The sequence below is a fragment of the Haliotis asinina genome, chromosome 12 (assembly GCF_037392515.1).
Source record: "Haliotis asinina isolate JCU_RB_2024 chromosome 12, JCU_Hal_asi_v2, whole genome shotgun sequence".
In the NCBI taxonomy this organism is placed as follows: Eukaryota; Metazoa; Mollusca; class Gastropoda; order Lepetellida; family Haliotidae; genus Haliotis; species Haliotis asinina.
Window position 1 is genome coordinate 49,317,950 of NC_090291.1, and position 131,323 is coordinate 49,449,272.

A 131,323-nucleotide genomic window follows, 5' to 3' on the forward strand; every position below is an offset into this window, starting at 1 on the left:
ATATGCACATATACTGCGTTCGGGTCCTTACGCAACGCGCATGCTCAAAACGCCAGCGTTATTACCACTGGAACGCCTACTACCTTGCCATTCTCAACTTCCCGGGGAAGATAAAATCTGAGTTTTCTTGCCAGCAGATAGTGGGTTAAAATTTTCATAAGAAAATGTCTCATTCAGAAAATTTTGGTAAAAGGAAATTCGTCGGTGAAAGTGAGAATTTTTAAAATATCGTCGAAAGCAAATTAAAATTGGAATATATACGATTTTTATTCTAAGAAATAAACCTATTCAAACTGAAAAGGATCCCCAAGGAGACCAGAGAATCAGATCAGAACAAGTGGATATCTTGATTTGCTTCATATAGGGATTAAGCAAGGGAAAATGGCGTGGTTCAGGAACTGTGAGACAGACTACATTGCAGGGAGAGCTAGGCAGTAGGGAAACTAATGTGGTTCAGGGACTGTGAGACAGACTACATTGCAGGGAGGGCTAGGCAGTAGGGAAACTAATGTGGTTCAGGGACTGTGAGACAGACTACATTGCAGGGAAGGCTAGGCAGTAGGGAAACTAATGTGGTTCAGGGACTGTGAGACAGACTACATTGCAGGGAAGGCTAGGCAGTAGGGAAACTAATGTGGTTCAGGGACTGTGAGACAGACTACATTGCAGGGAAGGCTAGGCAGTAGGGAAACTAATGTGGTTCAGGGACTGTGAGACAGACTACATTACAGGGAAGGCTTGGCATAAGGGAAACTTATGTGGTTGAGACAGACTAATGCACCTTGTGACAATCAGCACATTTTTTCATGCGCATGTCGACTTATTGTAAGTGGGGAGACGTCCAGACTAAATAGTACCAATCACAACATCGCCATTGGACGTCTTGAAGCTAGTAGGGAATTCCAGTCTGTGGCTGCAGTTATGTCTGACTACCAGTCTTGTGGGACGTCTTGAAGGTAGGGAGCTCCAGTCTGCTCCTATAGTTATGTCAGACTACCATGTCTTGTGGGACGTCTTGAAGCTAGGGAGCTCCAGTCTGTGTCTGCAGTTACGTCAGACTACCATGTCTTGTGGAATTGTAATGCCAGACCAACCAAGATCGTGAGGGGAGTAATAAACGAAGAGCCAGCCCCTGCACCAGATCGTTACACCTGAGTCTTCCACTTTCGTCATTGTCATGCTTCTGTCTGAGTGTCTTCAGGACAAATGACTGGTTCGAGGAGGGTATCGGAAACAATCATGAATCGTCTGCGAGAGATGGGCATTAGACACGGCAGTGATAATGTATGCTTTGATTCTACTACATATTTCATAGTACTAAGACTCCTGTAGTGGTGTACAATATGTTTTGATGTCTGTACCATTTATATAGTATTAATATAGGGTACCGAGATTCACATGTATAGACAATATATTCTTTGATGTTGGCACCGTTTATATTGTGTTAATTTTAAGTCTTTGTGTTACAAGCTTATGTACTAACAACATATTTCGATGGAGCACCTTGACAGACACATCCATTTGTTCTGCACCGAGGCACCTTCTGAAGCCGTCCATGGTATCTGTAACGACTAGCCCCAGGTCAAGAACTCTGATCACAAGACTTGAACAAGTGCCCCCATCGTGTGTCTTTGAAGCACGGACAGGTCCATGAAACACTCCAGGCTGTCAAAATATGGCGCTCCTTCCTTGACGTTGAAGTACCCTTTTGGCATGGTGATATCAACGTCTTGATGAATGCTGATATCTTTCACCAAAGCAAGAGTTTTATTACCTAGGAGCGCGCGTATGTGTCTTTGTACTTCTCAAACCCGGGAATGTATATTTTATGAGCGATGAAGCTTTTGAACCCCTCCCTCAGTATGTGCACATGACACTCCTCGAGCCGGTGTGATGAGTGTAAGGTCACACTACCAGTGTGAAGAGTGTATGGTCACACTACCAGTGTGAAGAGTGTAAGGTCACACTACCAGTGTGATACATACGTTATTGGTTTATCAGCTATCACGATTTTATTACTTGTGATATTCAAAGAAAAAAACTATCAATGGTTACATCCGGGCAATGGGTGAATTCATCAAAGAGCATTTACCGAGTCAGCCATGTTGTAAGTGTGTGCGAGTTAAACATTGCCTTCGGTCTTATTGCGTCAACATCAGTGACGGATATCAGTAAATGATTCCAAAATAGTACCATGTTGAAAATGAAGAGGTGAGAGGAATGGTTAACCTCCACACTGTAACCCACTGTCTTTACAGAGATAAGTTATACGTAGAAAACATTCATTAGGTTGTCAAATGCCGATTTGTTTGTTTCTTTGTTTCTTTGTTTGTGTGTTGTTTAACACCCCACTCAGCAATGTTTTAGCTGCATCTATATATGCATAAATAATCGAGTCTGTGTCAGACAACCCAGTGATCAACATCATGAACGCCGATCTGCGCAAATGGGATATGATTACATTTGTTAACTAAATCAGTGAACCTGACCACCAGATCCTGCTAGTCGCCTCAAGCAAGCATGGGTTACTGCAGACCAAATGAATGCAGGACACGTTTTAATTGGTAAAAGACAAGACAAGGTAATGGTACTTGTTTTACATAATCTGCCATTCTGGGCTTGGTGTAGACAGGTGTTACAGTAAATATTGCCTCGCCTGTTTCAGCCATCAAAATACAGACTGTTTCTATATAACTGACGCTTAATGAGCAGCTAAGATGGTAGTGGCGAGGAATCCTCAACTGGTTGGAAAGCGTTCTATAATAGGATTTCAAACCTGCTCTGTCTTTGCTGTACATGGCCACGTCCTCCAAGGTGCCGCCTTTCCCTTTGGCACCCTAGAGACCCAAGATTCTGGGTTCGAATCTTGGTGAATTGATGATTACTTAAAGTATCAAATAGTTATCATCGAAGCACAATAGCATTCTTTTATGCAATAAGCGTCAAAGTAGCGTTGGCCATTTATAATTTGGTCCACATACGCCCGGCTTAAAGAGACACGTGAGTACTCATTCGGAAACAGTCGATATATTTTCGATCAGATACAGGTCGGAGGCGCCTATGTGTATCAACTAAAGGTTATCTTCGTTACAGCGTGGTAATTCCATTCATCAGCTGACCAAATACCATAGCAACAGTTCCAGGAGAATATCAATTCAAACTGCCACACCACAATATTAACTATACCCTCAATAATTCATCCGTTTCTTAACACTAGCTAAGATTGTTTTCTTACCAACAGACATCAACATCCCGTTTCCCAATCTCATCATATTCAAAGCAGGTCAGTAGACCAACGACATATACGTAAGTTGCCTTACTACAGGCGAGTTAATTGAGTACAGCGCAATGTAGGTTTGTTATCACTTTTACTCGAAAATACTCGGTGCCCCAAACCCACTTTGCCTAACGAAGACTCCACGCTACAGTGACTGCAGCAGTAGTAAAACAGACAGCTACTGATATATGTGTTACACCTTTGACTAGAGAGATGCTGTATTCTGTCTCACTAACTCTGAATTACACTGGATCCTCTTCCCCCCAAACCTTCCCACAATGCTAAAGCTCTCAAAGAAGCAACTCTTAAGGCTCTAAAATTCCCATCGTACTTTGGTCCCTTTCAGAATAACAGTAATTATTTATTTCCATCACCATTATATATGTTTAGAGACTAGGCGTTAGTCTAGAACTACACCTACTGCCGCAGAGACGTCACCACTACCAGTGCCGCGTCTACAACTTAACAGTCAAAACTACTACTACCGCTGCCACGACTGGTGATGAAGACAGTCTCATTTGTTGTCCCTAGTATCTCACTGACCTCACCTACTTATGTCCCAGTTCTTAATGTTGATCTGAGCCTAGAATTTCGAAGCTCTCGTAAGAAAGTCGTAAATGAAAGTTAATGGCACTTACGACTATCTTAGTGCTAAGACTAGAGAGCTTCGAAAATCTAGGCCCTGTTGTTTGTCAAAACATACTATGTAATAAATATACTTCTCATCTGGTTGTATTCACTATGAGTTTGATAACGATGTAAAAACCTACAGCGAAACGACGCGCGCTGCAACAAATAAGTTGTCATCCATTAAGTTGTATGCTTCATACTACTAATGTTTATGCTACAACTACTGCTGCCGCCACAGTTACGTTACTATAACTCTTATTACAAGTGACGCCATTTATATTGGAAGAACGTCAACGTGAAATCAAGACCACATTGCTACGTTATAACCCGACCATATCAACATCACTATAATCTATTCCAACAGAATCAACAACGTTATTCGCGAATACCCTTACCCGCTCGAACCACGACCACTCGCAACACAGTGTAGCTTTTCACGTCCAAGCAGAGGGGAAAACTGTCGAGTCAGCAGTTTACAATAAACATCTCCAACAAACTTCACATATACATGTAGTATACATACTGTATATTTACTTTGGTGTACTTCAGTCATGTCCAGACTCCTGAAAGTTATTTTCAGACACGCAAAAAGATACGCTCGAACAAGATTCAGTTTAAACTTTAATCTTGAGTTTGTTACGCCTTTTTTTGTCGAAAGAGAATTTTGTTCTAGATGAAACCTTTAGAGTTTGCAGTGCCATAACAAATTCTGTGTTTCTAATACCACTCTCAGGTTGATACACTCGAAAGATTTTCATAAAAGATATTACGTTGAAAAGAAGAGGTATTATCCTAAAAGTGAACACATGACGATTTCAGGTACTGATTTGCATTGTGAGTGACATACTAGTACTTGAAAGTGTGCTTTCAGTGACTGAGTGCGTGTGAGAGAAGATTCCGTCAGTGTTCCAACTACAATTCAGCGAGACATTTTGTCAAGTCCGATTGATGGGCTTAAAGTCTGAAATACAACATGCATTACACATGCGTCATTTTAGTGGGCGGAGTAACTGTGACAAACCTTCGATCATAAACAAAGCGAATTGGAGATTCAAACCCGCATGCACACGAGGTAAGTGAGCCAATTGTTCCAGCGTCTCCTCGCCTGATAACTTCCATAAAAGTTTAATTGGACTGAGAATTGCCGTATGTGACGCGACGCTGGATCGGCTCGCCACGCTACAAGACGGCAGAACCCCATTCTTCAACACCGACCTACGACAGTTGCAGTCTTAAGGTTGGCGAGTGTTTTTGCGAAGGTCATAGCGTCTCCTCTCGTCTCGTTCATTACTCCGGTCTGGTTAATATTCCACTCTATAAATGTCACCAGTAAGTGTGGGCTTTTTGTTATATACGAATATTTTCCCCCATAATAGCTAATGGTTATCAAATCACATCCCTCCTCACATATGGGGGCAACGTTGTATAGTGCTTGGGCCACATTTGGACCTGAGCAATGGAGAGCAAGCCTTAAGACACGTGAAAGATATTACAGAAAGTTTTGAAGGTCGAAACCCTGATCAGATCCACGTGTACCGCCATGTTCACGGTATAGGGGAGCTGTTTGAACTCCGTCTGCCATGTGATTTTCACGCACGCTGAAATTGACATGGAGGCAGAACTTCCCCTCATTCAAAAGGACGACATCTAGAGTACCCCTGTGGGTATTCTCTGCCCAAACAAGCCGAGAATGTTGTCATTTTAGAGGAATGTTCCAAATTGAAAGCAGCGTCGAAAGTACTAATGTACTTGTTTCACAAAAGGTTTTACTGAAGGACAAGCTGAAGTGCATGAATTCTCGATACAGTTGAAATAGTCAAACTGTTTGGGGTTTTTCTGTTGTTGTTGGTGGTGGGGTTTTTTTCTTTCTTTTTTTTTTGCTTGTTTATAGGTTTTGTTTGTTTGGGTTTTTTTGTTTTGTTTGGGTTTTTTTCTGGGTTCGGAATTCAACTGCATAGCGTTTCATTCATGTTTTATTCTAGTACACTCTGTGGCACTTTCTCTCTAACAAACAAGAACCATCAAGGGGCAACCGAACTATGGTACTATGTACTCACTTTAAATATAGTAATAGCCACACAAATTACAAACTGCGGGAGAATTCACATGGTTCATTCAAAGACTGAATACGCAATTTCATGTCAATAAACCACGGGATTAACACGTCACATTCTCCATGGAAACCTTAATAAACCGTAAGATTAAAGCATATTCTCCATGAAAACCCCCCGTTTTCTCCACAATCCGCACTTCTGAGTCCTGGCAAAATTGTTCTTAATTTATTCATTCATTAAAGCTTGATTTATAATCCGGACTCTCTCAATTGTGGATTACGGACTAACATTACAGTCCCAACAATCAATTTGCTATGAGGACAATGTTTTCCGGCTTCAGCTGACTAAAATAACAGCCCCTTGAACAAACATCTCTGTTACTTCTGTTTGGGTTCTAATCGCGGCCAGCTCTGACCACAAGGCTACTGGAAGCTGGGTGAAAAACAGAAATATCGTCTAACAAACATTTTACTGACCTTTAATGTGTGAACCTGGTTTAGTATTCTTTTTTTTTATTATAACTATATGATACATCATCATCATCATCATCATCATCATCATCATCATGTATTGCCAAACACAAGACTCTCGACACGATCCAACCATATCTTTGACCTATATTCTCTATGTAGTAGCGTGACACACAACGACTTAATTTCCCCGACTAGCTATTAAATATCAAAGCTGTAGAAATATGCACAGTTATCGAATCAATCCAAGGCCTGTCAAAACTCCCTTTTCTTTCCTAACGCAAACTAGAAGATGAGAACGTTACACCTTTTGAATGGCCCATGGGCCTCTCGACCTATCACAGCCAAGTGGGTGATAATATGAGCGCAACTATCGACATGTGTTGAAACACGATCACATGCTTCACACTTTTCCATCAGTCGGCATTCAGGTTATTTGTGGATGTTACAGGTCTGCGCTGGAAACAGGCCGACACCTTTCTCAATAAAAAGTTCCCGTTTATAACAGGAAAATCTACAACGATTGTTCATAGTTTATTTCCAATGAAACGCAGTCATAGATTGTTACACGAGCAAGTGTGTTATACGACTTACACGAAAGGAGTGTACAATTTGCACGAGTTTCGTATAAGTCGTATGGCACACTTGCGAGAGTAATAATGTCTTTATTATTTATTTTATTAATGCACATTTGTGCAATAAAACACGACAAGAAAGTGTGACGGCCTTGTCCACTGACGTCACGTTCAATTGTTTAATGACGTCACAGACGATGAAACGATAAAGGAACACAGATTGCAAGGCAAAGTGATATGTGCACATTTGCACATATAATATATATGATACTGGTTAGGTTTCACCATATGGATAATAAAACGGTAAAAAAGGGAAATAATCGAGCAACGGTCTCGTGAACCAGTGATTAATAACATGAGCACGGGCCCACGCGCCATGTTCACTCACTATCAGCCAGTTCTACTCGGGAATATTCCTGCACCGGATCCCAGTGGGAAGGTGAGATTTAAAAAACGATTCACATAAACGAGGCTGTTTCACTTCCACACAAAACCATATCCCTTTTCTTTCAAAACAGCTACATTATAAACCGATTAATTTGGAATGCATACAATTTGGAAACGGGTTTGAGTTGCTCTGCGTCCACGGAGTCAAGTCTAACAGACAGCTTACAGCAAGTTCGTGGCGTTTGAAATGTGATTCCACAAATGTTTTACTATGATATTTGATCAGCTCTCTGAGAGAGTTTAAAATAACCATGAGAACATATCTAATTTAAAGAAGTGCCCATCAAAGGAGCGTAATGTATAAATGAGAGTTATAGGCCCTATTCTCTGGCGCTATCAGACACTGGTGTAATGGAGAATCCTCTCAACTGTATAAGTGCTACTCAAAAATATATCAACTTTGCTTGTCTAGATTGTCTTTAGATAAATAATTTCAATCTTCAAGAACATATAATTTGGCCGCTGCGAAACAGGTGTGTGGTTCGTTTTTGCAAGTAACCTATATTTGTATTTGCTGAATAACGAAGGTAATTAAAAGTGTGGATTGATCCGAAACGTAATTTGTATATCACTTCATGCCTGGGGGCCGGGGACCGTCTCCAAATTTATATCATCTTTTCATTTTCTAACATGTGTAATAAGTGAAAAAGGAGAACAACATTTTAAATATGTATCTTCAAAAATAAGTACTTTAAACAATCCTTGCAGCTTCTGGTTGACGGAATAGCCAGTATTAAGCTCAGGAGTATATTTTCTTAACGCACGTCTGTTTATACACTCAGCCGTCTACATAGCTCATTACCATATCTTTATGCGATTCCATCAGACTTAAAAATATTAATGTTATCTCTCATATGATTCTAAAAAATGAACGTGATTTTCCACTTCCCCGTGCAAGGAAATGAAGCCATTAGACAGAGTAAATTGCCCCAATCAGCCGCATCTACAACATTTGCTGTTGATGTTACTGTAGTAGTGCGAGTTATCAGTGTGTTATAACCCATCCCAGGAATACACGCCGCGTGGGGTGTACAGCACAGTGGAATGAGATCTGGATTAGTTTGGTACTTGTCAGGATCTGAGATGAGGTAGCTTGAGAATTCAACATGTGGTAATGGATGCTACAGATGGTGAGACATACTCATTCGGAGATTGTAAACCGGTGGTTGATGACACATACAGTGCCGGTGTGTGACAACACACAGTGTTGCACTGGCTTATTCAGTGTGACACTGAATTAGCCGATTGCCGCGATCATCTATCGTGGTCATACAGCTGGGATCGAGTACTGAAATATATTCACGCACACGCACACGCACACGCACACGCACGCGCTCACAGTCACACAGCCACTTGTGTGGCTGGAGCAGCGCTAAAGGCGACGTAAAGGCCCCATTCACATGCATTATTCATTCACCATGTAGAATGTGCAATATGAACATTTATCATTAATGTAACATTGCCTTCAAATAATCTCTTTCCCAAAACAGAAGAAATCTGAAAATATCCAATCCAAAGCTCAGATTGTGAACTTAAGTGAACCTAGGTTCTTGTTATTTAATTTCTGCTCGCCTCATGACGTTTTTTACAGTCCTTAATGTGTGAAACGTGTTGGACGTCTTTCCGCGGCAGCCTGAATTGAAATGGCCTCTGTGACGGGCAACCTATGACCTTTATCAGATACATCGACACGATAATACTAGACTTCTGAAGACCTCCACAAGAAACTCTTCCTGGGAAGCTGTTCAAAGAACATGGTACGTCGCTTTTGGTGGCATTGCGATTTGGAGGCGAGGGAAAGTTCGCGAGATGTCGAGAGACATAGCCGCGCTTGTATGCGGCCCGAGGTTTTTGTGATACAACCAGTTGGTTGTGACATGTGCATTTCCCGCTCTCGGTGGAACAGCTGATGCACCACAGGAGCTGTTGCCGCTGTCAGACTAGACTAATGTTTAGTCTTTTAACATAAATATAGTAACAAACTAACCCATATAAATTGAAAAGGAGCTCCAGGAAGACCAGAGATTCCTGAACCCGAGGAAATCTAGACTTGCTTTATTTAGAGCCTTAGCACTGCAGGGAGGGCTAGGCTGTAGGGAACATAATGTGGTTCAGGGACTGTGAGATAGGCTACTATCTGACCTTCACAAACAGGGTTGGTGTTGAGGAATACACACTTGCAAATATAATGCTTAAAACATGTGGTACGGTAACCCGAAGCATGTACAACCAGACAGAACTCAGAGGCAATGTTTTATATTCCATTTATTCCATTGACGCGGGCTGTAGCGATAGACACGTGGTTATTGCGGTGAGGATGAGTGACTGAATGAGTGAGTGAGTGAGTGAGGGGGGCTGTGAATGGTTTTGATGAGTGAATGAGTGGCTGGGTGGTTTGGGTGGTTTGGGTGATCGAGTAAGTTCAGTTTACTCCGCTATTTAGCCCTATTCCAGCAATATCACGGAGGCGGACACCCTAAATGGACTCCACACATTGTACCCAAGTGGGAGTTGAACCCGGGTCTTCGGCGTGACGAGCGAACGCTTTAACCGCTAGACTACCCCACCGCCCCGCGGCTTGGGTGAGTATTTGAATGAGTGGGAGGGGTGAGTAACAATTCATTGTATCTGTTAGATCGTTATATACATACTGTGCCGTCAACTGTTCGTGCACACAAGGTCGAATTCTTGTGCTGCGTCGCTGATGTAAAAACACAACGATGTAAACAGTTTTATCGGATGTATACCAGGTCGAGTGTGACTGGATATACACTCTTCCAAAAAACGAAGAAACGCGTTACCAATTTTTAGAAGAATGGATTCTATTAGTTTAAAGGCACTATATCACACAACACGTCTCTAAATACCAACACAGTATATCTCTTACTAATACTCTCAGTCCCCATGGAAACTACCATTTAATGTATTTCAAACAAAATTACGAATTTTGATTATAATATGAAATGAAAGGGTCCTCTACTGGCCAAAGATCGTTCCACGCGAACCCCATACAATTTTCTTCAAACCCTTCCGAAACAAGGGAACACGTTTTGGAGCAGAAGCTGTTTATGATCAAACAAAGATGACGCTTTGGAAAGAAATAGTATATTTGTAATGTTTTTGCAGCAGTTACGTCAATATTCACACAATCACCTATGTGTTTCCTTTTTAAAGAGTGTTCATGTAGCTAGTACATATAAGATGGATACGCATGTCTTTGGAAAAATAGATATGCATGTAGCTTGTAGAGCGAATATGCATGGCGAAATGTATGTGAGTGAGTCAGTTTGGTTTTACGCCACTTTTAGCAATATTCCAGATATATCACGGCGGGGGACACCAGAAAATGGGCCTCACACATTGTACCCATGTGGGGAATCGAACCCGGGTCTTCGGCGTGACGAGCGAACGCTTTAATCATTAGGCTACCCCACCGCCCCGCGCAATATATGTAAATGAAAGTGGATATATATGCAGGTAGTAACATTGTTGCATTTACTCGCAGCTGGTAAAATGTATGCATATGTAGCTGGTAAATATGAATGCAGCAGCTGATAATATGGATGGATGGGCATGGTAAAATGGATAGGCAAAATGTATAAAAACGTCACGTCCAACCTCCCTGCTGCATTTTCCAGGCCTGTCTCCAGACCACTCGGTTGTGCAAGACGTTATTAACCAGGCAGTTCTGTTACGCCCCAGACCCGAACCCTGATCATATCCACATTTCCAATATTAATGAATATTAATACGCGATGGCCATACCATTTTTCGTGGCATCAAAACGTGCACTTTTTTCTATTATCCTCCTAAAATTGAGAACGGAGGCACCTCTGGAAGAGGTTACCTCGAGTGTGGCAGTTTGAATTAATGTTTTCAAGACGGTGGTGGTTTTAATGCGGTGTAAATGGAGGCGCACCATCGCCATGTGGGTATGTACTTACAGTGCTAAACCACGCGGCTGGTTCTCGACCATTGCTCCATTGTGGTGTATCTTGCTGGTGGTGGAATGTCAGAAAATCCTCCTTAAAGAACAGATATTCCAGATAAATATCATGTCACGTTGTTTTCTTGCTGAAATATCATGTAATCTTCTGCTATTGTTGAAATATCTTTAGATGTTCGTTCTTGAAATATCATGCAATTTTATTTCCTGTTGAAATATCATGCAATGTTGTGTTATTGTTGAAATATCATTTGAATGTTGTGTTATTGTTGAAATATGCAATCACGTGTTCTTGTTGAAACATCAGATCCTTGAAAGATTCGAAGTAGAAAAGGCCTTCAGCAACCCATGCCTGCCATAAAAGGCGACTATGCTTGTCGTAAGAGACGACTAACGAGATCGGGTGGTCAGGCTCGGTTGACTTGGTTAACACATGTCATCGGTTCCCAATTGCGCAGATCGATGCTCATGTTGTTGGTCACTGGATTGTCTGGTCCAGCCTCGATTATTTCCAGACTGCCGCCATATAGCTGGAATATTGCAGAGGGCGTCGTAAAACTAAACTCACTCACTCATTCACCTAAACTTGCCTCTCTGAAGGATAGACTTACTATACATCCATGGACTCAGTATTCAGTACAACCTTGGAGCAAAGACAGATCATCTTCAGCGCTGTTCTTTGCACAGTGTCTTGTCCTACGGTCTGACTGGTGCAGTAGGATGTGTTCTTGTGGCGACTGGCACTCCAGTGGTTAAAGCTTCCGCTCATAACGTCGAACACCCGGGTTCGATTCCACTCATGGAACAAACCATGTTTGGACAATACGTGTTTTGGTATTCTTAACCTACATGTCCTGCTGTATGTTCTGCGTAGCTGTCCAGTTCCCTGATCCCTTGCTGCACTATGTAAACAGTGCCAACGCTATGATGTGTATGTGTATGGTGTTGTTCTACAGCTAAATAGAAAGAGAGATATATTTCTCGGGCATCGGCGCGTCACTTTTACTTGTGCGCTTAACAAGTTTTTATTGCCATTTTAAGAAAATAATTTTAACTTTGCAGCGCCCCGATCATCCATTTGTCCACTATATGAATGAGTGTCTGTAAGAACGAATGTGACTGAATCTACGACTCATAAACACCTGCTTAACATTCCAAACTGTATTTCTGAGAAAATAAAATAAAAACATGTTCCTCCCTCGACACTTTTTTTCCATCATCAATTTCAAAAGGTTCTACCACCCTCGTCTCTTTTGAACAAAATGTCCCCGAGAAACATTTAATTATTTTTATGCAGCCTAACAGGGACACGTGCTTGTTATAGTGAGTCCTTAATTCTTGGTGAATTGTTGTGCTTTAAACGATGTAAATATTCGTGATATATAGGGTCACCATTGAGGTCAGTTCGTTGTCAGCACTATGGAGTATATTATCGGGTAAATACTATGTTCCTGTGAACTGTATCGTGTCTACACCGTATCATGGTTTTGGTGTGAACCCTCAAGAGTAGATACCCCCATGTTATAGTTCATGTATCTTAATCAGCAGCCTGTTCAAAAATCCATAGGGCGATGGAGTAGGCAAGTGGTTAAAGTGTTGGCTCGTCACACCCAAGACCCAGGTCCGAATCCCCACATCGGTGCAAAGTGTGAAACCCATTTTTTGGTGTTTCTGCCATGGATGTTGCTGGAATATTGCTAAACCAAACTCAGACAGTCAGTTGACACATCATGCAGTTCATATGTCAACTATGCCTGGACCAAACCTGTTTAAGAAAAATATATATACCACAAACAAGGGTCTGGTTTAGATCCTGGATAGTTCTGTGGTTGTGTCCTGTAGTTGTGTCCTGTGGTCTGTGTAAATAAAGCATAACTATTACGTTTAACCGAACCAGGCCGGCTGGAGAGTTAAACTAACGCCTTGTCTCTGAATATATATAATTTTCAGAGCAACAGATAATCCATTTTAATTTATAAGGAGTTTCCAGTGATAAGGGGGATAAATCGCTTCATCTAGGGCTTTAGGTTTGCAGGCTTGGCATTATGGGAAAATAATGCTGTTTGGTGATTGTGAGGCAGACTGGAGATAAGCGTTCAGTTGGCCCTGCTGAAACCATGCCAGGGTTGGTAAAAGCTCCCCGAAACTATCCGTACTTAAGGAACATGATAGACATTGTTCACGACCACAGCGTGTCATTGGGTTGAACATAAATATACTGTTGGCTCTTGTATTATCAATGGTATTTCGTTTTCAACAGTGTTGGTAAATAAAGAGTAAGCGTGTTTTTTTTTCATTAAAATTCCGTAAAAGATAAAAACACTCGGATAGCTTAACCTACCAACATGCTTGTTTCCACTTAGACACGGTCTGAGAACCGCTAGAATCACACTCATTATAAAGTGTTGTTTTCCTGCATGGTAATCAGTTCTGTGTTGGTCGTAAAGAAGCGATGACCCCATAAAGTTCACGGTCCACTGCTGCATTGACATAACCTCCTTGGCCCGTGTTGACCTTCCCTAAAAAGTGTCTAGGTCGTGACCTTGGCGTCTGTCTCCAGGATGCCATTGTACAATACAACATTCGCGCTTCTAGTTGTATGTTATTGTAAAGGCATGGGAGCTGCGATCACCTTAGTCATGTGGTAGCTTTGTACAACGGCATACAGGCCACGTCAGAGCCATTTACCAGGTTGCACAACGAATTATTTGCAATATGTTCCCCGCAAAAGACCTTTAGGGCACTCGAATCTTTAAAATTACTTCAGTTGGCGTGTTATGTCATAACAATGAACTGAAGTAATATACAGCAAATCGTGAAGATACAGGTTAGTGCTGTTGTCCAGCACCTAAAAGCGTGAGGGTCCCGGGGTAGAATAGGCATTCAGAAACCCATGCTTGCCATAGAAGACGACTATGCTTGTCTAATGGGATCGGATGGTCAGGTTCGCTGACAGTCATCGGTTCCCGATACGCGTGCTGTTGATCACTGGATTGTTTGGTCTAGGCAACAAAAAGAATCCGGTATTCCCACTGCATCACATGTATATAATGATCTGCCTAAAATTACATTCAAAGGCATTGCATTCATGTAGTAATCAACGGACAGTATCACGTGAACATGTTACTTAAATAGTTGGTAAGTGACTAATATTTACCAATGAACTCAGCAAAATTCCATTTTTATTTTACCTCACACATAAATGTCGTTTTCTGTTTGGCTGAGTCAGTCAATGTATCCAGCTTACAAACGAGTAACATTTGAAAATGCCGAACTGTGATAATTCATTTGGTACATCGTGTTAGCAGTGTTTTGGTTGTTGTCGGTATAATGGCTAATTGCCTAACTCTGGTTCTTATTGTGATCCCTTGGGCTCTGAGAACATATACGAACGTACAGGATGCATCGACCAATGTTCCCCTCGTGAACGGTGAATAAAGTACACTGTAATGGCAGTGTGTAACAGCATCAAACATACATTGGCCATCCAGTGAGCGATATCATGAGCATCGACCTACACAAAGACAACATGCATCAGCCAGTTCAGCGGCCCAGCTCTACTCTGAAACAAATATACCCATATTTACCCATACAATGTAATATTGTATTTTATTATATTTTATGAACATACTTTTACTGTCTTTAAAATATGTTTATTTCAAAACGTAGATTTTAGTTCACAGCCCCAGTCTTCTACTCAATCACAGCTCATCACAAGCAAGAGTCACTATTAATTTAAAGCATAACAATCGTGATGCTTAACGTCAAGTGAGTGAAAAATCTAAGCAGTCAGGAAAATTTGACCATCTGTACGAATGCCGAGAATAGTACTCTTTCGTTCACCATATATGGAATTTTGATTAGATTGTAGGTGAGCTCACCCTTTCACTAAAGTTTTACGCTCTTCCCAGTAAATGTACCGTTCTTCATTTTGTCAGATACCGTTATAAGAACCTGGGAAAAAACGTTCACAGTCCCACGACCCCGTCAAGTGAGTTCTGATCTTTCTGCAGTTAGGCTGTTACTGACGACATTCTATGACATTCACCTGCAGTCGGTTATTTCCGGAAATTGCGAGTTGCATAAAGGGCGGCACGAGTGTGTCAATGCTGGCGTGCGTGATGAGTTAAGCTGGCCCAGGCATTCGTACATTCTGCCTTTAATTCGGGAATGTATAGAATATTAACCATATCACTCTGCTGGATATTGTTTCAGGGTCATCTAAAGACAGCGGTGGTCTTCGCTGAATTTTTTACATAATTTGTGAGCCAGTTAGATGAGAACATAAATAACTAATCATCAGTCATGGGTTTTACGTCGCCTTCAGCAATATTCCAGCAATATTCCAGCAATATCACAACGGTGGAAAATAACTGAGATATTGCGTTGCAAAACAATCAGAAAACAGAACATCATTAATTCGCTGAAAACAAGATTTCACTTTAAATCAGTGTGAAGGCGGGACATTTCCTGAACCGGAAGTCCGGGGCGTTTGCTTTAGGGTATGGGCTGGGCGAAGAGGAGTTGGTTTGATGTTTAATGATGTTTAGTGATAAGACAATCCAGTGGTCGATGGCATGAGCATCGATCTAGCCAACTGAGACACGATGGCATATTTGCTGCAGATCAATGTGCCCTGGATCTTCGCGGATGGTTGAAAAGAGTATGCTTCTGGACGGCGAGACAGACTAATCACAGTACATGACATCCCAGTAGACTGTCCTCACGACGCATACAGTGATGGAGAAGTTTACAGAATATGGACCTGGTCGTCTTTTATGAATGTCTTTTGCGAATGTGTCAATTAAAAAAAACATCGGAAATGGTGTGTGTGTAAATCTTTGCATGAGATTGTTCAGTTGTTTGTTGCATAAATCAGAGTTTAGATACAACGACAAGGGCTTCTGTCCGGATGTGTCTGTTCGGCAAGAAATGAAAGACAAAGAGGAAAAAGCCATAGCCAAGAGGAGAGATTAATTGTTTTCTCGTTATACTTTTTTGGGATTTCTTTTTCTCTCTTAAATCCTGACTGGTTTGATAAGAGTTAACATATTTCGGGCTTAGCGCTTGGTATTGACTCCGTTCGCTGTACCAAATATCTACCACGAGTGTCTCCACATGGGTGTAATGTGAGGAGTTAATTTCTGGTGTCCCCATCTATTACTGGATATTGTTAAATTCCACGAGGGGGACACCAGAAACGGGCTTCATGCTTTGTACTCAAGTGGGGAATCGAAACCGGGACTTCGGCGTGACCAGCGAACGCTTTAACCACTATACTACCCCACCTCCACTGTTTCCTACGAGTATACACTGAATTGTGAGGAATTGGGGGATTTGTCTCCGTCGTGTCAGTTGGATGGGTAAACCTGGCTGGCTGTCTGATGACGTTCATTCTCTGTCTCCTTCATATTGTTTTACGTAGAGGTTTTATCGCATCCTGCATTTGTCACTCAGAGTGAGGACATATACATTGACCAGAAGTTCAACCAAATGTCTACGAGTTGTTCAGACTCATGTACTTACATGAGTGAGTCAATTTCAGCAAAATCGTCACATGATCGTTGTTTCAGTGATATCTAGCCTCTAAAGATACATTTTTTCAGCCAATCAGACGTCTGTGTTCTGAAATATCTTCGTTTCATAAACGTACCACCTCGATTCGGAACTTTCATTGCAGCCATAGATCCAGCAGCAGAACATTAAATATGTCGCTGCCACTGCTCTCAGACATCTCCTGAGGATGCTGCCATTTCAATATATAATTGTGCCTGATCATAATCGTCTGATGTACCGTGAATTTACAAACCTAGAAGCTGATTGGCTGATTAGAGTTCACCTGATCTTTACGAGGAGAGATATCATTTGGGACAGAGGCCATATATGGTCGCTCATTTCAGAGCAAATGATCTGTTTTTGTGGGAATGCCGCCATTTTGTATTGGTCAAAATATTTGTGTCCACGGTCTGGCTTCCTTTCGTTTAGCATCTCTCTGTGCTATTGTTGCTGTTGTGCGCAGCGGGAATCACAATGGAACAAGCATACCAAAACATACCAATTTCAGAAACGTCACAACCAATTTTTCATTCGTGACCAACTCGTGTTATCCCGGGACGGAAAGGGGCGGGTGGTGACGAATTAAAACATGAGCAAATTCAAGCTTCCTCGTGTTCTTCCGGAAAGTTGGGGTACAGTAGCTGCAATAGTGATGTTCTCACTGAGCACTGACCCAGCTAACGAGTTACAATGTCGGCATCCTTGACAACACGCTGATGTGTCTTTCAGATTAGGGTCAAAATCAATGTTCCATTCAGCCGGAACTAGTCGACTACAACGCTAAGCATTACTGACACATCCACAAAGCTGCAGGTGATTCATTACACAGACGCACACACTGAGAAAGGTGGCAAAGGTACACAGCGCTAGTGTACAGAACCATATTGAGTGTTGTGATAGCGTTAGAAACGGTTTGCCAGGTTGAATATGTTACAACTCTCTTTAAGTGCGATATGATACGGTCATTGTCTTGTTTATGTTCCTTTTATTGCTGTAGGTAAGTTAATAACAGGATGATGATCGGGTTTTGGTGTTGTTTTGTTACTCTCTAGTTTCGTTGATAGGTTTACTCTGTACTCACCTGATGAGGGCCATGGGGTCGACCTGGCACGTCTTACAGCGAATATAAAAGTAGTTGTCCATAAAACTTCACGTGTTAATGTTTGGCTCTTCGTTTAAGTTATTTCTTCTTTGATCTTGCCTAATGTAGTAGTCGACTCTACGTCCCTTATCGCTAGCCGATACAGGTCAAACTCTGCTTAACATCAGACCAGTGACTAGCAGTATATAGGATTGGATATCAGTTGAGGAATTATCTTAAAAAGGACACATACAATGAGTGTTCAACATAAGTGCTGCCGAAAGTGGCTTGTCACAAAATTAGAACGGAATCAAATTAAATTACAATGACCCTAGTGCCTGACGCGACCGAAGCTGAAAGGATCCGATATACATGTATTCAGCAGCGATTCATTTGGGCGTATGGTTTGTTCTGGATACGCCTGGTCCCAGAAAATATGTGTTCATGGAAAAAAATATCTTGAAAAGAAGCACAAGAGTTCCGAGATTGGAATGTCGGACTCTGAGGAAGTCTAGACTTGCTTCACTCAGGACGTTAACTCGTCAACGTATGCAAATTGTGTAGATCGACGTTCATGTTGTTGATCACTGGATTATCTGGTCCAGAACCGGTTATTTACAGACCGCCGCCATATGGTTGGACTATTGCTGAGTGCAGCGTAAAATTAAACTCTCACATTTACTGCATGTAATATTATGTTTTACAGATTAAAAATAGTATGCAGCCGAGAGGGTTTTGGTGATCCTGGCACAGTCAGGCCGGTAAGGCTCATCATCAGCTCTGGGCCCTTGCCCTCTCTCCACGCAGCCCAGACAGCGAATGGGACGAGCCGCTGATTTTTTTAACCCACCAAGAACTTTCCGGAGAATATGAAGGCTACCCAACACTATAGCCGCCTGCATTATCCATAGTGTCGGAATCCCGGGGGAGAACTCGTGCACTCTCCCGACCTGCGCCAAGAGATCAGGAGGTACCAAAACCAAGGGCGTCGAAAACAATGGGGAGCCTTGCGACAGTGCACGTGGAATGCAAGCAAGACATTTAATATGTAGCATACTTTGAATCTTGCCAATCTAATTGCTGTCAAAAGGGACACAAAATTCAATAGCATAAATAAAGTCAATAGGTTTATTTAAAAAATGACAAGATTCTGTTGGTTGACAGGAATTCTGTGGCTTTATATTGGCCTATTCCAGAGAAATTTAAAAGCATCATTTTCCATGACGCCCTGGACATGTGCATGGTCTTCGGAGTCCAAGCTACAGACTTCGCGGAGACGCAGAGAAACAGGTTATGGCCTGTGGTAGAAGTAGCAAGCCATACCATCATGTCTTTTAAGATATGCTGTTTGCAAGAGGAAGGGCATCCACTGACAAGGTGTCCGAGAGTCTCTTAAAGTCTCTTATTGATATTTTGATTACATACCATGCACTGGTTTCTCAGAATGTTTCTCCACAAATGACCGACTCTAATTATGATTATATATGGGTAATTGTCCATCCCATCTATATGAACGCTCAAAGCGCTTTGTTTGACCGAAATATATCTCCGGTCAGAATATTTCAGAAATCTGTATTTGTGAAAGTGACTTTTGAGAAAGTTAACAAAAGTGTCACTGGTTTCAAGCACCACCGAACGGAAACAGCAATATTCCCATCAATGTTAGGGGATGGGGTTCCTTCCTTTGTCTGTGTCAGAGGCGGACATCAGATTTCAAGGAAAGGAGAGAGTCTCGGACATGATCCAAGTCCAAGAAGACTTTCAGCTGCAGCTACTACAGAAAAATGTTGATAAAATATACGACGACATAACTGGCAGTGGGCGACTCAAGCCGCCAAGACGGCACAGCATTCCTCTCTTTGAGCACTGTTAGCTGGACATGACAAAGGTTTCAGCACTTTAGCCTTCAGCACCAGCGCGATCGGAACACGCCAGCCAGAAGAAGTGGCAGGAGTGAGGTGAAACAAGAGTAGCTTGATGTATCTGTGTAGTCGCAGAACGGTCCCTGGTCTTCCTGTGGGCGTTTAACACGCCACGGCTTGTCACGTCCTGGGTTCGAATCCCCATCTGTTTGAATCCCATTTCTGGTATCCCCGGTCGTGACATTGCTCCAATATTGCTAAAAGCGGCGTAAAACTAACCTCACTCACTCATTACAAAGTGTTGGTACATATTTTGTTTTATACCAATAGACAAATCGGCTTTAGTACACAGGAAAGGAATGTATAAACTTAAAAAATAAGACCAAAACATTGGAAACGTTTTCAAAATGTTACTATGTCTAAAACATTCGCAAAATTAAACAAAATGCGATCTTAATTTCCAAAACACACCAGTGATTCTCATATCAAAAACATCATTATCGAGTAGGACCATGATCATCCGGGTTACAATCTTCAGTAACTCATGCTTGTCGTAAGACGCGACTAATTTGCGTAGATCGTTGCTTATGCTGTTGATCGCTGGAGTGTCTGGTTCAGACTCGATGTTTTACAGATTGCCGCCATATAGCTGGAATATTGCTGAGTGCGGCGTAAAGCTAAACTCACTCACTCACTGTCATTCATTTACCATATGTTGGTACATAGTTGGTTTTATACCAGTCGCGCTTAGTGTACAGGAAAGGAATGTATACGTTCAAAAATAAGACCAAAACACTGGACTGTCGGGAGGTCAGGCTCGATGACTTGGCTGACATGTCATCGTCTTCCAGTTGCGTAGATCGATGCTCATGCTGTTGATCACTTGTCTGGTCCAGACTCGCTATGTACAGACCGCTGTCATATAGCTGGAATGTTATACAGTCACATGAATGAGCGAGCGAGAGCTCTTTGTGTCCCTTTAAGCAACATCTTATGCAACTTGAAATGGGTTTCACACAATGTACCAATATCAGATAATGAACCCGGTCTTGGGAACAAATTAATCACTTCGCTACCCTACGGTTACTCCCTATAGGAACTACGCTATTATAACGGTTATTATGCACTGTCATTTAAAGACACCTTTACAGTCGGACTTCGTTTATTCGGACCCCGTATATCCGGAAACGCCGCCTCCAGGAAGATTTGAGGTAAAACGAAACGCTTGTCATTTCAGTTGTTAATTAGGGTGTGAGAACATCTCATCAGTAACGAAAATACATGTTAAGTAGGATAAGGATTATCAAGCGTTGACATCGAGTTAACTATTAAGATATACAATGTTTCAAGTGCAACATGAATCAACGTGCTGAAAGAAAGTTTATTGGCACATTTATGTTATGATTTACTGTTTTTACTATTGACCATTGCTTTATTGTTATATATACATGCATGAATAAATTTTCAATATACATCGTAAATACAGTTTGCTTGCTTGATCAACTTAACCGGACGCCTCGCTAACCAGACGATAAGGGATTAGGATTATCAAGCGAGTGTCACCAAAATGTCAGGATAAACGGGATTCGGTTGTATTTCATTATTTATGTTTACAAATGTCTGTGGATAACTAAGCTTAGGTATGTGTTGAATAGAAAATATTTTTGTAATGTGAATTTGATTTATGTTATATAAGTATTGTGACTACGAATTTAGTTTCACGGGTCTTTAAAGTACAGTCAGTATAACTACGACATAATTTAAAAACAATTACTAGATTTCATAAGAGATAATGTTGTTTCCTTTAGTCAGAACAATAACTCCAACACAAACAAACAGACAGGAGAACTGTTGTGAAGTGATGTGTTGTAACACGGACAGGTAAAACAACAGAGAAAGCGATAAATAACAATTGCTGTGTCGTTCCAGTTTACTCCTGTGTAGATTGTATGTTAAGTTCATTTAATAAACATAAACGTTACTGTCAGCTGTAAACAAACATTGTCTGTCTGTTTCGGAGATCGACAGATAAAGAGAGGGGAGGGTGTACCTTTCATAATTGACGTGCCAGCGTTAGGAGTTAGGAAAGTGCTTACATTGTAGGCATCGTCTCGTTACCTTAGCTTTGCATCCTGGGAAATCACGAATACGTGAACGACGCACTCTCTTTGCTTTAAAAATGATGTCATTATCATCAGATCGTAATGGTTGCTAACGACGGTTTGTTAATCGTTAGCAAGAACTGAAACCGGATGTTACTGAGATTTGTCTGAAGGCATGCTTATATTAATAACACCGCAATAGTCTGTGCCAAAAGTCCGTATGAACATGTCGATCATAGAAATATGTGGTTCAAAACAGAAAGCGTAAAATTTTGGGGTTTTTTTTGTCTGAAAGCAAAAACATAGCGGATATTGTGCTTGGCGGGTAGGGTGGTAGTCTGACGTAGGGACCCTGAAGCAAATGTATCCAAGAAAGCCAATGCAAGTCTAGAAAATGTGGGTAGTAAGTAGGGTGTGTGTGTGTGTTTTTGTTTTGATTTGTTTTTTTTTTGGGTTTTTTTTGTTGTTGTTGTTTTTTGGGTTTTTTTTCTTTTTTTGGGGGGGGATGTTCAGGGGGAGCGTACTAGGGCCGTATGTGTTGCATGTATGTGGAAGTAGGGTTAGGATCATAAGACACTATATCGTAGGTTTATCGTAGGAAGTTCACTCTTGCCACATTGAGGTATTGGAGTTGCCATCCCGTGGATACAGTCTGACGACAGCCCTGGGTAAACATGACGGTCAGTAGTACGTACACCGAGAACTACCTTCGAAGTTTGAACGCATAAACTTGGCTCCGGAAAGTGCTGCATGTGCGTATATTTTACGGGCGCATCAGCTACTGGCGATTCCGCTGCAGCACTATAGTCCGTTTGGCTCAAAAGCGGACCGATGAATTGACATCTAACTTTAAAACTAAAAACCATAAAATACTCAATGAAAGGCTGTTCATAATTGAACATCATACCAACTCTCTGAGGTTTTTGCAGGTTTTTTATCCTAAAAATGAAAAGGTTGTTTAACAAACTATCATAATAATATTGACACAGTTCCCTGTTTGTTACGAGGAAGGAAAGCAGAGAAATGGACAGCCAGGCGCGCGAGAATGGTGGAGACAGCACAGTACAGGTTAATGAATCAAAAACTTTGTCGATACTTGTGCACGTGCTCCTCGAACACAACGTTTTTGTTATTTTAGAATAATATATCTGCAAAGACCTCACAGGGTTGGTATGATCTTTTAATTATGATCAGCGTTTCACTAAGTGTTTTATGTTTAATATTACTTATTAGATTGCAATTCATAGTTTTGTGTCAAACTATGCGTGAAATGTATTCAGTACGCCTTCTCAAAGTAAAGTTATCAGATCTCTTACTGTTCAGTAAATGATGGATATCGTCGAGATATCCTGATTGCTGATTATGTTATAGACACATGCAGAAGTGCAACAGTAATTGGATTCAGACAAGGAAAACAACGAACGTTCTTCCTCCCCGTACAATGAAAATTATTGTTTTGAAGTTGTTCAGTCTCAAATAAGGTGTTCCTGGTGATATTTGCAAATTAATCTCTGCATTTTACACTCTGATCATTAGACTAAATGGACTAAGATTAAATTTCAACATGGCGGCCATGGTGGTCAGACTCGCTGGCTTGGTGGATATATACCACATGCCTACAATATTGCTGAGTCCGGAGTTAAACAACCAGCAAACAATATCCAACGACCTGTCTGGACCTTAGCCCGACAACGCTGCAGCTGATGACCAATGACTGAATGATGTATGGTCTCTGGCCCAGATGACATTTCAAATGGACAGCGTTGGTATGGTTCTCGGCTGCGTAGCAAGGGTTCTTTTCAATAAAACAGATTATACTTTTAACTTACAAAAATACATGAAAAGGGATATCTCCGAGATTAGACAATATAACTTCTGCTTACGGCCTGAGCTGTGTTCATCCAGTTGCCTTGAATGTAAAGGTCAAGGACTGAAAACCAGAAGTTAGCGTCGTCAAGAAAGTGTCAAGAATCGCCTCAGGGTGCAATTGTACCTACACCTTGGAGTTACCATAATACGTCTATGTACGTATATAAAGCGCCAACTAAACAGAAAAAATATCTTTATTTGAAAAGAATTCGGGCCAAAGCGAAAGCATCCGTTCAGGGAATACATACATTGTGATTACTTTAGCATGTCTTTCACACAAATTATCACCTGTATTGATATAGTAGTGTGGTGTAGATTTGACAAAGGAGTTAAATGAGAACACCGAGCAGACAAGATCAGTCTGCGAATGGCGGCAACAACCTGCATCTACTGACACTTTCTGTGAAGGTAGGTGTAGCCGTTTTGGGTGTGGAAGGCCTCCGGAACGTCGATGCGGTTGACGTGAGACAAGTAGCACGTGGAGGAGAAGCTGTAATCTGCAGACTTGCACTGGAACGTCGTAGCGTCAACGCAACGTTGTTGACACTCCTCCTGCGTCACGCTGTTGACGGTCTCCATGGTGAAGCCGGCCACGTAGGCCCCGGGGTAGACGTCAAAGTCGGATGTCCATTCACATTCTGGAATATTCGGCACAGTTTAAGTACCACAAACCTGCGGGTGAGTGGGTTTAGCTTTTATGCCGTTTTTAGCAATATGCCTGGTGAACTTTGTAATTTTGAAATATCCACCTTCGAGGATTCCAAATCTTCGTCATAGGATTAAACGAAACTTTGTGACAAACAATCGGAGTTTTGTATTTCGAACACGTACATAAAAGGGGTTTTTGAAAGTCAAAAGAATATAGCCACGATGCTGTTATTGCTGTTACTGCTGGTTTTTTCGTTGCTGCTACTGATGATGATGATGATGATGATGATGATGATGATGATGGTTGTGGTGGTGGTGTTGATGGTGATGTGTCGATGGTGATGTAGTGATGATGATGATGATGATGATGATGATGATGATGATAATGATGATGATGATGATGATGACTGACACTGTCATACAAATAAACCTGCACAATACGGAGCGAGTGGCAATCGACAAATGGACTTTTTGGTTCACTCACCACATTTCGGAGAACACTTTCCCTCAGTCTTGCAAGACGTTTTCGAGTCATGGATACCAATATTCTGAAATCAATAGTTTACGTTAAGTTTGATGATAAATAAATCCATGGTGACGGACTGGTGAAGATCAGAGTTAGATTTGATCTTCAGTAGCCCATGTTTGCCGTAAGAGGCGACTAACGGGATCAGGTAGTCAGACTCGCTGGCTTGGTTGACACATGTCATCGGTTCCCGGTGCGTAGATCCATGATGGTCATCATTGGATTGTCTGGTCCGCCGTCACGTAGGGGGAATATTACTGAGTGCGGCGAAAAACTAAACTCGCTCACTCACTTACACATGGCTAGGGCTAATTCTATGCATTCTGTCTGCAAAGAGTGATAGCAATGGCGAAAGTAATATGGCCCTAGCTGATGAAACGTTACCACGGCAACCATCATGCTTGGCACTCACATTTTTTTTCATTATGAATAGATAAATCAAAACATTAATTTAACGCATGGTATGTTTTTTTTTCCAAAACTGGAAGAATGTACACAGAGAAGGTAACCCTCTCAGTTCTCCGATTCCCCCGGGACAGCTTCCGCTCAACTTATCAATCGTTTTGACTGTCAGCATTTGGGGAGAACATTTTGTATTCAAAACCGACATCGGTTGGGTGCACATATGCGACATTCAAATTATTACGGAGGAATATTCAACGTGCGTAATAACAACATGCTGATATTTACCCGCTTGGGTCAAGACAGGGCGATGTATCATGGCAGACGCTAATGTATCAAAATACCATATGGGTCAGCTGTGCACATGTGATTTATTCACGTAGTAGATTATTGGTTAGTCAATAAGTTGAGTCACTTTAGCAGTTAGTGATGAAGTGGATACTGTTATTTGACCCTGATTAGCAGCGCTTTTACAGACAGCTCCTACGTTAACGTGTCGATAATAACAGTGCGACTGTTTCTCTTGCGCAAGGCTCTACACACAAGAGGTCAAGCTGGAGGAGATTTATAACCCAGTCAGTGAATAAGTCATCATTTCGGAGTTAGCGAGTATGGCATGACGCCGCTTTTAGCAGATTCCAGCAATAACAGGGGGCAGCAGAAATGGGTTCACACACTGAACCCGTGTGAAGAATCGAACCCGGGTCTTCAGCGTGACGAGCGGACGTTTAAACCACTCGGCTACCCAACCACCCGATTCAGTTAGCATAAGGAAATGGAAGGATGATGATGGAATCACATTACTGATCAGAAAGGCTGCGTCTCATCTGCAAAACCATTTTAGCCACAGTTTGTAGCTACACTGATATACAATCATGCTTCATCATGAAAGGATTAAAATTTATAGTAATTATTGTACAACAGAATGAATTTTCATCATGCCTCTGCCTCACGCATCTTGAGCCTTATGTTTTTCATTAAATAGATACAATTTCCTTGTTCATATAAATACATAACAGGATTTGAGAGTGAGTCAGATTAAAAAGTCTGTCACAAATACCGACATGGCCACGTCTGTATATTTACATTGTACACAAGTCTGTTTTAGATACAAAGTAAAAGAGAATTTCTTTATATATATCACTAGAGCAATATTTACATATAGAAAACGATAACTCCATATTTCAAAACAAGCTATTTAACAAGCTTTGTCATAGGCAAAGAGTCTAAACATTCATGACATTATATTCTGCTCCAAGTAAAACAGTATTCCAGTTAAATCAGTACTTGTTCAACTACTTGTTCTCGGTGTTTCATTTAATGTGCATACCACCCTGTAATACAAACAAATAAAGCGATTTGAAACTATGACCATTTGTTAAACAACTTTTAGAATAAATGTTATCAGATTTAATTTTTCAATTTGCAAGGTAAACTTACTAGGATTCGCAAAGTCAATTTCACTTTTTTGGTTTACAGGTTTGTTTAAAGTGAAATTCATCGCTATGTTTTCGCTGCAAATAGACTATATTACAGTATTTCGTTACCATCAATATTCGTCAAACATTTGCACGACATAGTATTTCAGTGCTATAGTCCTGCAGGTCCAAAGTAACCAACAGCTGATCCTAACTGAAAACGAAGTGAAGACTTTAACTACACTTTTGGTGCTGTAGTCGACCTGTTTATCTGAGAAAGTAACGCAAGCTCTCCTAATGTGGACAAGCGTGACACCTTAAACACCAAGCATAACTTACTGACAGCGTGTCCTCAAATTCCACGTCGTAGTAGGTGAAGTCGGTGGAAGGGATGAGGCTGGCCGTCTTCGCACAGAGGTAGGTTCCAAGCAGTTCACACTTGTCCATCTTTCCAAAGTTTAGAGCCTCACACCCCGCTGTTTTAATACATTCCTTGAGACATTCAATCCTCGATTGTGTAATAACTGTCTTTAGTGGTGCCGAATTCAGCTTTCTGTCTTTAAGAGGAATTGCGCGTGCAACCATTTGTCTAGTCATGGCTTCGGCAGATTCTCCATTCATCATCAACAGTACACAAATTGAGATGATCGTCAGAAAATTCGACCCCATTTTAGTTAGAATATCATAGATAAAGCTAGCATTAGTCTCAATATGGTTTCAATGCATGCTCTTGTCGCGACAGACTTAAATGAAGGTAAAACTATGTAACGCGTATGAATGAATCATATTAAAACGTTTGGTATTTTGTCTCAGTACATCAATCCATTGTATCGGAAGGTAAAAAGACCTCCCATTTCAAGAAGGGAAATCAATCGGGGACAACTTGTCGTTCCTGGCACTGCCACAGGACGGTCTTCTCGGATCATGCCCCGTGATGGTGCCAAAGAAATCTAACCCGGCATTTGATGGTAACGTCATTGCCAGACCGCGATCGATCGTTAATCAGGATTGTAATCAATACCGCTTTGTGTTCACGCTAATATATTCTCAGACTCAAGTGGTACATCCAAATAACTCTTTATTACCGAATATCTAAAAGCAATATGACTAGAGTGATAATGAAATTGTTCCGCTATCTACTTATGAGGGGCAAAGGGCAAAACAAACGTACACACGTCAACATTTGATTCTGACATTCATGAAGCGTCACTAGAGTGGAAACAGCCGCCGAACCACTACATCTTAAGACTGAGAAAAAACCCAACTGGCCTCTACTAACCCATGCATGCCTGTCGTAAGAAGCTAACAGACTAACAGGTGGTCACGCTTTCTGACTTGGTTGGCACATGTCATTGACGTTGATCTGGGACCCGTTTCACAAAACTCTCGTAAGCCCAAGAACTCGTAGGTTTTCTCGTAGCCATTGTACCTCCTATAGCGTAACACAGGAGTTACGGATGCTACGAGAAAAGTTATGGGATGATAGGCTTAGGAGAGTTTTGTGAAACGGGGCCCTGGCCCCGAGCTGATGAGACATGCGCCATATAGCTGGAATATGTCTGAGTGCGGCATTAAACACCAAACAGATTCACCTTACACAGGACCTGACATACAGTTGAGACCTTCCCAATACCAAGTCATGTGGCTTCGAAACAAAGGTAGAGAAGACAAAATGCCGGTACAGATACAACTAGGACTACGCGATAACGCAGCGTCTTTGTAGTGGTTTTAACGTAAGTGGTTTTAACGTAAATGGTTTCAATGTACTGGAAAGGTATATCGTTGTCAGCAAAGTCTAATCTCCTATCAGCAAGTGGACTTTATCATAATGTCCCATTGTAATTCCTGTTTACGTCATTGCCGCTAGGAAAACACCTTTGTACAGACATCATTTATATCCACGTTAGTTCGACATGTCGGACAATGTTAATCATTACGCTGCTTGCTTAAACGTGCGTGTGGATTAACAGGTCTGTTGATTGATATGCCTGCTAAACAACAGTCACAGAAATTAATTGGGGTTGAGTGTAGAACCGTCACTTGATCTGTCTGCAATCATTTGGTTATATTTAATGCAGCACACGCCCATGAATCACTCGCCAATACTGTTTGTTTTCTGTGTTCTACAATGTTAGGCTTATTGATCACTGATGATGAGGTTATTGGGAAAACATGTCAGGTATCAGGGTTTTGTGGATGAATATGTTATTTCAGATTTTTTTACGAGTTCAACAATTTTCATCACTCTGAACGGCGGTGTTATTATTGGGGCTTTTGTTCTTGCAGTGCATTTCCCGTGGTTAATCCGCGGCGGGGTTTTAAGTAGCTTGTCTCACACACCCTGAACCACATTAATTTCCCGTCTGTCCAGTCCTTTCTGCAATGCTTTAATTCTAAATGAAGCAAATATAGATTTCCTCAAGTTCGGAATCTCCCATCTCAGTTGGGCTTCTTTTCAGTTCAAATGGAATTATTTGTTTCTGTCTGTACTATACGTATACAGAGCCTGAGCCTCAGTCTAGATGTTTGGTGTAGTGCTTTGTGTTTGTAGTCATTCAGATCCTGAGACAAATGGTTCAGAAAGCCCCGGCAGATCTATGCTGTTGGCCAGTCCAGTTCCTGCGGTTTCTGAAAACGACGATAATCGTTAGGATACTTACATAATATTATTCTAATTTCATCGTTGTTTTATTTCAGAGACAAGATGTTGGCAGTGAAAAAATAAAGGCTGTTAAGGGGAGGATGTAATTTCGTAGATCTGATGGGTCGATTGTTGCTCAACCACAGCTTTGTCTCGTATGATATTTTATCATCCCAAAATGTGTTCCACGAGAGGCAGATGCTTGTTTGTGATCAAACGATATGTCATAAGAGATATCGTTTTGACAGTAGATTTTGTACAATGCCCCGACGGCATCAATTACATGACTCCCAATGCTATGATGTCAAAACCCAGCCTCGGATATGTGCAACTTTATCAACTCGTGGTGATATATTTGATATCAAATGAAATTCGGTTATGATTCTGTTTATTACTCGCCAGTGCATTATTTTACTGCAATGTTAAACGAGTGCAAAACTGCTTATGCCGCCATAATGGTTCTTAAAGGGGCACTGATGCGGAGCAATTTCCATGGACTGGTGTAAACTTTTGTTATTTTTTCTCTCCCGGATGATATCCCAGAATTCGTGACTGGTTCGTGACCTCTGCTGCGCAGTCCGTAAGCGCAATTGATACTTTAATTATAGACAGATCAACTGAGGTGAAGTCATTTTTACTTCATTACAAATGTATTATGAAAACAAATGAAACACTTTGAAGATTAATCATCTGCCAGAGGTAGAAATGGTAAAAAACTATTAGGACGGAAAAATATCGAAGCCAATGTACGTCTCTATATTTTGTCTCATAACCCTAATTAGTTTATTGTCATATTTGTATGATTCTGAAAATTAATAAAAGAACACACTATCTGCTTATACTCATAGTAAATTTCTAACATAACAGCAACATTTATACATTGTATAGATTGCCAATGTGGTCTTTCGTTGGTGAAAACCAGATTAACCTCTCATTGGTCTCCCAAGATAGCACACCTGGCAACTAATTGTATGATGTCCACTATTCTAAGTAATTTAGTTAACCAATAATGAGCAATCAATCAATCAGCGCAAGAGTGGTTAATTCTTTGAAAGGAGGATGTTGTTTTTGCACTCACACTTTACGACTGGATGTAGTCATCTACACACACTGCCTTTTGACAAATCCGCTAGAAGATAAAAGTAATTAATCAATCAGTGTGTTATCGGTTAATCCTCTGATCGATGTTTGTTTTTGTTACTCAGCTGATCCTCTTGCATCACTTACATGCACATAATACATAACATACAATACATTTGCCATTACAGACCTTAATTTATAATGTTGAGTATTTACTCCAGACAGGAGAAATGCCAAATGGGAACCTTTGTTGAGTAACCGAAGTGGTGTTACTACTAATTATACCTGTTATAAATTCATTAACTGACCATCCAGAGAATGATGACAAATAACACGTGTAGGTTTACACAGGGAGCCTATATAGAGAGTATCCCTGGTTTACACCATCAAACGCGAGTTACAGCAAGGAAGATGACATCTCTGAGTCGCATGCAGCCTGAACACACTTATGGGCCGAAATTGTTTTGAGGATACCAGCGGAATTTCGTTACATAAGGAATACACACAGGCATTTGCTGTGTACTTGGGTAAATCCTTTGGAAACATTGTCAAACGTTTCCTATGACAGATCCTGGGAGTTGTTCCAAAGGCGTGGAGAACAGGTGCTTGTTTTGAACACATGGCATCAATGGTTGGCATATCAGATCACTACTCTGAAACGCTGTTACCAATATGAACAGTTTGTTTCTACATGTCTCTAACCAGGGATAATCTACAACATCTGTATATAGTCTCCCTACTCTTACAAAATAAAATAACAACACAAACCTTTTTCAGACTTGTTTATTTACTTCCATTCTGGTACAATTTAAAGTATAACAGAAATTCCTACCTGTCATGATTGGGTTGCATAATGTATGTGGTATATATGTATGTACAGGGATACAAATACACAATGGAGAGAAAAATAATGTGATACACTGAGTTAACACACATGCACAATACCACTGTGTCAAACACATGCAGATTCAAGGTGAAGCCGTGTGTGGTACCACTTCGTACCTCATCACTACCCATGCAGCTAATCTCTTTTAATCATTCTGGTAATTACCGTTTACTACTTCTAAATGCTCAAACCTCTTACACATAGTTTAATGTTACTACATTGTCCTAACATTTAAAATCTAACAACTTAGAAAATAAAATAAGTACATACCTGAATGAAATCTTACATACAGATATCCTTCAAGTACAAACTAGAAAATGAAGGTTTAACATTTGTCCAGAAGGACTCTGTATTTCCAGTTGCTTTCACTCTTAGAATTACTTTAAAAAGGAACAACTATTTTTAAAAAAAAAAAAAAAAAACACCCAAAACTCACACTACTTTATACAAGTACATGAAGTACGGACCTGACAACACCTGTTTCACAAACCTCCCGCACTGTACGATATATGTATCTCATCTACAGGAAGCTTGGTACAACAAAACATTTTTAAAAGGCAAATCCAAATTAATTATTGGCTTTCAGATATGGAGAAGGTGACTTAATGCAAGAGAACCACTTGAGCTGCATGCACCTTGTGAATTACAGTCCTTACAAGTAACATATACACAGTGTATGTCATTCATAAGCAAGAAGTGATGGAATTTGTTTTCTTTGTTCAAGGTTTACTTAATAATGAATCCTTACTTACTGAACAAGGTGATAGCTTGAAACAATAGTATAAGTTACAAATATTGTCATATGATCATTAAAACACAGTGGGATCAGTAAAAGATAACTGTGGTCGAACAACCCTAATTATCAAATTATGCTTAATAAGGCATCCATAGAAGCACCATGTGTTAACATACACAAGACAGAACATAGTCGTAACATAACGGAGAACATCACTACTAATCTGTGCCACATTCTCAAAACGCTCATAAGCCTAAGATCTCTTAACTCCTTCTCTTAGCATTCGTGCCTCTTTATAGTGTAACATAAGAGGTGCGAATGCTACAATAAAAATTACAGGATCTTAGGCTTACGAGAGTTTTGTGAAACAGGGCCTTACTTCACAACGAAAGCATCGGAATTCACCGAGTTCTGAAGAACTAGTTCATGGTACCTAGCTCACACACAGAAACCGTCTCATAGGCAAAGAGTCCACACTAAATAGGTTTAACTTTAGGGGAAAAATATCATATCAACAGAATGAGAATATAGATTACAATAAAGGAGTGACATTAGACTTAACTGTTTCATGTAATTACAGTTGGCTTTCATCTCAGTGAGTGGCTGTATGGTTTCAGAACAATTTTAGAAACAGTCCACAGATTTGAACTGCAGATCATATACCACTCAAAAGAAGTGAAGAACACTGAATTGTTCCACATGGCCACACTTACTGGCACACTGCCGACTAATGCAGGCATATGAAAACAAGGGAGATCAATAACTGCTTTTGATTAGGCCAGACCAATTTTCTTTCTTGTTTTACAGATTTTTGTCCTAAAATATCCTAAAGACAGGAGGGGAAAAATATAAATAGAATCACCAGTCGAAGTTCATTCTTAACAGATAAAGTATTTACTTTTGGCAATTCATGAAGTGTGTGTGTGGCAAAATACAATCTACTAAGCAAATTCTAGTAATTTTACATTTTGGGCAATACACACATCAGGATTTTATTTTTTGAATTTGAAAATCAATTTTTGTTTGTCTTCGTATTCCAGAAAAGACAACTGGTGGATCCATAAAACAAAAAATATAACTGTTCTGACTTGAATAACATTGACAAATGCAAAACTTCATAAATTTACTGTCCTTGTCATCAGCAGAGAATTATTTATTTGAAAAACAATTCCTGATTTCTAATCTCTTTATTATAAAACTATCTTTGTTCTGAAAATAAATCCATTAAAACTTGACCATTAGTTGTATTTTTCATAGCATATCATGACATGTTAACTCGATTAGACATTCAACATAACCCTAACAAATTACCACCTTAAACTTAAAACAAGGGAAATATCGAACATACAACAGCAGCACTTTTTCAATTTCAGATTCACAAAATATAATACAACTGAAATATTGGAGGAAGAACAAAATATAGAGATGAATTAACTTCATCATCCAAGCAGTTTGCACTGTGTTTTGAACACAAATTATATTAAAAAAGATGTACAAAACAGAAACATAATTATGTACAAGTAGGAGAATTTAGAAGGCACATAATTAAGAAAGGCAGATACTAACAGCCGTTGGTCAAAACATTTACATGGAAAAAAATATTGAAATAGCTTTTTATGTCAATTCCGATTTTCATGCAGATCTGATGAAAGAGATTCACCTTTGATAATTTCAACCAGATCAATTCTACGAATTTGTAAATGAAACTTAAATTCCAATATCATGAAAAATCAAACTGTATGTATAAAACAATTTGTGACATTTTTGCAGTTCAGTTTAGATGAAGAATATGTTTGTTTTCTTTTCTATAATATCATTGATACACCTTTGCAATCAACATAAAAAAACAATAGTCATACTGTCAAAAAGTGAAAGAAAATGATTTAAAATACAATCATTTCACATGAAAAATTACTAACAATCACAAGAAATACCGGTACAACAGTTTCATAAAAGCGAAAAAAAAAAACACAGCAGTTTAAATTACCACTACTGGCACTGGTACCATGGACACAAGACAACAGTCAAAGATAAGATGCCCACATTCACCAAAACAATACTATCCTGAGATTAAATAGTGATTATCAAATGATCTTGGGATATTTACAGGCTGCCAAAGTACAAGACAGACTATAATCAGGTTTGCAACTACTCATGCATTTTCACTATTGAAGCATCGTTGTGGCACAGTAGAAAGTTTAAAATATAATACTGATTAGCATACTATAATCATTGTTACATTGTTTTATTCCCCACTGATGTGAACAAAAAGGTAATTCCTGGTAGCATTTATTGAAAGAGCATATTGGAAGTATGAAACACTTTAAAAAGAGATGGCCTAATCACTTTTCCAAATTGTTTACGAATGACTTACAAAACGTGCAATATTGACCAAAAAAAATTAAAAAGTTGACGTTGAAATGTCATTTTCTGCTTGTATATATCTTTTTTAGAGTGTCTTCAGTCATATGAAAATGAGACATTAAAATAATCATTCTGTTTGATTTCCTATTTGGTAAACGTTATAGTAACTTGAAATCAGTATGAAATCAATTCTGAACCTAGCCATCTTCATTCCCATCTTGCCCCTGAAAGCCTGTCTGACTTCAGTCATAATATAAGTTGTTCATATAAGTTGTACCCTCCATGTTTATTTATGTTCCCTGAGCCCAAAGGTTGAGGGGAATATTAAGAAACATTGCGGGTACATCAACCCATGAGCCCCGAGGGACCAGTGAACAATGTATTTATCTTACAGAACACCTCAATGTTAATTTTGAACTGTTTGAAGGTGACACAAGAAAAACAAATTTGGAGTTTTTTCCTTTCCATCCATTTGTATATGCAAAACATCTGTAATTTCTGTGCATCATGTGTGCTTCAATGTTATCTGAGATGAAAAAGTACGACCATGAAGTACAGAATGAGTTGCATTTGGCAGCAGGTACTTTGCAACGTACCATGCTTGTAAGCAGGGTACATTGAAAATAATAGAAGAGCGCTTAGCCAATCAGAAAAGCACATTTATGTGTGAGGAAAGATAATGTCAGATGTACCTTCTCACGTGGCAGCAAACCCTTTTAGCTCCTGAACTGCCTGTACACAACAGAACATGAACAAAGCTTAAATGACAATCATGTTGGCTGAATATTTAACACAAAATGCATTGGTTCTCGAACCAAAAAACAAAATAAACATTTTAAGCACATGAGCCTGTCACCTGTTAAATACAATTAAAAATGAAGTATCTCAGGGATCATGCATTTTAAGTAACATAAGTCGAATTCAAAGCAATCAAATGCATCAAATGTATGCTTAAATACAGAGTTAAGCAATAATGTATTTGTTGGCATGAAGTATGGTCCTCTTGTGTGTATTGCACGTTGTGTGTGGATTATTGACATTATTGTATGTGGTATATTCTGGCATAAGAACATCGAGTGAGTGGTTCACCTGCTTATACTACATTACAACTTCTTTAAGTGACATTTAGAAGCTGGTGTGAAGAAGAGGAACAAGTTTGTGGTTAGACAACTGCTTCATTGCAGAGGATGCAACGTTTCCGTCTGTCTCCTAACACCATTATCAAGAAAGTGATGTTTGCTTGATGACAAATGTTGGGATCTACACTGAAACATCAAATCTACTGGAATAAAGAAGCTGCCTATCTATTAAAAAGTACTAATCTACTTCATTAGTTCAATATGGCAGAAATTTAAAAAATGTGCAGGAAATTCACCAGGCCACCTTTGTTTGGAGTGATTGAGTAAGATGGGTTTAATGCTGCTTGTTAGAGTGTTGCAGTTATATCATGCAGGATGTCAGATTAATGAAGGAATAAAGGACAAGCCCCCACAGAACTTTGGCAAACCACAATTTGAATCTATAATCACAGATAACCTACGTGTCACTGAGAAGCAGTTCTGCACACCAAACGTACAGGCAGCAGATCCTGTTAGTGTTAAGGGAGGAAAGTCTCCTCAAGAACCAGGAATCTGGCGAGTCCCTGGAACTAATGGTACTACTTCTTATATTCACTACACTGTGCAATAATCCTTGCAGTATACTAATGATTTCCTGCCAAACATGAATAACATGAATTTCAGCATTTATAAGTGTCACCCTGGTGATGTGAACACCTTTGTTCCCAGTGAAATTGTCCATGTGAAAAAGTCTGGATCAACACTGATAAGCTGTTATGCCCATGTAAGGTAAGCTTGAATGTACTGAAGAGTCATCTCACCAAGCTGACAATGGTTTCCATAGCTACAGGCATCAAAGGGACAGGCTCCAGGCCACAAAGATGTCACTGTGGTACATTTTAGGTTGTATATGTGGTTTATTTGAAATTGTTCTGACAGGAAAGGCAAGCCTTAATTTCAGACAAGAGCAATCTTGAGCTCTATTTGCCTTAGTAAGACCAAAATATTCAGTTCATAACAAGCTCCATTTGTAATATTGAACACATGAAGCACAAACACGTACTAGGTGTAAAAGTTTTTGACACAATACCATCACAACATAGACACATAGAATGGCTTCTCTATATTTGCCATATCTGAAGCTTGTCTTAACTCTGACTGAACACAATACAAGGATAATAAAGAGATTACAAAATGTGCTTACTCAGCATATAAACATGAAAAATGGTCCTTTGCATGTTATTGTAAATCAAGCAGATATATCAATATATGTGCTTAAAGCTGGATGAATATATTTATAGAAATATATATATTTACACTGTACAATCAATTCCGTATTTACACACAACCCATGTGATAAGTAAAATACCACATTTGACCTAACATGGGGCTCTCCAATCTTCCTATGCTTCCAAGTAACAAATCTGAAATACTGCTTGTAAATGGAACTTATACTGAGAAAAACGTCTATGGGATTAAGGGGAACCTCTGCAGCTAAGTCAAGCAATTGCAGTTTCACATTATCACTGATGGAAGTATTTCATCCTGGCAATCAACAATCCATATTCTTACAAAAGAGCAAACTTTTGAAAAAAATATACGTGCTGGCTGTGTATCATTAATGCTTTTCCTTTTCAAACGTCATCGTTTGAGAGTAGGTCATTCTTGAAAATATACTCCTACAGTTTCATAGTGGAAGTGTAATAATACAACCCGCCATGAGTGAGTCAGTTGGTACATTGCTGCTTTCAACATTGTTTTCACAATGTTTCAACTTATTGAAGCAGGAAAGCTTGAAGAGGATCAGGGGTAATATATTTACCATTACAATGAAATCAAAGTACATGTGAATGGTGCTACCAAAATCAGGAACAAAAACACTGTAAAACTCTATCAGATCAAATCAAAAACATGTGACTGCAGGAAGCCTGTGCTAGATCCAATGTGGCATCCCTTTCGGTTCATGCATCTGCCCTCTTGTTCTTAGATTTGGTCCATAATATCATGTAAATGTCAAGAACAATGACTTCAAACTTCAAATCAATTACACTGACATTACTACCTTAAAGGCCTTACTGTACAACACATCTTCAACAATCTTCGACATTTTTTCAATATTCAATGTGGATTCAATTAGGAAGTGTGGGTGTGTTTTTTTCATGCCACTTGAACAGAACTTATATTACGTAAAGATCATTACCAGTGTATCCAATGTACATTCACCAGTCACAAGCAATGTGAACAGGCTGATCCTGGCAAAGCAATCTGTCAACTACTTGTCTTTGTGCATGGATGTCAAAGAAACAGACAGACAGACAGAAGTTATTCCACACTTAGTTTATACACTGTCAAGTTGTCCACCAGATTTCCCAGGAGTAAATGGATGAAAACAATCAGTTCCAGACATCATATAATGAATGGTCCCAAGAATTTCCCACTGGCCTCTTAAGATAATGCATGCTTCAAGGTAAACATATCTCGATGATGACGATTTGTGAAAAGTCAAGGTGCCTCATGTCGATGAACAATAAAAATACTGTATTTGGACATGTTTAATCTCATCAGTCATATCGTTAGATTTGGGGTGATAGAGTAGCCTAGTGGTTAAAGCGTTTACTTGTCATCCTGAAGGCTAGTGTTCGATTCCCAAAATTGGTACAGTGCACAAATGCCCATTTCTGGTATCCCTGTTGTGACGTTGCTGGAATATCAAAATCGGCATAAAACCCAACTAGCTTGTTAGATTAATTTGCTGTGCTTGAGAAAACGAGCTGTCTTGTTCTTTCAAACAAGGAATCAAACATGTCAAAAAAAAACAAACTCTGTCAACAGAAGAGAGAGTGAATGAGTTAAGTTTTACGCCACTTTTAGGAATATTCCAGAAATATATCATGAGGGAACACCAGAAATGGGCTTCACACTTTGTATCTATCTGGGAAAATGAGCCTAGATCTTTGGCGTGACACTTTCACCACTAGGCTGCCTCTCAGCACTGTCAACAGAAGAACCCAACTATGTTTATGTACCTGAATTGATGAAGTACCAAAGATCATCTTTGGTATTGCTTGGAATCCATTCAAACACATACAAATATCAATGGGGTGTGTAACAATGACCTGATCAATCTCTCATCTAATAATCTGATATCTCTAAATCTCACAACTACTTCAACAAAGTGAGCAAGGTCGTTGGAGACAATGTTTCGATCATCTGTAGAATACTGTCATATATACTTGCAGCTACTGCTATAGAGAAAGCATACACAGCGAGTGACGGCATCCATCAAAGGTGTTACTATATGTTTTATGGGTACTTGCAATAATATGTCTAAAAATACAGTACAGAAACACTAACTTGTTAATCATCTAATAAAACATCTAGGGATACACATTAAAATGAATACAAATTAAGTCCTGGATAAAAATATAACAAAATACTTGTTTCTTTTGAAACCATGTCATATAACATAGGAACTAAATTATATTTTGTGAGAAGAAATAAATTCTGGTTTAAACCATTTTAATCAGATGATGCCTAACCCATATCTGGTTAAGTTGTTAATTCTACACATTTATATATTGCCAACTGTGATTTCACTCATAAAGGAAAAGTATTTTCAGTAGAATATATTTCCTAGATATGAGTTTCTACACCTGCCTACTATGACAGAACGGTCATTTAGGTGACATTGCAATACCATCGATGATGACCACACAAACAAACTGACCCAAATCAAATACATGATGAATATTATATCTTACATCCACTTGGACATATATTGTGGAAGGATTATTAGACCCAAGTCCTTATAACCAACCAGGCAGCTAGATTACCTCATGATTGTGGATACAGCCCAGGACCATAGGAACATGAATCATCTTTAGGTTATTGAGAGGGGCAACTGATGACAAATATGACTGTTTACAATAGATTCTATATCTCCAAACTGTCAGAATTTATTCTAGTCCAATAGCTCAAGAGAACCTATCCTTTCTGATAAGTGAACATCCAGTTGTCTTCACTGCCCAGTAGGATTTTAGATGTGTTATAACATCTAAATGTTTTGGATTCACTTGAACTCAACTGAAAAATTGAAAACACAGTAAACATTTTCCTCACTCTGAGGTCCAAGGAAACAAGGTCAAAGAACAAATTTCCAATGGGGAGTAACTCCAAATACATAGCCCTGGACCACATGTCAGACCTGACTCTCACTTCACAGTAAATGACAGTCCAGAGTTAGGCCACATCTCATTTCACCCAAAAGGACTGGTCCAGAGCTAGGCAGCATTGCTTTTCAGCCTGGATGACCAGTCCAGAGCTAGGCTGCATTACAGAAGCATATTTCTGTGTATATTATGTCCTATTGGGCGTGTACTGGACAATAGGCAAGAATGACCTTCCACAAGCTACCCACTCTTTCACCTGGCTGCACCAGGCAAACACTGATTCAACATCAGCACATCCAATAAATATGGAACATTTACAAGTTGTACGGAACACCATATGAAATGTATGAAAATGTAGAAATGTAGAAAGCAGTATGAATATAAACTGTAAATATCTCACAGGACGTCAACTGCGAGTCTCCCTTTCAACCGAGGCAGCATGGCTGGGACTACCAGTCGACACACCAGAATAATGTTGCAAGTCAAACCCGGAATGTTCTAACCTAACCATGTGAGAAGAATACTTGACAGTCACTTTCTCACAACAGACTCTGCCCATTCAGGAGTCCATTCTAGCAAAAAACACACAAATGTGTCCTCAGTAATATAAAAGTGTGGTCATTCTATAAAATATTGTAGTCGCAGGCACTTCAAACCATGATTTCATCAGGGTCAGCTTTGCCATCAGGGCCTTTTTTCTTCTCAACTACTGGAGAGCTATCATCTCCATTTTCCTTATCTGGAGTGGCCTCCCCTGATTTAGAGTCCAACTCTTTACTTTGAGAGTCTGAGCTTATATTTCCTGGTGTGCTGTCACATTCGTCAGGTGTTAAGACGGAACTGTCAGACTTAAGGTCATCCTTGGAATCATCGGAAGCATCTGTTGGTACAGAAAAACACTTTAATACAATTATTCACAGCAGCTACAAATACTTCCACCATAATCTTAAGGCTTAGGCATTCTTCTCTCTATGGTTCTACACAATCTAGAGAAAAACAATAACGAAGCAGAGAGGATTGTGTGTTTTAATACTGACTAAGTGAGTATGATAAACTCTCATTTAACTATATCTTATTAATTTCTTAGCTGGGGATTCAGAAATGGAGTTTTACGTATTGTATCATGAGGGCAACTGAACTGAAGAGAGAAGAGAACAATATATCTATGGCGCTAAGCCACACCTTTTATATGTCAGAATAGGAAAATTAAAGTACATTTTCATAATTCATAAAAATGCAATATCCTTCTTTCAAGAGGGAGTTAAACAGAGCATCCATGTTCTGACCTGAGTCTCTGGGTAGGGAGCCTGTCTTGGCTTTGACAGATGGGGGAGTCTTGGTCCCATCGTGGATTCTCATTGCCTTCTGCTTGACTGTCAAACGTAGAGTGGCAGAGTCGTATACCACACCTTCCTCAGGCTTTTTCTCGGGACTTTCACACGACCCTACAGCAACACAGGAGGATACACAAGTGAGTAAGTGAGCGAGCGAGTGAGCAAGTCTGTCCACCTCTCAGCATGAAGAACATAATGTATTTTCCACTTAATGATTTTACTCATGTTGAACAGTGAACATTGTGTGTGAAGTTATGATTTTGGGAGTACTTATGTACAAGAACAGACGTTTTGTGCATTTATGGTCTACACTGCACATTCAGTATAAATCTTGTAAATACAAAGACTTACCTTCCTCCTCGACTGGAGAGTCTTTAGCCACTCGGAGGCTGTTGCGTGGTTTGGGCGGCAACTGTGGAGGCTTCTTAGGCGGCACTGGTCGAGCTGCAGCCTTGGCAACGCCGTCACCTACACAAGCATCAATACATTACTTCCAACCACGGCATGAGCTGCTCAGTGATAATAGATTTATGAACAAAAGACTAGACTTCAGCTATGTTCTGACAGCCTATAGATATGCTTGGATGGTCTCACATCCTTTGAATGGAATGACCCAATTTACAGATTGGATTAAATACTAAGCTTGGAGAAATTTTGAGGAAAAGTAGTTAATGAGGAACATGATAATTATGTAAACAATCTTCAACCCATGTTAGAGGAAAGCCAGTGCACTCAAGTATAAACATTCTTTCAGCTTAGCGGAACAGAGAATCGCACTGAACAGATAGCTTAGGACTAAAATCCAGCGTGAGTGAGTGAGTCTAGGTTTTTATGCTGCTTTTAGCAATATTCCAGTAATATCCACGTGGGGAATCACACCGCAATCTTCATGATGAACAAACGCCTTAACCACTAGGCTACCCCACTGTCGTACAACCCTGTGTGATACTATGAGGTTTGAGGAAGTGAGGAAAAGAATAAATCCCTATGCAGACAAAACATTCCATATCATACTGCCACATCAGCAACATTATCTCTACTGCAACCAGTATCACACTGAATCCTACCTAGGTTATGTGATGTGATGTTTGGGCAAGATGACAGTAACCTCTATACAATGCCTAATGAATGAAGTTCAAGGACTCCTATGTGGCCTTCTATCAAACATATCAGACTACATACTAATATGAAAGAATTAGATAATCCCCCATATTTGAGAAGCTGCATTCTCACCATCAGCAGGAGAGGTCGGGCTAGAAGCTATGACTGTGGGGCGTTTTGCAGCTAGGCCACGTGGGGCTGGGATGGGGTTCTTGGTGGCCACTGTCGCTGACCGTGAAGGAGGCCTCTTCTCTTCTGTACTGTCGCCACTTTTAGCAGGATCTGACTTCTCACCGATGTTGTTGTTGGTTTCTGGCTTCCCCTTCTCAGCCTGATGGAGAATTACGCAACATACGAATCAAAACCTATGCCATAGTGGAGAAATTTCTTGACCAAGTTCAACACTTGGAAACACAAAGTTTATCAATCAATATTCAAGTCGAAAAATTTTGTTCTCTGTAAGAAAGAACATTACCAGTATTCTAGGACTAAAGCAGTCATGCCCCACAACAAAGCAGAGGTTACACACATGGTCTCACAAGTGGGTGGAAACAAGCGCTTTATAAATAGCCATTATTATTGAAAGTGCTCATAAAAAAAAAATTATTTTTTAACACAACCATCAAATCCGATGAATGTTTTTCTTGTTTTCTAAGAGAACAATTTTTTACTTTTAGGAACAATAATTCAAAATCAAAGTGAACATCCATGCATCAGCTGCACATTTATGTGATAGTATAAAGACAAGAGCGACTTTACATTGAAAGAACAAGGAATGAGGATTGAAACACTTGTTCTTGCATCACAAGACACACAAAAAGAAAATCTGGCACGTCTTCTGGAACGGTAAGTCTACAAACAAGATCACTTCCTACTCAGCTTCCAACAGGGTAAATGTTCCCAAGCAATGATTTCAGGCACAAGAAACAGGGCCAATGTCAGTCCAATATTAGAAATTCTGAATACTGAAAGCCAGTCAATCCTGCCTCTACTACTACCTCCCGTCCTACAATGGCCTGCGGAGACAACTCCAAGACTTACCGGCACGGCGGGCGCAGGTCCCACAGGAGGGAATCTCTGCGACAACCTCTTCTCCTGCTTCTGCTTCATCTCGGCCAACAAGTTCCCGCCAAGGCCGATCTTAGGGATTCCTGCTGGGAGCTTGTGTGTAGCTTCAGGTTCCTCCTCTTCGTCCTTTGTGTCCTCTGCTGGAAACAGAATCACACAGATCCTACAGATACCAGCAAACCTAAAGACATACCATAAATACAGCTCAGAGTCCACAGGCCTGAACTTTACCTTGGAAGAATCGTCCATTAGATTTAAGTGTTACGGTCTTGCTTATTATAAGCTGTGCTTACTACACTGGAAATATTTACAGTACACATCATCTACTCCCCAATCTTTCAAACAAATACCTTCTGCCAGTGGAGCGCCATCTGTCTTCACTTCTTCAGTCTTTGTCTCTTTAGTCCCTTCCTTCTCTCCATTGGCCCCCTCCATCTCTTTTGGCTTCAATATTGGCTCAGTCACTGTCTCAGTCTTTACACTTGGGATGGGTTCTTCTGGAGGCTGTGGTTTCTCATCCTTGGATTCTTTTGGTTCCACCTTTGTCTCTTTGGGTTTAGCAGCTTCGGTGGTCTCCTGTGGCTTTACGGTCTCAAGCTTTGCCTCTGTTGGTTTGAGGGTCTCAACATTAGAGTCTGAATGTTCAACTTTTGTTTCTTCCACTTTCACTTCATTAGGTTTCAAAGCTTCAAGTTTTGGGTCCTTAGGCTTCAAGGCTTCAACAGTGTTTTCTTTTGGTTTCAAAGCTTCAACTTTCTGCACTTTAGGTTTCAAGGCTTCAACCTTAGTTTCTTTCACATCATCAGGTTTCACAGCTTCAACTTTTGGGTCCTTAGGTTTCAAGATGTCGACCTTGGGTTCTTTAGGCTTCAAAGTTTCAACCTTCTGTCCTTTTGGCATCAAAGCTTCAGGCTTAGTTTCTTTAGGTTTTGTGACCTCTGGTTTGACCTCAGGAGGTTTGGCAGGTTCATGTTTGTCTCTGCTGTGACTGAGTACATCCACCTTTTTAGGTTCCTCTGGCTTCACGTCTGCCTTTAAGTCCGTCTTAGACTCAGATTTCTTGTCCTTCCCATTCACATCTGCTGACTTGCCACCACTAGTTTTCCGATGGAAGAAGTTGGAGAAACCAGATGCAATAGATCTGTGGAACACAAAGCCACAGTTACAAGAAAGAATGCCAATTCTCTTTAAGATCAAAACTTGATCATCCTAATAATAGTCTTGGTCATTTAATCTGTTGTCTGTATCAAGATCAGCAAGGAATCATGACTTTCTACTAATTTGTTACTGGTGCCTCATGATAATTAAATCTAAATCCTAAATCCTAAATTCACTTGCCATGTGCCTCTTCATATGTAGGGGTAAAATGGCATGCTCATCACAATATGGTATGCACTGCAGTACAAGACCTTTGGTTCAGTCCATTTTGGTTCGGTATATGAGATATGATCATAATTCTGACAAGAGTCAAACCTTACATTGTCTGATAACACAGAGAAAAAAATAACTTCAATCTTTCTTATTCTTAATGAGCAAAAGTGTTATTTTTTTAGCAGATTGAAGCACGATACAAAACCCAAAAGTATTGCATGTTTGGATTGCATTACAGTATACTGAACCAAAGGCATAATCACGTGGTTTTACTTATACTGCAGTATACCGTTTCACCCCTATTTGACATATATGAAACGCCCAGTCAATTCAGCTATCACTGCTATTACCCAATCATCCCAAATTCAAATGAGCTAACAAAGGACCAGTGGACATGCTGAAGTGTTGAGCGAGTGAGTGAGTCTGGTTAATGCTGCCTTCAGGAGTATTTCTAGCTTGTTAGCTAGATGTAGGAGCCTGCTGTACTTCTCAAGATGTCTGCTGATATGACACCAAGGAACATAGGCCAGGCTGACGAACTTAGAAATGTGGGATTGAAACAGAACAAACTGGGACTAGAACCCCTTATCATAGGTTCCTGTCACACAACTCTGCACATCAGCGCCATAAAGGACTGATGCCTACACAATCGCCTAACTGAGGGAGGGTATTACCACAAGTATGTCAAAACACCTCAACTTGGACGAAAATGATTCAGCATGATATCAACATACGATTTTTCCTTCTTGTCCTTTTCCTTCGAAGAACTTTTATCTTTGTCCTTCGAGAACCATGTCCGTTTCTTGCTTTCAGGTTTCCTAGAAATTGGAATGGACAAGAGAAATCAACACACAGAGTTATTTCAACAAGCATAAATACAAGAACATCTTGATATGATCAGGGATTTATGGCATGTGAATTCCTGTGTCCTATATGCATAAAAATTGACAATGGATGCAACAAAATTTATTATCAAGTCCAGTGGGATAAAGAAAAAAATTCAAATACTTTTAGCAGAAATTTTGATGAAGTAACACTAGCTGGGTTATGGTATGTTTTGCAATTTAATTATTGTAACAACGTAATGATCATGATACACAACACAATAACAGTAAGGGAATTACAGCATTACAACATAGTATTAATAATAATATGTCTGGGATCTTCAAATGCACGCTACATGTAAAATACCTGTATGACTACATACTTGAAGCAAGGACCACAATTCATGTGATATGGAGTGAATCAAGAAATGTGTGGAAAGGCAGGGAATGTGTGGAAAGGTCATGGCCAAGTTTAGTTAAACTACTGACAAACCTAGGATCACACACGAGGGTAATATAGCATTTGAACATATGATTGGCACATCCCCTCTCACCTGAGGTAAGTAACTCTGCACACTGCATTCAATGCCTAAAAGCACTGTGTCCTTTTCATGAGATATTGTGTTGAAAAGTGGAAGAAACAAGGTGATATCTTACCAAAGATGCTGGCACATTTAAGAGAGTTTCTCTGGGTCATGGTGCTTAAACCAATATCTCGAATCCATAGTGAAGCTAAAACTTCAAAAATGATTCTTCTGGTCAAAAACAAATATTAGCATTGCAATTCCACTTCACTTACGATTGCTCTTCTTTGGGACTTGATGTGGATTCCTTCCTTGACTTTGGAGCATCACCGCTACTGGAAACCAAACTGTCCTTGGATGCTGGAAGACTCTTGTAGAAGGCATTGACACCATCAGTTTCAGTCTCCTCCAAAACACTTGGCGCCACTGGTCTTGTTGGGGGCTTGTTCTTCATGCGCTTGGGCCGCGTCTTGCTCAGATGCTGCAGTGTGGGAGGAGGATGAGGACTGTCGGGAGAATCCAGGGTGTCGAAAGATATTGCCACTGGTGCTGGTCCTGGAATGATATTCAATGATTGTGGAATACGGCAAAAGAAAGAGCACTGAGCTTCAGATGATGCATGAAATTCAGTTTTGGATGGTGAATACATGGATTGAACAGCCAATCTGAACAGGCAGTGGTCTTTTTCCATGAAGTAGTCTGAGAACTAACACTGCTGTAATCCACTTACATAAGTCCTAGGGCTAACAATGCTTTGTGAAACTGGGCACCAGCTGAGGAAATGTAGAACCCATCTAGCTCAAAGAAGAGGATTTTCAGTTACAGATATGCCCACTAGCATATTAATATTGAAGAGTGAGTGAGTTTAGTTTTGCGTCGCACTCTGCAATATTCCAGGTATACGGTGGTGGTCTGTAAATAATCAAGTCTGGACCAGACAATCCAGTGATCACCAGCATAAGCATCAATCTGTGCAACTAGTAACCGATGACATGTGTCAACCAAGTCAGTGAGAATGACCATCTGATCCTGTCAGTTGCCTCTTACGATATGCATGGATTACTGAAGGCCAATATTCTAACCCGTGCCTAATTCAATGAAGAGTCATATAAGAGCACAAATCCTGAACATGATGATAAAACTATATAAATTATTTAAAAATAGATGTTTTCCCAAAGTCGAGTTATGACATCAAGCACTACTGGGAACTGAGACACACATGAGCACTTGACAGGCTTAATGAAGACACAATGATCCATCACAAAGCTTCCAAATCAATCCAAGAACTGATCACTCCCTACAGCACGTATTCATGACTTATTGTATGATATTATGATATAATTGTTTCTACAATATCAGTCTGAAAACACTAATATTTGGGAGACATTTTTGGTATTTTGAGGTCAAATGATCTACAATTTTCCAAACAAGTTAAAATGACAATAGGTGGACAGGAAAGGCTCATAATAAATAAAACTTTCTACAATATTACAGTTTTATATATGATCATAGTTATAGTAAGATCCCTCACATCAAGTTTTTCACTTTCAGATGATTACGGGTAAAGCAGCTACATATGAATTTACAAACTATATGCACGTTTGTGTGAGTCAGCACTGTCTAACCAGCATAAGTCTTCAACTGACAAGCACGTACATACTACATAAGTGCAATAATACTGAACCATATGTCACCTGAGCTCATCACCTACTACTGTGCCACACCCACCAAGTAAACATCCCTACCTTTACTTTTGACTTCCTCCTCCAGACGGCCCAGCTTACCATCCTGTACGCTGGAGTTCAGGTCCGGCAGGTCATCTGAGGAAGGCACGGCAATGTTTACAATCAAACCACGTAATCTCTTCACTCTGCACCAACTGCAGTACTTCATTTATCTCTATACATGTAGGAAGTTCTTAGGTAAACATCACAGGGAAATAATAACTAGAGTCCAAATACTAGGTCAAAATGCATGGCCATGCATGGCCAAGTTTAGATTGGTCATTCACTGAAGCATGTTTGACTTGATACTTGATGAGGTACTTGGTTTGTCCCTCCTTGACAAATGTGCCAACAGATGATCAAAGAATACATTTGAAACAGCTAACAGGTGCTCTATGGATATGGAATGACAATGTAAATTGTTTTCAGGGAAACATCATAAGGAAAGTATTAAGCAGTGAATGGAATTAGTGGGAAGACATTAGGATGAGCACTGCACACAGGTGATGGAAGGTCTGACCATACCAAGCTGCAATCTGTGTGCACAAGCCAGCAAACAACTACATTAGCAAGTGTTCCTACAGATGGTACAAAATAACATGTTATGAGCTACAAACATACAATAACAGAACAATAATCTCAGATGACTTCCATCTACAGAACTTACAATAAAATTAATAAACTGAAATATTTTATCTGAAAGAAATCACTAGTAACATGTAATCTGATAAATGTTTAGATTTACGTGACAAAAATGAATTAAAATCACTTCATATCAAATTCAACAAAAAGCAAAATAATGTCGTCCAATCAAAATGAAAATCCATTTGAAAATAAACAATAAAACCATCTGTAAGATGTAATATGATAAAGGATTATACCTTCGGTGTCTGCACTAGCAGCAGCAGTGACATCATCAGCTGCAGATGAGGGTTTGGGGTCACCGATGTCTATATCTTGCATTTGCAAAGCTTTGAGAACACGTTCACGGTCTACAGGACAAGACACGACACAAGCAAGGTGAGACATTGCATACACAGAGATGATGGGCGAGGGAGGAGAACTGACCTTGTGAAAGGGGTAAATCACAACTTGTTCAGATTTCCCTTATTCAATATATTAAGACAACTGATTTAGTTTCATGTTTATTCAGAAATCAAGAACAACTATCTATACCACTGAGTTAAATGACATGCAAACAGACAAACCACTGAATCTAATTCTATGTGCTCTCCCAGCAAGCGTCACATCTATTCTAACCTGGGACCCAGATCACATCATTCACCATTCACAAAGCTCTCTTTGGCCTAACATTGACATAATTGCGAAAAGAAGACCTTATACAAACATATTATCCATATCAACTCAGTGCTAAGTCATTGTTACATTCTGAGCAAAATGCATGAGGATCAGATCCATTTTAAGTGTACTGGTCTTCTGAATCACTTCCAGGTACCAATGTGGAAAAAGCACAGGTATGTATCATAATAACGCCATTTGTCTTCAATTTTAATTAAACTATTCATCTTTGGGAAATCTTATGTTTCATTTTTTACTTAAAACGGGTGCATGAATTTCAAAAAGGGGAATTCCCTAAACAACTGATGTCACTCTGAAAATCCTAGATTATGCAAAGTGCTCATTATCTTATCTACAGCTGTGTTGCAAGCTCAATGACTTAACTAACTGGTTGAAGAATACCTCCTTTCGCAGTTGTAGGTTGCTAAGATTGGTCAAAGCATGGACGGCTTTGTGGGGCATTGCCTCAAAGAATTAGTACCCAAACATTTGAATTAAGTGCTTTTAAGTGAGTATTTTGGACTTTTGCATTGTGCTCACTTCCCACAGGTCTGGTTCTCTTCCCTCCAATGTGAACACAAAGCAATGGCAGTCTACTTGGAGAAACATTACGTGTCACCACTTCTATAGTCTACTAGAGTGATCAGGGTAAGTTAGCTCATGATAAACTACTGATTCAGTGTCATCACATGTATAGTCAATTCAAAAAAGAGAGGAAAATTAAATCTAAAAAGTCTATTTTTGTTTTTCCAGTAGTGCAATACATCAGTTACACTGCAAGTCGAGGGACCAACTCACACTGGGCACATGTGGCAACATATTCACAAACAGATTTCATTCACCAAAATGCAAGTAAATGTCATTATTATTTGTTAAACAACTAAAAGCAAGATGTGTCAAACAGATTTGAGAACTAGGGCAAGTCTGTTAAAAGGTGCAATATAAACTGATCGTCCTCCCTTTATTGACAAATGAAACTAACAAACGACGTACACCAGACAGCGATGATGAATATAAGATGGTCGCACACAAAAACCATCAGTTCCCAAGGTGTTTGTATCCATGTTGTTCTAACCAATATAATACTTTGATAACATAATTTTCACAGTACATTAAAAAGTGTTGTTGGACTCTCAGAACACTTTAAACACTAAAGAATGTTGTCAGACTTGAGTTTGAGAGTGTGAACATTCCAACAACTCGCCACCAACACCAATTTCAGAGGTGTCACACTGTTGTAGAGACACAGGGTCTGTCTCCATTTTCGCCAACTTCTCCAATGTTTCAGCGTTGTCAAATTTGAGTTTGACATGTGCAGTGCAGTCAAACTTGTGTTGTTCAGAAACAACTAATCAAAAGTCAATGAAATTGTCATGTGGCTGCACCTATAGGGCCATGGCGCTCAAATGACATGAAAGTTTGATGCATGTTTGACAACTTTTAAAATGTTAACAAGCTGTTTTGTCAAATTTAGTTTTTACCATGAAAAGACTGCTTAACAGACTATGCGGCCAATGTTTGTTTGAAAGCAGGTCAAGACTGAGATTTTTTAAGGGTTGATCAATAATGAAGTGTCATCATTGTGTTTTTAGGGGGTCAATTATTCAGGATAAGTGTTTTCCATTTTCTATGGGCTAACTTCCCATGGACTATTGATTTGAATTTCTTAGAGGTCAATCATCATGGAATAATGTCATCCATGATTGAAGGATTGATCACCAAGGACCAATGGTTATATGTTCTGTAGGGGTCAACCAAACATGGCATAAATGCAACGTATATCCCTAGGAGGAAACAACATATAATTACATACTTCTCAGGTGGTATGTCACTCATTAGCATATCAGCTAAGTTACTTGATAAGATAAGCATGCAGTTTGACACGACAGGTTATAAATCCTCTATATATCACTCCAAGAGGCAGGATGAAGGAAATTATTCTATATATCATCTCAGTTGTATGCTGAGAATGTGCTAACTGACACAGGAAGATACTGTTCAATCTAGGCCTGGCACACTCATGCAAATACACCCAATTTGCTTGAAAAGGTTATACAAGACTCCTAAGGATCACTGTACAAAACCCATGTCTGCCACTCATCCCATGGCCAGCATGGGACATTCACAGCGTAAGTAAACTTAGTCTCAGTATTATTCATTACACTTCTCTTAACAGGTCTAACAAACAAGCCCTAGTAGGAGGCCGCGGCAGGCATCTTTTGAGCGACCTGTTACGGTCCAATCAAATGCAAGACGTGCGAATGCATTTAACCAATCAGACAACAGCTACTGTTTAGGGTTTGGCGGGACTTGCAGAAGTCCTCAGTCACTGACACTGATCCCTCAACAACTGCAAATCTGCATAAGGAGGTGGAGAAGTGTAACGAATAGTACTGAGACTTAATTTAGCATCTGATGCTCTGACAAATCCAGTAGATCCGTCGGCGGCCCGGTGGAAGTCCCGAGCCTGCCAGCCTCAGTGTTCACATGTATATTTCACAATGTCTTTGACTGAGGTTGTCATATGTCACACGTTATGTGACATATGTCATATGTGCTGTTCATAAATTTACGTTTGTTAATAATTTCAAAGCCAACTATAAGAAAAGTTAAATCAGAAAGGGGTGTTTAATTTTTCTACAGGGTCCTGTGAATTTCAATGGGTCAAACCAGTCTGAAACTTTCAGTACCCAATGTCCTGTACTTTGAAACACCATTCATGAACAATGAAGGTGAAGGTGACAACCCCCAGATATACCATTACAATGATGTCATTAAGTTGTTCTTGTAGTGAACGGGAGCAGAGAATTCTGGCCATCCTGACAATGCATTTTGACATGAAAAACTGGAAAACTACAGGTTGTCATGATACATCATACAGTAAAAGTAAATGAAATGCTGTCAAAGCCAGGGAAATTATTTGAATCGTGTAATTATGAAAGTAGAATTTGCTTGATTTCACCATTATGCAAATGCCACTAGTCGTTAGCCAATTTCATATCAAATCAAACTAATTAGATTTTAAAATCTGGTTTGGACATTACTGGTCCAAAGCTCTACAGGTAACATTCATAGCAATCATGACTTTTTCAGTTGAGGGTATAATCATGGAAAGTCTTCTCTAAAATGTGGAGGATATGTTGATGAAGGGAGGTAAGCACTATGGTGACCATGGGAGGTAATTCATATACTGGGAATAAGCATGCCTCTTTCTACAAGCATGCTATCTGGTTGGTATGCACACTGTGAGTTAGTTGGAACAACATGGTAGCAAACCCACCTTTCATATTGGAGGATGAACGAAAAGAAGACGCTGTATGAAATGAAGACAGGGTGAGTGATTGAGTGAGAAAGAAAATGAATGGAAGAAAATAACAGGAACCCCTCAATGTTTTTTTCTAATCTTATCCACAGTCTGATCTCATGTATTGTCTTCCCATACACAATAATGACTATCTTAAAACCTGAATATTTCAGATGTAAAATTGATAGCTGTAAACTAAAAGTTGTCTATGTTAATGGATAACTGTAATATTCAGTTACACAATCCAAAATTTGATCTTAATGAAAATTGTATACATATATTTATGTGAAGGTTTGGTTAAGAAAAGAATCCAATTTGAGATACATGAGTGTTAATTTACATGAAATTAAGAGAAGATAGACAAGTAGAGCAGAAAGAAGCTTGTAAGCACTCTAGGGGCCAATGTATCTGGTAGTAACTAAAACCTATAATCTGCTTGTCAATGCCTACCAGTCCTGTACTAGAACACGGCTGTTTGTTGTACCTGAGCAACATTTCTGTTGCCTTAGGTAACCAAGTCTGGACCGAACAATCCAGTGACTGATATTGATCCCCACCACCAGGGTATGATGACATGTGTCAACAAGCCACCAGTCTGACCACTAGGGCCACAACAATTCGCCCAAACCTCAATTTGATTCAGTTTTCCATATTGGACCCTTGATTTTATTAATATTGATTCAAATCTTCATACAAGCAACACATCAGATATCATTTAACTTTCAGAATCAGCTTTTTAGCCTGAAATCCACTGTCAACTTGGCGATGACAACTAACAACAATTCTCAGTGGAAAATTAGCTTGGCATCAACCAATCATGTGTCACCTTATTTCAGAACCCGAAACTGCTCGAATTTGAGAAAAATTAACATGATGGCTGTGCAGAAATAATTGAAAAAGATATTCAAATACTGAATCAAAACACAGACAGGGGTTATTAAAAATCAAAACTAAGGTGTCAAGATTCAATTTTCAATGAATTGAACCAAATAGCTGCAGTCATACTGACAGCCGGATCCATTAAGTCCAGCACTGTTTCCTTGGGACACATTCAAACCCAAGACTCCAGTGCTGTTTCGGTGAAGGTGTTGTATACTCAGCATAAAGTAGAAAACCCTGTTACCTATGACAGACTGAGGCCGAAGTTTCCTGCCGTATAAACTCTTTCTCTTGCTTGTTAATTTTGGAGATCCCTGAAAATAGATACAGTGTTCATTATAACACACGTTCATGCTCACATGAGATGCTTCATGCATCATTAAAACATAAACTTTGCTAGATTCATTTTTTTTAAAACATGACCCTTGATTGATGAATGAAACATAAAGGCATGGGATGCTGAAAATAACTGAAACATAAAAGCATAAAATATACAAATAACTCATTTCTTATGATTCCTAGACAAATCAATAGTTTGTAAGTATGTATTATATGTCAGGATGAGGGTAAACAGTTAGCCAATACTCTGACAGACATTTTGAGGGCCTCTTACATCAGTTGACTAATTGGTATGTTATCCAAGTGTGTTACGATTTAAACCTGATATGCTTATGATAGAAAACTGAATATTTAATGTGATGTAGATTAATGTGCCAGTGTGTCACATATGAAAACAACCATTGTCTATGTTTTTTTAATGACTAAAGATCAAAGATCATAAATGGGGGCATAATGGCATGTGGACGCAAAGGTATCCTAGCAACATAAAGGTCACATGCAACCAAAAAATCAAACATAATTAAAACACAATTATCACTTATTCATGACATATAATATTCATTGCTGCTTGTGAAAAAAACAAATAAACAAAATTATAAGCGTACAATTGCGATTCAAAAGTGCAATTTTTTTTACTTGGGCTTACTTCCCTCTAAACAAAGCCCTTGGGAGACCGAACCCAGTCATAGCAGATGGGTGTGCACTTAAGTGTAACGACGGCATCCGATTGGCCAACACACTGAGGGCTCATTGTGTGTACAGAAAGATGATCTGTTTGATGGGCATTATAGGAGTATGGAGAGTCACAAGAAAGTAAGATTTTTTATGGATAACAACGTCTTTTATTGTACTTGATGCATCGTTTCAACAGTTGGTTTTTTTCGTAATGAGTAGATTATTTACTTGTTTGTGTTCACAACCAAGATTAGACTACTGCTCACGACCTCATACTCTGGGTATGCATACTGCTTCAAGCTCCGCGAACCTATTCTCGGCGCATGCATTACAGGCTCAGCGCAGCACAGCTGTTGAAACTTGAAACCCAGAACTCGGGGGAAATTTAGTGAATCGTTTGAATTCCAATTTCACTGGCATTTTTTCATAGGTTTTTTTTCAACTTTATAGGTTGAAATGGCATTTTTATGATTTGTTTCGGTAAGTGTATACTGAAACGTATCAGAAACTGCGAAGATGAGTTTTACGCTGCATGTGACCTTTAAGGAAGCAAGTTCAAAGTTTCCTTTACATCTAATTGCCTAATTTACCCCAAAGTTGCTACAAACCCCAATTAAGAATAAAGAGTATAATAAACGATGTATGTAACAAAGATAAGCATAAATCTTGCAGAAAGCTGGACCGACAACCAACAATGCAGGTCCTTAGTAACTACAGTGGTTGATGATAATCGAGTTAAAATAAAAAAAAGGACTCTGACATACAGTTGGTATGTTCTCTATAACATTATATTTAGAGCATATATATGAAAAGAAAAAAATGCTATGTAGATATTGTCCACAGGCAGCAAGAGTGAAGCTATTTGATGGTGGTTTGTAAACAAACAGGAACTGCTTTGTATGGACAGACTATTTCTTTACTGCAATGGATGTGATATTTCAATATAGATGCTAACATCATTATTAAAGGAAAGAATTATGATAATAGTTTTAGCATCTCTACCAAAATGTTGCATCCATTCCAATAAAGAATTTTTTCTTCCATAAAAGAATCATTCCTGTGCATCATAGCAGCTTCAAAATGTCACTCAAGGAAGGTCGCAATAATCGAATATGAACCATACAATCCAGTGATGGACATAATGAGCATCAATCCATGCTGCTTGAGTCATGAGGATTTATATAACAATTAATACAATGATATGCATGAGCAAAGTCAGTAGGCCTGACCACATGTTCTCCTTGTCCACCTCTTACTACTGAAGAGGGGGTGTGTCACAATCGCACGTGATTGGCCTGGACATACATGGCTGCCACAAAAAATCCATTGATCACAACAGGCAGCAACAGAGAAGCTTTAGTGCTCACAAAACACACAAGACCATTCAATAACTACCTTATCTGATCAGCTTCAGCCCAAGAACACCCTCAGCTGACATTCTCTAACTTTACTTACGCCAACACAATTCAACAGCAACAAAAATATCTTGAAAAGATTTGAAATCCTACTGTATATCAAGTTTCAGCCATAACCATCTACACATCACAAACCTGCACAAGATGACAATATCACACTGGGTGACTAAGTTGGTCCAACATGAAAATGTCCAATAAAGCCACAGAGTACTCGCATCAAACAAACATCAGTTTGACGCAATCATTGTTGTCTTGAGTAACAAAGGTAACAATATCACACACTTTACACCTGATAACACCTGATAACACAGTGGTGATACGTACCTCATACTAAATACATCTTGCACAATCAGAATATAAATCAATGTGAAGATACATATATCAATGTAACAACAAGAAGTCTAGTCTACATGTCTAGTATACATGTCTAGTATACATGTCTAGTATAGCTTTGCAGTACAAGTAATAGAAGGAGTACCAGAAACTCCATGCACATGTACCTGAATAGTGTAAGAGCAGGAAAGATACAAACCACATCGTATGACTGACGCAACAAGTGGGACAAGAATATTCACGAGGAAGTTAACTCCCTGCTTTCTACCTGAGCACTTTATAAGCACTGTCAAGTTGAAAAAGGTGTCAAAAAGTTTATTTGAGTTATAAACTGATAAACTTTCTCCTCTACTTCCTGGTTCAGATAAACCTTCACCTATAGTTTGTCACTGACTAGGTGTTCCAGTCGTATACTGTGCAGTGATACAGTGTGTTTGTCTGTCTCTCTGTTCAAATGGAAACAATGTGTTGTAAAAATACAGGGTTTTGCTTACTGTAGAGAAGCTTGTTAGTATGAGGCTGCTGAGATTATCAAATTTGACACTATCCACCTGTATACACACATCACTAGACCATAAAGTATGCATTGTCACGTCAGATTTAACATTATAAGTAGATGAGAAGGAAGTATGAATTACTGCACTTCTAAGGGCATATTCATGAGGCCTTCATGCTTATTAAATGTTTATAAATCTGATACTAGCTGACACAAATGTAGGTGTGGTTCCGCGAGGATGTCTTTGGTAGTCTGACATAATGCAACAATGAATCACACGTGGTGAACGCAGGCCTGTTGTTTGACATTAAAAAAAATATTTGTCAGCTATTTTGGTCAGACGAAGGATAAAATTAATGACCAACAATGGCCTCCTTGGGACCTATTCCAACCTGGAATTCCATGGGTTAAGTGAGTGAAAATACAAGATTGTATATCACTTTTTGCAATGCTGCATCACCATGGGAACAAACCAGGAAATGGCTCAACATGTTGAACACAAGGGAATCGAACATGATAAGGGAATACTAAATACTACACTGCTTTACCATATATAGGAAGTTCAATATGTCTATGTCACAACCTCAATGCTAAAGCGTCATACTCTAGGAGGGTGACAGATTCAAATACTATGCTCTACAACTTTAGCTGTTGATACAAAGCCTCAGTGTCATAAAATTTAGATCAGACTAACAAAAGACAAAAAAAAAACCTCTTTTAATTCCTTTTCTCTACAGACTAAACAACAGATTTTACTGGGATGGAGAAAGGAATCAACAAATAATCTGACCCTTTCCTATCTGGCTTACAAACTTAAAGTACACTGCGCTGAAAACATGCTTCTGAACAAGCACACATTATTAATAATTTTAAACTTAACATCATGCAAAAACAATGGAAGGATGTCTGTTTATCTTTGCGGGTTGTAGTGGATGAGAAAACAAAAACAAACAGATGAATTGCATTTTTTCCCACCTTAGCATTTTTCTATCAAAATATTTTACGTAAAGCAAGTTCAAATGTCTAGCCTAAAGATGGAGTTGTCCTGCGAATGTTCATGTCCTGGCATACACAGCTACTTACGTGGAGGTAGTTTGTCCCTGTATACAAACACGGCTGAAACAACATGCCAGGGAATACATCAGCAACATGGAGAATGATCAGACAGGTGAAGAAGCCACAGTGACGCATTAAACATTTGCAGAATTAAAAAGCATTTAATAGTGTATATACTCAAGAATGATCTCTTATTCATTTCAACTGTCAACTACCTTATTCTGAATGCCTACTATGATACAGTCATGCTTCAAGTGATAAAATGTGCACCAGTCGTCGGGAATTTCAGAATAATTTCCACAAGGGCACAAGAACTTGAAAAATAAATTACTTCCTTTCATGATTTCTTTTTTTAATTTGCAAAGTGTGCCTCAGTACTGTGATATTATATCAGGCACTTAAGCAAAGTTGAATGCAGGAACAATACAAAAAGCTATATATTTTTTAGTGATTAACCATCAAAACTTGGAAAGAGTTATGCCCCTGTCTGAATGAGGGTTATGTGCTACCATGCACAAGATTTCAATTCTAAAACAAATGAGAGATCATTCTCATGAAAACGTGTAAGAAATATATGTATATGAAATTAGATTATTAAAACACATTTTATGAATTCATTTATGCATATATGTCTTAGATTATAATTTGGTCAATATAACATTTGCATCTCAAAGAGAAGAATAAATTCACAGTTTCCATGCTCAAGACTAGAAGCTATAAATACATGCTGTTCATGCCATTTAAACATGTTCTTCAATCTAGACTTCTGAATTTCACATGCACCATATAATTCTTCTAACCTGCACTCCAACAAAAGCAAAGAAGTTTCATTTCATCTCTCAAACCAAAATTATTGCCTTAGCAAGCTAAAACATCTCAATTCTATTAAGAAAGTGATCTCATTAATTCAATTTATGCTGAATTGAATCATAATACTAAGGGAATAATAAAAACTGCTTCTACTAAGTAAAATTCATATAATTCGCTAAATGGATGTAATGAAAAATTAGCATGTGCTAACAATATGATATCTGATCTTGTATACAGGAATCATTTGTCGTAACCTTCCTCCTTTACACCTGAATTATTATGTGAAATCATAGTGAAAATAGTTAATCAAAACCAGAAGCATAAGATCAAGTCAAGCCTTGTTCAAAAACCCACATGCAAAAACCCAAACCCAATGTGGGCGTGCACAGACAGAACACAAAGCTACAAGGCAAACATGTAGGGTTATTGCCCTTCAAAACAATTCTCAAACTGATAAATTGGTGCTCTAAGCATTCAAATACTGTGTGTGGAATTGTTTTCAAAACATAGAAGCTTTTAAGTTAGTGAGCGAGTGGTGCTGAAGAAAGCATTTCCTGTCATATAAAGTCTGTCAGCTGATGTGACCGAAAAGCCAGTATCACCAATCATTGTATACTAACTTGGTGATCCCTACTAGAATGGGTCTAATGCTGAGAACAGTCTTCAGGGCGAATCTGGCATTTGAACATTGATCAACAGATCCTGGCAAGTATAAAGGGATGCAACACTGCACAGCCTGTGAGTGATGACACCAGAAACTTGCAACAGCACATGGTACTGCCAGTATATATGTATGCTCTTCACCAGCTACAATTCACTATCATTATCAGCTTTCAGTACGTTGTGTTCAGACTGTAATGTTCGGTCTTTAGTCTTAAGTATGGTTTTAAGCTGCTTTTAGCAATATTCCAGCAATATCATGGCAGGGGACACCAAAAATGGGTTTCACACATTGTATCAAAGTGGAGAATCAAACATGGGTATTCACTGTGATGAGCAGACGCTTTAACCACTAGGCTACCTCACTGCCCTGCTTGGAATTAGAGAGAATCATTAACATATTATGTTTTTCAAGTTCTCAATTTCACCAAGTATGACCTATTCTGAGAACCCAGAGACTAAGCAAAAATAATTTTCTGATACAATTTGGTGAATGTTACTCAAACACACAGAACCAGCTGTACTATGAAATCTTTGTGAGCATGTGTATTGTGAGCATGTGTATTCCTTGCAAATGATGCAACAGTCCTGCAGACAAAATGCTACTTCTCAAGACCAATAACAGGCTTCAGATAAGTTCACTGTACAGAGACTGACTGTAACGAAAATGTCCAAAACACTTTTTCAGATTTGGTAAATACCTAAGAAAATGTCCTTCCAAGTGACAAAACTCATGAAGATGTCCTGTTGTCCCCATAAAAGTCACTGCTAGAGTCCTAGAGTACACCTTGATACTTTTCATGCTGGTAGGGTAGGACCCCTGGACATGAATGTTTCCAACTAACCAGTACCTGTGGAATGTTCTAACAAGACTTCAAGAAGTAACGCTGATGCATAAATCAGGTTACTTACGTGAAGATTTAAAAATATCAGATTCCACATGCAGTTCTTGAAAAGAGCACAGAAGAAAAAATTCTAATTGTAAGTAAAAATCCAAACCAATCACCAGTCATTCTCAACTGAAACCATTCCAAACCAAACCAGTCTAAAACTAACCGATGCCGCATTCCACATACTTTGACAATCCTTCTTTAGCACTTACCCCAACGGTCGAAGTTCTTTTCTCGTCTTTCTCGTTATCAGTATCCGTCTTCACAGCTGACTTAGATGGAGATTCCTTGTAACTTCCACTGAGTTTCAGATTCAAGTGGTTTGTCTGTAACCACCAAAAAATGTTACACAATAATCAAGTAAATTATTAACTTTTGGTAAAAGTGGCTCTCTAAATTCAGTCTTTTGGAAATCTGAACACTGAAATTGTGTAGAATTTTTAACAACTGTTTCTACTTACTGCATAAACCTTGAAAATTTGAGTTAGAACTGGATTTCATCAGCCCATTCCTGTCATAGGAGGAGAATCAGGCTCACTGATTTGGTTGACGAGTCATTGGATCCAAACTGTGTAGATCAATGCTCACCTTGTAGATCACTGGATTGTCTGGTGCAGACTCTATTATTTATAGACTGCTGGCATATAGTTGGAATATTGCCGAGTGTGGCATTAACCAAACAACAACAAACAACCACCTATTGCATAGAAAATTATGTTTCAAAATACATTGTGTATCGACTGTATTCATTAGCCTGTTTCTGCAGTTGTTTCTAGGGAAATATGCATGGGTGCGTTGTTCTGCAGTGCAGTCAGCCATATTCCTTACTGCATGATAAAGATGTAAGCAATCAAATGTGGACCAGATAATCCAGTATTATGTAACATACAATCGCAATTGATACAAGGATCCACACGCCATGCTGTCGGCACCAACATCACTGACCCTGACCTCCACTTATTCTCCTCATGCCAGAAACACAGGTTCTATTCAGATTCACAATAAGCAAGGGTTCTAAAAGCATATCCCCTCATTTTTGTCCCCAGGTTCATATTCTTGTTTCCAAGCGCACGGCACTACAAAGAACATGTTTAAAGCCAATAAGTACAAAGCAAGAAACTGATGTACATGGGAGGAAATTAATTCTCGTATGACTAGAATATTAAGCTGGAAACATAGATACTATGGCATTAAAACGTACCAGGGCACAAAACAATGGTACTGGGATCTAATTAGGCCCCGAATCCCAATACACCAACATGTAGGGGACCTTATTTCCTGACCAACATCCACAGGTTGACACTTATGCAATATGAAAAGGTTGAGAGCTTTTCTACACAGCATCCAAACACTAAGCTACCTCCACTGAGACGACCTTGATATCCCTACAGAATGATGCTGCAACAACATGCTACCAGCACAACTTGATCTATTCTACACAGATTCCAAACACTAACGCCACTGAGATAAGCAATATGGCTGAGATATTCAGGACGCTGCAACAACATGCTACCAGCACAACTTGTTCTATTCTACACAGATTCCAAACACTAACTCCACTGAGATAAGCAATATGGCAGAGATATTCAGGATGCTGTAACAACATGCTACCAGCACAACTTGATCTATTCTACACAGATTCCAAACACTAACGCCACTGAGATAAGCAATATGGCTGAGATATTCAGGATGCTGCAACAACATGCTACCAGCACAACTTGTTCTATTCTACACAGATTCCAAACACTAACGCCACTGAGATAAGCAATATGGCCGAGATATTCAGGATGCTGTAACAATCCTGGGTGTTGGGGACATATGGCTGGATTACTTTTGGAAGGCTACTTGTGAACATCTCACAAGCACTCTACCTGTTCCTGCCACTGAATCCATGGTACATGAACATGGTACTTACCAATGTCTTGTGGCTTTTGGACAGATTTTCTATAACCTCTTCAATGACCTGGTCGGAAATGTGTGCTGCCACGGCGAGATTCAGTTCACTGGAACAACAAATATCCACACCATTACCCAGAGTAAACAACAACAATATTAATCCTCATTAACCTGTCACCTCTATACTACTCTGTATTACTACATGTTACCCACAACACTTTAAAATTCTCCTTTAACAAATTCAGTTTTCCAAATCAAGTGATATGAATTATCTGTCGAACATTTTGGGCCTATCCCTTTAGGTAACAAATGGCACATCAAAATCAGTCCACCAAATTAATTACTCTCCTCATTTACTAACAAAACATCTTATTGAAACAATGTTTCTCATAAACAGTTTTTCTTGTCTTTAACAATGAGCAAAGCTGATTCCGGAAAACATAACTCGTATACAAGAAATGTGAGCAATTAAATAATCACTAACTGATGTCTCGAAGCAAACCAGCAACTCATTACTTTTAATGAGTGATTATGACATGATATTTCCATTTGAGTAAGTAATGATGATGAATAATAGCTAAACATACTGTCTGCTTAAATAATTAAAAAAGGGTAAATATGACTCAAAGTCTACTAACATAACTGAAAAAGTTCGGACCTGATTGGTTTGATTAAATGAATGGTTTCTTCTATTTTCAGAAATAAAACTAATGAGTTGAGTATTGTCAAATCCTTACTGCTGACTCCTTGAAGATTAAGCCAGACTATAGCCTGTAATGAGGACCAGAATGGTGACAGACTAAGGCCATTCCCATGCTGCAGCCAGAGTCATGGAGATCAGGGAGACAAATCAAGGGGAAATAACTCAGTGATTTGGAGACATCCAGGGAAGAAACTCAGTATTTTTCAGATAGCCAGTTGTAGGAACTTTGCAATTTAATCCATGCTCAACTGTAATATCTATTGCTACCAGGCTGAGGTATTTTGAGCATATGTATTGTCTTTTAAACATTCGGGCAACATTTATGACATGAAATTATGCAGTTAAGGACTTGGTGCAACACCATTTATTAGGAGACTTAACATGGACAAAACATAGATTAATCAAATGTTCACAACAGCAAAACTTATACATCAATCAGTCTGAAAAGTTAATAATTACACTAATTTTGAATGAATATTTTAATGATATATTTTACTTATCTACCTACGATGAAGCACTAAATGTACAACAAAATATGTTGGGTTTTTTTTGTTTGTATATTATTAGTAAATTTAATTTTGGAAATATGCTCTGGTCCACTGCGAGACTAGAAGGCATGCTTAAGACATATAACATTTTTTCTAACACTGCATCTCATCAGCTTTCTTAACTCAATGTAGAGAATCCAACCACACTGCCTACTAGAAACTCTACGCTTCTGAACATAAGCAGCACAATCCCTTATCCATCTACCATTCATCATTATCGCTCTGTATTGAAGCACACGACCACAACTCATTAATCACTAGCCCAATACTGTCTAATCTCATGTGTACGTATGTAAACTGATCAGTCAGTATTTCCGCAACTGATAATCACACAACAGTAATCCCATCATACTGGAGCTCCATGATATGATATAGTTGTCTATGAGTTAAGGCCTGTGTATACTCCACTCCATCACCGGTGAATACACATGGCCACTAATGTGAAGTACTGATGTAAACTATTGAATCAAGTCTCAACATCCTTCCAGAGACACAGATTCCAGCACGACGTCTCTAAGCAATGTTTCATTGACAAGATGAACAAATTGGGCCATAAAAGGCAGATTTACATGCATTTTAAAACTGCATCAAGCCATTCAGTACGGCTGATGCCAGTAAGTGTTATCGACATTGATTTCTCAGATTTACTTTGTCTGTCCACCAATGTCTCTTCTTTTGCAACATGCACAACTCAGGCCATATAAGGCCTCAAGACATCATGATACTATTCTTAGCCACTGAAACAAGTGTCAAACTGTTTTTAGTGACAAGAATGCCACCAAGTGTTCTGAACATTGACTGCTCTGATACGTTTGTCTAAAAAAGCATTGTTGACAATAAGTACAGGATTGGCCATAACAGTTCACAGGGGTCTCAAAGTATTGTGATACTCTGACCCTTGCATCAAGGAGCAGGGATTGCAGCAAGAACACAGGACACTGGTCACTTGAAGCATTATCTCACTTAGCAATGTGTGCACCACTGGCTCCACACACTGAAACAATGTCAGGCAATGACAAGAGTTGTGATGTTCATGCAAAGAACAGGACTTCCATGATTTATACACAAGATATCATTTCCCAGGCTGAGGGGTAGCCTCGCGGTTAAAGTGTCCCATAACCACACATCAACCACACACACATACAAACACACACAAAGGGAGCGGCCATGTGTATTCTCAGTGAGGGAGGAATGTACTGCCCCAGTATACAAGACTGTAAATTTTTGTCAATGGTTTATGAACACGATGCTAAAGAGGTCATGGTAGCTTCAATGAAGACATCACGGCATGGAGGTGAAGATGACCTCAACTGTCACACTAACAAAGAAAGCTGTCAGAAAATGCAAATAAAATAGCAGCTTTGGGCTTCTGGAAACACAGTCTCACCTTTCAATATTGCTGGAAGAAAACCACTCTACAATATCAGCATGATACATCAGATACTAGGAGGAATGGTGAGGGTGGCACATTTAACTTTTAACATGTTGGATCATCGAAATTGGACAACATGACAACTTGGAAAAGCCACCATAGTGATCAAACTGTCTACTAATAATGGTAGTTGTAACTGGGGATGAGTGACGATTGACAAGTAAGTTCTTCTACCCCAAGGCTGCCCAGTACTATACCTGTATTATGAAAGTATGCAGTAGCTGAGAGCAGGCACAGTGTGGTAGGCACAGTGTAACATCAATCTCATAGTAAAATCCATTACTCCCACCCCACAGTTGGCACCAGGAAAACCTGGTTCGTGAGGCCATCAAAATTGGCTTTCATAAATGATTACGCTCCATTTCTTTACTAACTCTGTCCTCATTTTGCAAATTCTGATGTGAACAAAATGAATGCACACAAAAACTTTTGGAGTGTTCTCCAAAAACTAAAACGTTTTCTCTTTAGGTGTCTGGATGCCTAGATACACCAACATGCAACTATTCCTTAGCATCACATATTGGGTTCTGAAAGTACACCTGGTGCCACTGTTTGAGCTGTTTGAGATTGTACCATGCAGAGGTAAGGAATCTGCCCAGAGTAACAGATCAGTGTTTAACGATACTGACAATGTATCTACTTCCACTAGAAGGAGAGTTCTACTGAAGAAGGTAAATCACCTGAGTTTGTTGAAGATGTCGGTGCCAACACCATCTAATACCGATTTGGTGAAGTCTCGGGGCAGGTTACTCTTTTCTTCACAGGTCTCCTTCAATGATGACTTGAAACCCTGCATAATAGATGCATGACTCAATAAAGACATGTCCACAGAGTCAAAAGGGTAAAAAAACCACTTAGTGATGAATACCACTCTTGGATAACAAGAAAGTGTAAAATGTATATTTATACTTATCCTGACTCATGCTTATTATGCTTATCTCCTCCCTCTATGTGAAGATAGTGGAACACTTGAAATCCCTTGACGTTCGCTTCTAATTGAAGCAGACGGACAATACACTCACCCATAGTAAGCCTCCCTTTCCCTCCAATATAGTCACATGACCAGCCATGCTTACCCCTCTCTCCAAATCTCATAAACTTGACATGAAAATTACTGTGAATTCAACACCTGAGAGAGACAGTTTGGGAGGCCTTGATGCCATGAAGCAGGATAGGTATAAAATATCAATTTTAATCAGAAAATTACATATTTTCCCTTATCCTGACTCATGCTGATTATGCTTATGGAATCTGATAGAAACGGCAGTAGGTCAGGCCACGCTGGATTCTGTTGACTGCCATATAGGTATGTCCAGTGCTTCTCCCCTTCCAGAACTGTAACGGTAGTTGCTGGTCCTGTAGCTAGACATTCGATCGGTAAGTCCACCATAGTAGATATGGTCTCAAATTTTCTGGTACAGCAATCTGATCAAAAGTGTTGAGGTACTGAATCAGGAACTGTTGTAATGGGCATAGTTGTAGATGTCCTCATCTGGTCAAGACCCATGCTGATGTGAGCAGAGGACTGAGTAGACTTTGCCACCTTGTTGTCATGGTAACTGAGTTAGTAGAGCTTTTTCTATCATGGCTTGAATTTTGACCCACCGATCCTGTGGGATGACGATGTGGTTCATTTGAGTGATGAATCGAATTCCGAGGAATTGAAGATCTTGCTGCAGCTCTAATTATGATTTCAGCAGATTCACAAGCACCAGGTATAAGGTGCTGCAAAGTCCCCGCTGATGTAGATAGGTGATGATTGGTTTGGTGGCACAAGTAAATGGAAACGGGGATAAAGATAATCCAAACAGTAGAACCTTCCATTTATGGTGCTGACCGTTGAATATGAAGTTCAAGTATTTCCAGGAGTCAAGATATATTGGAATGAGCTGCTAGGCATCTTGTAGATGAATGCTAGCTAGATAATCTGCTGGACATATGAAATGCCACAGTTGTGGTAGATGGATCATTCAAGCTTTAGTAGATAATCCTTGTTGAATTCCTTCATGTATTTTTTGAGTATTGTTCAGTTTTCCTTGGGTACCAGAAAAATTGGGGAGTCTAAGTTGATGAAAAACTTTTCCAAAACACAAGAAAATTGATAAATTTTACATAGAGATGATGGTAATTACAATCTTAAAATTACAGAACCAAAACAAAAGCAAAAAATGATCGCTGTATTGGATCCAAGTGTGCCTCCAACTATCTTCGTTGGGCAATGAAGGAGAGAGTGGCAAGCACGGCTGGTCATGTGACCGGATTGGTGGGAAAGGAAGGCTCCCCATGGGTGAGTGTATTGTGTATTATTCCATGATTACGTTTACATAACTACACTGGTAAACACACAAGACTGCTTAAAAGAATTTGAGTCTCATTTCACATGAAACTCTTTGTGAAGTTTTAGTGCTTTCATATATCTTTCTTCTTACCTGATCTTCCATGACAGCTGAACAGTGTGTTGTGGTACATTCCAGCATGGCAACCATTGTTTTCTGAAACAATAAATCCAAGTCATTTCATGAAGGTCATGGCAAACATAATCAAGGTATGAATCAGTAGCACCACAGGGCTATTTAGATGTAAATGTGCAAGCCACGACCAAAACATACCAGTCTGCAAAAAATACTAATCCAATTATTATCATAATTGAACTAAACCTTGTAAAATGATTTAAATTTTAACTCAACCGTGAGGTAGCTGAAAATGAGAATCTGGCAGTCCGTGCTGAAAATAACCCGTCCCGGGTGGTCGGGCAGGCAGGTATTTTGAATGCCGACATAATATTAATTTGGATATCCATTTTCCCGGAGCGAGTGAGGAATGTTTTAAAATCCTTCAATCAACATGTTAAGGACAATGATATCAGCACATGGTCTGGCAGAGGACAACTCTACCTTCATCTGGCTCTCCATCTCACGCCTCAAGTTGTTGGCGATTTCCTGCAGCTTCAACTCCACCGGGTTATCTGGATCCTGGGACTTGATTGCTATGTTCTGTAACCTTGGCAACAGCTAAACAGAAAAAGAATAGCCAAAGTTATTTGACTTGCATTACTATTTACTATTGCAGAAAATATTGCAGACCATCCGTCTGATTCTTACTGTTACTGTCAGTACTATCAATGTAAGAAAAAATGGCCACGAACAGGGTCATGAAATCATTCTTAATTGTCTGTTAAAAACATCTATCTTTTTCGTCTTTCATTAAAAGTGGTTACTAAGTCAGAAAATTTGTAGCCTTAGCACCTGCTAAATAACATTCCTGCTGTATGATAGAGGTATCTAAACAATCACATCTAGACCAGATGATCTAGTGATCATGACCATCAAACTCTGCAACTGTGTTATGATGACATGCAACTACCATGTCAGCAAATCTCACCACCCAGTGCTATCCATCACCTCCTCCCACCCAATGCTATCCATCGCCTCTTACCACCCAATGCTTTCCATCGCCTCTTACCAAGCATGGGTCTCTGATCACAAGTTCTGACCCATATTTCCAAGGATCGACAGGAAGTGGATCTCCAAAATACAGTATTTGTTCAGAAACAACTTCGGAGTGTCATTCCAGGTAACTCTATTTTGTGTTACTGTCAACAGCTGCAGTGTACCTGTTTTGAGTTGTCTGCATCCTTGATAACTCGTCCCGCCAGTTCGATGTCTTCCTTGAAGTGTTCACTCGGACTGTAGCTCAGGGCATTCACAGTGTCCTGTACCTGGACTACCAGTCTGTCCACCATCTGCAGCAGCAACAGAGCATACTGACAACTCTTTGTAATGATTGTTTAACATATTCTAAACATCTTTGTCAGCTGTCAAAAACAAGTAATTAATACACAATCTTTCACTCACAGCCAATTAACTCTTTAATGAAATAGGAAAGCATGAGTGGAAAACGAATACTCTTTCTTCCCTATATATAAATCACATAAGGCAAAAAAGTGAAATGGTTTCAAAATATATTTGAACAAAACATATTTGAAGCTGCTAACATTTATCTCCATTGAAAAATGTATCAAGTATCATATGACTTCTCTATTGATGGAGGGGGTGGTGGGGTAGCCTAATGGTTCAAGATTCTGCTCCAAATGCCACAGGCCCCGGTTCAATTCCCCTACATGGGTACTATGTATGAAGCCCATTATTGGTTATCCCTGGAATATTGCTAAACGCAGCATATAAACCTAAAGTGTGCTTATCATTATATATTAGGTCATCTCTTGTTTTTCCCAAAATAACCGCATTTCAGGTTTTTGTTTTGGAGGGAGCGGTTCTATTTTTCGTCTTCCCTGGGTTTTCTTTTCCTAACTTTATGTGAACATCAACATTCAAATGATACATGAGTGTTTGAAGTCAATTGAAAAATATGATTCAAGATTAAACTCATAATACAAAGGTTTTCTGAAGCGGGATTGGAACCACAATCCTCCCATCCATAGGCAGACGCTCTACCACACTGCCACCTAGCCGACAATGGTTGAGGGGTTAAATTATCTACTTAAAGTTACTGTCATTAAATTGATTTTATGCACGTTTCAGTTATTGTTATGTAGCTTCATTAAATTATCATCTACTTTGTAATTACCCATCAATGACGATATATATGTTAGAGAAAACACGCCTCCGAGGTTTTGGTAGAAAATGTAAAACCATTGCGGACCCCCATGAGATTTCCTTCCCCCTTCGGTTTTACATTGTCTACCAAAACTTCGGAGGCATGTTTTCTTCTATACATAAAAAGTAAACCCAGTCACTCATCTATTGAAAGGGATATAATACAGGGACAATATGTTTCTTGCCCTCCATACATGGCAAGTATGAAGGATAGTATCAGAGAACAAGCGAGGAGAGACAAGGCACCAGTCCTACCTGCTGTGTGGAGCTGATGAGGAAGCCCTGTTGAAGGCGATACAGCTGGTCCGACGCGCACTTCCTCGGGCTGTGGTTCCTTTGAAGCAGAGACTCAATCTGGCAACAATCACATTAGGATTAATCACATGTTCCAGTCCTGATTTAGGACATTACAAGATCACATCACTGTGATCACATTGATTAAGCATCTGAAATCTAGGATCATACATGACACATGATCCACATTGGTACAAGTCTATCTTTTTAAGTCCACAGTGAGGTAATTATTAGATCATCATCTTCGGCAACCTCTCCACCAAGACCATTTCTTATGTCATTTTACCAAGCAGCAACATAGCTGGGATCCTATTTACAAGAGTGAAGGGTACAGACTCACTTTCTGTAAGGCTGTCTCTGTCTTCTCAGGCTGCGTCTTCATGGTGACAGAGGCATCATTCACAGGGAACGGCATCTTGTGTAGTGAGAAGTTTCTGGAAGTGAAGATACAAGTCAGGTTTTAAACTTTTAGAGAGGTTAATGTCAAGTCAATGAACACTGGACAAAACAGATCAAATTCTGTCCTGGGTACCAAGTATCAAATACACAGGACAATTATGTAATTTTCTGAATAAAATTGATATTTCATACTTACCCTGACTTATGCTTATTTCCTCTATCTATGCGAGGATAGTGGAACACTTGAAATCTCTGTTTGGACAATAATTTTCAAAAACATAAATCTAGATTTTGCAATCGTATAATGTTTTTAGATGCTATAATTTACATATATTTAAAATTTGAACCAATTGGTGAAGAAATGGATTTTTTTTTAGGAAATTCTACTACTACACTCCTTACATAAAACACACAAGGTGTGACATTCGCGATCCAAAACTGCACAACCCAACTATTGCAAAGTGCAGTTCAGTGCATTTTTCACCCCCAAAATGTGTTGAACTTGTAGGTCAGTCTTTTACCTCCCTGTTCATACTATTAAATTTGTCTACCTGCTTGTCATACTTGAACCTGACCCTCGCATGTGCACTACCCTAATGCTTTGATCGAACGTCTAGCCTCTCTTCATTAAACATCGACAGTGTCCGTAATCTCTGAATGACTCAGAAACACAAGACGGCTCTCATTGTGCAAATATTGCGAGATATTGTTTTGTCAGTTGATATGTTGATGTGTTCGGAAAACTCGAAAATGGTTTTAGAAATTCTTTCCTGTCTGCCATGTTTGCTTGTTGTGTTCCCGCACACTTGGAAACTGACCAACAAGAGCAGTCTTGTGTTTCTGAGTCATTCAGAGATTAGGGACACCGTCGAAATATGACCAAAAACGTTTCACAGTAGTGCCTCTAACCGTCCTTGTCGCGCGATGAAAGAGACAGTGATAAGCATTGTCAGTCCTGTGACCAGCATGTGGCAGGAAAGGGAGGTTCCCTGTGGGTAAGTGTATTGTACGTCCACTTCTGTTAGTAGGGAACTTCACGGGATTTGAAGTGTTCCACTATCTTCGCATAGAGGAAGGAGAAAAGCATAGTAAGCCTGAGTCAGGACGAGGAAAAATAACTATTTAAGTCTGTTTCACTCGAACATTCCAAAACTATGGCAACCTTAGGTCTTAACTAATAAGAACCAGTCAGGTTACCTGTTTTAAAATATGTGTCATTATCAACACAAGGGATTTATGTTGTAGCCTTGATCTATCACGGTACTTGTCAGTTACCCATGAAACCATTCAAACTCAAAACACTCTCTGTTGACCACTTCCACTGCCCCAGAGTGAGTGAGTAGGGTTTTACGCCGCTTACGCCGCAATATTCCAGGAATATCACAAGAGGGAACACCAGAAATGGGCTTCACATACTGTATCCATGCTGGGAATCTAACCCAGATCTTCAGGGTGACTAGGCTACCCCACTGTCCACCCACCCTTTGCCCCAGACAATATTGATGAGTTGTGTTTTTGTATCTCAGACAACTTACTTCTCCAAAGCTTCAGCAATGTCTTCAAATCCCTGAGCTGTGGTACCATTCTTGTCCCAGAGGATGGTGCGGAGTTTGGTGTTGATCTGCAGTGCCTTTGCCAGCATCCTCGCCCCGATGTCGCCCATTAGATTTCCACTGAAACAGAATTACATCAACTTAACACCATAAACCTTCACAAAGTAAATTCCAACTTGTGCCATAAACTTCTTGTACACAACCACCTCCGGTCTCCTGGTAGAAAGAATTTAGTTCATAAAATCCTGTACCCCTTACTAGAGTCATTTGTAATCCATACAAAATTATAATACACTCTCTCTTACATGATATACAAGCTGTAATTGTGAATTTATTAGCACAAGCACTTTCACAGATCTCAACTAGAACACATTTGCTTTTGAAAAACAAAGTAGGTACAGCACACATACACTAAAAACATGTCAAACCAAACATTAAGTATTCGTTTAACACAAACTTCATTTAATCCACATCTCCAGGAACAGGATGTGTGTATACCTGAGGTCGATGGTGGTAAGGGAGGTGTTGCTGCCAAGGGCGTTGATGACGTAAGCCGTGTCCGCCTTCAGACGCGAGTCAGCAAGGGACAGACTCTCCAGAGACTGTAAAGATGATGATGATGATGATGATGATGATGATGATGATGATTTACAGATTTTACTTGTGCTTTCCAACAAGATGAGTATTTTGCACAGAGCCATGTTAAATAAGACAAAAACCAACCAATCAGAAGCTGACTAGAAGCAGAAGGCAACATCGTTTGTTGGTCTTTTACTGAAAACTTGAGGTAAGACTGAAGAGAATGCAATAACAATCTGATTTTTAAAAATAAGTCAAAATAGTCCACAAAAGAAGCAGTGAATTATTGTTGGCATCTGCTCTACTCACACTTTCCTCCTCTTGAATAAGCTGCACCACTGGGTCAAGGACTGACAACATGTTCCTGTGGATGAACAAGATGTGAGACATTTCATAAAACAGCAAGGATTTAAACAATGTCATACCTAACCAAAGACATGCAGGATGGATTTTAAATAAGACGACTGGCACAGCTAATGCTGCACTTAGCCTACAGTCACAATGGCTACTGTAGTTACTAAGATGGCAATGATGTACAAAAGTGATGACACTTTTAGACATGTCACACATTGTAACTGTTGAATAAAGTCACACAGTCAGGATCATCCGATAACACTAGGGTACCACAGGTATACACACAAAGGTGATTGTAGAATTTTTTTATTTTCAATTTTCACGTCTGCACTCAGGAAAAGGTTGCTGAGCAGACATTCCATCCATTAGATGACAGAGCTGGTCCACTAAACTGTGGAGCTGATCCATCAGTTCATAGAAGCGATCTACTAGCGACGATCCACCAGACCACAGTGGCGGTCCATGATAGTATGTCGGTCACTCAAATAATACAATGACAACATTCATCAAATCCACTGCAACTTACTTTGGTTTTACACCCTGAAAGTTTCGTCCTATTGCCAGGTGTCTCAGTGACTGACATTTGGCTATATCTGGTAACAGCAACTTGAGGTCGGAATCAAACCCTGCAATCACATCACAAACATATATTTCACACAAATATCACAAAGGGAAAACCAACATACAAATGTTATCTCTTATTTCACAACACATATGTTGATGATACAACAGTGCTAAACCTGCACAGGCTTAATCTTCAGCAAGCTTATAGGAACCTGGCACTAATTGGAAAGGCTGTGCATTCTGGAGACTCAGTGCCCAGGGCTTACACTTGCTACTTGAGTTCCTCCAGACCAGGAACAAACTGAAGTTAACATCCAGCAATCAATACAATACTCTCATGTCTTAGTCAACTTGTTCCATTTCTAAAATCACTGCCAACATTCTGAAAATGTTGATGTTTATATGACAAAAGCAACATTTAATCCTCCTGCCTGCATGTTCCCAGCTCACCATTGTTGCTGATGTCAAGACTGGCGAGATTTTTAATCTCGCTGATGCAACCCGCAATGTTATGTGTTCCCTGCCCTTGAAGGTCGTTGCTGCTGAGGTCAAGGTGAAGGTTGTGAATGTGTCTGTTACTGGATATTCCAAGCAGCAACTCTCTAAAAAACAAATGCAACACTCTCAATTAGAGTGAATGAGTGAGTGAGGTTTTACGCAGTTTTTACCAATATTACAGCAATATCATGGCAGCAGACACCAGAAATGGGCTTCATACATTGTACCCATGTGGGGAATCAAAGCCAGGCCTTCAGTGTGACAAGCCAATACTTTAACCACCTGGCTACCCAAACCCAAGAGAGCATTACAATTTATAATTTATGCTAATACTCGAAAATAATGTGAAGTGAAGAAGTGTCATGTTGTTTTCATTGCCACCCTGTGTTTACAGTAATGCTTTAGTCCCACAAGAGTGAGTGAGTGAGTTTTGTTTTATGCCTCACTCATCAACATTCCAGCCATATGGCAGCAGTCAGTAAATAATTGAGCCTGGAACAGACAATCCAGTGATCAACAGCACGAGCATCAATCTGCACAACTGGGAACCGATGACATGTGTCAACCAAGTCAGCGAGCCTGACCATCTGATCCCGCTAGTCACCTCTAACGACAAGCATAGCCACCTTTTATGGCAAGCATGGGTTGCTGAAGGACTATTCTACCCCGGGACCTTCATGGGCCCCTCCAAGCAGAAACTCCAGATGTTCCACAGGGTTTGAAGTTCCCATTACTTAACAACTTTTTCAGGATAATTTTTACATAAATAACTTGCATAGATGATGGGAATCTAGGTCATTTACTACAGCAAAGGTCATAACAAAGTCAGTTTATTTTTATGCCGCTTTTATTAATATTAAAGCAATACCACAGAGGGGGACACCAGAAAAGGGCTTCACACACTCTACCCATATAGGGAATCAAACCCAAGTCTTCAGTGTGTTGAGCAAACACTTTAACCACTAGGTTAAATAGGTTACCCCACAGCCAGTTGGGTCAGAGGTTTATACTGCACAAATGTATGGAAAACGAATACTGTCCTGTAATGTTTGTCATATTTTTGGTTAGCCCATTGACAATATGTCTCCCACCATGAGGGATTTCCCAAAAATATTTGACTATAAGCTCATGGAAACAAATATGAGAACACCTGAAAGTGCAAGTGTTCCTTTATACCTTTCCAGGTTTCTTCACAAACTTTGTATGGCAATGTGGGTGAAATCCTGGGAAAGAATAAAGCAATACTTGTACTATCAGGTGTTCCTTTATTCGTTTCCTTTCGTCAAAAACTTTAAAATTTTAACTATTAATTGTACATAAATAATATTTATCCTATCTCACATCTTGTACTCACTCTCTCATGACCTCATGATTATTGATTGACTACTACTTCTGACATGACCTTGGTCACAATATCACAAAACGCAATTCGCGGAATCTTGACTATATCAACCTACTTGACTGCTTCTGGGGGAAGTTTTGTACTGGACAGGTTGACGTGCTCCAGCATACACGCTGTAGCGAAGAACTGTTTGAGGCTGGTTGGGACCTGAACGTCCTTCATTTTCTTGTGGGTGAAGGTCACGTGAGAAACATTCAGGTGAATTAAACTCGTACAGCATCCTCGCTGCAGTGCTCCAAACAACTGGAATGTAAACAGCATCAACATTTACATGTGACATTTGTTGACCAAGATCTTTTATGGATAATTCCTCTTTTAATCTTTTATACACATTTCAGAGTCGTATCAGATCCCTTCATCAGTTCACCTGAAAGGTACATTCTCTTCAAAGAACATGGATGTATGCATTTTCAAACTTTAAAGTATATTTAAAGTATATTCACCTGATGAAGGGATCTGAAATGACCCTGAAATACTGTGTGTAAAAGATCAAAAGAAAATTTAAAGATCTTGGTCAACTATAACAACTTCTAAGTGCCACTAAAAGACATTGTGACATTTGTTGTTTTGTGTTCTACAGATAAATGTACTTTAAGTTTGTTGATTGTTAAACACCTTTGAGAGGAGGAAAACCCTCCAATGGTTCAAACACTGACCAAGGCTGGCCTAGATTCATACTAACACCATCAATCCTCATCAAAAGTTGGGAGTAGGTGATTGTTAAATAGGTCTTAACTTGCCCTGAAAAGTATGTTCTGTTCTCACAACATGGATGTATGTATTTTTAATACAATTTGACCAGTAATACAATTTGTATCAAATTAATACAACCTCAGTTTTGAGATGTTCTGACTTGAATGAGTTCAATTACTAAAAAAACGATCATTCTATTATGACTTTCTGAATCTAAAATCACTTGATGTTCACATCTCATGCCATGCTATTCTGTTGATAGTCATTACAAAACATCAACTTTTCCACAATAACTCAAGATAAGCACCCAGCTGATTATCTCACCACCATGTCAAAAAATGTCAATTCCGATCAGGTTTCAGATAAAAATCTCAATTAAAGTGTTTCTAACAAATCATGTCCTACAGGCACACCAACAACCAAAGAGGATGAACCACATGCATGATTCATGTTCACACCATAGTTGACTGAAAGGTATGGGCACATGGGAGGTAACTCTAGTAAAATTCTGATATTCAACCCTCTGGACATACCAAGATCTTTTATGGATAAATCTTCTTTAATCCTTCACACACCATGTTTCAGGGTTATTCCAGATCCCTTCATCAGTTCACTGGAATGACCCCGAACCATTGAGAGTAAAAGATTAAAGGAGATTTATCCATGAAAGATCTTGGCCACTGTAACAACTTCTAAATGATGCTAAAAGACACAACATGTTTTGTTGGAACACTTCAATTAAGGTCTTTATCTAATACCTGCCTGGGATAGACATATTTTGACACAGCCGTGAAATATTCAAAGTTCCACGACATACCGGACACGCATGGTCCAGTTGTATAAGTTACTTCACTGTGCTGCATCCCTTAGGCATTTCCAGATCCACTCATGGGTTCAAATCCAAAATTTACACTAATAATGTCAGAACCAAAACCATGCCTGTTGGTCCCTCAAAAGCAGTAAATATTTGCGTAACACTGGGCTAATGTCCTTCCTCCTGTATCAGGCAGACTCGCTGTGACTTAACAGTTGTAATGTTCAAAACAGCATAAAATCCAACACACTCACTCACCCCAGCACCTACCATATCAAGGGTACAGTCAGTGTAGGATAGATCAAGGTGAGTGAGGCCGTTCGGATGGGCCAGGAAGTTGAACACTTGCTGAAAAACACAAAATAATAATAATCATGTTTCTTGGAGATTGCTTGGTTGTTGGCTGGTTGGTTGGTTGGTTGGCTGGCTGGTTGGTTGGTTTACACCACACTCAAAAATATTCCAGCAACATGGCAGCAGTCTGTAAGTAAACTTGTCTGGATCAGACAATCTAGTGATCAACAGCATGAGCTTTTTTCTACACAGTTGGGATATGACGATGTGTGTGAACCAAATCAGTGTTTTTGACCACCCGATCCCAATACCTTATGGCAAGCATGGTTTACTGAAGACCTCTTGTAACACAGATCCTCACAGGTAAGGGCTCCTGATGACATTGTTTTGGAGAACTAAGGTGGTCAGTAATGCCAGTCTAAGTAAACTTAGCCCCAGTGTTATTCGTTACACTCCCACACTGTATCTAAAAAAACCTAGTGGGAGGTCGCGTTAGGTAACGTTTCAGATTGACCAATCAGAGCACAGCTTACCTAATCACGAAAGTGGACATTCGCACACACCCTCTGAACTTCTACCCATGGAAAGGTTTGTACCTGAATGATTCAGAATGCTATTTTCTCTACGATTACTTCCAGGTGACGCACATGGAGCATGCCACAACAGTGAATAAACAGTTGCTGAAAATAGCATTTTTGACAATATTCAAGGAAGTCAGCTTGCAGAAATATTAGCTAATGGTAACCATGTCAACAGAAACCAAAAAGCATATATACTACAGGTCAAAGATCAGTGTTTTTTGCGGATATTTATTGTTGAGAGATGAATGTCAGTGACCAGTGCTTTTTGTAAGTCAAAAAAAACCCTAAACAGTAGCCGTTGTCTGATTGGTTAAATCCATTTAACCGTCTCGCATTTGACTGGATAGTCATAAGTCGCTCAAAGGTTACCTGATGCAACCTCCTACTAGGTTTTCAAAGAATACTGGGGCTAAGTTTACTTAGACTGTCAATAATCTGTGAAGCTTAACAAGCAACTGCTATCACTGCAAACAGTTAAAGGATTGATAATACATTTATCTCTTGCTGACAATGTTCCTGTAATGAAGGGCAGATTAAATAAGTACAGGGTAGATGAAAATCTGATTTAGAAGCTTTTAAACAAATTAACCCATCACCATCACCATGGAAACAGTCAGGTAAGCTAAAACTCACAGGTAATGGACAACCCCTTATGTTATAAATCAACTTTAAGGCAAGATGAAAATAAAAATTCCTCGATGTAACAATGTGCTCTCTTCTTACTGTTAGATCTTCTCCTTTCTGTCCATTCTCAGCCAGCTTGAGGGTCCGGAGGGTGTTTGGGATACAGGCACTTCCCCCCATCGTATCAGCTATCCTGTTAAGGCCTTTCGTTGTCATCCCTGTCTTGGACACGTCCAGGTATACCAGACCCTTGGCCTGGTTACTTAACGAACCCATTAAGTGATGCACACCTGAAACAGGGGTCTTTCATCAGCTAACTGTTGCACCCACGGGTATCAGCATACCTTCTGGCAATTGGAATATCCCCATAACTTTCCTCATCAAATTTTGTATGACAGACACAAGAGAAGGTACACAGATTTTCCATTTGAAACAAAAGATACACATGACATTTTCCATATCTTTCTTACACATATACTTTATAATTAAATCAAAATAAACCAAGGTTTAAAGACAGCATATATTCTCTTATGAGGGGCTCTTTTCATGAAGCAACCTTTAGTTAACATTAACTCACTTCCTTTAACATTGGACTAAGGTTACCTTAGTAACTTACAATGACCTTGGTGCTTTGTGAAAGGATGTCATGTCTTTGAGTATATAGGGTTTATTGCTAATTCTAACAAAGTTGCAATAATATCACTCTTAGACACAAGCCAGACTGACAACAGACTATACCTCTATCTTCTAGGAAGTTATTTGACAGGTCGACTCGACACAGCTGGGTACCACTGTTAGACAATAAGGCAGTTGACAGTTTCTGTATAAAATCTCTGAAATCAGACACAAGTTATGCAAGTAAACAATTTGACTCTCTAGGGTATCCCTTGCATAAACGAAGCTAAACGACAATTGTCTGAATGGAGCGGTAAGGGAACAATTTGTAGACCACTTGTAAAGGTAGGGTGAGATATGGTGAACTGTCAGTGGGTGTTACTATGAACATGACAACATGTTAACACCCATTGGGTGAAAGTGTGTTCTACACTTCAGAAATACTTCACCAACATAGGGATACAAGAAATAGTTTCCACATAAACATTCAAACCACTGCCACCAGCATAAGAAGGTACTGCTCTAACCACAGGGTTGCTGCCCCTGAAGACTGTAAGCCAGAAGTGAGGAAGTTCATGGACATAGCAGTTGCCCAAACCCGCAAGCAGACTGCCCCCTTCTACAAGGAAATCCACGTTCTGTAAATCCCACACAAACCAAATGTCACAGCAGGGCCTCAAGAGTTTCACACACTGTACGTATCTTGGGATTTTACACACTGTACGTATCTTGGGATTTCACACACTGTACATATCTTGGGGTTTTACACACTGTACGTATCTTGGAATTTCACACACTGTACATATCTTGGGGTTTTACACACTGTACGTATCTTGGAATTTCACACACTGTACATATCTTGGGGTTTTACACACTGTATGTATCTTGGGGTTTTACACACTGTACCTATCTTGGGGTTTTAACCCATGCCTATTGTTTCATGATAACCAGTCCGCTATCCTAGGGTTGAAGTGAGTGTCTGGCGTTTTACGCTGCTTTTAGCCATATTCCAACAATACCATGGTGGGGGACACCAGAAACGGGCTTCACATATTGTGACCATGTGAGGAATCGAACCCTGGCTTTTCTGTGTGACGAGCAATTGCTTTAATCACTCGGCTACCCCACTGCTCCTTGTTCCCAAGAGAAGGATGAGAAACTTACATTTTGATTCCTGTATTGCAGAGTCCCAGTTCCTCTATCACAGAATTACGCTTCATCACTTGTAAAATCTCATTGGCAGCTTCAGATGTCTGCAGCAGCAATGTAACCATTTTACACTGACTGACAAAACTAACAAAAAGACCAAAGTAAAACAGGTCGACAAAATGATTAGTGCATTTAAAACCAACGGCTAAAATAAGATACATGAAAAAACTAGTAGCATTTGATTTGCTTACTGAACTGATGACCCATCTCAGGGTCACAAATGAGAGTGGCATGTAAAATTTCAGGGAACCTGTAAATTGTCAAGTTGCATTGAGTGTAGGTAACAATATTTTGATGGTGTAATCTGACTGATTCACTTGGTTGCACCTGGCGCAAGGGGTAAACATGAAATCATATCCTGATACAACCATAAGGATAATAACTGGTTTATATGGAGATGTAGATTCTATACAGAAAATCATTCAGATGTTACTGGTGAAATGTTCTACTCACCAGCTTGACATTGTTTGCATTTAATTTAGTAAACCAGCAATTATGCTCAAGAGCTGAAATGATTGGCACCAGGTCCCTGAAACACAGACATATACACATCAGTTCTAATAAATGTATCTGATTAGTGTATGAAGTACATACTTGTGTTCCCCTAAGTAGCTAAGTTTTCTTGTATGGCCATATGTACATTATTTCTGCCATATCCAAGAATTACAAATGACGGGGGAGGTCAAGAGACATTAATGTCTTCCATTATCAGGAGATCAGGGGAGACAACTCAGCAGGCTCTAGGGCTCATGCTACAGAAAGAGGATTTGTTTGTTTATTGTATAACTTTGCAATGTTTAACCTGTATAACGGCAGCCTTACTAAGGCCAGTGATTACTAATGAGTAATGACCTGTAGAACAACATACGCTTGAATCATCTCCTCAATTCACTATTTCTAGGCGGCCATTCTTTAAAAAGTGAAAAAGTCAAACAGACTTACTTCCCATTTAAATGGTCAAAGTCTCGCAAGCACAGCTCCCTTGAGTCCTGAGATAAGTATATGGTATCTACATCCTGAAACACACATAAACAATTCATTTATAATGTTTATATTCTAAATAAGACAAAACATTTGAGAGAATAAATGTCTGTGGGCTTGTACTTTTAGTGTCCATTAAAGAATACACCATTTACCCAGGAATGGTAGTAAGGAAGTGTTATAGTAGTTGAACATGTGGGCGTACGTGGACAGTGGACTCATATATAATACTTACCCACGCCACTTCTTCCCTGTAGGGTAAGGAATGGTAGTCACACATGCAGGTGTACATGGACAGTGGACTGATATATAACACTTACCCACGCCACTTCTTCCCTGTAGGGTAAGGAATGGTAGTCACACATGCAGGCGTACGTGGACAGTGGACTGATATATAACACTTACCCACGCCACTTCTTCCCTGTAGGGTAAGGAATGGTAGTCACACATGCAGGCGTACGTGGACAGTGGACTGATATATAACACTTACCCACGCCACTTCTTCCCTGTAGGGTAAGGAATGGTAGTCACACATCCAGGCGTACGTGGACAGTGGACTGATATATAACACTTACCCACGCCACTTCTTCCCTGTAGGGTAAGGAATGGTAGTCACACATGCAGGCGTACACGGACAGTGGACTGATATATAACACTTACCCACGCCACTTCTTCCCTGTAGGGTAAGGAATGGTAGTCACACATGCAGGCGTACACGGACAGTGGACTGATATATAACACTTACCCACGCCACTTCTTCCCTGTAGGGTAAGGAATGGTAGTCACACATGCAGGCGTACACGGACAGTGGACTGATATATAACACTTACCCACGCCACTTCTTCCCTGTAGGGTAAGGAATGGTAGTCACACATGCAGGCGTACACGGACAGTGGACTGATATATAACACTTACCCACGCCACTTCTTCCCTGTAGGGTAAGGAATGGTTGTCACACATGCAGGCGTACACGGACAGTGGACTGATATAGAACACTTACCCACGCCACTTCTTCCCTGTAGGGTAAGGAATGGTAGTCACACATGCAGGCGTACACGGACAGTGGACTGATATATAACACTTACCAACGCCACTTCTTCCCTGTAGGGTAAGGAATGGTAGTCACACATGCAGGCGTACACGGACAGTGGACTGATATATAACACTTACCCACGCCACTTCTTCCCTGTAGGGTAAGGAATGGTAGTCACACATGCAGGCGTACACGGACAGTGGACTGATATATAACACTTACCCACGCCACTTCTTCCCTGTAGGGTAAGGAATGGTAGTCACACATCCAGGCGTACGTGGACAGTGGACTGATATATAACACTTACCCACGCCACTTCTTCCCTGTAGGGTAAGGAATGGTAGTCACACATGCAGGTGTACACGGACAGTGGACTGATATAGAACACTTACCCACGCCACTTCTTCCCTGTAGGGTAAGGAATGGTAGTCACACATGCAGGCGTACGTGGACAGTGGACTGATATATAACACTTACCCACACCACTTCTTCCCTGTAGGGTAAGGAATGGTAGTCACACATGCAGGTGTACACGGACAGTGGACTGATATATAACACTTACCCACGCCACTTCTTCCCTGTAGGGTAAGGAATGGTAGTCACACATGCAGGTGTACACGGACAGTGGACTGATATAGAACACTTACCCACGCCACTTCTTCCCTGTAGGGTAAGGAATGGTAGTCACACATGCAGGTGTACACGGACAGTGGACTGATATATAACACTTACCCACGCCATTTCTTCCCTGTAGGGTAAGGAATGGTAGTCACACATGCAGGTGTACACGGACAGTGGACTGATATAGAACACTTACCCACGCCACTTCTTCCCTGTAGGGTAAGGAATGGTAGTCACACATGCAGGCGTACATCGATGCATAGCCTCCACATGGTCCAACTTCTTTGCCTTCAATTTCCTTAATCATGTCATACATTGTTTTCAACCTTTCTGGCGGTGTAACTTCTAGTTTGACTATTAACCGTCTGCAAGATAACACAAATACAATGCTGATATTCTAGAGAGTTTCCAAATCACATTTTATGTTTCTGTAGATTTAATTTCCTCACAAACTGTTTTGTTCTTATACAATAATCATTCTCCCTAACCTCTCAAAGTAATAAGTTTACAATTAGGAGGTTGTTATTCAATTGTCTTTGCTTGTTTTTAATATACGTCTATTACCCGATGTTTCATGATTGCAAGTCACACCTGAAAGAAGTCTTAACCAAATTCATCTCACAGCCTTCATGAAAATTCCTGATTCAAAAAATCCCCAACATATGGGTGAGTGAGTTGGTTACTTTTATGCCAATTTTAGTAATATCCCAGCAATATCACCGCAGGGGACACCAGAGAAGGGCTTCATATATTGTACCCATGTGGGGCATCAAACCAAGGTCCTCAGCATGACAAGCAAACATTTAATCACTACCCCACCAGCCTCTGCCATGTGAACTAATATGAATGAATATTGAAAGTTATAACACAGCTGAGAATTGTTTCAAGGAAACGATCAATACTCCTGATGCCCATCCACATTCTCATAACAAGCCAGTCAGTTGATATGAGAACATGGCCAGTCCTGTGTGTACTTACTCTAACGGGAATGAAGGGAAGATCTGCTTGAGAGACTTCCCGACATGTGTGATCATGTGATCTATCTCCTCTGTGTCTGGTTCCAGAGTAACAAACGTGTAACACTTCCCGTCCACCGTCAACGTCATCTGAAAAAACAGAAGCTAGAATGACACAGGGATCTTTTTGGAAGTTATATGAAGAGAGCACTAACCCCATGGACTTAGAATGGGCCCTGGTGCCATAAATAAGCATATGACTATGTTAGTGCTGAGAGAGCTTCAAAAATCTAAGCCCTGTATCCCAGCACCGGTGCCTCAATGGAGAACCAACCACCAACAGATATAACAGGATGGGGAGCATTCCCATTGGAATGTTTATAAAATGGCATCTGAGGCGTTGAATAGATCCACTTTTACTTGAACCTTTTGATGTTCGACAGCAAAGCTGACTTGAAGTTTTCAGCTTCATATATGATTACATATCATAGAAGGGGAGATCACATGTAATTGGTTAGTTGGTTGGTTGTTTAACTATGCTCTCAGCAATATTCCTGCTATATGGCCAAGTATGTAAATAATTGAGTCTGGACCAGACAATCCAGTGATCAACATCATAAGCATCATTTAATACAACTGGGATATGATTCAACCAAATCAGTGAGCATGACCACCCAATCTTCTCAGATGTCTCATACAACCAGCATGGATTGCTCTTCACAATCAAAAAATATTGACTGTTACTAGAACATTCTGGTTCTATAGATACAAAGCCACTGCTATAAACAGATAACATCAGAAATACCATGTCAACAAATCAGAATATTAATACACAATTTCACCATGGAATTTAACTGTCTAGTTATAACTTGCATACACCTGACCTATGTTTTTAGTTTATTTTATTATATCTGTTAAAAGTTTCACTAAATATTGCTTACGGTAAACTGAGTGAAAACGTCCGTGAACTTGCCAACAGTAGACATACACATTGTTGTTTCCAGCCACTAATATCAGATCCATGCTAATAATGCTGTGAAAGGTGCTCTATACAGTGTATGGACAAACTCATCATCAAGGTCATACTCTGTGGCGTTAAAAGCAACATTTGTACTAGTCTGTCAAATATTTCCATCTGAAAAGAATACCTGACACTGGTGATCAGCTCTATCAAAGCACTATGCTTCAAATTACCATAAATATATTCATTAAACTAACGCACTACAGGAATACACTAGCAATGATTAATTTAATACGGTTATGATCTTTCCAAATTAATTCAAAAACTTCTACACTGAGTTAAAATGACGAACTTTTTTCAAAGTCTATGTAAAACCTTGCTATTATAACATTTTAAACAAAAATCCACAATATCGATAGTAGACATATATCACAGAAACATTCACTTGACAACAGCCATACCTGGTTGGGCTTCCTGCTTTCGATTGCTTGTATATCCAGAAAGTGAAAACTTTGCTCCAGCTGAAAAATAAGACAAAATCAAAATTAAAACATGATTAGCACTGCAAAGACAAAATTTGAAGAAAATATCTTGGGCATTGGAGTGTCACTTCAAATCATAGGAGTCAGTCATACTAATTAAAAATATGCTTCACATTTCTCGTGTCATACAAAGCAGACCCTGCTTACTGGACCAGTGACTATGTATTCAATATGAATTGTTGTCAAAAAGAAAATAAACTCAAAGTCATATGACTTGTCCTATATCGAGAAAAATTCCCCAAAGAAACACTTTCGTCCAGCCTTGCAGAATACGGACAGAAAGATAAAAGAGTCAGGTCTTGGTAAACACTGAAAATGGAACAGAATGTTTGTTACAATTACAACCGAAGAATCTTAATCTCTTTACAAATACTTAAATTATTATATTGTGTTACTGCTTTCATGCTCAATGTGTTACAATACTTCAGCTGAATAATAGTAACAGGAAACATGCACATATGATGCAGGAATACTTTATATGGCCCACAAACACAGAGGTTCAAAGTTAATGTTTAAACATTTCTGACAATATTATCTTCAATTTTCAAATTTCACTGACAATGCTGACAAAAACCCTCAAGCTAGTTGTGCAGCCTGAATTGACAGTCCACTTGGGAAGTAACTATCTTTCTTTAACACTAACCAGGATGCTTGTCTAAACTGTGTAGAGCTAGCTACATCTGAAAAACAATCTTCCCATTTTCAAACCAATCAACTGGGAAATGCCAAAATTACTCACGATATATTTTTTGGAGAAACCTAATGGTTTCCTAATGGCATAAACAGGCAGACAAAAACAGCAGATCACAGGGAAATGGACATGGTGTGAAGAAGTCAGAATGAAACTTCACCCATGATTAGAAGACTATTCATTCATAATTCCAGGAAGAGGACACAATACCGTCCATCGACCTACAGATGTGAAAATTGTTTCCACGACAATAACTTAAGGAAGAAGGATAACCAACTAAAAATGCACAATGATGATTAAATATCTGACTGCAGGTAATACCTTATAACTACATTTATTTTAAGGATTTTAGATTGATGACAGGTTCAAAGGACAAGATTGCAGTACTGATTACGGCAATAAATGTCCACAGGCAACAAAGTCAGAGTATTTCTGAGTGAGTGACTTTAGTTTTACGCCGTACTCAGCAATATTCCAGCTATATGACGGCTGTCTGTCATTAATCGAGTCTGGACCAAACAATCCAGTGATCAACAACATGAGCATCAATCTATGCTATTGGGAACCGATGACATGAGCCTGACCATCCGATCCTGTTAGTCGCCTCTGATGACAAGTACAGTGACCTTTCATGGCAAGTATAGGTTGCTGAAGGTCTCTTCTACCCAGGACCTTCATAGGTCTCAGAGTATTTCTGTTGCAACGAGAGAGTACATGTTTTGTGGCTTTCAATAACTAAATCTGGACCATGAAATCCAGTGACATATATCTTGAGCAACAATCACAGAGGATGATGACCCACAACCAACACATGGGGGAACACTTGGTTGTAGAACAGCCAGGTAATCAACAAGCATGTGTAGGGAAATTTCAATTTCACACATGCCACTAGCACACCAGCAAGTGGCAACTCTCATAAAAATATTGGAAAGCAGCAACACAATAATGGTCTTTTCTTAAACAAATTAATTACACCAACGTCCAGTCTTTGTTAGACAGCCCACGTTCTATCCTGAATACCCAGTCTTTGTTCGACAGCCCCTGTTCTATCCTGGACACCCAGTCTTTGTTAGATGGCCCCTGTTCTATCCTGGACACCCAGTCTTTGTTAGATGGCCCCTGTTCTATCCTGAACACCCAGTCTTTGTTGGATGGCCCCTGTTCTATCCTGAATACCCAGTCTTTGTTTGACAGCCACTGTTCTTTCTTGAACAACCAGTCTTTGTTAGATGGACACTGTTCTATCCTGAACACCCAAGTATTTATCAGACAGCCCCTGTTCTATCCTGGACACCCTGTCTTTGTCAGATGGCCCCTGTTCTATCCTGGACAACCAGTCTTTGTTAGATGGCCCTGTTCTATCCTGGACAACCAGTCTTTGTCAGATGGCCCCTGTTCTATCCTGGACACCCTGTCTTTGTCAGATGGCCCCTGTTCTATCCTGGACAACCTGTCTTTGTTAGACAGCTCCTGTTCTATCCAGGACACACAGTCATTTTTAGACAGCTAAAATAACAAGCCTGTTTTACCCGGGACACTCCATCAGTCCTGAAACACATCGAGATAAGTATGAACAACACTCACCTTTGTAGGCACTCGGGCTGCTAGCACGAACAGGCGGCATGGTGAAAAGGCCTGAAGAAATGGAAACAAACATTATCTTTCAACTTCAGTTCATCAAAACACACGATATACTTATCACACAATCCACACAAAGTCCACAGAGAGAGAAAAAAATTAGTAGAAACATTCTGTGTCTGTACTGCTTGAAGCGCTAGGCATGTGTCTATTTAGATACTGTCAACAGACTGATTTACATTACTTTTTATAATCTTTGACAGATAGGCCTATACACCTCGTCACAATGTCAAATATTGCCAAAAATTCTACACTGCACGATGGAAGAAGTACTTCTTTACCTAAAAATACACTTTCAAAATGGCTGATCAATAGTTCATAAAAACTGCAGTGTTAGTCAATGAGTTTTCACTGCATCAGATATCGTTCAAATCCTCGCATTTTATAACTTGTTATGATAAAGCAGATATTTGAACAGTATTAAGTTACTAGGTGACAGTTTCCTCGTCAAGACAGAAATTCATATTAAAAAATCCACATAAAATCCAGTTGTCTGACATCACATTAAACAATCCAGCTCTATGACTGGGATAGAAAACTTTGACAATCAGCCATTTTCATCATTATTAGCCATTTTCTGAACTTAGAAGGGGCCAATGCCCTTGTATCAACAGTAAACTTCAAAATCTAAATGGGCCATTTTTAATTTAATTTGCAAAATGGCCAATGGTCCCTACCTTTCCTAATCCCTGACAACTGAATCTGGAACAGACAATCCAGTGACTGATATTATAAGCATCAATCCACACCATCAGGGTGAAATGGGTACATCAGGGTAGAACCCGAAATCTCCATGACTGACATTCATGAGTCCTGATTTCAGTGAGCGAGTGAATGAATTTAGTTTTATGTCACTTTTAGTAATATTCCACCAACATCACGGCATGGGACGCCTGAAATGGGCTTCACACATGTGGGGAATGCAGAATGTTTTTATATCCTGTTACATTTTGTTGAAAAAAAGGTTCAATATATCATAACATTAGCTACTCACGATTGTGCTCACATTAACTATGAATGTGTCAGGTAACCTTTGAGCATCCAATCACAGTCCAATCAAATGCAAGACAGTTAAATAGATTTAACCAATCAGACAATGGCTAATATTTAGGGATCGGAAGGACTTTCAAAATATTCAGGTCACCGACACAGATCTCTCCACAAACAAAAATCAGCATATAACAGTTATTTGACCTGCAGTATATACGCTTGGGGGGTTTCTGTTGACATGGTTACCATTAGCTAATATTTCCGCAAAACATCATCCTTGAATATTGTCAAAAACACTATTTTCAGGTACTGTTTACTCACCGTTGTCATGGCTGTACATACGCCATGTGCATCACCCGGAAGCGATCGTACGCTACATTCGGAATCATTTGGGTACAAACCTTTTCGAAATAAAAAGTTCAAAAGGTATGTGTGAATATGCACTTTCGCGATTTGGTAAGCTGTGTTCTGATTGGTCAATCTCAAAGGTTACCTGACGCGACCTCCCATAAGGTTTAGTTAGACTCAGTGGTGGAGTGTAACGAAAAGTACTGAGGATAAGTTTACTTCGACTGCTATGAATGTTCATACAATGTATGTCAGTAGGTAGTGATTGATCAACTGATTGATTGCTTGAGTTGAGTTCAAATTTACACAGCTTTAAGCAACATTTCATCAGTATGACTGCTGAGGACACCTGAAATAGGCTTCACACATTGAATCCATATAGGGAACTAAACCTCTGTCTCTGCCATGATGTGCAAACGCTTTAACCACTAGACTACCCCGCTGCCCCAGTCCTGATTTTATAAACAATTAACTAAGATTAGACCACATATAACTCTCTAGCTTGTACTCGACTATAAACATGATGCCATGGAAAGCCAACTGGGTTCAGTCAGATCCCATGGCAAGGCCACATATTCGCATTCTTCCTGAGATATCTACCTCAAACATTTTTAACAAGACCATGAAACATTATAATTTTTTTAACTTATTTTATAATCTCTGTGGAGATATTTACTTGAATGTGATTAAAATTTGCTTTTCAATAAGCATTCCAAATTCACATCTTGACGTTTGTAGCATGTCAAAAAGTCTTTGATTACAACAAGTTACAAAAAGGGTTGTGTGAGGAAACCCAAAATATACTAGAAAGTGTTTCATATAGTCACTAGTCTGCTTCCAGTTTCAAACCAATTTGACAAAGAGACTGTATGAAACAAGATCTCAAATCGGTCTGGCCTTGTCGGCTGAAATTTATAAATCTACACATCCTGTCATGCAGACTTTCCTGTGCGGCAGTCAATTTGTCAAAACAACACCTTACAGCAGGTATCTGTACCTGACACAGTGTACCAAGCACACTCTACAGTACATGCATGAAACGTGATTCATCCCCGGTAAACATCTACTTTTTGTACATGTTGTGTCTCAGTCACTCTTCACACTTAAATTAAATATCATGTGTCTTTTACATGATGTATGCATGCGAGCCATTCTGACCATGTTGTAGTTCAGTAACTAATCATGCTGGATGGATTATTTGTATACATGTTAAAACAAAGATGTTTTTGTTTGAGTGAGTGATAACGCAGCATAATATATAGGCCATATTTCGCCTCCACTTTAGTAAAATGGTACCACAGCGCCGTGTTCCACATAGTGATCTTATAGTCAATGAGTGACTTTAGTATTACGCCACTTTTAACAATATGCAATAGGATACTCCACCTCCCCTATTTGTTTGAATGAAGATTAAATTTGAGTCAGCTTCAGTCCATGTACACAGATCATTTTAAAGGTTATCTAATTATCTTCGTCAAGGCTTTGACTCACACAGGGTAAATGAATACGGTTACGTAATAGTATGTCGGATACCTGATTCGTGTATATGTATTATTCCTTGCCATGATACCAACTCATGAGACCTACAAGTGTTACATGTGTATGGTCGCATACCTTGGTGAAAGTCTAGATTCGTCCCAGCCCTAATACTGAATGCCAGTGGTATTCTTCCTGGATGCCACTATCCATCACATCCTGGTGTCTGTGTCAACACAAAACTCACCACATAAAGAGTCAATAGCACCCAACAATAGTGATTCACCTTATTATGAAAAGTGAAGAAGAAAAAACACACCTTCTACACAACCTAGCTAGACTGACGACGAATACTATGGCTTCAGGTTCATATCAAAAGAAACAGTCAACTTGTAATTCTCAAATGACATAATACACATCTTTCATATTTCATACTGTAAATAGACATCTTTTGTTGCTGCGGCATTTTCCATTCTTGTTTGTCCATCCTTGACAGAGGTGTTCCAATTCATTTGCATGTGGCTTTTTAACGACCCAGCAAGCCATTGTAACCAAGTCTTGTAACAGTGAACCATTCATTCAATCACGACACCGCCACACCCTGGGACGATATCATATCCTAACACAGTAATGCCCTTGACAAACAAAACATTTGAACCTGTATTATCAGAGGATAATAATACAAACACATTCAGGAACCCAGGATCTTATCAAAAGCAATGTTTCACAAAGCATTATTTCCCTTCCTTCATCACAAGCTATTCAATACTTCACACATTTGGCCTGTTCATAATCCACAATCAGAAGTATGTGAAATATACAAAGTTGTCTGGTTGTATCAGGACCAACATACTTCAGAGAGCTGCAAGTCCTGGCTACACTGGACCCTGATTTAGAGTAGTAAAACAATGTAGCTTATTGTGATCTTTAAATCTACAGGGAAATTTACTGAAGGCCATAAAAACCCAAATTTGAGCGAGTGAATGAGTATGGTTTTACACCGCATTTAGCAATATTCCAGCAGTATCAAAGAGGGGAGCACCAGAAATGGGCTTCACACATTGTACCCATGTTGGGAATTGAACCTGGACAACTGACAAGTGGACACTTTACCCAGTAGGCTACCACACCCTTATGGATTTGAAGGTAAGTGGTAAACATAACAAATACCTGCATGAGCCTCTAAGGAAATGTGTATTTCGCACAGTGTTCTAGATTTATCATTCCACATATTGATTAATTATTATGTTGCTGAAAAAATGCCAATGCAAAGAAAAATTATAGCTCATGCACTATTACTTTCCTAATACAAATACCCAAAATAACCTGTTACTTAATTCATATGTTGGAAACAAAACCCTATTGCATTACAATAATGTGAACATGCGCAAATTACCATTGCATGACTTTATAAGGTGATTTTACAAGCTGACAGTGAGTTCATTTCCTGACAAACAATTCATCAACTAAATATATACTGAAAATGAGGAAGCAGTTACAGGCTTTCAACAGCCGCCCTTTGTAAGACTTCATTGGCTTGAGTAAGGTAGTAAATACCGCTAACAACACACCAGTATTTGTGCAGCTATTTACAAGCACATTTCAGACACTTGCATACAAAATTAAAATATAATATTTCTGATAACTACATACAAAATTCCAAGATAATAATGTTAGTAAGTTTAGTTTTATGTCACACTCTGCAATATTCCAACTTTATTGCAGAGGTCTATAAATAATCAAGTCAGGAACAGACAATCCAGTGGTCAACAGCATAAGCATCGATCTAGACAAATGAGCTATGATGAGTGAAACAAGTCGGTGAGCCTGACCACCCAATCCCGTTAGTTGCCTCCTACGACAAGCATGGGATACTGAAGATCAGTTCTAACCCAGCTAAAATACAAGATAACGCTGGCACAATATGTAAGCTAAATCATCCTTTGAGAATCAACTGCCAGATGCCCTTGTGAGACAGGTACATAATTAATTACATGACATAAAATAACATCCATTTGGTCCTTCAAGTATCTCAGTTCCTTCCAGAGCAACAAGTGTAAGTTTAAACCAGACTGACCTCATAAAAGCTTCCAAACAAAAACACAAATGACAAAAAATATTTGACATCCTGGAATAGATGTGGTGTCGGGTCTCTACTTGACATTTGAGGAGTAAGTACAGCAAACACGCTCCGGCAATGTCTAACGTAATTTCGGTGGCCATCCACGGACTTACACAAGGGGGGCATCGCCATCACGTTAAGTTTCACGATGAAATGGAACACTGACTGCTCACTTGGGTGTTAAATCTCAAATCTATTAGAGTCTGACCCTTGAATTTGCCACAGGTCATGGCTGATCCTGTTTGTGTCAAAGTTTAAGGAAATTAATGTTTATTGAACTGCGGGTACTTTCCCTCTAGTCTGTTTGCAGTGAAAACGTACTGATGAATTTCACTTTAAACAAAAAAGTTCATCGAATCTTTTGAAGATTTAAATGTTCAGTTGGCAAGGTAAAATTATGAGGATTCGCTATCTTCATTTAACTTTACTGGATTTACTTTTTTGTTTAAAGTGAAATTCATAGGTACATTTTCACCGCAAACTAACTATAGCTACCAGCATTGTAAACAGCAGTGTTTCAACCAACTGGACAGGACAGAGGAACAGAGTGAAAATGATTTTACGCCGCTTTTAGCAATATCCAAGCGAAATCACAGTGGGGGACACCAGAATTGGACTTCATACAAGGGGGGAATCCAACCCACGTCTTCAGCATGACAAGCAAACACTTTAACCACAACACTGTCCCACGGAAAAGTGTCCAGGTATCAAGGAAGAGCGAAGGAAATGATGACGAATGACTTGACAACAAAACAAACTCAATGTTGTAGGGTTAGGGGAAAAAGATTTTGGTCGAATTTGGTAGAATTACACAATGCTGAAGTTGAAACATAAACATCTGGGCTGAATATCACCAAGGTACCTCATCAAGGTATTCCGTTGCAATAACGGAGATATCAGTCCAGAATCTCATCAAGGTATTCCGTTGCAATAACGGAGATATCAGTCTAGAATCTCATCAAAATCTCACCAGACTACTTTACCAAGGTGTTTCATGGCCATGTTACCCCTTACTCCGTCATAAATTTTTCAGTGTATAAATACATTAACATACCATAATGTTTAAATAAGATCATCTCATATTGCATAGAGTCCCTACATGTGGTATATATGTTAATAAATTGATATGTAGGTTTTCAAACGTGAGGGAAAGAGGTCTAGGATATTTGTCACCTACCTGACCCAAGATTTATGGCATACCAGCTAGTAAATGGTTTAATATTACTGTTTGTGACAAATTATCTATCACTTTTCAACAGTGCTATGTTTGAACACCATTTACATTTGCAATGTTCTTAATTATACATTTTCTATTTCATCATCTATGCTTATCAAACAGATGTGACCTTGAACTGATGAAACCAACATTTTCTTTAGCACAACATCAAGTAAACTGCATCTTACCATATACTATCTATGTAAATGAGGAACAACATATGTGATAAGTGCATTGTTCTGCATGAATACCATTTCTTCAGAAGGATGTCAGTTCCCACAGTGTGAACAAAAGAAACGGAAGCTACTACTTTCATTGTTTTTTACCTTTAAGCTTCCACGTTCAGGACTTAAGTAAGGAAGCTGTATTCCTAAGTCTGTCCCTTCAAGGCAACAACACCAACAGCAATCACCATGTCAGCTGTGAGGGTAAAAATTTCCCAAGATGCAATGTGTTAGTTTTTCAGGGGGAAACTGTAACATATCATGGTCAATGCTAAAATAGCCACTGATGAACAATTGCACTTTACACATACCTACAGCACACACATACAATCATGCCTTAAGTTTCAAAATAATGACCAATATGAAGTGAATGATAGTATGTTGTTACCATGGTAACAAAGGACGATATCATTACTGAAAAGTGAAATTAATTGTTTGCTATGCCATGTGAAAATCATTCATATGAAACTTAATCATTTTAGAATGACAGAGTGAATGAGTGAGTTTAGTTTTATGCCACACTCAACAACATTCCAGCTATATGGAAGTAGTCTGTGTATGAGTCTGGACCAGACAATCCAGTGATCAATAGCAGGAGCACTGATCTGCACAATTGGGAACCGATGACATGTGTCACCACCAAGTCAGTGAACCTGACAACCAGATCCCGTTAGTCTCTTGCCACAAGCATCGTCGCATTTTATGGCAAGCATGGGTTGCCCAGTGAGAGGTGATATTATCAAGACCACTTTTACCCAGAAGTTGACCATGTTGCTGATGCTTTAATGGCCGCGTTTCATTGATCAGTTACATAGCTTCTTTAATTAAATTAATTTTGAAATGGTTACTTTTCAGAATGTCCATGAAAGAGGTAAATTTAAGACAAACCTTGAAACATATCAGGGCAAGGAGTGAGTGAGGGAGGAGTTAAGTATTTTGCTGCTTTTAGCAATATTCCAGCAATATCATGGACAAGGACACAAGTAAGGGGTTTCATTTCAAGGCAAGGAAAAGAGAAACAATAAAACAGCCATGGATTCATCCCTCCGATGTCATCCTTATAGCATGTGTGGTCATGCAGACACATCATAGGATTCTTATGGGTGCTTCAGTCTATACATACAAGAATTCTAGCCAAGGAAATCTGCAGAACTGACAACAGACAGTGTTCAAAAACACCATTAAGTTGCCACCATCTAAGTTAATATTTGCATCACATGTATGATGACATTTTAACATATCTAATTTAGAGTGAATAAAAGTTGTTCTAGCTATGGTAAATTTGTTTGTTTATTCACTATAAATCATCCATCAGCACTGTTTTCCTTTATAGAAGTGTGAATCAACATGACTAAATCACCAGTCCTTTCATGACAGGAATTCACAACTAATGATCCTCTAGGACCTATGCCTATTTTCCAGCTGAACTCCAACACTCAAGAAATACATCACAATAATGACATCATAGAGTGAGTGAGTGAGTGAGTGAGTGAGTGAGTGAGTGAGTGAGTGAGTGAGTGAGTGAGTGAGTGAGTGAGTGAGTGAGTGAGTGAGTGAGTGAGTGAGTGGTTTTAAGATGATTTCAGCAATATTAAGGCAAGGTACACCAGAATTGGACTTCACACATTGTACCCATGTGCCCCTTCCATATATTCAGTAGTTAAGCATTTCAAACATTCAGGTAGACTAACACCTAGTCTCTGAATATACAGTCATCCCTCGCCATAACGCGGGTCTTGGGGTCCACGGATGACCCCCCAGCGTTATTAGACATCCGCATTATAGTACCTATTACATAATGTGGGACAAAGGCCGAGTTAGATAGTATATTCCAAGGAAATAACAAAACTGCTGTTTCGTGAATTGGGTCCAGTAAAACTATATTGTATCGTTGAAGGTGAAAATAAACAAACTTTGAAAATGAAAATATATATATGCACAGGAAACTTTGCAATAAAAAATCACTACCTGTTATCAAAGACGTATATTCACGTGAATATACGTCTTTGTTGTTATTCAACTAAGCTGGAAATAGCGATCAGCTGTGCACAGATGTTTTGGTCCAATGTACCAGTGATTCAGGTAAAAACGATCTGGTAATATTACATAAAAGAACTTCTATTCCATTATCAGAATATTTTACATATTAAGCTGTTATTGTAACAGATTATTTTACATTGCTATCTGGCTAGTATATAATGTGAGTTTTCTGCAAACATGCAACAATGAACACAGGTTGTTTCCTGTCTTGATACAATTTACGTAGGAGACAGTTTGACAAGTCACCGCTGACTTCCCGCGATACTTGCAACTTTGTAAAAAACCAAAATTTTGCCCATTTAATTGTTGAAACTGACTTCAATGAGTCAATAACGCGGGTCTCGAAGTCCATGGATTACGAGACTGTAATCTGTTGGTGACTGCTAAGAATAATGTGAAATTGGTGCTATCGGGGTAGGCACGAAAAAAATGGTACGTGTATAGAATGAGGTAATGCTCTCACGGTATTTCCGTTGTTTCTGTCAACAGTTTTGATAAATAAAATTAGGATTGAATTTAATCAAATAAAATGTAGCTTCTGACACCATACATCCTGGGATGACTGTCTTTACCATGCTAAAGCGTGGTGTGTTGCATCACAGCAAACATTGTAAGTACTCGTCGTAACTCGACTGATAGCATGTCTTGTCTTTCATGACATAAGTTACTGCTACGATGTTGGTACGATTATTATTGAGAAAACCCTACATGTTTTAAGCATGTGAAACACAATGGATATTACGATAAACACTGTCAGTTGCCATCCGCACTGAATTTCACTAGTTTACGTAAGTTATGAGAGCACAGCAATGGATTTGTTGATGAGCTAGTTTCGATTTCGTGAAGGGGTGTAATTGCAGTACAACATTTTTATGGAAGCCACGGATTACCCCATGGTTTAACCGAATCCACGGTATCGCAAAGCGCGTTATTGTGATGGATGACTGTATATAATTTTGATACTAACAAACAATCCGTATTAAAATGAAACCTGTGAGACCAGAGATTCAGAACCTGAGGACAAACAGACTTGCTTCATTTAGGGCTTTAGCACTGTAGAGAGTACTAGGTAGTAGGGAAAATGATGTGGTTCAGGGACTGTGAGACTGACTACATTGTAGGGAGGGCTAGGTAGTAGGGAAAATGATGTGGTTCAGGGACTGTGAGACAGACTACATTGCAGGGAGGGCTAGGTAGTAGGGAAAATGATGTGGTTCAGGGACTGTGAGACAGACTACATTGTAGGGAGGGCTAGGCAGTAGGGAAAATGATGTGGTTCAGGGACTGTGAGACAGACTACATTGTAGGGAGGGCTAGGCAGTAGGGAAAATGATGTGGTTCAGGGACTGTGAGACAGACTACATTGTAGGGAGGGCTAGGTAGTAGGGAAAATGATGTGGTTCAGGGACTGTGAGACTGACTACATTGTAGGGAGGGCTAGGCAGTAGGGAAAATGATGTGGTTCAGGGACTGTGAGACAGACTACATTGTAGGGAGGGCTAGGTAGTAGGGAAAATGATGTGGTTCAGGGACTGTGAGACTGACTACATTGTAGGGAGGGCTAGGCAGTAGGGAAAATGATGTGGTTCAGGGACTGTGAGACAGACTACATTGTAGGGAGGGCTAGGTAGTAGGGAAAATGATGTGGTTCAGGGACTGTGAGACAGACTACATTGCAGGGAGGGCTAGGTAGTAGGGAAAATAATGTGGTTCAGGGACTGTGAGACAGACTACATTGTAGGGAGGGCTAGGCAGTAGGGAAAAATGATGTGGTTCAGGGACTGTGAGACAGACTACATTGTAGGGAGGACTAGGTAGTAGGGAAAATGATGTGGTTCAGGGACTGTGAGACAGACTACATTGTAGGGAGGGCTAGGCAGTAGGGAAACTAATGTGGTTCAGGGACTGTGACACAGACTACATTGCAGGAAGGGCTAGGCAGTAGGGAAAATGATGTGGTTCAGGGACTGTGAGACTGACTACATTGCAGGGAGGGCTAGGCAGTAGGGAAAATGATGTGGTTCAGGGAATGTGAGACTGACTACATTGTAGAGAGTACTAGGCAGTAGGGAAAAATGATGTGGTTCAGGGACTGTGAGACAGACTACATTGTAGGGAGGGCTAGGCAGTAGGGAAACTAATGTGGTTCAGGGACTGTGACACAGACTACATTGCAGGAAGGGCTAGGCAGTAGGGAAAATGATGTGGTTCAGGGACTGTGAGACAGACTACATTGCAGGGAGGGCTAGGCAGTAGGGAAAATGATGTGGTTCAGGGAATGTGAGACTGACTACATTGCAGGGAGGGCTAGGCAGTAGGGAAAACAATGTGGTTTAGGGACTGTGAGACTGACTACATTGTAGGGAGGGCTAGACAGTAGGGAAAATAATGTGGCTCAGGGACTGTGAGACTGACTACATTGTAGGGAGGGCTAGGCAGTAGGGAAAACAATGTGGTTTAGGGACTGTGAGACTGACTACATTGTCGGGAGGGCTAGACAGTAGGGAAAATAATGTGGCTCAGGGACTGTGAGACTGACTACATTGTAGGGAGGGCTAGGCAGTAGGGAAAACAATGTGGTTTAGGGACTGTGAGACTGACTACATTGTAGGGAGGGCTAGACAGTAGGGAAAATAATGTGGCTCAGGGACTGTGAGACTGACTACATTGTAGTAGGGAGGGCTAGGTAGTAGGGGAAATAATGTGCTTCAGGGACTGAGGCAGACTAGCATTTAGGCAACTGTGCCACTAACGTCCAATAGTAGGAAATCAGTGACCAATAATATTTGCTCATGAATCATGAGTTTTCAAAACTCCCTTTATGACAGTCAGTTTCATATTGTGTTGTAAATACAAAGGGATCTTTCAAGGGACCTGGAAAGATGACTGCCTCGGAGAAATTACTCCCATTGAACTGAAGGTGTAAAGCAGCAGTGATATTTCCCTTATTTCCCTGTCAGAATCTGACATTACTGGTAATTCACGTTAAAGGTCAAGGTCAACACATGACATGTGAGAACAAACATGTGACTGTGCTGGAAAACTTTCACCAAGTGACTGCATGAATGCAGCATACAATGAAGGTGTAGAGACAAGCCTTGTGAACAGTTGCTAGTCTAAACAGACAACAGGGCTATTCAGAAATGTAGTCATGTTTACCAGGTTCTTCCTCTAGACCTGATAACCAAAGCAACTGCCAGGTGGGGGTCTGAGTGAGTGAGTGAGTGAGTGAGTGAGTGAGTATGGTTTTGCGCAACTTTTAGCAACAGTGCAGCTATATCATGACAGAGGACACTAAAATGGGCTTCATGCATTTTAACGCTGTAGGGAAAGAAATACAGGAGTTCATGATGAACTAACAAGTAGTATAGGGAATAGGGGTTTTAAAACACTTTCACAAAAAGTCTCTACAACGTCTTATTTAGTAAATAAGGCGTTGTAGAGACTTTTTGTGAAAGTGTTTTAAAACCCCTATTCCCTATACTACTTAACACTTTAACCACTAGACTACCCCACCCCCAGAACACATACTAGAAGCGTGAGTTTGATTCCCAGTGTGGTCTACCATAACACTGCAGGAAATTGCAGAAAGCAGTGTGGTCACTGACGAACTAACATTTCAACTTGAAATGTAGCATCAACAAACAGATATGGCTTTATACATCTTGACCGAATCAAATCTTTTCACCAAAACATCAAGATATGAATGACAGATGTAGTGAAGACTATAATCTCAAAATTTGTAGTGAATGAGTTAGGGAGGGAGTGAAAAATGTCACTGCTGAAAACACCAGGACTTCATATATTGTACCCATGTGGGGAATCAAACCCAAGCTTTGGCCATGAAAAGTTCACGCTTCAAAAATCCTACCTCCCCACCCCATTACTACCAAGGAACACTGATATATTTAGAACACAATTTACGACCACAACTTCATATAAAGTCAATAAAATACAAAAATACAAGCTAAGGACTTATTGTTACGTTTTCATAATCCCTCTTCTATCCATGTGTCTCACTACCCACCATAGAAAACTTCATTAGTATAAACACGCCTTCAGCCTTGTCTTGTGGGGTACCCGTGTGGTTAAAGCAAAGCTTGTCACGCTGGTTCAATTCCCTTCATGGATACAGTGTGTGAAGCCCATTTCTGGGGTCCACAGCCATGATATTGATGAAATATTGTTTAAAGCTGCGTAAATTTTAACTCACTCACTCAAGCAAGCAATCAACCCATCACTACCTGCTGACATATACCACTAAATCCTACTAAACATTCAAACTTGTGAATAGTTTATCTTACGATTATTGAACAGCCCTTTCAACAAAATATAAAAGGATAAAAAAAATTCAATTTGAATGAAATTACACAAAAATTTAGGGCAATTAATATACCCATAGGCTTCTTCATCTCATGTGTAATAACAAATTAATCTACAGAAATCTAATTGGCTTTCATGCTGCTACCAAAGTAGTATCAGAACTCAAGAACAGTGAACATTCAGAACTGGGTATGTTTACATGAGTATTTTGCATGTAGATATGATACAACTGCATAAATGTATATCGCTGAGCGAAAGATAATTTATTAGGTTTTGTACTGTTAATCAATAATCTTCAAACAATACCACAGCGGGGGCTCCTAAAGACTTTTCACATTGCAACCAATGTGAGAGTCGAACCCACCCCTGGAGTGTGACTAGTGACTTATGAATAGTCAACTGAGCTAATATCAAGTCAACTGATATCAAAAACACAACATATATTGGTTAATGACCCATGCTGTCTCATTCCCCATATAGTCAGGATAGAACGCTTGAGCCAATCAATATACAACCACACATAATCAACTCATACATAAAATTGTTCTCATTCTCCAACTGACCAGAACGCAGACTCAGCAACCTAAATCATTAACACAGGCAATTGCTGTGAGTATTTCTCAGCATTGCGTAACGATGATTCATACGCAAGCCTCTATGACTGATGTGGGCTAGAATTCATGATCACAGTCATTACCATACGTGTAATTTTACTCGTCAGTAACCTGTGATGCTGCTGCCTACCCAGTCAGATCAATGCTAGGAGCCACAGATGAGCCATACAATCATATATACTGTGACCATAGCTCACCCAAACACAGAGATACTGAGATACTACCGTGTGGAGAGGTCCATACAAGCTTTGGGTTCATATACGACACATTTTTAAGCCATAACTAGGTTAGTTAAAGTCCCGAGTGTGCTTTTAACAAATGTATTTGGACATTCCTACCTAAGATTTGGGTTTGATTCATTCAGCATACTTTACAGTGAAGATTTGAGTTTGATACATTCAGCCTACTTTACAGTGAAGATCTGGATTTGAATTCATCTTCAGCAAAACCATGCTTGCTGTAGGGGCTGACTAACTGGACCAGTTGGTTTGGCTCTGTGATGCATGTCATTGTGTCCCAACTGCACAGAGCAATGCTCATAATGTCAATCACTGGATTCCATAGTCTGTCGTACAGACACTGAAGCCAATACATCCAAGAAAGCCCATGCAAGTCTAGAAAATGTAACATTCCACTGCACAGATTCAAATATTTACAGGCCAGCATCCAGAAGCAACTACATTGATCAGGTGTATCCTTAAACAAAACAAAGCTATTGGTTGAATTATAAACTAAATATCTAAATATGATGTCAACATCAATTATTAGAGAAGAAACAAGATTTTCAAACAAAACGGTTAACCAGGATTTATTTTATCAAAGAATTTTCCATGTTCAAATCACAAACTTTGGGCTAATTAAGCAAGTGATTATCAAACAAAGAGTATATTTTCAGAAATGAAGAATTTGCGTGTTATCCTTTTCCAACAGGCAGGAGGTGTTCTTCCTGATCCTGTTTGATCATGATCTCTCCTGAACCTTTCTTTGAGAAAACGTCTTGTATTTGTGAGAAACAGCATCCTCCGAAATCATCTTGACTATACAATTATTACATCACTCATATCTTATTATTGATCAAGTCCTACATTTATCTCCAAGATCCATCTAAAAAGCAAAATATATAAATTTGATTTCATGTTGACGTACATATGGGTTTAGTGGCCTTAATGCTTGAACAAAGAATTCATTGATTGATGTTACACAGTTGAAACACAGCATTCTCAGACAGCCATAAATGACTACAAAATGGACAAGTCAATGTATCCTTTCCCCACTCAAATATACATAGTTAGAAAATGAAGAGATCCCTTGATTAAAAGGTCAAGGATCCTTGGCCCCACTTTGATTCGGGAGGATGCTAGGTGTAACATGGATACATGTGTAACATGGAGATGTGAGGGGTTCTATCATGGGAGCTATTCCCGGGATGTACAGGCAGGTTTAATTACTTACACTATGGGGCTACAGGACAGGCAGACACAAGCAGTCCTGTTTATTGCCCCGTTGAGACAATCCATCCTAATCAAGTATTGTGTTGAGTGTTCTGGACATGTGTCGGGGATAGGGCGATTAGGGGATTACTTGACTTGGTTGTGTGGAATTTACCATGTGAACAAATACTCAATGTTCAGCTGAGTGAGTGGATGGGCAGGCGAGTGGGTGAGTGAGTGATCTGGTTATTTCAGCCAATGTCACAGCTACTGGCAACGATAAGCGTAGCTTATAACTTTGACTCGCTGTAGGATGTGAATCTGTTTATTCAAATCTATATGTTAAAAAACACTTTACAACCAAATATAACTAACCTGGTAACTTCTCCAACCCAGCCTCACATTGTCAGCACTCAGAACACAAGGCCAACCACAAGACGCTAGGTATCATCACGTTTAATGAGATGATCAAATCAACCAATCAAAATCCTCTGTGGTATAACAAAGATTCCCATAAACATGAAATGCATGTGAAATGCGTATTCATCAACCTGGCCTACATAGAACAAACACAAATGCTGTTGGTCACAAAACTGAATAACATCAAGGAATGTTTTTGTATCATTTTTGACTGACATTTCAAATAAAACAAAATGCAAAATACAACATGAAACGTCACTGCTGCCTGAACACATGACCAGTGTGAATCATTTAGTGATGGAATTATGGTGAATCAAGTCTGTAGGTGTATGGCCTGATGGTTAAGCAAACATAAAACAAATAATACAACTCTAACAAAAACGGACACCAAACTATTGTGGGTTAACCTTTCACAAGCTTCAAGAATATTTAAAATTGATGCTGAAATCAGGAAACAGCATACACCAGGCATACAAACTCACTGCTTGAATAAAATAATGACCACAAAGTTTGTAGATGAAGATCAGCAAGTTTCTTTCATGTTATTCATGAACATATTCAAAATATTTTACACTCACTGTGAGATAAGTACATCCTTGATATAGAATAGATTTATCAATCATTAACTGATAACAATTCAGAAAGTGAAACATTTCCAAACAAACGGCTAGAATATGAATCAAAAGCTATCAGTCTGTATGGTCTTAAGCCAAGCAAGACAAGGGACACCATAAATAGGCTTCACACATCATACCTATTTACGGAATCAAACCTGGACTTTCAAAGCAACAGTTACACAATGCTTGTGCGTCATGAAGCCGACCCAGAAGGCCAGAACAAATGAACATGATCGCAGATATCTCCTAATATGGTATTCTCCTAACACATGCCAAGAACAATGACATGTCCAGATATGGGAATATGGATACCTCTACACGTGAAACTGAAATGTACGACCACAGATAAATATAATCACTTAACAAGAAGAAGAAGGAAGAAGAACCTGTAACACAAGGAAGCACAAGCACATGTAGCTGAATGAATTATTCCTGTGTGCACAGAAAATAGAATTCCAATACACTTCCTACCAGCCAGTGAAGCAGATTCATCATGCATAAAAGGACAGCATTGTCTCTCCATGAGTGAGTAAGTGACTTGGCTGCAACACCACTTGAGCAGAATTTCGGCTGCATGTTGCAGCAGAAATCCCAAACAAGAAAACTGGCAAAGTTCACTTTTGTGAAACTCACAAGGTCTGTATCTGGAAGCTCAAAGAGCAACACAAGAATGTTGACATAGGAATGTTGAGGTTGGACTACTGACTGTCAAAGTGTGGGGGCAATGGGGTAGCCCAGTGGTTAAAGTGTTTGCTCATCACACTGAAGATCCCAGTTTTGATTCCCCACATGGGTACAATGTGTGAAGCCCATTTCTGGCATCCCCTGTGATATTGCTGTAATATTGCTAAAATCGACATAACTCTAAACTCACTCTAACAGCGTATCATGATAAAACACAACCAATCTGTATCAATACACCATCCATTACATTGTCCACTGAGTGCCTAGAGCATCTTCCTGTTTGATCAGCCGATTCAGTCTATAAACATTACAGTGTTAGCGTTGGGCAATCTATCTACACATCCTTTAGGCCTCCGATTCCCTTTGGCTAATTAAAAGATACCACCTGTGTCTGTTTTCTTTAACTGGTCAACATTTGTCATAAACAGCTCTGCCCAGTGTTAAGGTTTTCAGCCTTAGACCTACAAACACGTTGCTTCAATTACACAGCCTACAAAAGTCAATATTGTTTCAAAACATTGTTTCTAGATTCAGCATAAAAACCCAGTATTCTTTGTCATGCATTTGAAAACAAAAGTAACAAAAACAGTGAAATCTTTTAGACAGATACTGAAATCTACAGCACCTTAAAATCCCCTTTCAATGAGCCTCACTAACTCTGTCGTTCTTACAACTCATTCTTGCCACAAAAAGCAACTATACTTGTCGTAAGATGTGATCAGGTGGTCAGGCTCCCTGACTTGGTTGACACATATCATTGGTTCCCAATTTGATGCTCATGCTTTTCATGCGCTTATTATCTGGTCCCGACTATTTACAGACTACGGGATTATCTGGTCCAGACTCAATTATTTACAGACTACCAGATTATCTAGAACAGACTCAATTATTTACAGACTACGGGATTATCTGGTCCAGACTCAATTATTTACAGACAGACGCCATTGAGCTGGAATATTGCTGAATGTGGCCTAGAGCTTCATTCATTCACTCACTCTCTCATTGACTCTCCTTCTTATGTTACCTTGGTCTTGTTATCTATCATAAGTGAAATAAATACAAAACACCATGGACAAAGAAGGGAGCTAAGTCCATCAGTGTCAATGGCAAAAAATTCATTTCCACGACATTTGCTGTAGACCTGGATTCAAATATTGATCTCTGAGACAGAATACACTCTAAGACAGTCAGGTCAACATATGTTATTTAGAATTTAGTATTTTATGAAGATCTGAAATCTGTATGAACATTATTTTCTTTATTTCTTCCATGTTTGTGTGCTAGGCTATTTTATAAAGAGAATATCAATGTGTTACCAATGTGTCATCAACCCATTTCAGTCCTGATAACAGTCATATAAGGCTACCTATAATCACATCATTCCTATTAATCTTTATGCCTTTTCTACCACCCAACAATCCATTCTGATAATCATATCATGCACACAATCACAAACCTGAGATTGGCGACCTTTGTCTTGTATTTCCAGAGGAATGTTATGTGGCAGTATTAAGCACAATGCAACAGAGTTTCAGCTGTTATACGTTGTACTTGTGGTTTCAGTATGAAGCAGTATTGGGCTATATTTAGATTTAATCATAATCATAATAATAACAGCCCATTTGTGAGGCACATTTCTCCATCCACAATCCATGCTCAAAGCACTTAGACAATCTATGTATTACTATTACCCCAGATAACCTCAGCTGTTGAGCACTAGGTTATAGTCACTGACTTATCCCCCAGGTACCCATTTTCTGCTGGGTGAACAGAGGCAGTTTGTATCAAACTCACTTGCCTAAGGTGAGACCACATGTATGACATGTGTCCAGTTGTGGTCCAGGACTGAAGTCCTAGAAACTCAGGAGAAAAGCTACCAAACACAGTCACCTATCCAAGGACTCTCAGCGTCTGACATGGCTTACCTTCAATCTATTTGTGACCTGATTTCTATGCACATGCACTCTATGTGGTGAGAATTCTAGCGGCTTCCATGGTGTTCTTCCCCACAGAATAGAATGATAACTTTACTTAGACTGGTGGCTTGGTTTGATGTGTAACGACATAACTCAGCAATATTCCAGCTATATGACGGCACAGTACAAATAATCAAATCTGGACCTGACAATCCAGTAATCAACAGCATATGCATTGATTGACGCATTTGGGATACTATGACCTGTGTCAAACAAGTCAGCAAGCCTGACCCTCCAATCCTCTCTTAGACACACAAGGGCAGCTAGCTACAGACCCTGATAGCACATCTCAAACCATGAGTGAGTGAGTGAGTGAGTGAGCGAGCGAGCGACCATGGGTTTGCGCAACTTTTAGCAACACTGCAGCTATATCAAGGCAGGAGACACCAGCAATGGGCTTCACACATTGTACCCATGTGGGGAATAGAACCCAGATCTTCAGCTTGAGAAGTGAACACTTTAACCACACAGCTATTCCACCACCCTCATGACAAAAGAAGACATGATAGTCTAAACGTAGACTGAAGAAATAAGAGCTCAGGTTATTAATTAAAAATAATCTTTCCATGAATCATGTTTTTAGTACTCCACACTGTCATTCAAATCACACTGCAATATCACAGCCTATTTATCTTCAAGACATTATTATTCAATGTTATCACATCAGACGGACCTTAAAGTTCTATTTACAACTGGTCAGAGTTATCAGTGGGATGATGTCATATCCGCCAGCTAATGATAGCCTCATAACCAGTTCAAACAAACCAGGAATGTTGTATCTGCAGAAGAACCACAGGCGTGGTATGACAGTTAGCTCACACACTGTATTACATGTGAGCCGAGTGCAACATAAAGCATTCTAATTTTGTCCATTTAACATAGAGAGCCTGAGAGGGTGATGACATCTCCTTGTATAACACAGTCTGAGAATCCAACCACAACCTTACTCTTTGCTGGCAGAGAGTCTGTTGGGCAGTCTCTCTAAGCGGTTAAGCTTTCACATGGCACACCAAAGACTTGGGTTCTATTCCCTATGTAGGAACCACATGGAGGAACAACACGTGAAGCCTACATTTGGTCTCCCCTGCTATGATATTGCCAAAAGCCATGTAAAACCACACTCACTCATCCACTCACAGCTGGCAGATACAGTACTGTCTACAACATGCAGGTAATAACACATTTGGCAAAATTACATAACAGGAAATATTCAACTAGTTAAAACAAGAGCTGACTACCCCAAGAATGTTATATGAGCATTCTAGGAGATCTATTTACATCTGAAGCTTTGAATTCAGATAGAATTGTGAATTTGCCCATCCTTTTTTTAGCCCGGGTTCTAATGGTAGTTATACCCCTGTCCATACAAATTACAAATCTCCCAATCAACACTGTAAGTCACTGATAAATGAACCGCCAAACAGGGAAAGCATTGCTCTCAATGTAATCATACCTCTGAATTTAAGCTTTGAATATTTTATAGACATTTTTTGTCTTAATCAAAATATTACCTTTACACAATTTGCATGCCACAGGAAATTGGTTTGAATCAGTTAGAATACAAACAATAAATCCTTAACACTATCTGACAAACAATCCTTTACGCCAAGGCTCACAATTTCCATCACTGGATTGTCTGGTCCAGGCTCAAATATTTACAGACCATTGCCCTATGGCTCAAATACTGCTGAGTGAGGCATTAAATAGCAAGGAAACAAACAAAACTAAACCAAGATATCGTTTTTGTTCATATTTAAGTTTAGAATATCAACAGAAACAGTCTTTAATGTTTCAAACAAATCATAACAAGAAAGAATCCAGTCAAAGTAAATAAATATATCACTATGAACAAACATCCATTGAAACTGCAATAGTATGAATTCAAGTTAAATATTCCACAGCATGTTCTTGAAAGGTATTTAGAAGTTGGATGAATATGAATACATGACACATTTTTATGGATAACAACTGCTGTTTCATTCTTTATTTTATGATGTTTCAGAGCTATTTTTTGTTGTTATCCATAAAAACGTGACATGCATTCATTTAATGTAGGTCCAGCAACATTTGTCAGATTGACATAGGTAATCCTATCACTGTGTTACTGGATACTAATTGACTTCCCACTTCACAGCTTTTCTCCATAACCTGCGCCTGGTGACTGATGACTAATGATGCCCTCCAGGGGACAGTGAACGTTCATCTGTTACAGTTAAATAGTTTTAATTCCGAATGAAAGCCTCCAAAGAAGAAAACACTGGAGGTTAATCCCCTTGGAGAAACTCACAAGCAAGGAAACTGTTACTAAAAAACAAGGATTACAATTAGTATGAATCTTTGACTCAGACCACAATTGATCCTGGAACTCCTAAGGGAGGTAAGTCTGAGGTGTGAACTAAGGTTTCTTTGATCAATTCCCACATTTTCCTGGGTATATCGAGGAAAAGTAGAAGACTTACTTATTTACCCAGCTGAAAATATCATTACTTCAACATTGCCATGCAACAATAACAGTGTTAAGTAGGGGTGACTATTTAGGGAAAAACATCTTTTGTGATAGTAATAGTCTATTGTGACCAACTATTCCAGGGATTGAAATTAAGTTTTGTTCAAGTGTGCCTCAGGGGAATGCCATGATAATTAACTGTTCCATTTCATTTTCAGGTGTGCCATAAATTCATGATCTATTAAAAGGAAGTGAAGAAGTGTGAAGTAAACATGCAGAGTCAGAAGTGAATGAAATTGTATTGTAACCTTCACTAATATACCAAAAACAATAAAACAATGCTACGTAAGTATTTTTGTATATTTATTGACCTCAAAAGACATTGATGATTAACCTGTACACTTCATCATCATCATAATGTCTATTGCAACCAACTATTTGAATACTAAACTTAAACAGTTCTCTACATGTCTTATAATGAGGACAGACCCTCTCTACATGTCTTATAATGAGGACAGACCTGATGGAAATGGAATTCATCTTCAACATATCCTAAACTACACCAGTTGGTTATGGTCTATCGAACATTTTAAAATGTCGTAGCTGAACATTCAATTCATGAGATGCCATCTATGACTGACAAGTAAGTATGGTTGCCAATCATTTTGGAGAAAATTCATGCTTACTGGTGAGGAAATGATATGCAGATGTTGCAATATTTTTTTAGACCCATGGAATGCATGAGAGAATAAGTGATATGTATCACTGGTCAAAGAAAAGGAATAAATATATTTTCCCTTAATTTCTCTTCATTATCTGTTTCCTCCTGGAATATTAATGTCCTGTAATGAGACACCTTCGTTTATGCATGATTACCACTAGACTAACTGTACTCTCTGCAAATAAAGATAAAACAAACATACAAATATCTCAATTGACAACTGAAAAAGCTTAGTGAGACTGAAGATTCTGATTCCTGAATTTGAGGAAATTCTAGACTTGCTTTAATTAGTGTTTTTCCCCCCTGCAAAAAATAGGCTGGCAATGAAAGTGTAACTGTGTGGTTCCGGAACAGTCAGATAGACTAAGCTAAGGTCATCATGGAAGTAAGCTAAAACCCCATCTCTCTCAACCTGATTGAGATCTATCAGGTCAGTATGACCTGTACATTCCTGCAGCATTCAGAGCAAGCCACATCTACTTGACACAGTTGTAGTCAGGTCGTTACTACTGTATCTTATTACTGTTGGTTCTAATGAAACTTAGAAGCCTGTGGTACATGGAACAGTATCTTGTTAACACAGAGCTGCTCCTGATAATGCTAAACCATTTAGCATTTACTAGGGCCAGCTAAAAACATGGACAACCAGAAATATTGTAAATGGGAAGACATCCTCACGATAACAGATATGAAAACTGTGTCATTTGATCGTATGTCAGAAGGACTGATGTGTGAGGAAATAAAGTTTCAGTTTCAATTCACAACACACTATATTGCCTTTATTGATGTCACCACCTACCAATGACATGAAATACGTCAGTGTTTTATTTTTACTCTTTTTTTTCATTTAAACTCAAAGTTACTTTTCAGGTAATATAATATTTTCCTGATATCTGATTGAAACTTAAAAATTATCAACTTCTATAAGATATATATCCATAGACAGACCTTTTCTTTTTTCCACGTTATCTGTCACTTTGGCTATTAATTGTTTTATTTGGATATCAATGTATTGTTACTATTTTGGATTTCAGTCCTACAGGTATTTGTAAAAAAGTGAACTTCTAAATATAATTAAAAGTTGTTTCTGGTGACTGTTTGAGTTAAAAATCAACAGGATGTAGCTCCCTTATCACTGTTCTCTGCCATACACTGTATGCATAAAACCTGCCTTTTTTCAGCAAATATATATCATTCAGGTGAAGACATACAGATATGCAAGGTGAAATTTCAGACTGGCAAGAGGCCTCTGTTGTAGATAAATCATGTTGCACAAAAAAATACATTTTACTCTGAAGCTAATGATCCCCCAAACAACTTCTTACATAGTGTTACTTAAGCAATGAAATATCGTTTGCATGTATACGGTCACCTTCAGCTCAGAAACCTTAGTTATATTTTCTTTCATACCACAAAAGAATAAATACATACAGATGATCCAAAACCACAATCGTGGGAAACTATCATATTTTACATTTATTTCAAAACTAAATTCAAGTGAATATGAATGACAGATATAAAAGTGAGTGACCCAGATACCATCAAGGCACTGAATATTTATGAACTTCAATATTTTTCACCTTTATGGAGCTGATGTCTCAGACCTCACAGTCAGTAAATGCAAACAAAACAAAGTTAATTCTGATCACAAACACATGTTAATTATAACTTCAGCGACATATTATTTAATGACCAACACAAAAATATGTTTTCATTAACTGTAGACAACAGACATTTGCAACTTAGTTCAGCATACTTGTAAGTCTCATCAGTTGATAAGGAAAGAAGGAAAGAACACTCTTTGTTGAAGATATCACTGTTTAATAATTTTACAAAGTTATAACACACTGTGTAATACCATTGCATAGTACGCTATATATGACCTCACATATGACATCACAATGTTATGATGTCACAATGCTAATGCCACTGTCACAGTACTATTAGACCTCGCTTGACTCATTACACTCACTGAATTCTTAGGAAAGAAGTACTTTGGTAAATAATATTTTGCAAATGTTGGGTGAGTAATAAATAAAATACTAAACTATGTCCCGTGTAACACCATATTTATGAGACTCATGAATGATATCGGTATCTAACCATTCACTCGTTTCAGAAATATGGTATTACACGGGTCATAGTTTAGGTCATATAAGCAGCCATTGTCTAATTTTATTTGGTATGGGGTATCATGAAGACAAAACAGCTGATCAAATGTCACAAGGCTATTTGCTCTCTATTTATACGACAGTTCCTCAACATCACTGGTTGATCAGTTAGTTACATCTTACATCCAGCCACTACTAGTTAACAAAGACTAGTTAACCAGCGTAACCAATCACAGATCACCACAGAATGACTCAAGCACCTGCAGTTGTTATTTTCTAATTCAGCTGGTGTATTGGGATGTGTTGATAATACGCAAATGAGTGAATGTTGTTTTACCATGTTGTCAGCATTATTTTACCTGTAATGTCTGAACCAAACAATCGAGTGACTGACAACATAAGAAAGGCTAGCACCACCTGGATGCCTTTTCATGACAATGCCACTAAATCCTAAGAAGCTTAAGGGATGAGATATTCCACTGGTGTTTCTATAATCATATAGACATGACCTTTGGTATCTTTACAGTTCATAATCAAGGCTTTAGCTGAATATTTCAATAATCCAGCAGCTATACATATCTGTTCATATGTAACAGCTTGTTTTTTTCTTGCATAATGCCGTATGAACAGCATGAGCATTGCACTAAACAGTTGGGATACATGTGTGTAAAGTAGGTTAAGAAACCTGACCACCTGATCCTGTTAGCCACTATTACGACATACATGGGTTACAGGTCGAAATAGTAAGAACATTACCTGCCATGATACTGTGCAGGTGTTTGTATTATCACAGAGATATGACCTCTGTGATCTAAAGAGTTCATAGCCAAAGCCTTGGCTGAGTTTTTAACTTAAGTAATACAGCATCTATATGTATCTGTCCATATGTAACGGTCAGTTTGTTGTTTAACACAGCACTCAGCAATATTCCAGCAATATGGCGATGGTCTGTAAATAAACAAGCCTGGACCAAAACAATCCTGTGATTAACAGAATGAGCATCACTCTAGGCAAGAGGGATATGGTGTGTCAACAAAGTCAGTGAGTATGACCATCTAACCATGATCGTTGTCTCTTACGACAAGCATGGGTTGTTGACCAATTCAAACCTGGATCTTCGCTGGTTTCATATGTAACAGTGAGGCTCCCAGAAAAGATATACAGTATAACATTCTTGATGCCAACAGTTTTCAAAACATAGACACATCGGAAACCTTGGGTTCAATTTTTCAAGATGCATATGTATAGATTACCTTAAACATGGAATATATTTCCGTTGAGGAAGCTACATTTATAAACAAACACTTCCAATAAAGTGACAGATATGACGAATAGTTTTGCCACAAGAATTTGCTGTACATTTTAGTAAGAGAGAACTATAGTTAAATTAAACTAGAATTAGAATCTCTTCAGCTATATCAGCTATAAGCCTGATTTCCTGATGGTAGTGACAGGTTGCATACCTGCTGCACCTACAAAGTCTGCCGGCAACAAGGACTACCAAAGGAAATGAGAAAACATTAATCAAATTGCATAAAGTATTCACTGCCTTGAAATATATTCCAAATGTCCGATCCTAAATACTAACGTAATGTGCTAACACTCCAACTGAGATGACTGGAAAATACATGAACAGTAAAACATAACAAAGTATGTCAGAAACAGGATGGCAAACTTGAAGACTGTAATAGGTTACTGTATCATCGAGCCAGTAGTTTGTGTAAACACATCTTCCAAGCTCTATCCCATACAATCAGATAACCAGGAAGTAGACAGACACAAGTCACAGAAAACTGGTTTCCCCACTGTGCAATTCACACAAATGCACTACATCTAACCTTAAGCCTGAAAGGCATTCACATGTACCCATTGTTTGACTTGTGATGTGTGGAAAACATGTTACCCTTCTAGTCGGAAGCTTCAATTACGACTGGTGCCTTTGGAGGTATCAAACCTTACCCTATGAAAAGCTGTGGAAACCTGATCTACTAGGCCACCCTAAGAACCCCACAGCTTCTGTACAAACACATGATTATCATGAAACTGAATCATTTGAATTAATGATCAATGAACTCAAGATGGGTAGGAATCAAACCCGGGTCTTCAGTGTGACAAGCAAACACATAAACAACTAGGTTACCCCAACATTCCAGCAACTGATAAAGACTAAACAGCCAAATCACAGAGCCAAATAGCAAATGTTTTTACGACAAGCAGACCATGACTGCCTGTGTATAAAACTATGTTACACCTGTGCAGACCTGTAAAGGTGTGATAAGAACCAATTAGTTAAGTCACAGACCCCTGACAGCGATGCTCTGACATTGTCGCTTACAATAAGTCTGCCATACTTGGAACGTGTACTGACTTGGGATCCTGCTGGCTTGATCTGTCAACCTGAACAACGATCTAAGTACTATCACTCTCAATCTCTGTGTTCCACTCACATCAAGCTATTAAACCTTCTTTCATATTTATCCAATTTTCCTATCTGAGACATTATTTTTGCAGTTATCATGGTAAGTCACTCTCACAGTTTGCTATTGAACAATGACGAAGACAACTAACGTCATCGGGTGGCCAGACTCACTTGGTTGACACATGACATTGTATCAGTTGTTTAGATCGATGCTCATGTAGATGGTCACGGTAGTTTCTAGTCTAGAACTGATTATTTACAGACCACCACCATACACTGGGAATATTGTTTAGTGTTGCGTTTAAGAAATCAACAAAATATTTCATGTCCATGATCAAGGCATGAACAGTGATGAAATTCATATTGAAAGAAGTGTCTGTTATGACAGTTTTGTTATGCATATTCTGAAAATCAAACGTAATCAATAACTTATCAATATTTGATTAACAAACTAACCAGGAAGTAAGTATCATCACTAACTGTTACCATCCATCTACTCACATCATTAGTGAGGTAACACTTGTATCATCACTACCTGTTACCATCCATCTACTCACATCATTAGTGAGGTAAAACTTGTATCATCACTACCTGTTACCATCCATCTACTCACATCATTAGTGAGGTAACACTTGTATCATCACTACCTGTTACCATCCATCTACTCACATCATTAGTGAGGTAACACTTGTATCATCACTACCTGTTACCATCCATCTACTCACATCATTAGTGAGGTAAAACTTGTATCATCACTACCTGTTACCATCCATCTACTCACATCATTAGTGAGGTAACACTTGTATCATCACTACCTGTTACCATCCATCTACTCACATCATTAGTGAGGTAACACTTGTATTATCACTACCTGTTACCATCCATCTACTCACATCATTAGTGAGGTAACACTTGTATCATCACTACCTGTTACCATCCATCTCATCACATCATTAGTGAGGTAACACTTGTATCATCACTACCTGTTACCATCCATCTACTCACATCATTAGTGAGGTAACACTTGTATCATCACTACCTGTTACCATCCATCTCATCACATAAACGTCACAAGACGGACAGCATCCACATAACCAGTTTAATATCACAGATGGAATAATACCATAGCATTAGTTTAATAACGCCCAAAGTAATCTGATTACTGATCATGTAATTAAACAAATTGAAATACACCAAGTCAAGAATTTCTATGAGATACTTTGCCCAGGGGGCATAACTCTGGTCGAGGAAAATCTCAACAGCCATAAGTCAAAATAACTATCAAAGCAAACGACATCCTGATCAATGTAATTGTTTCCTAAGTGTTTCCCTAATGTTTCACATAACAAATTGACCATAAACGGATATGAATATACAGGTTTTAGTTCTGATGATATAAAGCAGGTGACAAGTGAGGACTGATTGGTGACAAATTGGTTGATATTTGCCCTAGAGGAAGAACTCACCTCCACTGCTCAGCATGACCTATGACTCACAGATGGATACAGAAGTCTACACAACTTCTTAGCCTGTGTCAGGATAGACATATAAGCTCATAATTCATCACAAAGCAAACATCCGTACTAACAGGTCCCAATATCATCTTGTCCTTTTAACCATGAATACTCCACCAAGGACAGTTAATCATTTGTCAAGCTATCAAACACAATTTAACATGGCCAGAGACAGTCTATACATAATGGTAATACTATCAGAGGAACTAATTTCCCAAGGCAACATCAAATAAATCAATCATTCTTTAGTTACAGATATGGAAGATATTTTCATGACTTTTGGACCAAATGACACACATACTGGAGTGAGTGAGTAAGTTAGGCTTTATGCCACCTTTAGCAATATTCCAGCAATATCATGGCAAGCTACTGTAAACAGTAAGATACTGTAAACAGCCATGTTTCGTTGGTCACCTTCATTCACCCACCTCATGACATCTCTCCCATTCACTGATTGAATGAATACCTCTGGTCTACTCACTAACAAGTACTCACTTTGGACATTTCTCCACCTAGCAGACTTAATATACAGTTCCTCTCACTCATGATCTTAGTTTAATAAAATGGCTACTTATAGCCAGTCAAATTTGACTCAGATCTAAGCTATGGTCACAGATTCAAGTACATATTCTAATTGAAGGTATGATTTTAGGCCACTTTTAGCAATGTACCAGCAATATCACAGCACTGAAGAGCCATCTGACTGTACAGTTGTTCACAGCAAGGAAGGGTGCGCTTTTGTTTATATTCAGTATCTGAATCATGTACAACCTTGCTCTTAAGTTTGGCTACACCACCAAATGTTTGGTTGTACCACAAAATAGAAATATATTTCACACATTGTACCCTTATGGAGAATCAAACCTGCATCATGACTGGACACTTTCACCACTATGCCACCCTACCTCTCATCACAGGGTGATGACTTTAGAGAGGACGGTTAGGTTCAGATGGTTCTGCAAAGATTGCTGTACCTGGACACTCAATATGTTACATTTCTGAATGATCCTGTTCACTAGCATCCACTTCCACACATCTGTATATTAATACTTGCCACAGCAATGTGAGAAACTGTTTAATAATAATCATTTTACCGGCAGAATTTTTGTTAGATCAGGAATTTTCTGATCAAAATTGTCCAATAGGCAGCATTTAAATGTGACACAAGAACAAAGTCATAAATTTCACCATAAACACCCAGAGTAGATCTGAAGAAACAACATACTATATATAACACTTGTTACTCAGTCTGAATGACTGGACTGCCAGAATTTCCTCTCAACCACACCCTTGAAATATTTGTCTGCTATAACATACTAAGTCCTACATTCTTTATAGACTCCTTGTCATGCCACATCAGTGGAACGTGCACAAATATGCTTTTCATTAAAAGATGAATGTTGAATATGGACAAACAAAAAACAACTGATTCAGAATGTAATCACCAAAGAAGCTAACTTCGATAACTGGTCAGGAAGGTAGCTTGTTATATGTTTTTGATTAAACTGTGTAATCAATATAAAAAACTGACCAATATACTTAATTATCGAGACTCTACTGATAACCATGGTAACCTATTACTTAAGTAGACTCAAGCATTTAATCAACATGTTTTAAATACTGAGAAATTGTCTTAGAGGATAAAGCTGTCAAAATACAGCTTCATTATTCAGAACTCTCTAAGTGAGTGAGTGAGTTTGGTTTTATGCCAATTTTTGCAATATTCCAGCAATATCACAGCAGGTGGCACCACAAAAAGGCTTCACACATTGTACCCAGACTCTCTCATTTGAGAGCCATCTGACTACAGGTGTGCACAGAAAGGCAGGGTGCGATTTCTTTTTTATGCAGTATCTGGATCAAGTACAACCTGGGTCATAGGATTGGCTGCACCATCAAATGTTTGGTTGTACCACAAAATACTGTCCCTGGTTCCAAAACGTAACATAAATATTTGTTTAGCAGCTTTCACAAAAAGTCCTCTGTATGACATACATTCAACCAGGTGTGTTTAGTTTAATGCCACACTCAGTAATATTCCAGCTACATAGCAACCATCTGTAAATAATCACATTTTGACCAGACAATCCAGTGATCAACCTCATGAGCACTGATCTGTGCAATTGTGAACCAATGATGTATGTCAACAAGTCAGTAAGCCTAACCACCTAATCCTGATAGTCTCCTCTTACGACAAGCATAGTCACCTTTTATGGCAAGTCATTCTCTTCCCACAGAGGTTACTTGTCATATCTTCCTACGAACCTCTGTTCTAACACGGACATATTTCACGGTTCTCACAAAATCCCCTAGTGGCAGAAAATGGCAGCAGATTTATCTCCCTTTTTTTCTGTCCAATCAGAACACGTATTACATCGATCTAGATTCAACTTTACAAATGCAAGCAATGTAGAGAAACAAATGTGACATGACTGAATTCTGTCTAGAAGAAACATTTGAGTATTGAGCTCGGGAAGAGGTTCTAGTGTTCTTGATACATCCAGAAATTACCGAGATCTTGCGAACAATCAATTTTGAAACATGGTCGCTGATTGCCTCCAATCACAAGTCTTGAACACTCGCACCATGAAAGTGTCGTATTAGAACAGAGGTTAGGTAGGAAGATATGACAAGTAACCTCTGTGGGAAGAGAATGATGGCAAGTATGGGTTGCTGAAGACCTATTCTACACCAGATCTTCACAGGTCACATTCAACGGATGATGATAAATGACTAATGACTGTTTCAATTTTATGAATGATTCTGTTACCAATATTTACAAATCTCAATTACATGATTACTGCCATGTAAGTGAGTTTTGAGTACATAAATGTTTCTGCTTGTGACAAGTCATGAAGAGAGTAGCATATAACATGTACTTCTAACCGCCTACTTATCAATTAAAACACATGATGACAGCTATAGGACATTAGAGGATTTATTGTACAACCTGTTACTAAAGGTAACGTACACCAACCATTCTTAACATGCATCGGTGTAGGTAGTAAATAGTAAACTCACAACATGCAAGGTCATATGAAGAAATGGATATTAGTCATCGACGACTTGATTCATATTATCATAATATCCATTGGTTAATGCATTTACTTAACTATGTTTTAACTCTTAATAATTAATGTTACAGTAAGTTTCACAGACATGTCACAAGGAAAAATAAAGACCAGTTTGGCGATATTTGTTTTTTCAGCCTGCCAAGCCCATATGATTTAGACAACCTGCACTACCGAGCATGTTTAGTTAAGTACTTATACTGAGGGGACGGATTCCAGTTGCCTGCCCTTTCATCAAACTCTTATTTATGTAAAGAATTTAAGATGAAAGAATGACATACATTTAATGGTCATTCAATTATTAACTGTGACAGAATGTTCAGTAAGTGCTGTGCTAGACAGTACACAGAGCCAGGATTAGCTCTAACATCTAGTACTTTTCATTAAGTCTATTATTTGGGCATGGTCCAAGTAAAACATGCCAAAACTGAACTATAATGTTGCTTATGAACAGGTATTAAGGTATCTCTGAACTTGCACAAGCTTTACATCCCAGAACTTTAAAGAAAGTCACAACAGTGAGAGTGATATATCAAGCATGAAATATCAAAGTTATAAATTGTTTATATTACTATCTTCTAATGATAAGAAATGCTTCCAATTGTTAACTATTTTGGCAGTAAGCAAGTCTTTCTCCAATACACGGCCATGAAATATATAATGTCATCATTAAATGCTTTCAGCATGCAAACAAGCATAAATTACTGCTTCAGATTTTCAAGCTAATTGAGATCATGGAAGCTGGTCCGTCTTGGCATACTCGCCTGAAGATAGTGTTTTCAACATATTTGATTAGGGGCTAAAATGAAACTTTAGATTAAGGAGAAAACCTTTCAAAAAGACTTTTCTCGTTAAAAATCAGTTCCAAGAGCAGATGTGGAAATTACTTAACTTTGAATCTCTCCTTTTTATGTACCATGTGACATGATTCTTATAAACGGAACAAGCTTTGAAATACATCAAGTACAATAAAATCATACTGCGCAATATGATCACTATTCACTGAGGAGAGTCCAGGTGTTATGGAGTATTGTTGAGTAATTATTGCCTGCACAGCAGAGTGATTTCTACTGAACAGGAATTACTAGATCATATCATCACACTCCTGGTCTTCAAAAATGAAGATTTTGAAAAACAGGAGTTCTGCTTGCTAATGTTTTTGACCTTTTTTGGGGGGTTTTATATGGTACAATAAAAGCATTACCATTTAAAATCAATATCTAAAATTTTTAACGGTTGCTTATTTAGTTAGGGTCTATGATTATGTTTCTTTGGTGTTGGAATCAGAAAGAATACATATCGTTCTGCCTTTCACATCCTCACAGAAATGTTTATGTCACAGACACATTTGTGTGGAATATTTAACGCATCAACTGAAAAGAAACAGGCACATTGAGAGGGTACAAAATTCAATCAGATCACAGCGCTGGTTTTGATATAAAACTTACTTGACCGAGGACAAGAACTTATCTTTTTATACATGTCTACATTTTGACCCAACCATCGGGCAGGTGAATTTGAGAATCTGGATGTCCATGTTGAAAATTACCCGTCCCGGGCAGGCAGATGTTTCAAACTCTGGATAGATGTTAACTTACATATTCTTTTAATTCAACTCTGGTCTAGTTTATAGTACTGCTTCAAAAATATTACACATTTTTTTAAAAATGTAGTTGTTTGATTATACTTTGGATTTTAACAGCGTTTTTCACAGACAGACCTACATCTTTAGCCTGAAGACCCATTGCTGTGAAAGACATCAATTGTACTGTAGGTCTGCTGTGTTGTCTGAGTGAACTCTTGCAAAGTGGTCTCAAATGTTACACAGGACTTAAGTGCGGCTGAAGCTAAAAGGGTTCGTTCCGTAAAGTCTAAGTTGAGGTCTACGGTGATGTACGTGTCACGAAGATTTACCATGCAAGCGACACTGAAACATATCCTTGAATTGTTGGATACAAGCATACCACACATCCATGCTAGAGAGCACTGAACATCACAGGATATCAGGGTTGCACACTACAGAAATCAGATCACATAAACAATGTCAAACCTAAACAATGACCATTTATTTCTTGGTCAGGGATTATTCCCAGACCAGTTATCATCATTGGCAACATCTGGGCATATATACCACAGTCAAAGACAGGTAACAAATCAACAAAGTCCACATTGTAATTCCAAACCAAACAAGCTTCCCTCACACAGAACAAGGGCAAATGTGGCAAGCAATCACAAGTGATCGACTGTTAGGCTCGTCTCATTCTTAGTGTTACACCCTAACCCAGGCGATGTAAACAGGGACACTTCGAGTTTAAACACTGTAAATACATGTGAGTTCAACACAGACTGTGACCTTCTCTGCGGCCGATATGCCCGCCAGACCCCCAACTAGGAAGTGAGATGCATGTGACAGATTGGCTACTGCCCAAAAAATTATATGTCACTTACCAGTATTCTATTTTCGAGCTTTTCAGGGCGCACTTCCTGCCTGACCATACGCTTAATGCTGAATTTCATACGCCTGTCAACCACATCGCGTATACTGTCTGGAATATATGAAAATTATGAGGGTAATTAATTTACTTCTAGGTGAAATACGGTCTTGCAAATCAGCAGGTGTCTGCTCAAATACACAGGAAGTGGTTGAAAGCGTTAAACGACACGGTTTTCTGTAGAATCTTGATGGGAAACCCTCTGTCACTTACCTAGTATGTCACGAGGAATATTGTTTAGAGCTGCCATTTTGGTTAGAGGAAAAGTTCATTAGTGTCCTAGGGTTATTGTTGGGTTAATCCACTGACACGTCTTGCTGTGAGCCCAGACTAAACCTCCCCTACCAGCAGAGGGAGTGTCCCTCTCTCGCTAAACGCCATTACTCTGAGGGAAGTGTTGTTGTGACGTCACGTGGGTAGGAGAGAATCCGTGACGTCACGCACTTCCGCATTTGGGGACAGACTGAGGCGGGGAATGAAAAAGACTAAGTTTATGTGTTGCTTATTACTATTATTTGAAGTATTTCCACTCTGGAATATATTTCTTGGTTAACTCAACAATGACATTTTGTTTTGATCAGATGGATAAAAATATCTGCATTTGTGACGAAGACAAGCACATGTTTCTTGTAAATGTCAAGCAATATACAGTTTAAGAACTCCCACCATAACGGCATTGAATCTTTAAGCATAGAACTAGATTTCCCGATGGAGGTTTATGACAATGGTATATACGATAATATTTGATCACATGAATTACATAAAGACGCTTACTGAGGAATCCGTTTGCACATAATAAAACTAGTTTGTCTACCCGTTTAGTTGATAGTACAACATTGAAACTATCTACTAAAGTAAATATGTAGCACAGTCTCACTTCGGACCTCAATATTTATTTTCAGCATTCTCGTACGTGATGTCTGTTAATGACAACCGCTTTCCACTTGGGTAGTAATTGCTGCCTGTGTGTCAGGAGATATAATTAAATTGCAATTACGCGAGAGATAAGTGCTCGTCACATAGTGAAGGTCCCGATTATCCTTCAGTGAACAAAACCAGTCACGTGACCGCTTAACTCGTGCAACCATTTAAAACCCCTGTAAAGTAAACACGTGATATTCACTTTGCGCTTCATCTGGTTTAAGGTGACATTTAAAGGCACGGTCTCTCTCAAATATAACATTCTCGGTAAATAGCTTCTGTGCAACAGGAAATACAGAAAATACACTCGAAGTCGTTTTGTTTCACATTTGTCTGTTCATGTAAAGCAATTCGTCAATATCCGTCAATCAATGTAATATGTTACATATAGTGATCGTTATCATTACCAAAACTGTATGATAAAGCGATTACCCAATAAAAGACATATCACAATCATCCGATTAGTTTTAAGCATAAGTGTCTTACGTAAGATTAGGCCAAAGCAAATACATGTAATAGCTTTCTTGGAATGTCACTTGAAATATGTCGGAACAACTTGAAAGTATCGATGATGCGCGGCAAGATAAAAAGTGTCGTCGTACATAACAGCAATAATGGGAATCTCGGATGTGTGGTTGTGGTCTCGATATGTAATACAGAGTGAGTGGGAAACTGGACACATTTCAGTTTATACAGACACATCTGCTGACCTCCCACGGGGGTCACTGTCTAACACCTGTTCTTCCCAGTATCCCCACACCTGCCTTGTAGTGGTTTAAGCGTTCGAACTCGGGTTCTTACCGACATGGGTACAGGCAGTCTAACAGTCCCCGAACCACATTATTTTCACCAATGCCAAGCCCTCTCTGCAATGTTGAAGCTTTAAATGCAGCAACTCTAGATTTTCTGAGGTTCAGAATCTCTTGTCTCCCAGGGGCTCCTTTTCAGCTTGTATGGGTTAGTTTGTTTCTATCAATATTATATATATATACAGAGACTAAGCTTTAGTTGATGGTACAATGTGTGTGAAATAAATTTAATGATGTGTCCCCCAATGTGATATCGCAAAATATTGTTAAAACAGTATAGATTACACACACACACACGCACACACACACACTATACACTACAGAGAGAGAGAGAGAGAGAGACACACACACACACACACACACACACACACACACACACACACACACACACGCCCTCACCCCCAGCCCTCACGTGTGTGACTGTAGGTCAACTTAAACCGAGACTTCATCAACCTGTTTGCATGGTTGAGACTCGGTAATGAATCGACTCGTTACCTTCCTCAGTATTATGGAGTGTTTGTACTGTACCACAGGTGTATTGCATCGTGATGCATATAAAACGTTTTACTCTTTGGTGAAGCCTTGCGTTAGGAATGTGTGACTCGAATATGCGACAACAGGATTCTGACATGCTCAAGGGTCGCTAGAAATTCATGGTCACAGCATTATTCTCACAAAACGCTGTTCTCCACGCCTGCCGTCACGGCGATGACATAAGTGAACATATGTAAATTACAAGCTTACGTAAAATATCCGTTGTACTGCCTTACAGCATCAGTGTGGGGGTGAGTACAGTTTTACGCCGCATTAGTGGCTACCTTTAACACTGAGGGGGAACCAGAAATGGTCTTCACATATTGTAACCATGTGCGGAATTCAACCCGGGACGTCGGCGTGAAGAGCGAACGTGTTATCACTTGGCTACCCTACAGGCCCTGTATCACGAGACAATGGGTCTGGAAGCAGGGATACCAACTTGTATTTACTATATAAAGTGCCTAACTCACTGATAGAAGCCATCACCTCGTATACCAGTGAAGATACGGGTTATAATTGCGTTTCGTAAGAGCCGACTAACGATATCGGGTGGTCAGGATCGCTGACCTGGCTGACACATGGTATCCCAACTACTTAGATTGATCACTGGATTGTCTGACCCAGAGTGGATTATTCACAGGCAGACGCCATGTAACTGGAATGTTGCTGGATGTGGTGTGAAACATCCTCCCCTCGTAATAGAACATTTGATAGGCAGCAACAGTTAAACTACACACGGTTCTCAATCCTTCAGATACTTCTCTACACGTAGCAACCTATAGTCGATAAAAATGAACTGATACCCGCTAAGTACAAGTTTGTCTGTCTCACAGTCCCTGGGCAACATTTTCATCCCTCTACCTGACCCTTTCTGCAATGTTTGCAATGCTAAAACCCTAAATGCAGCAATGACATCATCAGTAGTGTTATGACATCATCGCCATGGTGTATAACATCATCACTGTAGTGAATAACACAATCACAGTATAATGTATCACATCATCACTATAGTGTATAGCATCATAACTATAGTGCATCACATCATCACTATAGTGTATCACATCATCACACTATAGTTTATCAGATCATCACTGTAGTGTATAACATCATAATTACATTGCATAGCGTCATCACTATAATGTACAGCATTTTTCACCACCACAGTGAACGAGTGAGTTTAGTTTTACGCCGCACTCAGCAATATTCCAGCTGTATGGCTGTGGTCTGTGAATAATCGAGTCTGGACTACATCACTAGAGTGTATGGCATCATCATTACAATGTATAGCATCATCACTATAGTGTGTAACATTAGACACAAAGACAGGACGGCCACATATTAACTAACATCTGTTGTCCGCCTGAACTACGACACAGGTACCACGTGGCCACATGAGTTCCGTGCGAACTCATGAATTTTAGTATACTTAAGTATAATGTCCGTTTCAGAGTTCTACAGACGTCTTTAAAGGCAACATGTTGCATAAATAACAAGAAATTTTGCTCAACTGCCATGTGACAAAGAATCTTCGATCACTCGGTCATGCATGCACCTCCCACACGCAAGCTCCCACGCACGCTCTACGTAAACCAACAACGTTTTCTTTTAATGAATCTATAATCACACTACAGTAACCATACTAAGGACATGGGGAGGTAAGGGATCCGTAGAGATGAGGCTTAGAGCTGATCATCATCAGCCCATGATTGGGGTAGGGAGATCAAGCTCTCTGACTTGGTCATCAGATAGATGCTCATGTTGTTAATCACTGGATTGTCTGGTCCAGACTCGATTATTTATGGACCGCAGTCATGTAGCACAAAGAATGAATAAAGCAAATGACAAGGTAAGAGTTGACAACCTCTATGGACTCAGTAACATAGTTTACGCCCCTTGTATGTGGACAAGGGTATATTACGAGCGCTTTATATACTTTTGAAACGTTTGTGGCTCCTTTTTCAAATAAATGTTCCTCGTAATAAATGTTCCTCGCAACGCAGCTCAAGAACTTTAATTATTCAAACACTGAAAATTTATGCCCCCTATTCGCTGTCAAACCCATTTTAATATATCAAAGAATAACATCTCAGGTTTGTTAGCGTCGTAGTTCAATGAACAAACTGAAGCAATAATTGGTACGAATATTCATTAGGCTGAACCGCCTCCTTTATGTATAACGCATACTGTTCTGGGAGATGCGGGTACGTGTCTTATACATGTAACCATACGTAATGAAGCCACAACGTAACGTATTTATGATTCTTATAATTAATTTAAGGCTAGCTGTTACCAGTCTAAGTAAACTTATCCTCAGTACTTTTCGCTACACTGTACCACTGAGTCTCAGTGGTGGAGTGTAGCGAAATACACTGAGACTAAGTCTACTTAGACTGAGCTGTTACCTTCTCGACTTAAAATTTTCAATAAATATAATATATTATGTATTAACATCACAAATTAGATATTCAGCGGTATTTGGAACAGTGTGTTATATATCTTGAACCTACGTTGTTTCAGCGACAGTTGGCAAGTAAGTAATGCTTGCAATACGTTTGCATTTTAGTTGTCAAAATGAAGTTTAAAGTGATTAGTGGATATGGAGCTGATAAATAAAAAAAAACATAACGTGGGCTTACATTGCAGACATTCGAACCAACCTACATGTTTATGTTGTCTGGCGTTCACAACTGCGCCGACAAATGCAACTTGGCCCTTGCATTCACGTACACTCCAACCATACGCACACACGCATTCAATGTTCCAATTCCTCTCTCTCGCCCTCTCCGACAGACTAACACTTATAGTATAATTTCATGCTTTTTTGCAGGCCATCTGGGTTTTTTTTTCAACCTGCAACTGAAACGTTAAATTCAATTTGTCGGATTATCATAAGGCTAAACCCGAGGAAACCTATACTTGCTTCATTTAAGGCTTTAGCACTGCAAAGAAGCCTTGGCATTAGGCCAAATTCTGTGGTCCACAGACTGTGAGACAGGCTACACCCCTATTGTAGTAAGTGTAAGGGTATTGGTAACGTCCTAAAGGATTAACTCAAATACATTGGCCGTGGACTGGAAAGCATATTAATGAGTTGATATGTGAAGCAAATATAACCAATTGTAACCCTGTAGAGGTTTCAGAGATGAGGATCTTTTCTTGTCTTCAAATTGTTGGATATTTTTTAAGATGATTTAACTAAAGTGTTTCTGAAGTAAAATATGTACATTTCAGAGATGTTATTTTGTGCGTGGTTAGACTTGCCAGAAACTGTTGATTACTGCCTTACTTAATGGCCTTTCCGCAGACAATATTTTCAAAACCGTTTTGAAAACCTAATTTTTGGAGTATATACTTCCGTCGTGTAACAGTTAAATCTTTCCAAGCAATGCGCTTCTCACACTTCGAACTAGTGGACTAACCCTTACTTCCTGGATATATATAATTTCGATAGCAACAAATAAATCCATGTATATTGAAAAGGAGTCCGAGTGAGATGGGACATTGGGGAACTTAGTTCAACCTGAGGAAATCTCGATTTGCTTTGCAGACAGGGTTTGGTGTTAGGGAAAATAGTGTGGTTCAGGAACTGTGAGACAGACTAATGCGACCAGTGATGAATAAACCCTCAAATTCATCTGTTTGTATGGGTAATGAAGTTGAAACTTGAAATTAACCTGACAGCATTGTCAACCTCTTCTGTGATGATCTAACCCACTGCTTTACACTTCGCGGTAGGTCTCGACACGAAACATTCCTTAAGGCATGGGTGCTTAGTTTTTATCATAATTTCCCATTTATGTGAAAGCAGATCATGTTGTACCTATATGCATGCTTATATAGACATGCCTATAATGAAGACTTAATTACTGTAATTACGGATTCTTTATAGCTGAGGAGTTACATAGTTAACATGCTGCCAAGTGAGGGTCGGACCGAAAGTGGTGTTTCTTCCTAGAAACGGTGTCCAGATAGTCTATAAATATCCCATATGGGGACACCCTGGCTGGGTTTCATCTTATTATGCCCTCGAGAGAGAAATCATTTTAACCTTTTCAACACAAGATCATTATCAACAGGTGGAGGGTGACACTGGCGCACAGACCCACTACTCATGTCTGGAATGTGACAAGTTTGGTAGCATGCGGGGCACGATACTGATCTTTACGACTGGTTTCGGTACACAGAACCGCATGTTCCCTAGCTGCCGCTGCTGACACCGTGAGATAACCATGGGACGCTGGGTGCCATTCTGCCACGGTGACCGATATACAACACATCACATAAAACAACGTTATGCTTAAATCGTTCAAGACATCTTAGTCTGCCGTATAGACCCTGAAGCAAACATATTCAATTGTATATTGTGCAGCCGAATTTCCTCATATCACAAACCGTATACAAGTATAGCAAGTGTAATATACTGTATATCACATACACATACTATGAAAGGTGTGGCACATGCAGTGTGCGACGGTGGAAAACACACACACACACACACACACACCGACTGACTTGTTACGTTCATGAATATGCGGATCCAGAGGGGTGGCTGGGGTGGGCGGGGGTTATGAGGGTTGGGATAGGTGCAGGGGTGAGCTATACTTGACAAAACACTGCAATGTCAGATGATGTAACGAGATCACAGGTCATTGTAATTTGGACTCAGCTTTCTGCTATGCTCTTTGTGGGATATGGACGAGGTTCCATATGATCCTTAGTTGGAAAATGGGAGCTAATTTAACAGGTCACAATGAAACGTTGAGGGCCCGCAGTTTGAGAAATAAGGCAACAGACAACAACCACCAGCGCTTACAGCAACACAGCAGTAGACAACCGGAAGCTTCTACGGACTGAAACCATTATGGCTGATATATCTAATGCCTGAGTGCACATGATTTTCACAGTAACAAATAAACCCATTTAAATTGAAAAGGAGCCCCTGTGAGACCAGATATTCAAATAGTAATGAAATTTTGAAATATTCTTATTAAAATTGACGGACATAAATGTATGAGGACAGCTTTACACTTGCTCGTTTTAAGCTTGTGGCATGATATAGTATGATTTATAGTATGATTCGAAAGAAATTAAACCAGCTATCAATATCCCCGCATTACCTCCACTTTCAGTCTAAGTCACACTTGTTGCCATGGAAACGTGAAAAATATTTTATTAAAGATACCCAAACTACCAAAAGGCACTAATACACCACCAGATCTATATGTGTGCCAAGTTTGGTGAGGGAATATTGAATGGTTTTAAAGTTCCGCTCCGGAAAAGATAAATGTGGACGGACGGACGGGGTGCATTTTAATACTGAGTGTCAAGACCATGCACGTGTAGTAATTCTCTCCTTAAACAGGCAAGTCTAGATTAGCGAAAAGTACAATATATTATACGTATAATACAATAACGACGCCAGACTGTTAATGGAATATTTATATTTTTTACGAAATAATCATTTAACTATCCATTATTATCTTAGAGACTTGTGCACGTCTAGGAGGGTTGCCACTCTTTGCAGTTCGCAGAATGCTCCTGTCAAGAAGGATATTATTGGGCCAGACTTACCATTTAAACGGTGAACAAATCATCAAAACTGAATTCATATACGCCTAAACAGTACAAAACCCACCAAAACAGGAAACTAAACTCCCCAAACTGCTAGTCTGTCGTACAGACACTGAAGTATATATATCCAAGAAAACCCACGCAAGTGTAGAAAATGTGGCAAGTCTAGATTTCCTTAGCTTCTGAAAGTCTCAGGGCTCCATTTCATTATATTACTTTTTTTTTCACTATGAACGTTTTTTTCAGTAAAATATGTTCATTTCAGAGACTAGCTGTTAGTCTACCCAAACGGCATGAACAGAGTGTTCACGAATAGTGTCTGACCCTCTGACACATCTGGCAGATTTGCCAATTGTCAGACAGAAGTCATCAACCTGCTGGCCCCAGTGTCTGATATATTCCATCTAAGTGTTATGTTCACGTCACGATATGGCTGAAATATTGCCGATGTGACGTTAAATATTAACTCACTCACCCCAGTGTCTGACTGAATATATGACAATGACTTTGTCTGAATTCGAAGTTGTTTTTTGTGGCATGTGACACTTGTTCACTGTTTATAAATTTATGCTTATAATGTTTGTCATTATATAATGTTAATAATTTCAATGCCAGTTATGAGAAATGTTAAATCTGAAATGTGTCTTTGATATTTTTCTGTGGGTCCAGTGAATTTTCAGTTGGTCAGACAGACATCTGAAACTTACAGGACCCAATGCCGTGTTACCTTGAAACACCATTCGTGAACATTGTGAACATCCTCTAAAACCTATACAAATTAACGGTATGTATGAAAACCTAACCTAACTGAAATAGAAACAAAACTCGCGTATCAGCTTCAAGAGCGCTCGAGAAAGGTCGCAGAGCGTACAAAACGGCAGTCTGGCATACCGAAACGTCATAAATATCGTCAAAGATGGCGAAGGGGGTGTCGAAGGGGAGGGGTGTGTGGTGGACAGACAGGCTTTGGTCAGTGGTGTTTTAAGTCAATATGAGACTTATCTTGAAAATTTGATAACGGGAAGTAGCACATCAACCCCCTGTTGTAAGCTTCAAACCTAAGCTGAGATGCTTCTCAGTGTCAGGCTGGCGGTTCTATAAACCTGTCATCAGGTCATGAACTGGGGTCCGCAGACATTCCAGACTTCCCAACCCGTTGCGTGGCTGTAACAAGGCTGCGTCATGGAACATAAACAAATACGTATAAGTGGTGCCTACCCAGGGTATCAGGAACTATGTTTGTATCACCAGCAATCTGGTCCAAATTAACAGGTTGTCTCCAGTGGACAGTGAGACAGGCTAAACAGACCTTGGAAGCTGATTCCATGCATGCAATCTTTGTCATTGACTCCGAATGTCTCTGAATTCAAAATATTACTACAAATTTAATTATGATCACAAAATATAATGAAAAGGAGCCGAAAGATTGTCTTCATTTTCTGACCCTGTGGTAATCTAGACTTGCAAACTGCCGCATATTCTAGACTTGCACGGGCTTCTTTGGCCTGTGTTTGAAAGGCTACATTCGGCCCTTCCTGTAGTTATCCGGTTAGTCAAGGTTTCCTCGGGTTGGGGGCCTGTTGTCGTTTGAAACAAACAAACAGAAAAAAAAATAAATAAAAATGAAAGTAAACAAAGATAAAATTAGGTACGGGGTTTAAATCTAGCAACTCTCTGCACACCTTAGCCTAACGTTTAATCTCTGAAAAGCTGCTAGTTTGAAAATTAGAAACAACCCATATAAATTGAAAAGGAGCCCCATTCACAAGTCACTTAGGTTTAATGCCAAGTTAAAGCAATGGCGTTAAGGTTAGCCTTAGTAAAGGTTGCGTCGTGAAAGGAGCCTCTGAGATTCAGAACCGCGGAAATCTAAACTTGCTTCATTTAGGGCTTTAAAATCACAGCTAGGGAGGTCTAGACAGAGGGAGACATTATGTTGCTCAGGAACTGTGGGACAGACTAGATCCAACATGGATTATAACTAGTCTCTGAAATGAACATAATTTACACAAAAAAGTGAGTGGGTGGGTGAGTGAGTGAGTGAGTGAGTGAGTGAGTGAGTGGGTGAGTTTAGTTTTACACCGCACTCAGTAATATTCCAGCTATATGGCGGCGGTCTGCAAATAATCGAGTCTGGACCAGACAATCCAGTGATCAACAACATGAGCATCGATCTGCGCAATTGTGTCAACCAAGTCAGCGAGTCTGACCACCCGTTCCCGTTACTCGCCTCTTACGACAAGCATAGTCGAATTTCATAGCAAGCATGGGTTGCTGAAGGCCTGTTCTACCCCGGAACCTTCACGGGTCTACACGAAAAAGAGCTCAGAGTGAAAAAGGATCCCCGGGATTTTCTTCATTTTCAAAAGCTATGGACATCCAGATCGGCCATATATTCTAGACTTGTGTGTCCTTTCTTGGATATATTTGCTTCGTAGTCTGTATGACAGACTAGGCAAAGCACTGCTTGTAGAGAAATCACGCAAAATTAAGAAAGTCGAGATTTTCCTCTGATTCAGAGTCGGTTATCAAGTGGAACACAAACTAACCGAAGTCAAGGTCTAAACCTCGCGCCTCATTCGGCAACTTTTCTTGGTTTCTCACCAAGTTTTATGGCACATACTAAGCGTTAGTTTTATATGTTATTTTGATAGTAACAAACAAATCCACGTAAACTGACATTTTCATTAATGTCATGGAAGTGTAGATTGTCATTGTCAGGAATGAAAATATTTTAAAGAGAAAAAAAACAGTTCAAGTTAGGATCATTAAATATAACGAAAAGAAGCCCAGAGATTTCCTTCATTTTAAGAAACTGTAGTAATCAAGACTTGTCACATATTCAAGAATTGCATTGGCCTCCTTGCTATATTTGTTTCAGTACCGTTATGACAGAAAATGGAAGAGTTAAAGTAGTGGATTAAAATTAGTGGAGTTTCACATGTTTCCGAGTGACGGCTGAACAGCTACGGAGACTACGTCGCTTTAAGCATGGCTGACGCTCGGTGAGGATCGGTCTGTGATAATATATAACATAAAATAATTCAGTTATTTTTTTCGAAACACCCTTTCCCCCTCGGCTGATTACAGTGATGTGTAAAAGAGGAAAAGTAATCTCGACGTTAATTTAAAAATAAATAGACATATATTATAGTCATGTGAAGGACTGAGTGCATGTGGCATACCAATAACACCAAAAAAATTGTGAACACTTTAGATATCTAAATGTTTTCTCAAAGCA

At 39.3% G+C, this 131,323-nt stretch overlaps 2 protein-coding genes across 3 annotated transcripts; both read right to left on the bottom strand.

Annotated features, from left to right (window-relative positions):
* Window positions 1-24,044: 24,044 nt before the first annotated feature.
* On the bottom strand, window positions 24,045-27,833 carry LOC137259000 (uncharacterized). The gene is made up of 3 exons (XM_067796702.1): window positions 27,203-27,833; window positions 25,002-25,065; window positions 24,045-24,507 (listed from the first exon to the last, which is right to left on the bottom strand). Exons 1-3 carry the CDS (start codon window positions 27,530-27,532, stop codon window positions 24,257-24,259), a joined length of 645 nt encoding a protein of 214 aa, XP_067652803.1. The 5' UTR covers window positions 27,533-27,833; the 3' UTR covers window positions 24,045-24,256.
* Window positions 27,834-40,363: 12,530 nt separating this feature from the next.
* On the bottom strand, window positions 40,364-120,651 carry LOC137257657 (F-actin-uncapping protein LRRC16A-like). 2 transcript variants are annotated; one of them, XM_067795016.1, is made up of 39 exons: window positions 120,458-120,651; window positions 120,201-120,298; window positions 86,937-86,987; window positions 84,581-84,640; window positions 83,181-83,308; window positions 82,399-82,567; window positions 80,510-80,583; window positions 80,021-80,096; window positions 79,523-79,611; window positions 78,482-78,576; window positions 77,843-78,033; window positions 76,515-76,592; window positions 74,793-74,980; window positions 73,288-73,439; window positions 72,800-72,899; window positions 72,229-72,283; window positions 71,839-71,942; window positions 71,323-71,460; window positions 69,729-69,822; window positions 69,350-69,448; window positions 68,092-68,220; window positions 67,373-67,489; window positions 66,908-66,970; window positions 65,159-65,268; window positions 61,815-61,902; window positions 60,112-60,225; window positions 57,567-57,599; window positions 53,470-53,539; window positions 52,323-52,355; window positions 48,625-48,735; window positions 47,765-47,839; window positions 46,295-46,574; window positions 45,406-45,489; window positions 43,651-44,441; window positions 43,274-43,440; window positions 42,365-42,563; window positions 41,483-41,599; window positions 41,084-41,242; window positions 40,364-40,677 (listed from the first exon to the last, which is right to left on the bottom strand). In XM_067795016.1, the coding sequence occupies exons 1-39, from the start codon at window positions 120,492-120,494 to the stop codon at window positions 40,448-40,450; spliced, it is 5,046 nt and encodes a 1,681-aa protein (XP_067651117.1). In that variant the 5' UTR covers window positions 120,495-120,651; the 3' UTR covers window positions 40,364-40,447. The 2 variants fall into 2 exon arrangements, with proteins under 2 accessions (XP_067651117.1, XP_067651118.1); XM_067795017.1 differs by lacking the exons at window positions 57,567-57,599; window positions 82,399-82,567; window positions 83,181-83,308; ... (2 more) ...; window positions 120,201-120,298; window positions 120,458-120,651 and adding an exon at window positions 80,784-80,837.
* Between the last annotated feature and the right edge of the window lie 10,672 nt (window positions 120,652-131,323).

Excerpts from the sequence above, each read along its gene's own strand:
- LOC137259000 (XM_067796702.1), bottom strand. The coding sequence starts at position 27,532 with ATGGGGTCGAATTTTCTGACGATCATCTCAATTTGTGTACTGTTGATG. Across the intron at positions 25,066-27,202 it reads AATTTGAGGACACGCTGTCA|AATATTGGTATCCATGACTC; the intron begins GTAAGTTATGCT and ends TATTGATTTCAG. Across the intron at positions 24,508-25,001 it reads AAAGTGTTCTCCGAAATGTG|AATGTGAATGGACATCCGAC; the intron begins GTGAGTGAACCA and ends CGAATATTCCAG.
- LOC137257657 (XM_067795016.1), bottom strand. The coding sequence starts at position 120,494 with ATGGCAGCTCTAAACAATATTCCTCGTGACATACTAG. Across the intron at positions 83,309-84,580 it reads AAAGCAGGAAGCCCAACCAG|ATGACGTTGACGGTGGACGG; the intron begins GTATGGCTGTTG and ends CTGTTTTTTCAG. Across the intron at positions 41,600-42,364 it reads CCCGACCTCTCCTGCTGATG|GTGACGGCGTTGCCAAGGCT; the intron begins GTGAGAATGCAG and ends ATGCTTGTGTAG.